The 141,087-nt window shown below is 52.3% G+C and overlaps 1 protein-coding gene and 1 long non-coding RNA gene across 4 annotated transcripts; both read right to left on the bottom strand.

Moving 5' to 3' along the window:
• Positions 1–34,598: 34,598 nt before the first annotated feature.
• NECTIN1 (nectin cell adhesion molecule 1) lies at positions 34,599–136,887 on the bottom strand. 3 transcript variants are annotated; one of them, XM_077189962.1, is made up of 10 exons: positions 136,156–136,886; positions 90,104–90,454; positions 88,651–88,953; positions 87,963–88,080; positions 86,119–86,270; positions 52,648–52,795; positions 50,206–50,293; positions 49,636–49,746; positions 44,529–44,713; positions 38,376–38,511 (listed from the first exon to the last, which is right to left on the bottom strand). In XM_077189962.1, exons 1-9 carry the CDS (start codon positions 136,235–136,237, stop codon positions 44,573–44,575), a joined length of 1,494 nt encoding a protein of 497 aa, XP_077046077.1. In that variant the 5' UTR covers positions 136,238–136,886; the 3' UTR covers positions 38,376–38,511; positions 44,529–44,572. The 3 variants fall into 3 exon arrangements, with proteins under 3 accessions (XP_077046076.1, XP_077046077.1, XP_054503546.1); XM_077189961.1 differs by lacking the exon at positions 44,529–44,713 and having other exon boundaries at positions 34,599–38,511; positions 136,156–136,887; XM_054647571.2 differs by lacking the exons at positions 38,376–38,511; positions 44,529–44,713; positions 49,636–49,746; positions 50,206–50,293; positions 52,648–52,795 and adding an exon at positions 75,572–76,211 and having other exon boundaries at positions 136,156–136,879.
• LOC143695635 (uncharacterized) lies at positions 69,458–75,451 on the bottom strand. Its single transcript, XR_013185032.1, has 2 exons — positions 73,340–75,451; positions 69,458–73,273 (listed from the first exon to the last, which is right to left on the bottom strand). It is a non-coding gene; the product is annotated as an uncharacterized LOC143695635 (long non-coding RNA).
• Positions 136,888–141,087: the final 4,200 nt, after the last annotated feature.

Raw genomic sequence — 141,087 nt, 5'->3', positions numbered from 1 at the left:
AGGCTGAAGACACACCTGAGGTAATGCCTGCACATTCAGGATTTAAAATGTAAATTTCAACCTTTAAAACAACAAGGTTTTAATGGCCTTCCCATGCCAAAATACACCGCCTTCAGCTGGGACACAGGGAAGGGTTGTTTCTATGGCAGAGGGTGGGAATCTGCCCTAAATCTGTCCCAAATCTCTCTCGTGTTTCATTTGGGAATGAGGGGAGATTAAGAAGCAGGAGAGAACTGGAAGGAGAATGGTGAGCATGAGATTGCCTCTGACAGGCAGACACAGTGGCAATTTTTTCCCCCAAGATGCATTTTTGTCCTTCACTGAAAAGTGCTCATTTGTTGTAGCAGAACTATTCAAGATTTGGAAGCATTCACGAGGAATTTTCTGAGTTGGAGAAACAGGGTTTGAAATTATCAAGGCACCCCAGTCTCATGCAATCAGGACACAAAGTCTGGGAAAGTCTGAGTCGAAATTTACCCTTTCACTTGAAGTTTAAACTTGAATGCTATAAAATACCCTAAAGCTTCAAATCAAAATGGAACAATCTAAAGTTATTGGAGGAAAGGAATAACCCAATCTAAACTGCATTTCTACTGGTCATCTGGGGAAAATTGGCAACACATCGACATTTTGCTTCAATTTGAGATAGATTCCTGTCAGTCAGAAAAAATTGTTTTCTGCCCCACTCTTTTTCCTCTCTCTGTTTGGTGCAAGGTGAGGATGCTGAGGGATGTCTCTGCAGGACCTGGGTGTGGGGGATCTCTGCCCCCAGAACCCCTCAGGGGAGTCTCTCCCTGTGCCAAGCTGGGCAGCAGCTCTGGTGCTGGGCATTGTTCACCCCAGAGGGAAGAAATGATCGTTTTCTCTTGTCTCATCCCCAGGGAATATAAGTTTTCTCCTTTTTTCAATTAAATTACCCGGTTTTTTCTGCACCTCCAGCTTTCCCCCAGCCTGGAAGAGCTCTGAGAGGGCAGTGGGAAGGGGAATCTCCAGCATGGGAATGTGGGATGCTGTCCTGGCTGGATACAGGGGCAGTGTCAGGGCCTTCCTCTCCTCAACCCAAGCCACTTGGAGAAGACAAGTAGTTTTCCAGAGCTTCTGCTTTATGCCAGTAACGACCCTCTGGAGTATTCCCATTTCCATAGATTTACTGGCTTAATGCTTTGTTAGCATGATAAAAGCCAGTTAATTATCCCTTATGAGATTCTGCCTCCCCACCTGCCTTCCTCAGCCCCCCCAGCCCGGCTGTGTATTTATCTTTTGTTCATCCATTGGATTTGGAGGGGAATAAATTGGGAAAGCTGGAGTGATTCATGTACTGAGGATTGCATATTGATCTGGCACGCTCTCCTCCTTAAAGCCCCCATTAGTCTCGGGAATCAATGGCTCCTCCTGGATGGGAATCCGTGCTCGTGGAGCCAGGATGCCAAGCGTGAGCTGCCGCAAGGTCTCTGCACCTCGCAGCCCCTGCCCAGCCCCTTTTGTTATTCTTTTTGTTGCTGTTCTTGCCAGAAATTCGGGTGCTTACAAGTTGGCAGAGGCAGGGCGGCTCTGCTGCACTCCCAACCCCTAAGACCCTGCCTGAAGCAGTTTCTGAACCCTTCCAGGGGCTGCTGGCGATTGTTTCTCTGCCAGTGAACTTTTTCTGATGGGTATCAAAAGCCAGGAGGTGAGGGAACGTGTTGTTTTGCAGGCTGCTGGAGCAATATTTCCTCCTACGTGGAACAAACACAGAGTTTTCCATCGAGAGCAGGGTGCTCCCAAATCAGTGTCGCTCCACCCTGGCATGAGCTGATCTTCCAGCAGAGCTCATAAAACACCTCACTGAGGCACAGCAGCATCATCTTCCTTGGAATCAGACACAGCCAACACCTCCACAGCTGAACGGGGCTATTTAAACAGCCCTCAGAGACCCATCAGCACCACCAAATCCTCCAGGCTCCCCGCTTGTTTCCTTTTCTTATTCACCTTCGCATGGACTGGGAAATTCCATGCAGGAATTTCTTTGCCTCTGGATCTTAGCCGGATTTTTCCAGGAGAGGCCCCCAGGAATGAATTGCCTGAGGGTGATTAAGGGGACTCAGTCCAGGCTGTGTCACAAGGCAGGGAAAACGGGGCTCTGCTGGATTTGTGAGAAATGGGTTTGTAAAGAATGCTTAAAATCTGATAGAAAGCTTATATAGTTTTGTATATTTATATGTAAATACTGAGATAAGGTGTGTTGACTTCAGAAAGTTATAGACTAGAGATGATATTGTTGAGAGAGAGATTGAACTAGAAATAAGTTTTAAAATACAGTTTTATAAAAGGATAAAATATTTTAGAAAATTAGAATGGTGAAAGGTGCATTATAGCAAGGCTATGTAGAGAAAAAATATAAGTGATTAGTGTTAGAAGTAATAGTACTATTGTTAAGTAGTAATAGTAGCATTGTTATTGTTATTGTATTATTACAAGTTACTGAGCTCAAAGATTTATAAAGTATTATAACTAAGAAATAGGTTAGTGTCTGATAGAATGGTGTTGAGTTTGACATTTCTTGTATCCCACTATGTATCAAGATTAATAATAGAATAAAATCTTTTCAAACACCTCTAAGTTACCCCATCTCTATAAAAACCAAGAAAACCAACAGAAATCCATCTCCACCAAGGAAGGGGAGTGCAGATCTTCTACCCAATATCTGATTGCTGCTGCTAAAACCCAGAGCCACAGTGCAAATCCAGCACCATTTTCCTCTGCTCCCCTGATTTTGGGTTCCTCTCCCAGTCCTCATCTGCATCCTCACCTGATGCATCCCTGCAGATTTTTGGCTCTCTGCTCTCCCCAGCAGTTGCTGCTTTTCAGGGCAGCTGATCAATGGCAATGTTGTATAAAGTCTCAGCTGCTTTTTCCCCCCCCCCCCCCTTCCTTCCTTTGTATATAATTCACAATTTTGTCTTTCAGGAAAGCTCATGTCAGTGAAATATGTCTCCTCTGTGAGATTTCGCCAAGCTGAGGGTTTTCCCTGCTGAAAATATCTGAAACTGCAAGTGTTAGAGGTTTTGGTACAGATCTGCCTTCATGAGACTCACCACTTGGAACAGATTCAAGATTTCCTTCGTGGCCACATGATCTTTCACATAGGCTGGATTTGAAAACAAACTCCTTTGCTCTGCCAAAAAGGGAGGAATCCTTTCATGAAAACAGGATGAGTTCCAATTCAGCAATGATCCATGTAAACACAAAAATATAGGGTGCCATCTTTCATAAATCCTAGGCATTAAAAGATCAGCTAACAGAAAATGGCATGATTGCTTTGAAACCCACATCATTTGTGCTGCTGGATGGAAAAACATGGACACAGGAAATAAAACCAGCAGGACACAAATGTTAATTACTGGAGAAACAGTCCTGTCCTAAATTGTGTTTGTGTCTCTCTGCCTCTCACTTGCTTTTGGCTGGAGGACTCCAGCCCAAGGTTTGGCCCAGCCCCACAGGAAGAGGAGACACAACCCGAGCTGCAGCTCCAGACCTTTCTGCAGTCCCATCCTGCCTGTGAGCATCCCAACCTCCCCTGCTGTCCCTGGGGTGCTGAGGATCCCCCTTCCTGCTCATGGGAGAGCATCCCCGTGACCCAGGAGATGGGTGTGAAAGGAAACCCTGCAAGTGTCTCCAGCCCCAGCAGCTTTTTTTGCAGAAGGGGTTTGGGCAGGGAGCGTGGAGAGGCAGGGGAAGCAGCCCGTGATGGGAAGCAGCCCGTGGTGGGAAGCAGCCTGTGGTGGGAAGCAGCCTGTGGTGGGAAGCAGCCTGTGGTGGGGAGCAGCCTGTGGTGTGGTGCTGAGCCCGTGGTGGGAAGCAGCCTGTGGTGGGAAGCAGCCTGTGGTGGGGAGCAGCCTGTGGTGGGAAGCAGCCCGTGGTGGGAAGCAGCCCATGGTGGGAAGCAGCCTGTGGTGTAAAGCAGCCCGTGGTGGGAAGCAGCCCATGGTGGGAAGCAGCCCGTGGTGGGAAGCAGCCTGTGGTGGGAAGCAGCCTGTGGTGGGAAGCAGCCCATGGTGGGAAGCAGCCTGTGGTGTGATGCTGAGCCCCACTGCTCACCCCCAAGCCCCTGCAGGCTGCAGAGCCTCCTGTCAGCAAGGAGAAGGTCCCTGCTGTCCCCTCCTTCCCTCCTCAGGCAGCAGCACCCACCTTTCCCTGTCCCCACCTCCCCCAGCCCCAAATCCCCTCCAGAGCCCATCACCACTTTTACAGCTGCAGCCAGACTCTGAGGGTTTCTGTGACCTGATGGCTCCATCCATTTGCTTTTCTAAGAGTCATCTCAGTAATTTTGTGAGTGCTCAGAGCCCCAGATAAACCCTGGTGTTAGAAACCCCCTTTGTGCATTTCATGCCCTTTTCACTCAGGTCCTTCCAGTGGCACCAAGCTCCCACCTCGCTCAGGGATCTCCATCCTCCAGGAAAATTCCTCAGGGACAAGAGCTGATGCTTTCATCTGTGGGTGAAGCTTTTCCTCCACTCTTTTCCCCCATAACACATTTTATTATAGTGGAAATGAAAGTGTCTGTTCATTCCCCACTCAGCTGTTCCTGTGGTGGAATTGCTGGAAGGGGAGAGAACAGAAAAATTCTGTTTGAAAAGGGAGGGAAGGGAAGGGAAGGGAAGGGAAGGGAAGGGAAGGGAAGGGAAGGGAAGGGAAGGGAAGGGAAGGGAAGGAAAGGAAAGGAAAGGAAAGGAAAGGAAAGGAAAGGAAAGGAAAGGAAAGGAAAGGAAAGGAAAGGAAAGGAAAGGAAAGGAAAGGAAAGGAAAGGAAAGGAAAGGAAAGGAAAGGAAAGGAAAGGAAAGGAAAGGAAAGGAAAGGAAAGGAAAGGAAAGGAAAGGAAAGGAAAGGAAAGGAAAGGAAAGGAAAGGAGGAAGGAAAACTTTGATCCCACCTCTGTGTGTACTCTGCATGAACACCTTCCCTTTTTCCATGGTCTCATTTACCAACTTACTTAACCTTCTCTGGTGAAAATAGCTTGGAAGAGATGAGAGCAGAGGGACAAAGTAATAAGGTTACACATTTACCAGCCTGTTAATATTTATGAGGGCTATGAACCAGATTAATCTCCATGCACCGTTTCACCTGCAGTGCTTCCCTTCCATATTTATGTGAGGGGAAAATAAATAAACAAACAAAAAGAAATCCCAATATCTACCTGCTTTTGAGCAGTGCGTGAGCCACCTGTCATTCAATCAGAGTTGATAAAAGAGTTTTGCTCTGGATCTTTTTGGGCAGTGGGGTAATTTTCCAAGTTTCAGCCAAGGGATGGGGTCAGTGCTCTGTAGGAGTTCAGGGGTTTAGGATGCGGGGATGGAGCTGTGCAGGTGTGTGGGACACTCAGGAATGAGTGGGAAAGGGGCACAGAAATGCCCAAAGCAGGGCTGGGGCCTGGAGCTGGGGTTCATCCACCTGCACTGCCTCTGATCCCAGGTGCCTCCAGGTCTGTGGTTCCCAACCCCAGCTGCTGCTGCTGCTGCTGCCTGGGCTCTCCCCGTCCCCCAGGGAAACATCTCTGCCTTGTCTCCAGGAGAAACACAGTCAAGCTGTTTATGAAACTAGTTATGGGGATGAATTAACATTTAAAACCCTGCACAGTTTACATTTCCATTTATAAATTCTCCTGTTAGGATTATTTGATAATGCAAATTCTCATCTACTGTCTTAATAGTCCCTTCAGTGTTGGGGTGGGTTTGGATTTCAATTGCTTTTTTTTTTTCTCCTCCTAGTAATAGGATCTGCCTCACATATGACAGATTTGTCAGTGAAATTTTAACAAATAATATTAAATGAACTTTAAATGCCATTTGTATCATCAGTTTTTAATTTCAAAAGTGTCATCCCATTGTATTTGGGGAATATGTAAATGAACAGTTCACCTAGTAGATTTTATGGCAGCCCAACGTGTCTGGAATACTTTCTGCTGATATTTCTGTTTATTTAATCCTTGCAATATAAGGGAGAGATTAGCTCTGCGTATTTTGTATATTTGCTTTATAATGACTTGGTCTTTTTTTTTTTTTTTTCATTAATGAAATGATTTACAGTGATGCAAAACAAGGTACAAATTATATTGGAAGTTGACTATGAAATAAACAACTCTGGGGGGAGAAAAGCACCCGGATTAAGGAAAGAGAAGGATAGTCCTGTGCCACTGCATGTGATGAAAATATTTAACCCCCTGTGTTCACCTGGATTTACAATGAGAGATCATAGAAAAGGGTGCCAGGGCCTCCCCACCCTCTCAGGGGAGAATTTATTCTGGATATCCAACCTAAATTCCTCCTCTGGGCGACCTCCTCTGACCCTACAAAGCTTTGAGCAGAAGATTGGGTAGAGCAGCCCTGGAGTCCTTTCCTGCTTGAACTCCTATCAACACAGGTACTCCCCGTGGCTGGGGATTGCTGAAAAGAGCCCCACCAAAGCTGCTGGCAAAAATCCCCATTTTTGGCTGGGTGTTTATTTCCTGTTGTTGTTTATCTCCAAAGAACCGGAGGGTTTATTTGAGTGCCAACACCCGGGTGGGATGAATTGCACTTGTCTGTGGTGTTTTCCCTCCCCAGCACTGGTTTCTGACGGGGGTGGCATTCCCAGGAGGATGATTTGGCTCCTGCAGGCAGCTTTTGATGTGTTGTGCTGGCAGGAGGAGGAGGAGGAGGAGGAGGATGGGGCCCAAGCAGCCGCCTGTGACTGAGGGAGGCTCAGGCTCTGCTCTGCCCTGCTGAGCTCATTCATTCCAGGGCTCTGGGAGTGACACTGATATTAAGTAAGCAAAGTGCTCTGCTTAATCACAGCCTGTGTGTGCTCCTGAGGGAGATGGAGGCAGCAGAGTCCCCCCTCATACTCAGAACAGAGCATCCAGAGCAAGACAACTCCATCAGGATCCTGGGCACGCCTTGTCTGAAGAGGACAAGGAGAGGACTTGCTCTCAGAGCTGCCCTAAAATGGAGGTAAATTTAGAAGAGAACACCTCTTGTTAACACAGAACAGCCTCTTCCAGCCCCTTGTCCCTAAGTGACTCAGCTGAGCCCTCTCTGGAACCTGCTGTCACCTCTCATGAGGAGCTGCCACTGCAAGAGCACTCTGAGAGAAAATAATACAGATTATTTGTCCAGAGAGATGCCCCACTCCTGCATTTCGGGCAGGATGGTGCTCAGATGAGCTCTCTGGGTTTCTGACAGAAGCTCTGGTCAAGACACTGCCTGTGGCACACTGTCAAGTGTCACAATTGCTGGGGAAGTGGCAGGGCCAGCTCAGTGCTCTCTTCACCTCTCAGCTCTCCAAAACTGCTGGCATCCCAGAGAGATGTAGGAGAAGGACAATTCCATCCCTCCCTTGGTCCTCCCCTCCTCTCCCTGCTCATTCCCACCTGCATTTCTTTGTCTCTCTTACCTCTGAACCTCCCTCCTGCTTTGTCTTTGAGCCACTGTGGCAGCAGTTGGGGTGTGGGAGCCTTCAATTTCCTATTCAGTTCATCGTGGAGCAGCAATTTGCTGCACTTTCATAATTAGGGGAATTTTAAGCAAACTACCCTGTGGATGATTACGAGCAGGATTCAATCTGGGTTGCTTTGATCACCAAGAGGATGAAGACACTGCTGGAATATTTGGTGGTGTGCTCTGCCTGAAGAACCTGGTGCCAGCTGCTTCCTCCCTGCCTCTCCCTCTCCCTCTCACCACCCCTCCCTGCCAATCCTGGGATTGTCTTTTCAGCTCAAGTGGAAGAAAGAAATGCTCCTTCCTGGAAGATGAAGCTCTGTTAAAATCAGTTTTCCCAGTGAAGAAGAAGCGTGGCCTGATTGTTGGGCCTGAGGAAGGCAGAGTCAGGGAATTAAATTTCCAAGCTTGTGCCTTGGTTTCCTCATCTGTAAAATGATGGAATAAGGGGCAGGGCACTCATTTGCTGTTTTGTTTTGTGGAAGTTCCTCTAAGCAGCATTCCAAGGGCAAATTCCTTGGGTCTCCAGGATGGATTGGGAAGGTCTGTGACAGAATCACAGGTGGGAAGGAACTTTAAATCCTACCCAGTGCCACCCCTGCCATGGCAGGGACACCTCCCACTGTTCCAGGCTGCTCCAGGCCCTGTCCAGCCTGGCCTTGGGCACTCCCTGGCCTTGGATATTACCTGGCCTGTGAAGTGACAATTGGTTTTCCCAGCTTTTATCAGCTTTAACACCCAGCACTGAACACAGGACCTTTGGCCATCACCTTTTTGCTTGGGCTGTGCTTTATCTATCTCCCTGATTATCTCCTCTCTGCTCCAGGGCTGGGAATGCACGCAGCAGGGAATGGCCCAATGCAGCTTTAATGCATCCAGAGAGGGGATAGTGACAGAGCAGGGCTGGGGGGACACCCTGAGCCTGCAGGAATGGCTGCTGAGGGCTGGAGGGACTGGGAGACCAACTTCAGCACTGAGGAAGAGGACAGAGCAAAGGTTTGGGTGATCAGCAGCTTTAGGACCACAGCAGCTTTGTTCCCATTTATTCACAAAGATTGCGGCAGGAGCTGCTCCAAGCACGGGGAAAGGGCAGGATTTACCTGCCCCAGGAATCTCTGCTCAATGGGAGGTCACGGGAGGAGGTTCCTGTTCCCAAATGTGAGCATGATGGGCTGTCAGCCCCGCTGTATTAATAGACTATTAATGCTTCCAAGTTTCCTGAGCCACGTGCATGGGTTTTCGATAGGTTAATTAGGCCATATTTCAGGATAATTACAGCTGTATATTTCTACACTAATTAAGTGGCTTTAAAACATACCCACAACGTGGCTCAGTGAATCATAATTAAACTTCCTCTGCCTCCTGCTATACACTATGGAACTAATACCCATAAAAGACCTGAGCGCTGCTCCTTGCCAGCAGCAAATTGGAGCTTGCAAAAAAAAAAAAAACCAAAAAAAAATCTTATGGAATGTCTGCCTTTTTTTTTTTTTTAAAATAGAATCATGTACAAACTAATTCAAAATGAATATTACATGAGTCATCAAAATGCTGCAGCTTCCCTCTCTTTATTTATATTTATCCTCCCACGTGAGCTGTCACCTGGAGGAGACGGTGGCGCTCCAGGGTGAGGGGAGAGTGATTCATTCCTGCAAAGTCTCTGACACAGATCGGCTTTGCTTTTCCCTCCCTTCCTGCTGGGCAAGGCTCAAAATCCATGGAGAATGACGTTGGAATCTCCCACTTCTGGCTGGTGGGGAAAAGGAGACAATTCCTGGCTGCTGCCCCTTCCTTGGTCCTGTTTAGCTGGAGGGATGAAATTCCTTTTTCCTCCTCCTTTTTCCTCCTCCTTTTTCCTCCTCCTTTTTCCTCCTCCTTTTTCCTCCTCCTTTTCTTCCTCCTTTTTCCTCCTCCTTTTTCCTCTCATTTTTCCTTCTCCTTTTTCCTCCTCCTTTTTCCTCCTCCTTTTTCCTCCTCCTTTTTCCTCCTCCTTTTCTTCCTCCTTTTTTCCTCTCCTTTTTCCTCCTCCTTTTTCCTCTCCTTTTTCTTCCTCTTTTTTCCTCTCCTTTTTCCTCCTCCTTTTTCCTCTCCTTTTTCCTCCTCCTTTTTCTTCCTCCTTTTCTTCCTCCTTTTTTCCTCTCCTTTTTCCTCTCCTTTTTCTTCCTCTTTTTTCCTCTCCTTTTTCCTCCTCCTTTTTCCTCTCCTTTTTCCTCCTCCTTTTTCTTCCTCCTTTTTCCTCCTCCTTTTTCCTCCTCCTTTTCCTCCTCCTTTTCCCTCTCCTCCTTTGGCATCTGTTGTCCTTTCAGTCTCCCCTTGACAAAAACACCTTCTCTTGTAATTTTGTCATCCCCTGAATGATCCCAGGAATCCTTTCCCTGCCCAGGTTCCCTGCATCCTTCTAAAGATGATTTTTTATCTCTTTTTCCAGTGCCTTGTCCCCAGGTATTATCACACCTCCTGCCTCCTGAGCTGAGCTGTTCCACTCTTTTCCCTGGTTGCTTCCAGGCTTAGTGCCCTGACATTTGTCTGGGGGGTCACAAACTCTCCTCTAATAAAAATAATCACCAAATTCTTCCCCTTTCCATCAGATTTTGCCATTTCTAGTGGAATTTTGTCTGAGTGAACTTAAATGTCCGTTTATCTTCATTCCCCTTCCTGGATGTGTGAATGTTGTTCAAAAGTTTAAAAGGGCTTGGAAAACTGAGATTAAATGTAGGGAAATTCAGACTATATCTGGTTTTTGGTTTTTTTTTTTTCATTTTTCAACTGATTTACTCCAATTGCATCCTCAAGCTTTTGATGGGAGCTTGCAGCAAGCACTCCAGTGGAGGAATTAATAATTAGATGAGGAAGATTAGATTGAGGAGGAGTGAGTAGTGATGGGTGCTGTGGAAATAAAAATGATACAGATGGACACAGAGATAGATCAGCCTGACTGAGAGAGGCGAATTTTAAGCCATGTTTTAGCACATTTATGGAAACCCAGTGTGATATTCACCCAGGAAACTCATTCCAGGGGTTGAGTTCAGCTGCTCAGGAGACAGCCAGAGCCATGTGAGCGGCATAACCAACACCAAGCAGCTCTCGTTTCCCTGCTGGAATTGTCCCAGCCAATTCCTGATGCAAAGCAAAGCAAATTCTCAACTTCCCCTCGGAGCAGGGCTTCCCACCCAGGGTCCCTCTGCCATTTTTATGAGTTACCTCACCTAATGAACAGATTCTGCGAGAGACAGAGCTCCCACACAGGCAGGAAAGCCAAATTTGAGGTTTATTGATGAATTATTCAGCCCTCTCTGCCCTAACACTGACATGTGAGCAGGAGCTTAATGCCCTCAGGCACCATTTCATTGTGGGAGGACAGATCCAGGTTTATAATCAACATTTTGCATTAAACCCCCTTATTTACATTTTTTTCCTGGGTCTCAGGCCTTAATCTCAAGTGTCTCCTGTATGGGAACAAAAAATTAAGTTTTGGTTGAGGATCATTTCCTACAGACCACGTCGAAAGCTCTCATGGAGCAAGGGAGGCAGGAAATCTGCTTGGTTCATCACTTATTTATTTCTAATGAATGGGAGAGGAAAAATGCAGCAAGACAATCCAGGTGAAGTCGAAGGGAAAGGTTTTTAATGAGAGGAGTGAGGAACAAGTTATCCAGGAGAGTCATTGGATCCCCTCCCTCAGAGGCTGGCAGGAGGTGTTGGATGTCTGTGATTCTGCTCCAGTGAAAGGCAGAGGGATGCAACCGCACAGGTCTAAGACAGAAAGGAAGAAAATTAAATTACAGGTCAGCTGAGACACTTGTGATGAAGACATTTCGGAAGCATCACTGATGTGGGAGCCTTGGCAATGTGCAGATTCCCCAGGATGGATAAAACCTGATTTAATTCCAGCCACAGGCACCTTGTCCTGCCCCTGCCATCAGTGCTGAAGGTGACTTTCTATTGAAAAGCAGCAGGGGGAGAAGAGGAGGGGGTTCAGCACACCTTGGGAGGCTTTCTCCTCTCCCCTGTCCTCGGAGTTTCAAGTTGCAGGCCCAGAAATTTCTTTAGGGGTTGCTTCTCCCCTCAGCTAAATTAAATCTGCCCCATGGCTTCCCCAAAGCATCCAGGAATTACAACAGCAATGCCTTAAAATAAAAACAAAACAAAAACCCCAAAGCACTGAATTTATGTCACTTTTAGACCTGCAATTGAGGATTTTAAAGCTGTTTGCAGTGCCCTGTTCCAGCTCAGAAGGAAGGGAGTCACCCTTGCCCTCTGCTTGCCCTCCCAGGTCCTGGACAAGATCCCACATGCCACTAACCCAGCTCAGGCTGCCCTGGGGACTCTTTTCCTGTCTCTGGAGGGATCCTGGGGCTGTGTTTTGGTGCAGCCCCCTAAGTGCCCTGCAACACTTGGACTGGAAGGCTCTGTATAAAACCTTAACCACTGCCATTCATTCATCGCTCTGCTCTGCTGCTGCTGACTTTCATGTGGCAGGAACTGCAGCCTGGAACAAGCTGCTGCCACTGGAAAAACATCTCTGCCCAGGGAAAACATCCCTGAGCTGGAGGGCAGAGCAGAAGGAAAATCAGGATGTGCAGCTGAGGAGGATGAGGGGGATGCTTGAAGGGAAGAGTAAAACATGGATGGGTCCTGAGGGCTGGGATGCACCAGGCAGGGCTGGATTTGCTGCAATAACTCCATCCCTAGGTGCAAACACTGTTTGAATGCTGCTGGGATTCCTGGCTGAGGAAAACCAGCCCCACCTTCACCTGCAGGAGTCACCTCAGGCCCCAGCAGGCACCACAGGCACTGGTGGTGACATCCAGCTGAATGCTGGGCAAAAGGGGTAAAAGCAGCTGTGGACACTTGGGTTTGGGGGCTGAAGGAATGGGCAGGGGAGAGCAGGGTTCCCTTTTCTAGGGGAGACATGGAACAGGAGCAGGGGGTGAAAAAATGAGGTGCAGGAGCCCTTTGGGGTGCAGAAAGCAGAGGGTCCCTGCCAGGCAGGCTGAAACAGAGAGTTCAGGGAGTCACCACACGCTGCCAAAGAGCTCTTCAGGATGCAGGTGAGCTGAACAAATGGAAATTGAGTGTGTCCAAGGCTGGGGAGAGTGTGACAGCTCCAGCTGCTGCTCTTGGGGCCAGCCCTTCCTGGCTGGCAGCTCCTCTGAGCTGGCTTGGCTGCATCCCTGTGCTCCCATCTCCTGATGAAAAGGGGGAAGGATCCCCCCAAAAAGCCACAGCCACTCGTGCTTGTCTTGCCTACAGAGCTGGTAACAGATTAAAGGATTTGTTCGAGCACAAACGCTCTCACCCCTGGCAGTTTTAATAAACCAATAATCAAATAAAGAAGCGACTACAATAAATTAACATCTTTTACCAGAAGCCAGGCAAGACTATCCTTTTAAAGCCATTGTCAGAGCTGTAACCGGTGAGACAAGGGAGGGAGGGGAGAAGAAGGAGCAGCAGAGGGGAAAAGCAGGGAAAAAAAGGGAAAAAAAGCGTTTAACCCCGGTTGTTAGACATGCGAATCCCACGTCTCATTTCCAGCAGCCTTACAGCGTGTGTGAGTGCTGATAAGGCCTGTGTGAAATTGCCAGCTCGGGCCGAGGCGTGGATGTGCCATAAACCATTTCTTTATTGAGCAGATAAAGGAGCGAGGCTGGCTGAGCATGACTGAGCCATTAAACTCTGCAGCCCGGCAGCAGGGGTGAAGAAAGACACCCATTCCTATTAGGGACACCATTAGTTAATGAGAATTTGTGTGTGTGTGTGTGTGATCAGAGAGGGTTTCCACACACACACACACCTGGCTCCACGTTTGTGATGGTGTTCACAGGGGTCTGAGGATGAGGGAAGAGACCAGGATCTGACTCCATGTTTCAGAAGGCTGATTTATTATTTTATGATATATATTATATTAAAACTATACTAAAAGAATAGAAGAAAGGATTTCATCAGAAGGCTGGCTAAGAATAGAAAAAGAAAGAATGATAACAATGGCTTGTGGCTCGGCTCTCTGTCCGAGCCAGCTGGGCTGTGATTGGGCATTAATCAGAAACAACCACACGAGACCAATCCCAGATGCACCTGTTGCATTCCACAGCAGCAGATAACCATTGTTTGCATTTTGTTCCTGAGGCCTCTCAGCTTCCCAGGAGGAAAAATCCTAAGGAAAGGATTTTTCATACAAGATGCCTGTGACACACTCTCTGTGTGGGTGGAGCAGGGTGTGGGGTGGGGGGGACACTGTGGGACCCCTCGGAGAGGTGTGCAAGGAACTGAGGGTGAGGAGCAGGAAAACGGGGAGAAATTCAGGTGAAAAGCACATTCCAGGTGAGTCTGTGAGGAGCCACAGGGCTGGGCCATGCGGTGCTGCTGCCTGCTGGAGTGTCCAGCTGAGCTGGGCTGTGCTTTGGGTACTAACATTTTTCAAGCTTTGCTGGGTGTTTTTCCACAATGCCTGATGTGCTCCCTGCATGTGTTATCCCTGCGGTGTTCATCACAGAATTGTAGAATTGTGGCATAGATTGGGGTTGGACTGGATTGGATTGGATTGGATTGGATTGGATTGGATTGGATTGGGTTGGATTGGATTGGATTTGAAGGGACCTTAAAGCCCATCTCCTTCCACCCCCTGGGACAGCTTCCACTCGACCAGCTTTCCCAAACCCCATCCAACCTGGCCTTGGACACCTCCAGGGATGGGGCAATGCCTGGCCACCCTCACAATAAAGAATTTTCCCCCAGTGTCTCATCCAAACCTGCTCTCTCTCAGCTTGCTGCTGCTTTACATGCAACTCCAGCCCCGGTGCCCTCACTGGTGATCAGCAGGGCGAGGAAAGGAGTGAGATGTGCAGCCCTCAGGCCCTTCCAGATAGGATTCCCATCCTTTCCCCAGCCATCCCAGCTCCTGGCAGTGTCTGAGGGGGTGGCAGGCAGCTCCTGGCCCTGTCCTCACCGCTGATGGGAGCGGGCAATGAGCGGCCACAGGGCTTGGAGCACTTGGGCTGGAGCAGAGCAGAGCAGAGCAGAGCAGATGGCCACATTAGCCCTGCAAAGGAGCAGCCTCTCACTCTCTCTGCTCATCACTGGCCCCCATCCTGCCTCAGCTTTCCAATTTTCTCAGCGAGCCTTTGACAGCTGCTCCGGGGGAAATTGCGGAGCGGAGCCCTCGGCTCCTTTTCATTACCCGCAGCACCAACTCCCTTTGTCTTCCCAAGCAATTTCATAGCCCCTGCACAAACACGGAGCCATCAAAGGAGCCTTTCACAGGGCTGGCACGGGAGACAATGCGAAGCAGATACACCTCCATCAACAAAGGGCTGCATTTCCATTTTGATAACAAACGTGCTGGCTCCCTGTCGAACACACCGCCTTGTTTTCCCTCTGTTTTCCCTCTCCTTCCCCCAGCCAGCCCCAGGATGGGGTGTACAATAGCATTTCCCTTCCCTCCCCTTGCCACTTGTCGTGCTGACAGATCTGATAGCCCTGCCACGCTCTGCCTTTCCTTCCAAAGGCCTTGTTTTCCTCCCCTTCAGCGTTATCTCCCTCTTTCACATCCCCATCAGGATGCCACCATGCAGAGATGGGACAGCAGAGATTCAGGAGCTGCCAGAAGGGTGTTTTCCTTCTCCTGGGTGTGTGCACTGGAGCATTCCCAGGCTTGCAGCAGAGCTGAGCGTGGCTGCCCAGGGTTGTTATTTCAGCAGGATGCAAGGAGGGGAGGAAGGAGAGAGCTGAGCTGACACTGGGGCTCCCAACCACCTGACACCTGCCAGCACAGGGATGCTGTTCCTTTAGGATCCCTAAACATGACCCTGATGGGACAAACAGCTCACTATCATAATTAGAGCACTCCACCCGTGTTTTAATTATTCAGCCATTTTACCTCTTTCCCAAAGTGATTATCTCAGCCATACTGAGAAGATGAACAATGCTGGTTCCTCTTCCTTGGCAAGACTGAGAGAACCAGGCACTGATTCTCCACCCATCTCCATCTTTTCAGCCTCAGCAGAGGAGCAGTTTCCTCTTCAGGCTGATCCTGGGAGGATGAACTGGATTGCAAGCTCGAGGTGTCTCCACCAAGAGCAGCACCTTGTGCCTGTCTGCACTGCTGATGAGGAGCTGGGTGTTGTGTTAGGGGGGAATTAGCAGGGACAGCCCCCCTGGCTCACTGCTGGCTCCCAGGCCCTGCAATGTTCATCCCCCCAGAGCCAGGGAAATGTGAGCACCTTCCCTTGGGAGCAGCTCCCAGCTGGGGCCTCCTGGCACAGGAATCCATCAGAGAGGAGCTCAGAGCACTGGGGACAGGAGGAGGGGAAGTGGGAGAAATTCTGCTCTGGGCACTCAGGCTCCACACCAGCCCTGCCCTGAGGAGGCTGGGGCCAGCCCAGGGGATCTCAGCCATGGGGATCCCAGGAGAGGCAGCAGAGGAGCAGAGGGCTCCAGCTCCTTGTCCCTAGGGGCCCTCTGTGACACAGCTGGGACAGGATCCTGGCAGGTTCCTCCCAGTGCTGCTGGCCCTGGCAATCCAGGGAAGGGCTGCAGTGCCAGGAGCTCTCCAGAACCCTGTGGCTCCCTCTCCTTTGCCTCAGTCTGCTGTAACAAAACCAAGCATTTTTGTTAAAAACTCCCCAAACCCCCTCTTGTGATGGTGAACACCACAGGCACTCCCTGCTGCTCCTCAGACGTGGGTGGGCTGTGCTCCCCGGAGGTTTTTAGGGTCATTATTTCATCCACCAGCAGCTGACAAAATTTTCAGCCTCGGCAGAGGAGCAGAGTCCTTTTCTGGCTGATCCTGGGAGGATGAGCTGGATTGCAGGACCTGCTGGTGCCACAGCACGGAGCAGGGGCTGGGAGAGGAGCAGGGGTGAGAGCTGAGGCTGATCTGGAACAAAAAAAGAGAGAAAGGGTGAAAGAGAACCCAAGGAAACACAGAGAGGGGTGTGAAGAGGGCGAAGAAACGCACAGAAGACCTTTTGAAAGGAAAGGGAAACAGAAAAGGAAAGAAGCCTCGTGTACAGTGGATTGTTCACCCAGATCAAAATGCCAACTAAATTAGGATATTATAGGTCACTGAACAGGGATTGCACAATGGCTGAGTCTCTAACAAAGGTTAAAACACAGAACAAAGACAAATAATGACAGAACCCAGAGCCAGTGACCATAAACTCCAAACAAAAAGGAGGGAGGCACACACAGGATGCACAGAAAGCAGAAGAAATCGTTGTTTGCAATCAGTGCTCAGTGGGTCAGATTGAAAATAAAATGGCTTTGCAGAGCCAGCATCCTAGATGGGGGCACAGAGGCAGCTTTGACAAGGTCTTTCAATAAAATTAATACACTTCAAACGCTTGGGAGGAATGAGAAGCTGACATCAGCTCACAGACAGACAGGAACATGTTTAAAATGTGCAATGTATGAATGGCAGAATGAAGGAAAGAAACCCTGGTTTCTCTGAGCTGTTCTGTACAGCTGTCTGGGAAATCTTCTGCGAAATCTTTGGTTGGAAAATCACTATTTAGCTAAATTGTAGCTATTTGCATTGAAAAGGGTAGTTTTGCTAAACTTCTGGGTTTGAAAACATTCACAGAAAAGCACTGAAATGGTTGGAGTGTGCCAGTTCTTGCCTGATTTTCCAAGGAAATGGAGATAGGGGATCACACCACATATGGCATCAGTGAGAAGAGGCTTTTCTGTCCCCTTCTACAACTCCTGAACCCTCTGGGACATTTTATTCAACTGTGACAAAGGGACAGGGGCTCTCAGTGTCATTAAACTCTACATAAGAGGGACCCATGAATGGGAAAGATGTTGGGGCAGCTGCTGGCCTGTGGCAGGAAACACCAGCACCCATTTTCAGAGCTGGTTCCTCTCTTCTGCCCCTCCACTGCCCTGCCCTTGGTCCCTGGGCTCCCACACCCTTCAGCTGGGGCCAGAACCCCAGAAATCCTGAATTGCCCCTGGTCTCACACAGAAACCATCCCTGCTCTCCCAGACAGGCAGCCCTCTAGGTGACTTTTGGGGTTGCTATGGCAGCAAAATTGATAACTCTCATCTAAAAAGGCAATTCAGTGTTGCAGAGGATGATCAGCAGCATCCATCACGCCCATACCCTGTAGCTGCTGGGCTAAATGACCACCACAGCTGCTCAGATGCATTTTTCTCAAGTCCTGGTGGCTCTGTGCTGTCACTTGGGCCATCCTAGGGTGTGGAAAGTGAGTGAAAGACACAACATCCTTGCTTTGCCACAGATGTGGTACCTCCCCTCAGATCAGTCTCAGGAGAGGGTGGGGATGCTCCTTGCGGGATGCTTTGGGTGCTGGCTGCTCTGATAGATGCTCCCTCAGCTCCATATCTCGTTCTGCTGCGAGGCTGAGATAGCAAAGTCTTTGCCAGATCTCCTTAGGATCCTCTTTTTTAATACCTCAGATGTGCCTGGCAGCCGGGGAGGGTTGTACAAGTGAGAGGAACGTGGGGATGCAGAGATGGAGAAGGCAGGGCTCGTGGTCTGTGACATCCAGCCAGTCTGTTATCTCTGCCTCCAGACTGAGGGCAGAGCTGGGAGTGATCCATCCTGCAGCTGTCTGCAGCAGCTGCCTTCAGATCCCAGCCTGACAGCTCTCCCTGCTCCTGCAGGGACACTCAGTTTGTCCCCTCAGGCTCTTCCCTTTCCCTGGCCCTTCCCACAGCCCCCGATCTGGGGATGAGCTCATGGCAAAGCTGAGAGCACAGCCTGGGGTGTGAACCCAGGAATTCAGGTGGTAACAGCAAGGGGAGGACCCTGTTACTGCTCCAGACACTTCCAGGGTCACCACATCCCACCTCTTCTTTTGACACAGTCGTGTCCTTGTGAAATCACGTTCAAATGTTCATTTTTGACGATGATGTTCAAAGCAAACACTGCTCCTTTCCCCTCTGAAATCCCAGGCAAAAGGACAATGATGAGACCCAGCTGCTTGTACTGCAGCACTTAATAAATGCTGCCATTTTTACAGGGAGCACCAATTGTTTTGTAGGTGTTAATGTGATCTACACGGAATTAACAGTACCCCCAAAGCTGTTCCCTCACCGTGCAAATAGAGGCAGATTTGCTCTTGCATCTCATTTTATTATTGATTGTACCTCTCTTTTCCTTTGACCCCTGCAGCCCCCCAGACCTGGGGAGCCTCTGTCCCCCTCCCTCATCAGGGCAATCACAGCAGTCCCTGCTCTCCCTCCATTTCCCTTTTCCCTCGCCTTTTTTCTTTTTTTTTTTTCCCTTTTTTTAAAGCTGCTTCTCAGAGCTCTCTGAGCCACACGTTTCCTCAGCTTTGATTGCAGTGGCTGAGGTAGCAATAGCAAGTGCAATTTTCGAGCTGTGTTTCATGGATGGTTTAGAATAAAACCCTGCATTAGCCTGAGCAGGCTCCAGAACACTCCCAAAGCCACTGCTTGTCACACACACGCCGTGCCCTGCCTCCTGTGCCCTGCTCACAGGGGTGACACCACCACCAGCACTGCCAGGCCTGCTGCTTCCCACCCCCATCATCTTCCTCAGTGGCCCCCAAAGGGAGAAAACAATCGATTCGTTGCTCCAGTGGTGGAGATGAAGGCTCCTGCTCTCTGTCCCTTGTCCCTCATGGGTGTCACACCCCCAGGTCCTGTGTGCCAGGGGCTGCAGGGTCCCTCCAGTGAGCTCTAAATCATCATTTATCCCTCTGAGGATTTCCCAGCCTCCTCAGCCCTCCTTTCTGATGGAGGGATAAATAACCAGGCCAAGCCCCAGGACGTTCCAGGCTCCTCTCCCTTCCCTCCCAGGACTCATCCATGCAGCTGCTGTCACCCTGCCTGCATTACTCCCATGGCAGCCCGGCAAATTTCTGCTTCAGCACTGGGGAAATCTCTCCCTGGCTCACAGCTGGCTCATTCCCGGCTGGAGCAGCTGGGATTTGCAGCTCCATAAAAGTCTCTGAGCACCCTCATGAATAGCAGCACTCAGTATGGAAATGATCTGCCCGGGCAGGGGATCAGTCACAGCCCCTGGGCCCAGGGCACCTCATCCCTCTGCTGTCCCTGCCTCCCTCAGCAGGGACTGGGGTGGAAAAGCTGCACCCAGCCCACAGGGATGAAGGGCAGAGTCTGTGACGGGTCCAGGCACATGACAGGGTGCAGAGGGAGGGGATAACACAGCCCCCAGTCCCCACCTTCGCTGCCAGCCCACAGCCAGGCACAGCCCCGAGACATTTCCCTGCCAGCCCTGCTGCTCCGAGCCCAACACGTCCGGCACAACTCGTGCTGTTCCCTGTGACTCACTCCCAAGATATCTGGTAAATACACACACACACACACACACACAAAACCACCCTCCTGTGTCCCTGTGTTAGCCTGAGCCTGGGGGAAAAGCTCTGGGAGAGAGCAGGTTCCAGTCCATTCCTCCCAAAGTGTCCCTGCTTCAGCAGCTCAGGTTTCCTCAGCGTTCTGAGTGGGTGAGCAGGGAAGGGTTTAGCCAGGACCTTATCAAAGCTGGAGCCAGGCAAGCAGTGAGCTCTGCACCTCATTAAATGGATTGAGGAGGTGTGATGGCGCTGAGGGTGCTGATGGACAGCTGTGGTGTGCAGGAGGAAAGGTCTTGGGAGCAGAGAGAGAAGGGCTTTGTGTTGAGGAGCAGCAACAAAACCCAGCTAAAGAACAAGGCTGGCTCTATCCGTGGCCTCTGAAGATCCCTGTGAAATTGGGACAGCTGGAAGACCTTGGCCACAAAGCCATGGAGCCGTCCCAGAGGGCTGCTCCCAGTACAGGAATGGTTTATGCAGGAACTCTGCCCACCTTGGGATCGGGCAGCTGAGCCTGAGATTAACTGAGCCCAACAGCCCTGGCACCACACCCGCCTGCCCTGGCACCTGGGGCAGCAGCACAGGCTGCTGCTGGTGCCACCAGGTCACACATTTTGGCCCTGGGTGTGCTAAAGGGGACCCGGCAGCTGGAGAGGGCCAGCTGGTGGCCAGGATTAGGGGTTTTCAGGATGCATCAGCAACCTCGATGATCTAATATTGCTCCAGATGTGAAATGCCTTAATCCACAGGGAGGAGGTCTTTTCTGGGGGGGAAGGGACAGCCTCTGCCAGATCCCTTCCTGGAAAGGAATTTTCTTGCCTGGCAGGGGGTGGTGGTCTGGGAGTGCATTAAAAGCTGACAGAACATAGCTGGCTCACCACTGTTCCCTGGCAGGCCCCACACAGAACCTCCCTGCTCAGCAGCTCCCGTGGCCCTCCACGCAGCCATTCGGGCTAAGGGATTTTTTAAAAATGCCTTTATTACAGGGATTATTATCCTAAGTAGGTTAAACCATCATTGACAATGCCAGCTACCCCGAGGAGTAAAAAAATAGTGACTTGGAGGCTGGTGATTTCAAGCAGCTGCCCACCTCCCCTCCCAGCCCCGCTCTGACTAATTCAGACCTCAGGCAGATGCCTTTTGGCTATGATCTCCAATGCACAAAAAAAGCCTTATAAATAACCACCATTGTGCCCAGATTGCCATCTCTGCCTCTCCTTTGTCCCCTCTCCCCGAGGCAGAGTCGGAGGCTCCCATTTGTGCTGAGGAGAAGCAGGGCAGGGCTGCTCTGAGCTCTCCTCTCCCTTTGAGCTTTTCTCCCCGTGCACTTGGGTTTTTCTGCAGCACAAAGCTCCTGAATGAAAGGGGGGGGGGCTCAGGTTTGGGGATCTTCACTCCCCTCCTGCATGAATTGGCTCCTGTAATTTCTCCACGTTGATGTCACACCTGCGTTGGGTTCATCTCTGTGTTCCCAGGTGAAGGAGGATTTTACCATTCAGGAAAACTCGTGCCCGAGCAGGTTTGTAAATTAGGACTGAGAGCTCCATTTTGGGTGCCCAGCTGGACTCACAGAGCTTCTCCATGTGCTCCCCTGTGCCCCACCTGTCCCTGCAGCCCTCAGGACCTTCATGTACCCTTTTAGGACAAAATGTAGTGGAACGCCAACCCCCAACGATGGATGTTGAGGGAAACTGAGTGTAAAATTCTGAACCTGAGCAGGGTGACAGCCCAACCTTTCCCTCACGGATTATTTGTGAGAGATTAGGCTGGGGCAACATCCCTGATACAGAGGGTTTTCCTCTCTGAGATAATAAACCCAACCAATTAATTATTCCAAATTAACTTCATCCCTTCTGGCCTGAGGGGTTTGACACAGATGGAGACCCTGATTCCCTCTGCACACCAGGGAGGGAGGATGGAGCTGGATTCTCCTGTGTGAGGGCAGAGCAGCTCCTCCCAGCCTGATGGGGAAACACCAGTGCCAGGGGGTGTTCTCCAAGAACAGATAAGGGAAGCAGAGCATTTCCTGGAGCTGGTTGATGGTAGTTTTCACACTTACCAGCTGTTTGCACATGAAATTGTTTCACACGATTAGGCAGGTAACAGCACCTCTAAGCCCTGTGTCAAATATTATTACGCAATAAAATAAAACCCGGAGGGAAATCGTCTTGACACACACCCTGATTTACACCCTGCACCGCGGAGATAATTACATTTCAGTGTGAGATATAAAAGGCAGCAGAGGAAGCTGGTGGGGAAGGCGCAGCTCTCTGCAGTACCTGCTCAGTCAGAAGCGTCTTGTTCATCATTGTTTTACAGGAATCAAAAAGCTGCTGGAACAAGGAGGGACGAGCAGGGAGGGATCCCCAGGGTGGCTGTGAGGAGGGCTGGACTGGGGCTGGCAGGGGCAGGCAGCCCTTGCTGAGCAGGTGTCATGGTTTAACACTGGCACAATGCCAGTGCCCCCATGAAGATACCTTCTCCCTGGTTTCTGCTGTGAGATGTGACCAGGAATAAGCAAAGCTTTCTGTTTTTAACCCCGTGTTCTCAGAGGCGTGTCCATGTCCCAATGGCCAGGTTAAATGCCAATATTAAAGCCTGAATATCCATTGGCCAAAAACACAGCATCCCAAAAAACACATTTCCTGTCAAACCACCACAGCAGGTGACAGGGAGGGGGAGCAGCGTGACCTTTTCCTGCCTCTTCATTTCCTAAACAGGTGTAGAGCTCTTATCATTATGATCTCCTCAGCCTTGCTCCCAACGAGAACAAAAGCACGGCTGAGGGTGAAGCTCATATTTAAATACATATTCAAATAGATATTTGGGGATGTATGAAGCTGGTAGAGAGAGGGGCCTGGGAGGGAGTTTAATATCTATGGAAAGGGAATCTATCCCTATTCCCAATTCCCTATTCCCTATTCTCTATTGCCAGGGTAAGGGCACTGGGCTGTCTGGAAGCTTTGTTCTGCCTCTGACCTGTGCATGGGAGAAGAATTGGATTCAGTGGTCGCCAGACCTTATCTGCAGTCCATTTTCACCATGCAGACAGATTTTCCTTCTTTTCCAGTTAAGGGAAAGGCACTTCATGGGAACATCCCAGTAAGGAGTGAGATTTAACCTGTCTCACTGCCAAAGTGATCGTGCTGGGAGTTCAAGAATTTCAACTTCTTTTTTTCCTTCTCTTTCTTGGAGGTTGGTGAGACCAATCTTTTCATGGGCTGAAGAAGGGACCTGAAAATCTCAATTCCCACCACCTTTCCTGGTAAGAAAATCCTAAATGGAAATAAATTGTGACCTGAAAGTGCAGCTCTGAAGGTCTGTGGAATTTCCAGGTGAAGCCTGGGATGAGGACAGTGCATAAGTTGTGGGGAGCAGCTGAAAACTGAGATTTACTGGACTTTGCAGCCATGAATTGAGTTCTGACCCACCCTCACATCTTTGCCTTTCTGCTTGTCTGAGCAGAGGTGAAATCAACACTCAGCGATTAGAAAAAGAAGAGAAGAAAAAGAAATTAATTACTCCTAACAAACTTTTAAGATCATGGGTTCTGCCTTCTGAGAAGTCTCCAAATCCCCCTGAAAAGCCAGGTCTGTGCAGTGCACTTTGCATGCCAGCAGGGCCTAATTCTCTGCCTGATAAAAGCAGGAGGAAAGATAAAAAAGCTGGCGGGCAAATAGGATTAATTGTGTGTCAGAGGTGCCTAATTAGACAGAATGATGGACTGGAAGGCAACTCACAGGAGGCACCAGCCAGCCCAAGCTGCTCTCAGTGGCCTCTTCTGTGTCCAGGAGCAGCAGCTCTGGGCACTGTAAATGCTCCAGGACCAGCAAGTCCCTCTTTGCCCATCTGTGCCCTCCATCAGGGGTCTGGGAAGCCTCTCCCTGGTACCTCTCATGTGCCAGCCTGGCCCTGGGACGATTTCACCCACCCACATGTTGATTTATTGCATCTACCTTTCCCCACGTGTTGAAGAACTCATGTTCCTTCTCCCTGCTCCATTTCAGGGCCTCTCCTTCTGAGCCTTCTCTCCTGCAAGGATTTGGAGCATCTGGAGTGTCTGAGGCAAGTGTTTCTCCTCACTTTCAGCCTCAGGGAGCCTTGGAGTCCCTGGACACAGAGTTGGCTTTGTCAGGATTTCTCTGTGCCCAGAGATGGAGCCTGCCTTGCCATCCTAAATGGAAATAAATGGCCAGCAGTGCTGTACTGGAATTTTCCATAAAGAAGAGCAGCTGGAGGGGATCTGGCTATTACACGTGATGGGAGGGTGCCAGTCTCCTCTCCTGCTTGGAGGCTCAGAGAGCATGAGTGGGACTAATTTCATTTCACCTAAAGCATTCAGCGAATCCTTTTCACCATGTAAAATCCATTGCAGTTTTCTCATTAATCCTCCAAAGTACAGACACTTACTCCAGGCCTAATCCCACTCTGCTATTGTGTTTCTCCACTGCAGCCTTCCCTCATCAGCTTAACAAATTCCCTGATTTCAATAGAAGATCCAAAGCTGAACATGCTGGGCATTAAACTGAAACCTTCTCCCAAGGGCTGCTGCACCTTCCTCACTCCCCAGCCTGAGCAGGGATCAATCCTGCAAGAAGGCAGGAGAGGTGGAGGTCATGAGCTGCGACATTTAAAAATTGCTGCTCCCAGCCAGTGTCAGGTGAGACAAAAAGAGAGGAACGTGTCCCAGGCAAATGAGAATTGATCGGAGCCGGCTTTGGGGCAAGGTTCTGCTCTCCCCTTTGTGTCCCTCTGGGAATGGTCCCAATTCATGCAGAGAAATAGATGGAGAGTCCACGCTGGTGATAAGGTGCTGGATCTAATTAACAGCTTTGTCAAAGGGCTTTGTTTCAGAGGCTGTGCAGCACCCCCCATCCATCAATGCTGAGCAGCCCTATCTGTGCACAGACAGTGCTGAGGAGCTGCTGAGCCTCCTGCTGGACCAGCCACCCCTCACACAGGGCTGCTCTTCCTCCAAAGACTTGCATTTCTTCTCTTTTTGCTCTCTCTCCTTCGTATTAATTTTGCTTTCATTCCCTCTCTCCACACAGACTCCGTCCCTCCTTTCCCTTGGCTGTTGGTTCAGGATCAAGCTATTACTTTGCCACCTCTAAAGAGGGAATGCTGACCCTTCCATCTGCTTGGGGCTCCTAAAGGAAAGGCTGAAAGATGGTTATAATAATATTTTCATCTCCAACTGCTCAGCTTTGCTCACCCGTGTCACTTGAACAGCTGTTTCCTTAATTTACACCATGAAATCCTTTTGTTTTCTCCCAGTCCCTCTCCAGCGTGAGCTGCAGCAGGGAAGTGTTGCTTTATCTCCTGGGTGAGGTTACAAAGGATTTCCAGCCGGGGCCAGCTCAAAATCCGCCTGCTCTGGGTGTGTCTGTCAAGTTTTAGGCTGCAAAAGTTCTTCTCATGGCTGTTTGTCTACAAGCAAGTACTGCAGATAAATACCTGCCATTCCCACCAACCTGGCCTTTCCCAGCCCTTCACCCACTCACAGCACATTCCCCCTTCCCTGGGTAACTCAGTGACCTGCACAGCTCAGCTCTCCTCCTCCTCCTCCTCCTCCTCCTCCTCCTCCTCCTCCTGGCCCTGATTTTGCTCCGAGGATGCTCCAAACACCTGAAAAGGTTCCTGAGACACATCTGCCCTTAGACCCCCTTGACACTAATCCAGGCTGATACCGTTTGCTCTCTTCCCATTTATAAGGTCTGATTCCCATGTAAATGTTTCATTTGCTTCCGAAATTACTTTGATCTCTTCCGAATTTTTTATCTCTTTTTATTGCATCCTGGGATCATAATCCTGCTTTATGTCCTGCTATCTTTTGGAGAGGCCAAATGCCTGCGCTGCATTTGTTTTTCAGTCTGGCATTTTCGCTGTGCAATTGGCTACAGGAGCACACTTCTGAGGGAGAGAGTCACAGTGGAAATTAAGCATAAAAGACTAAATGCTGCTGTTGAGCTGTGAGCTGTTGTGTTGCTTTGTTAAATTTTTAAGAGTATTTGGATGGAAGTGGTCCTTCTTTTTGGTTTTTAGTTTTTACAAATCTCCTCTGAGAAACCATAGCAGCCTTCTGGAATATGCAGGGAAGAGTTGTCTGTTTTAATAAAAGTGAGAAGGGGAATCAAAATAAACCCAGAAACAGTGATAGATCCTCTAAAATTAGCAGCCTCACAGGCATCCTAGGAGAACTAACTTGGGAATGGTGGTGTGGCATGCACAGAAATGGGGGAGAGGCTCTTTGATCTCCTCAGCCAAGCTCCAAGCACGATGCTGGGTGGGAAAGCAATGTTCAGACTCCAGCCAAAGGTGTGATCTCCTGGGGGCAGAACCTGCAGCACCCCCATGCAGGAGCTCCTGCAGCCTGGGGGAAATGGGCACTGCTGGCACAGAGCTTGAGCCAAGAGAAGGAGCACAGGGAGCCAGAGGGGTGGGAGGGGGAGTGTGGGTGAAAAGCAGCCTTGGAGGAGATGAGCAGGGTGCAGAAGGGAGGTTTTGTTGTGGGAGAGCAAGGTTCTCCATCTTCAGCACATTCTGGTTTGTACAGCGAGCTCACCCAGCTTCTGAACAAAAAGGAAACAACCAGACCTGTCCATAGAGTCTGAATTTCCCAGCATTAATTGCTTGGTGCCTCACATTGCCGTTCAGGCTCTCCTGAGGGTTTGCTCTGTTCCATTAGTGAGCCCCTCCTGCTGCCTTGGGTTCAGGAGGGGTTACCCTGCACTGCTGATGAGGTGGTGCCAGTTCCATCTGCACAGGGTCCTGGTGTGAGCTGAATTTCCTCATCCAGCCTCTGATCAGCTGGCCCGAGGCATTCCTGCAGCACAGAGCACAGGCCAGGCCTGGGGAATCCTAAAAGCAAAACCCTGGCTTGATCAAACCCTGCTCCACTTCAATCCTGGCTGCCTGCAGATCTCCCAAAGCAAAGTGCAGCCAACAAGACAATCATGGCCTGAGACACACAAGGCTGTCCCTGAACAAAGAGCTGGATGCTGATGCAATATTTATAGAGAAATCACTTTTCCTCAGCCCCAGCTGGATGAAAACCCACTGGGCAGATGGGGTTGGCCCAAAGCTTTTTTCCCTTTATCACTGCAGCAAGTGAGGTGTTTTCAGTGTGAGCCTCAGAGTTATGGCTGTTATTAAATTGGAATATTTTTATAGACTTCTCCACTTAGAATATACAGGCGTGTTTACACACACAGCCCTTTTGCTTTAATTTAGTCCTCTCCTTTCCTGCACCCCATCAAGTAACTTCTAATAAATGACCAAATAAATGCATTCAGATAGTGCTGTAATGGAGAAAAATTCAGTGTCTAATGAAGAGATTGTTCCTACCCCAGGACTGTAAAGATGAGTGATGGTGACTGCGGTTTGAAAACTCCTTTTAGTTTAAAATATTACTCCTTCATAAGGCAAAAAAGAAAGCACAAAGGGGAAAAAAAACCAACCCAAAACAATTCTGTATAGTTTTTACCAGTCAGGATCTGCTTGCACACAAAACAGAAACTGTCTCAGCCAAAATTGCTTCATATATCATAGCCCAGCACCAGGCAGATAATGGCAAAGCCAGTTCTGATCAGGGAGTGATTATTGCTCCATGCTCTGAGCACTGACGTGCACACAGCTGACTGCAGCTTGATTTCCTTCAGCTGGATTGATCTTTCCAGGCTGAAATTAAGGATGTGATCACCCTGATGAGGTGTTGACCTGAAGGAAAATTCCTAAAAGGAGCCCGTCCTTCCTCCCTCACACTTAAATTTTCTGTTTGCAATTGGATTGTCTCTTTTCTGCAGCTCTGGGTGCTCCAAGGGAGGAAAAAAAGGCTTTTTGTCTTCCTGACCTGTTACTGACAGACATCAAATTATCTCAAGATCATCTTGGACCTGATAGAAATCTGTGGTCAGACCAGTTACCAGATTGCAGAAATGAGAAGCAGAGCAGAGGGAATTGTGATGAGCTCATTTCGTTTGGTGTCATTTTGCTCTCCCCCAGCCCATCCAACGTGACTCTGGAGCCCCCACACTTCCCCAGGCTGTTTGTGTGTTTGCTGATCCCACGGAATGTCCCTTTCCCCCAGCATTTTTGTCATTAGGAGTTTTAAAAGAGGGACATTTCCCACTGGTGCAGCACCAGCCAGGCAGGATCTGCAGGGACAAATCACAGCACAAACAGCGATAAGAGCAACAATTAAACCCTGTCCACTGCAAGAGCTGTGGCCACCTCCCCTCCTTGTTTAATTTAGCCTCTCAGAAAGGACAGGAAGTTGGGAGAACCCCAGCTTTGCCCGATTTTGGCAATTCCCACGTGCCTGTTATTCACATTTCACTGCTGCAGAACAAGCCCCAAGCTGGGAAAGGCACCCAGTGGCCAAAGGAACAGAGGAGACAGCAAATAACACAAGCAGAAAAGCCATGCACTGATGAATCCCCTGCTGCTAAGACAACAACAAGTCAAACTTGCACCTTTCATGGCTAAAGCAGCACATTAAAATTAATTGAATGAGCCTCAAGTTCCGTGAAAAGGATGTTCTGTGTCTGTTCATCTGAATCCTCGCTTCCCTCAGAGATGCTTTTTTTGTGCCATGAATCCAAATCCAGGCTGTAAATTCTCCTTGTTGTAAAGCACAGCGAGACACAGACCTGGGATCTGCCAGAGTTTGTTATTGGGTTTGCAATATGCAATTGTGGCAGTGATTATAATATCAGCAACTGGATTTCATCTGTCCCCACACATTGAAACGGGCGAGCTGAAATGAGCAGTGACAGGAAAATGGTCTTGTTTGCACATAAATCCTTTAATAACCAGCAATTTCAGAAAGAGAATAGTAGGAGAAAGAAGAAGTTGAAGGACAAAGAACTCACATATTAAATCCTACATTGAATTTTAGTCTTAAAAACCATATCATTGAGGCCTTCAATGGGCCTTGAAGAGTGGTAAAAGCAACCAAAAAGGGTTAATTCTCCCCCAAATCTCTCATCCAGAGACCACTATTTGCATGCCTTTTAAGGCAGCCAGGAAATTACATTAATTTCTCTAATGTGTGCAGTGCCATAAGTTCCTTTTTTAATTACAATGATCAAAATATTGCTTAAAATTAAAGGCAGCTGCATTTGTTTCTGACGGATATCATAATTGCAATTGTAAATTGGGAAATGTAATGTTTCCTGGTGCTGCTGTGAGTAATGGCTCTGAAATCATTATAGATAGGTAGATATAAATAAACCAGGAGATCTGTGAAAATAGAGCAAAAGCAAGCTAAAAGGGTAATTAGCTGAGCGAATGGGAACAGAGGAATCCGGTGCTCAAACAAAAAATCTAAATATTCAGAGGAGCTCTGTGACTGTATTCATATCATGTTGGAAAAAAAAAATTCCAGAAGGAGAGGAAGAAAAAAAAAAAAAAGAAAGAAAGAAAAAGAATGAATTTGAACTCTGAAGGGTTTATAAAATCCTCCCCATGAGTGAGAATGGCACAGAATTCCTGTGGGGTTTTTCTACCCTTGGAGGATTGCTCACATCTCGTGCTGCTCCCTGAGGATCAGCAGGTGGAAAAGTGGATGGTCCTGGTGCTGAAAATCCGAGTCACATCTTTAAACCAGGGAGGAGCAGCTCCCTCTTCTCAGGGAGTCTGGAGCCATTTCTGGGCTCCTTGCCCCAGGGTCATCCCAACCCAATCCCAACAGAAAGAGAAAGAAGCTGAAGGACAAAGAACTCACATATTAAATCCTACATTGAATTTAAGTCTTAAAAACTGTATCACTAAGGCCTTCGATGTGCCTTGAAGAGTGGTAAAAGCCACCAAAAAGGGTTAATTCTGAGGTTTTTTTGCTGTCTTTACATGTCAGGATGCTGCTGCCCTCCAGGAGCTGTGGAAGAGCTGAAAATACTCAGAAAAAGCCCTGGAACAGTCAGCAAGGTGCAGCTGAGCCCTTTCTGTGTGCCTAAAAGCCCTCCCAGAACAGGAGCCAATCTGGGTGTAAATCCAGAGGAATGAGCTGTCCATCCATTCAGGTTTTTTAGGGAAAAGAAAAATGAAATTTTCTGGATCTGAGGCCTGGGCAGCTGGGAAATGGCCAGCTCAGCAGCAACATTTATCAGCAGGCCCTGAGATATAACAAGCAATCACACTCCAGCTGGTTTCCCATCAATAAGCAGGGATGGAATATTAGTAACTATTCCGTGGGATTTGGAAGGCAAACACTGAAAAAAAAAAAAAAAAAAAAAAAAAAAAGAAGGAATAAAATAAAAAAAAGAGCAGTTGCAAACTGGAGAGAGCTCAGCCTGGCTTCCCTGCTCTGCTAAACTCCAACAGCTCCAGGTGATGCTGCCATGCTGGGAATGGTGGAGTGGACAGATGAGCCAGGGAGGAGAGAAACAGATGGGAGAGGGGAGCAGTCAACAGCTGTACAAACCCCTGGAACATCCCCAGATGGAGCAGCTGAGCACGGGGCTGGAACTGTTCCTAGCACAGGCAGGACACAGACATCCAACACTGGCTGGAGGATACTTCCTAGAGATAAAATTAGAGGCACAGGAAATAGAAGAAAAAAGAATTATTATTAATAATAATAATAATAATAATAAAGGTGTGGCGCTCTGGGGCTGTGGGACAGCCTGAACTTGGCTTTCAGTGTTGCGCCCACAAAATCTGCAAGCACAAGTAGAGCTGAAACCACTGAACATCTGCTGGAGAAATGCATGTCCTTGCATGTGTGAGAAGGCACTTTGAGCTTAATTGGAGCTAAACCAAGCACCAGAATTTGACTATCCAGGCAAAATTCTGAGAAAAGCCAGTCCATCCCATGAAATTACCAAGAAACTCTTTTCCTCTGCTCTGGGTGAGAGCAGGAGCCTGGAGACTTCTCAGGCTTCATTAAAGACATGGGGATCATTATTTTCCTCCTTCAGCCGGGGGAATCTCCTCCTGAAAGGATCTTTTGGCAGCCAGGGATGGACCTAACGAGGACAGTGACCGATGGGAGGGCCTCTGTGGGTTCTATAAACACCATTGATTTTCACATTCTCAGAGAAATGAATTAGGTGCCAATTGTGTGGGAACTGAGTCCCTGCCTCCTGCACTGGGAGAACAGAACTGCAAACACCGAGTGACCCCCGAGGAAAGAAAAGGCTGGGGAGGGAGGGAATGCAGATGTGGGATTGAAAAGGTTGTCTCCAGTTTGGTGCCCTGCCATTGTGCCTTAGGAAAGGGCATTTCCCAGCTAATCAGGCTGATGTTAAACCGTGAGGAAATGGGTTTGAGCTCCCTCCTCGAACCTGGTTGCTGCCTAATGTCAGAATTCCCTCCTAAAGGGGACCAGAAGAGAGAGAAAATGGTGGGGATTGAGTGACTAAAGTGAGATGGGCTCCTCCCTGCTCCACAGCACTTTGCACTCACACGAATCCAGCTGCATATTTATATCCTCACGCTTGGCAGATGACAAAACAGACACACAGGCATCACCTCTGTGCCAGTCACAGGGAGATTGGCATTTATATCACCATTGCCATCATATTTACCCTTCCAGGGCTTCCCATCTCCTGTGGCAGACAGCCCTGCACCTCTGGGAGCTGCAGGGACACGGGGGTCACAGGCAGTGACAGGATGCTGTGGCCCCAGAGCCGTGACAAATGACACAGCCTGTGCCACAGGGCTCTGCCCGCTGCTCTAACCCATCATCACCACCACGGGGAACAGCTCTGGCCCTGCAGCTGGGGGTGGTTTAATCTTCTGCAGGGCTGTAACCACTCTGAACCCCGTGTCTAACATCACTCAGCGTGACTGCTTAATTACAGTAATTAGGGAGCGTGCTAGGAACCTGTGCTGTGTGACAGGGAGGGATTGCATGCAGGAAAAGGATTCCCTGGGGTCAGGTCCCTTAGGAGGGGATCCTGCCCATCCCTGCAGCTCCTGGGCTCGGGGAGCTGGGGAGCCTCAGCAGGGCACCTGCAGCTTCTCCTGCTTCCTCCTCCCCTCCCGTCCCCAGCCTGGGTTTTACTCTCTAAAATCAGCAAAACCTTTCTCCTGAAACTCTCTAAAATCAGCGAAACCTTTCTCCTGAAACTCTCTAAAATCAGCAAAACCTTACTCCTGGCTGCTCTTTAGGAGAGGGGCAGGTGCTGGGTAATTCCAGAGGTGTCCCTGGGAGGGCAGGAGGTGACACCATCACCACCAAGTGATGTGGAGCCCCTGGAGCCCCTCCACACCATCACCACCAAGTGTTGTGCAGTCTTTCCACACCATCAGGACAGTGGGAGTGTTCCTCACCTCCAGCTCTCAGGGAGTGCAGGTGGATGAACCCTTCAGCTGGATAAACCTTTCAGCTGGATAAACCCTCCAACCTGGCAAAGGCACGTGGGGAGCTGGCACACAGCACTGCTGTCACCCCAAAGGCACGGCCAGGGTGGCCTTTCCAGCCCCTGGCACCCTCAAATCTCCCTCCTATTTCAGCCCCCTGAGCACTTTGCCTTAGGTCAGGCAGAAAATCCTCTGTGTCCTGTGCTGGGAGCAGCTTCCAGAGGCTCAGGGCAGCTCTGCAGCAGGTGTGGAGCTGGATCTCCTGTGAACAAACCTTTCCCCACAGCACCAAGCACGTCCTGCAGAGCGCTCCCTGCTCTGCTCCTCACACCTGCTCTCCCCTGGGCTGGAAAAAATCCTAATTTCACACCAGCACTGCTGACCTTCCCCGTCCTGCCGGGTCTCAGAGCCACCCCAGCCTGCTGTGCCAGCCCTGAGGTGGCACACACGACTCTGGTCGCACTTTAGCAGGCGCTAAAGGGACACAAGGATTAGGAGCTGCCCCCAGCCAGGACAGAAATAATCCTGACCCCGCAGCCCTGCACCGAGGAAAAGCCCTGCCTCTGACTTAATGAACCGCGAATTCCAGCGTAATGAGTTTTATGCTGAGGAGAATAATTAATGTAATTAGTAGCGATATGAAAATGATGGCACCGGAGCCTGGATGGCGAGGGGGAAGGGAGGCTGGGGGCGGGAGGAAGCTTGGAGGAAAAGTTCCTTCCCTCTATGGTGCTGTTCCGCCAGAGGAGCAGGGCTGGATGCATTCTTGGCAGCCTTTAAAGCCTCACCTCCCATCTGCCATAAAGGGGAAGAAAATAGAGCATGACAGTAGAGAGAGAAAAAAAAAAATTAAAATAAAAAAGAAGAGCTCAGCCTGCCCTGTTTGCAGCAGGGATGTGAAATCTTCAGAGCAGCCCTTTCCTGTGCTGGCCTTGAATTTGCAGCTCCTCCTTGAATTTGAACATTCTCCACCCTCCATGGGGCCTTTTTTTTTAGTTCTAGGAGAAAATATCTTTATAAAGGTAATTAGATGGTAAAACAACATTTTTTCACCTTACACTGCGTAAGTATCAATTTACTCATCCTGTGTAAGTGTTTTGATAGGTTTGATATATTTAGTGCTGTCCAAGAGCTGTATTTTAGTTTTATACATATGAATAGATGCATAAATTTCTCCACAGCCATAAAATGGCCCAGCAGGAAGTTTCCTGCTCTGACTGTGGCACTGATCAGACATTCAGCACTGGGGAAAGGGACCACAGAACTCAGTGTCCCTGACCCTGCCAGCCACGAGGAAATAAGAAAGGAGCTGGGATTGATGTGTTTTCCTGTTGGAGTGGGCAGCTTCCACCTGTGCAAGGTGTTTCTGGGTGTTGGTGTGACTTTTCAGCTCCCATGGGCCATGTTCAGATGGGCATTGGTGGCAGTCTGTGGGCAAATGTTTGAATAACTTCCATGCAGGAGGCGAATCCAGATTCTTTCCCCTTCCTGGGAAGTAAACACAGTCCTGGGGGGAGATGCCAGGATCCAGAAGTGCAGGATAAACCTGTCTGTGTGCAGGCTGAGCAGAGCATTGCCAGCCCTCTGCTCCCACCATCCTGTGTGATATCCTGGCCCTGAGGAGAATTTTGCCTCTCCTGGATGTTCCTGAGGAGCAGCCCAGAGAAACTCTGGAGTTCTCAGCACAATCGTGTCAGCTCCTCTCCCACAACCCAATAAACCCTTCCCAGTCGTGACCAGCTTTGGCTGCTGCTGCTGCTGGTGCATTCAGGCCCTCCACCCTCCCTCTCTGCCCCATCCCTCAACTCAGCCCCAAATCTGTGGCTAAACTGCTCCAAAGGGCCTTCACCCAGAGGCAGAGGCTCCATCCTTGTGCAGAGCAGCTTTGCTGGTCAGAAATATCCTGGGCCTTTTTCGTTCTCAGAGTTAGCGCTAAAAAAACCGCCATCAATAAACGGTTTATTGATCAATTTGTGTCTGATAGGGACCTCCTGAGGAAGTTTGGAGTGTTCAGATGGATTCACACCCTGGTGCAACCTCCACTGAGCGCCTGCCCCAGGAGAAGTGGGCTGGGGAGGAGGAGGAGGAGGAGGAACCTCCCTTTTCTTTCCCTAAATAGCTGCTGGCCCCAGGACTGGCTGTTTGTGGCTGGATCTGTCCCACCCACGTGCAGGGGGAGGCTGGGAGGAGGATTCCCAAGCAGAGCGAAGAGGGGCTGGCATCTCCTGAGCAGCCAGGGCAGGCACCTGCAGCATCCATCACCCTGGAGGCCACTGAACCCTGCTCCTCTGCTTACCTTTGGGTGCTGGCTGCCCTGTGCTGCAGGCAGGGGGGGATGCAGCAGGAAAAGTGGGTTATTCCATCCTGAGGAGCCTCTGGAATGGTCAGAGAGAAGGCAGGAGTGCCTGTGGGGGCATTTTAGGGGGTGCAGTGCAAGGAGTGAGGGATGTGGAGGACAGCTCAGCAAGGAGGCAGCCCTGGGAGCAAGGCAGACATCAAACACCCCACACAGGCCCCACAGGCAGGACAGGAGTTGCTGTAACTCTTCAGCTCACTTTTATTTAAGTTCTGTGATCAGTCTTTTTCCATCTGCAAGAGCTCTGGTGTCAGCGCCACCCACGCATGGAACAGAACCCATGACATTTCACCCTGGTGACAGGAAGAGCAGCTCCATCTTAGGGGTCTTTCCAACCTAAACGATTCCCTATCCTACAGCACCAGCTCCTCCCAGCCCACTGGATCCCACTCCACCGGTTTCCAGCTGCACTTGCTCAGTGACCCAGGCCCAGGGCTCAGTGCCCAGAGCAGGGATCTTGTAAAGTCAATTGGCACCGTGTCAGCAGGAGAACACCTCCCCCTGGGCCTGATCCAGCACCTGCAAGCTCCCCCCAGGCATGGGTAGCCTCATCCTGGGGCAAAGTGAGGATTTAGCCCATGGCAGCAGGTGCAGGGGAGTTTGGGCAGAGCCATTGGCTGAGGCTGCCCAATGTAGGGAAAAAGGAGGGAGGAACAAGAGCCCTGAATCAGAACCACTTCCAAGCACACATTTGTAAAACCAAAGCAGTGCACTCACTATTTCTTACTTCAGGGCTGTCCTTCAGGGTTTCCCCCCTTTTCCTAGGGTGCAGAGGAATTTGGTGGCGTGTGGCGAGCCCCTCTTGCCATTTATTGAGATCAAACCAGCTCCTCAGGAGAGGCAGAGAGAACCAAGACATTCCTAGACTAAATACCTGTGCTGGCATAAGTCAAACTACTGCTTTGAACTGAGGCTTCCTCTGCCTTTTACCTTTTCAGGGAGGATTGAAATCCTTTTGCTTTGCTGCAAGCCCAGTAAAACCCTTTGTGGCAGACTTCTGTGGGCAGCTGAGATTCAAAGCTGCACAAGGCAAGCAGAGTTTTTCTGTAATGCTGCAGTTTGTATCCCCTGCCTTCCCCTTGCTCATCAAAGCATCTTTGTCCCAGACATGGGCAGCAGAGAAAACCACCTGCAACGTGTTCTCAGCCTCCTCTGGCAAGCAATCATTTTGTCTGGCTTCTTTCCTCTTGTATCTGAAGACCTGAACATATTCCACTTCTCATTTAAATTCCTGGATCTGTCTGAAACCACATCAGGTGAAGGCTCCAAATCAAACCACGGTACAGGCAGAGCTCTGCTGTTCCAGGCATGCAGGTAGGGAAGCTTGGAATGGGGTTTTTTTCTTGCTTTTTCCTCATGGTCAGTGGTGCTGGGTTGATTCCAGGACATCAGAGACCCGTGGGGCTCCCAGCACCTCCTCACCTTTCCAAAGAGAGGGAGCAGAGGCAGGTTTGGCAGATTCAGCGTGGGGTGAATGTGGTGGCTGTGCCCTCAGTTCAGAGCACACCCAGTTTCCAGCTCCACAGTAACCCAAGGTGTGTTGGGGAGAAAACCAGGGAGAAAAATGCATTTTCTGATAGAGACCTGGAGCACTGGAGTCCTTTGGTGTGAGGGAGCAACCAGCTGAATCCTCTGGAGACTGGCAGAGGAAATGGGACCACAAATGATTCCAGAAAGGTTTGCATCAGTCAGGACTGGCAGGACGGGGTTGAAAAGTTGTGTGCAGTGCTCTAAGGCTGTGCCCTGCTGATCCTCCCCTGATCCTTTGGGAATGAGGGTGCTCCACGCACCAGCACATGGCAGAGCTGCTGCTGCCCATTCCAGCAAAAAATGCATCAAAAACTCCCCTTCATCCCCTCCTCAGCCAGCCAGGCACCCCCATGTGGCTCAGCTGATGCACCCACCTGTCACTGAGTGTGAGGCCACCTCCAGCAGGAAAAGCCTCTGCAGGTGCAGCAATTCCCCCACAAACCTTGTCCTGCTCGGGCGCCGGGGAAGGGCTGGGAAGAGCTGGGGGTGTTTTTTTGCCATTCTGGGGGATCCATGCACGTGGTGTGATCCCCCCAGGGCTGTGCTGCCCGACTGCCCAGGGTGTGAACCCCCTGTCCCCCATCCAGATGTGTCTGTCAGCCTGCAGGGAGGCAGAGTGGCCCAGATGTGCAGCTGTGGGGAGGAGCAGGGACAGGCAGGACGGGGTGACAGGGACACAGCAAGGGCAGGGAACAGGCAGAGCTGCTGAGATCCAGCTGGACAAAGATAAATGGGTGCCTCAGAGCAGGAGCTGGGCTGGGACACCTGTGTGGTCACACGTCCCCTGACAGGAGCTGTCACCTGCTGGGAGTTCCATTCCTCACCTGTTCCCAGCAGCACTGATGGGTTTGGGGTGCCTGGGCAGCAGGGCAAGGGTGTGGTGCCACCTCTCCCTCCCACGTGGCCTCAGCTCCAGCATCCTCACGTTTCCCAGAGGGATTTTAGTGCCTGCAGAATGCCAGGTTTGCAAAGCAAAGGAAATTCCCCGAGGCAAAGCAAAGGAAATGCCCTCTGGCCGCAAAGCTTTGTCCCCTTGTTCAGAACCATCCCAGCCTCACCTCTTCCATGCCAGGGGTGAAACAGATGGGAGTTATCCCTGAAACCAAGCTCTGAGGCAGGATGTTCGTTCCTTGTCCTCCTCTTCCTCTTCTTTGCTTTTATATACATTGAAGTGTATATCGATATTTATATATTTTTTTTCTCTAATACAAGTGAACACAAATGTGATGTGGAGATAAATTCCCTTCTCTAGAACACTTTGTGGTCACGGGAATGTACACGTTTGGATTTACACACCCACACGCATTCCAATATCAAAAAAAGGTGTAGTCCCAAAACTAAGATGCTTTTATAAAAGTTAAAAGGCCAAATTCCTCTATTGGCTTTTTTCCTTCATTAAGAGCAAGGAGATTACCTGAAATCCTGATTTGTTCTTCATATTCTGCCTGAGTTAATTTTAAAATTCCAATCAACAGATGCGAGGAAGAGAAGGGGGAAAAGCTCGTGGGGGGCCACGTTAGGCTTTGGAAGGAAAATTAGAGAGAATGTTTTCCTTGATAATTATTTTCTCCTTTGGGTTTCAGGTTATCAGACCTGTTATTTAAAGGATGCTTTCTCCAAATGTGTTGACTCCAAAACATGTCTCCTTTAAAAGAGTCAATCCAGGAGATTGGGAGTGGGAGCAGGAAGGGAAAAGGACAGAAACAAACCGCCTAAACCGTGCCCTGATCTCTATTTTTGGGTTGGTTTTGAGCATCTTTCATTATAAGCATCTTATGATTTGGTTGAGCAATCTTGGCTGTTCAGCTCTTCACAAACAGGGATTTGCTATCCCCACTTCCAAGGGGGAAAAGGAGCAGGGAAAAAAAAATAAAAAAAGAAATAAAAAGCCACAGGCTCAGCTTTGAGCACTGGCTGTGCTGTAAAACCTCACAGAAGCTGCAGCGAGGGCTGGGGATGATCCACACCCGGCTACTCCGGCATGAGGAGTGCAGGAATCAACACAGGGGGAAACCTACGGACACTGGACTGGGCTGGGCACATCCCATCCACCACAGGGCAGCTGTCACCCACAGACACATGCACACACAGAGCCAGGAGGAGAAAAGAAAGATGCAGGTACTGGAGAGGACGTGGGAGAAGGCAGAGTGTTCCCTTGAGCGTTAGCAAGCCAGGCAGACACTTGGAACTAATCATGGCAATTGCACCCGGATTGAAAACCCAATCAATAAAATGAGCAATGGCAAAGGGAGGGGAGGGCTGGAAGGCCTTGGTTGTTGAGCCACAGGAGAGGTGAAAACCATGAGTTTCTTCATTATTTTTTTTTTTTTTTTGCAGTGTTGACACTTTAAACATACTGTTCCTTAGGACAGATGTAAGGAGCCCGGGAGCCGGGAGGTGGGCAGCAGAAGGAGATGTCGGAATGGTGAGGATAAAGATCTTGTGGGAGGTCTGACAAGGGGGCATAGACATGAGGGATCTTCTCCAGATATCGATCTTCATGTGAGTAACAGCGGGTCAGGTAATCACTCGCATTCGATATCTCTGAGTGACACTTTCCAAAGTTCTGCAAGTAGAGACAAAAGTCAACGGGTGAAAACTCCGGGATCCACGGCCAGAAAACACACACAGCCCTTCAGCTCCTTGCTGAGACACACAGAGAGCAAGCAGGATGGAATATTAACCAGTTTACAGAGCTCACTGCTTGAGGAAAATGGAAACCCAGGTGATAAATCCTCACGCTGCAAAGTTTCTGTCTCGCTGCCTGAAACACCCAGATCGTTGATGAATATGTATGGGCTGGGCATGGTTTGTCCCTTGTCTGTAAATACTCTGCTCTCTGGACTAAACAAGCAGCCAGCCAAAGGAAGGGCAGTTTATTCCTACGCTTTCTAACCTGAGTTTTGGAACAGCAGTGCTTGAAGGCATCATTAATCCAAGCCAGGCCTGTGCTCTGCCATTGAAAGGGCACAAGTGTCCTACGGGGGCTGGGGATGCAGAACGAGCTCACTGTGCCTGTTGTTAACGTGGGGGACAGGAGTGCTGGGCTTTACCTGTGCGAGCAGCTCCCCTCGGGGTGGCTTCTGTGAGCCAAATCAAGCACAGCGAACACAAAACCGCTTCCAAACCCGAGGCTGCTCTGTCGGCTTCTGCCTCTGTGCGTGGATGCTTTGCCCTGCTGGGGTTGAGGGAGCATCTCTCCCACATCCCAGGGCTGCGGCTCCCCAGAGGGTGGCAGCACATGGGAAGGATTCCTCCCTGCTCCCGTTCCTGCTTTGGAAACCCTGCAGGGTGACCCAAGCAGGATGGACATTTGTTTGTAAAACCAACCGGCTCTCAGGGGTGCTCACCAGGAGATAATTCCTTCTCCAAGAGGGAGCAAACAGCGCTGGAAAACGTTTTGATGCTTGGGGTTTGAAGCAAGGAACTTGCCCTTGAGTCCTTCCTTGTTCCCTTTCAAAATCCCAGGAACAGTCAGTTTAGTGGAAAGGACAAGGGTTTGGCCCTCAGGAGAAAACGCCTGAAGGAACAGAGCAATCCACTCCAGCTCCTGGATGAATATTTCACCAGGATGCTTTAAAAATCCAAAATCCTATAGAAAACAAGGTGTTGGCAATAATTTATTGATGGCTCAGACTGCTGGGAGAGGCACAAAGGCAATTTTGGGAACAGTCTGGCTGAGCCCAGTGAGGGAAAGTTTGCTTGGGCTCCAGGAAAACAGCAGCAACGCTGAGGCCAACCTCATTTTCATTTCCCTTCCATTGGCAAACTGTTTATCCTACAGATTGAGCTTTTAAAAGTCAGTAGTGGAGTTGCTGTGATGGGATCCTACATTTGGGTGGGCCTTTCCCACAGTTTTTGTCCATTTTAGCCTTTTAATTGCCAAGTGAAAATGTGGATAAGTGCAGCATTAGAGATCTTCAACCAGAGGAGCCCAAGCCAGGGGCCTTGAAAAAGCCTCATTGACTCTACCTTAAATAAATGTTTGCTGTTCTTTTGACCAGCTGATAAAAGAGGTAAAAAGAAGCTCACAGACTGGGAGAATGGGATGTGTAAAGTCCTCTCCCTGTACAACCTACTCTTAAGAACTGTCACACTCAACAGAGCCCCTTTCCACACCTGGAACGGGGAAAAAAATCTGTATTTAGCCACGCTCTCCTCCTGCTTTAATTTTCTGGGTTAAGCTAGCCTGAAAGGGAAGTTGTCTTAATTACAGAAATTTAGTAAGACAAAGCAGGCAAGGGGGTTTCTTGTAATTTGTTATCAGTTAAGTGGGAGGAGAAGTTTCTGCAGAGGATTTGCTGGTGCTGTGTGCAGGTCTGCTGGACAGAAAGGCCTCCTAGGAGAGATCCTTGGTTAACAAAAGTGGAAGCTGAGCTGGATGTGATCAGGTGGCAGCAAAAGGGGCTGTGAGGCACTTTTACAGGCTGTCTGTGACAATGCACGGGGTCAGCAGAGCATTTCTCCTCCTGCTTATCTGCCAGTTAATGTGGCTGTGAGACAGGGCCCGTGAGGCATGGCCAAAGGCACCCAGTGCAGTTCTGTCAGCACTTCTGTTTGCACAGGTGAGTGCAAACAAATCCCTCTCTCCTTGCTGGCCCCTCTTTTGTGCTCGCTCCTCACAGGTGGGGTCAGGGCAGGGCAGCTGGAGAATATCAGGGCCAAAGGAAGAGAATTCCCGTTCTCCTTTTACCTTTCCTCAGCACCTGAGCTGGGAGTTGCTTTGCTCCTGCTTTGCTCCCCGAGCTCGTTTGTGGAGTGGCAAAAGGGAGGAGAACAAAACCAGCCTGGTGTTTTCGAACACATCTCGCCGCCGGTGCCCTTTGACTTCCTTCCCCAGTCCCACTGTGACTTTTCCCCAATCTAATTTATCTTTAACGAAGTTTGAAATTAAATTAGGGATAATGAACTAATTAAATTGAACTGGCACACGATTCTACCACCTTCCCCCACCTGACTTCTCCCACTTGCCTTTGTCTCCAGCATGACTCCATGCAATTCTTCATTATCTGGGTTACATCCTCCCTTCTCAGTTTTATTTCCAAGGGCTTGATTAAAGGGGATGTCAGCAATCTATCCATTTCAGACAGCCTGGCAGATTACCTTTAAACAGGCTGTATTTGATTGAATTAGGGAGCTTTCATTTCTGCCATGACTTTAACTCAACCCTTCTCCATCCCTCCACACCCAATTCCATCTTTTCTTCTGTTTGCAGAACATCTCTTTGGGTAGCAGGAGGTGTGAGGCAGCTGACCATGTCCTGTACTTTTAATCATCTTGGAATAATGAGTTCCTACTGGTCTGAAAGTGGGAAACTCCTTCTCAGTGACCCGAGGGTTTCTCTGCTACGGTTTTTGGGAAATCTGAAGATTTTACAGATGAGAGTTGGACGGCAAATGGTTTTCTCTGCTTGGCCAAGCACAATTTTGCACTTCTGGAATGGGTTCACCTGTGCTTTCCTGGCTGGGGAAAAGCCCCTGCTACTCAAAACTCCTGAAATTTTGGGCTGCCACTACCCTGACCCCCCCTCATCTGTTGGTTTGGAATTTTGGGCTGCAGCACAGGCTGATGGCCAGGAAGGAGCAGCTCTGTTGAGTGACAGTGTCACAAAGCTGCTGTCACACTGTGGGCCAGCCAGGGCAGAGGCTGAGGCTGTTGGGGGACAGAAAATACACTGGGAAACAAAAAAATAAATATTTCCTCTTGGTGCTGGGAGCCTCACATCCTCTCCTCCCCTGGGTCTGAACTCCCTGCTCGGGGTATTCGGGGAATTTTTCCACTTCCAAGTATGGCCATGATTTTAGGGATATCTAGGAGGGTTCCTGCTCTGTTTGGTGCTTTATCTGCAAGGGAGCTCTTGGATAATCCCTGTCCTGAGTCAAGAATGAGCACTGATGTGTCAGGGATGAGCAGGAACCGGAGCTTGGGCTCCTGTGAGGACAGAACTGAGGACAAGTGGGACAGAGGGACTCACCCCTGGCTTCAGGAAATAAAAAGATTGAGCTGAAATTCCCAAAATACAGAGCAAGGACCTGTGGTGAGGGATGCATTCAGACACATGCAAGTATTAATTATGCAGAAAACTTGCTCAGAACGTTGCATTCCTTCTCACAGCATGCTTTTCTCTTCCCCTGCTCCCTCTGGTACCTACCTGGTCCGTGATCCTACAGCACCTCACACCACCAATCATCCCAAACATTTCCCTCCTGGCTGTTTCTCTCCCAAATCCTCCTCTCCACCCTTCTGGAGTCAAGGCAGGGCTGATATCCTTATTTAAAAATGGGAAGCTAATAAGGAGCCACCTCTTTGCAAGTTCTCCTGCAATTTGGAAATTTTGCAATTTCTCCTGCAACTTGGAAACGGGAATTTGAACCCTGGTCACTGATTTGTTGTGTTCTTGATTCCAAGTCTGATGGTTTCCAGCTATTCCTGCTGCAACAGGGACAAGAAATTCCCAAGAAAACGGAGAGCTGGAGTGTGGGGAGGTGAAGGGGGAGGAAATAATCAAAAAAAGCATAAAAAAAAATTAAATTGCCCTGATCTGTGGTGTGTCTTAGCAGGGAGATTACACCTTCAAAGCACCATATGACTGGCTTTATTTTTACTTCAGAGAGACTGGGAGGATTTCCAAATTTGGATTTGGAGGATTACTGTCCTTTTGCTGACAATAAAATTCCCCACCCTGGGGAGGACGAGGCGAGACCTCCCAGGATGGATTAGGGAGCTCTTGCCTTGTTTGGAGCAGTGGGAGCAGCCCAGGAATCTGTTGGGAACGGGAGGTGAAGACACGAAGGAGAGGGGCTGGTTTCCACCACCCCTTCCTCAGGGCTGGAATTCTCATCCCAGAGAGGCTGGGGGTGCCTGGGAGCACAGTGACAAACAGATCCCCACAGGGAAACAGAGGGAAGGGAAAAACCAAACCCATCCAGAACTTACTGTCCACTCTCGCTCGTTACGTCTACGAAGACCTTGATCCTCATTCTGGGAGCAGGAGTGGGTGAGACACCACAAGAGAGAGAGGTTATGGATCTGCTCCGGCCCAGGCTGCTGCAGACACTCACCTAGGAGGGCTTTTGCTACACCAGGGGAGCTACAGGGCTGCTTCCAGCACGGGGAACACCAGGGAGAACAGGGACAGGGCAAACTGGAGCAGCCCCTGCGCAGCTCGCACCCAGCAGTGGGTGCTGCACCCTCACCACGGAGCTCCTCAGCTCAGGGGGACACTACACAGGATTGTTCAGTGGGGCTTTTCAAAAATGCCATTTTCCTCCTGGTTGTCTTCCTTCCCTTCCCAATGATGCAATGGCCTTTATCTTCTCCAAGCCATCCCTTTCTGGCCCCAAGCTGCCGCTTCTCTTGAGCCTCCTCTGATCGACCTGGGCTGACCAGGAGGGATTCAAGGACCTCCAAAGCACCTCTCCATTTGCTGGCTGCCTTTTCTCCTCTCCCTTCCCTTCCTTTAGACCCACAGATCCTTCCTGCTGCTGGAAAGGCAGCAAAACAAAGGGGAAGGAGCAAAGCAGAGCCTGGAGTCTCCACAACCTCAGGAGTGAGGGAGAGCTGGAGCCAAGGACAGGGGCACCAGCGGCATTTCCTTGGCCAAAAACTCTTGGAATCATCCAGCAAAGGTGGGAAAGGAGAGATCTCTCCCTTTCAGGGACCTGGTGGCTTTAATAACCGAGAAAAAGCTGTGATTATGGGGCAAAGGGACATGGGAAGAGCTGAAGTCACCCCAGTTTTAATGTTTTTTCCACTAAAAAAATCTTCATTCAGAGGGTTACTGGAGAGGGTCCAGAACAAGCAACTGAGTCCAAATCACTCCCTGCCACAGGACCTGAGCTTGAAAGACTTTGGTGAGGCTTGAAAAAGTCCGGAGAGCAGGGCTCAGCCTGTGCCTGGCTTTGAGAAGGAGAACACCAAGGAAAAGAATCTCTCCCTCTCTCCCAGGCATCCAAACTCGCCACCTGCAGCAGCCTCAGCCACCCAGCCCTGTCACTGTCACATGCACAGTCCCTCTCTGCCTGTCTCCTATCCACGGAGTCTTTCAGCTGGGGGAACCTTTAGGTGCTCCCATATTCTGTCACATCCTCTCCCACCTTGTTCTTTCACACATGCACATATGCTCCATCTTCTCTAGAGTTACTTCCACATGCACACAAGCCCTTCCTTTTTAAAATTTTCCTTTCCATCATTCCCTTGTCCTGGGAACAAGGAAGGGGAGAGCCCTCTTAGCATCTCTGACTTTCTGATTCCTCAGAAATTCCCTCAACCAGAGCAGGAACTTCAAACCCACCTGGAGCAGGGGGGGCCAAACCAAGCCATGAACCCTCTCCCCCTGTCCCACATGCCTGGCTGCAGGAAGCAAAGGGGAAACACAGCAAAAAGAGCATGCAGAGAGGCAAGGCAAGGCAAAGGCATTCTGGGCAGCACCCCCAAAAAAAAAAAGAAAAAGAGAGACAGAAAGAGAGCAGGAGAGCAGGCAGGGAGGGACAGACAGACAGAGCGCTCCAGAGGGAGGGAGGAATGCAGGGAGGGGGCACTTTGAGGGGTGCAGTGAGGGAGGCAGAGTGTTGTGGTGAGTACCTGGAGGCCAGAATCTGAGGGGAAAGGGCCTAGAGTGACATGCGCTAGCGAAGGTTGGGCTGGATGGTTGCATACTCGACTAGGTCTCCTCCTGCATGGATGGAGCTCCGAGGGCTGGGTGACACAGCCAGAGCCGACGTGTCCAGCTCTGCATACTGGACATCACAGTCCTTGTTGCCAGGGTTCTGGAGAGAAGAGAGCAGCAAGGCAGTGGGGGGACACGAGGGAGGAGTGGGGGGCAGAGGGGCCGTGCAGATGGTGAGGGGTGAGACAGGACACGGAGGGGGTGAAGGGGGAAGAAAGAAGAAAAAGGGTGAGGAGGGAGGGGAGGAGTAAGAAAACAGGGGGGGAGTAAGAAAAAACAGTTAAAAAGAAGGAGGTAGGGAGGTAATGAATAATCAGTCAGGTAAAATCCCAAATCAAAGCAAAAGTCACAAAGGTGCTGCTCCCCCAAAGGCAGAGCTGAGTGACCCAGCGCTGGCTGGCAGCACTCCCAGCCACTGCCCCTTTCCCTGGGGCTGCTCCCAGCACCATCTCACTGCTCTGATCTTCCACTGAACCCCCCTGGCACCAGCATTTTCCTTAGCTGGGGCTGGGTCAGTGAGTTCAAACCTTACAATGCACCTGAGCTGTTTCTACCCCAGAGTTTGGGATTCGCTGCAAACAGGTTTGGGGAACATGAGTGAAAATCCTTGGTTTGAAATTTGGGGTTTTGGGAAGGAGATACCCAGAGGGAATGGCTTTAAAGCCAAGACTCTAAAGGCATGGCCACAGGGGAATGTCAGTGTTGCTCTGCCCCAATGTGGGAAATGTGGAGTGCTGAAGAGCACAGTTAACACAAGGCTTGGCTGCACAGCTTGGCACTGCAGATTACCTCTGCAGCACGAGTTTGTCATCCTAACACGGTCTAAGAGATGCTAAAAGCATCCTCCTTTGGCATGGAAATATTTATGGGCATTCCTTCACTAAGCAGGCTTATCAGCAAGGACTGCATGAATGGAATATTATCCAATTTGTCTCATCATTCCTATCCAGGCATCTTTCATGCAGATAATAATAATGGGAGAAGCCTGGAAGGCAGGATAGCCCAGAGCTTGTGGCCCAGGGGGGAAAAGGATCACCAGGAGGAGCCTTGGGGCCAGCAGCCATGGTGTGAGGGGGGATCCTGGCTTCTTGCCCCATGGAGTTTCTTTAATCCTCCCTTTTGGGGCTGGTTTCAGTGCCAGCATTAGCCAGGCATCTGCTGAGCCTCTCTGAGAGGAGAGAGGAGCCTCTTCCAAACAAAACAGCTTCCCAGTCTCTCTCTCCCATTTCCAAAATGGCCGCACCGCATGGCAGTGGTGCAAAAGGTGTTTAATTTGAAAGTGTTCCTCTCCTCTCTGTTTGGAAGTGTCCTCAGCCACCTAGCAGCTGTGGCTGGGCCGTTTTTAGGAGTTTATAGCCCCGTAATGAGCTGGTTGAGTGCCTGTTGCTGGAAGGGATCGTTCACTCCATGATTATCTCTGCCTGCTGCGCTGGCCTGCGCCAGGGCTTGGCTCCCTGCTCTGCCCCCCAGCCACAGGGACGAGGGGAATGAAGGGGAACGGGGCTGCAGCAGCATTTCCAGCACTTCCAGCATTTCCAGTGCTCAGCAAAGCTGGGGGCTGCAGGAGCAGAGGGCTGGAGGTCACCTCTGTCCTGCCCTTGGTGGCCAGATGGCAGAGGCGAGTTGCTGGCACGAAAGCTGCACATCCTGTGGAGCCTCTGCTTCGTGTCTGGACCCGGAGTTTGGACATTTAGGAAAATTAGCAATGCCAACTCCAGTCTCAGACACAAATCTAGGCCTTGCAGAGCTCTTTCCCCCTGGATTTTGTGTCTCAGCACCTCCCCTACTCCTGGAGGAATCCAGGCTAAGTTTTACCTCCTCGTTCCTATCCTGCCTACTTTGCCTCACTCCTCTCTGCTTCCTTCCCGCAGGAGGTGTTTTCCCCATGGATTTCCCTTCCTTTCTCCCGCTCCTGGGTTCCCTCCTGCTCTTTTCTGCCTGTTTGGAGCAGAATTTATTACAATATCAATAATGTGCCTTGTATACAAGGCCCAGCACTGCCTCACGCAAGCGCTGGGTGTAAATCATCACCATCGGCACCCCGGTAATTGCCCTGCAAACCCAGAGAAGTTATTTGGCTGTCTGCAGCAATGAAACTTCCCCTTCTACCTGTGCAAATGGGCCCTGCTGACACGGACACTAATCACAGCTCTGCTCCTGCACTGGCTCTGCCTCCACCCCTCTCGGGCTCCTGCTGCCTCTCACGCGCGCACGGAGCATCCACCTGGCACAAAAGCACTGGCAGAGCTCACCTGCCTTCACCCACACGCCTGAAACACCTGAGCCCCACTGATATCCTCACTGTCACCCCAAAAGTGCTCAGAGAAAAGCGCTGCAGGCAGCCCCCACACCCCTACACCCACCCCTGCAGCCTCAGGTGTCCACGCTGCTGTCCTTGGGCATTTTGGGGCTGTCAGCTCTCTGTTGGCTTCCCCACAGCCTGGAACCCTAAAAACAGAGATTCTCTCCCAGCTCTGCTCCCTCCTGCAGGTATCCTGAGCCTGCAGACATGCCCCAGCCTCTCCCTGCGTCCTGGTCCCCTGCCAGCACACGTCCACACGCACGGCCCTGCACACCCTCCTGGAGGTTCCTCCTCCACCTGCCTCTTTTATTTTCTGCTGGCACTTCTCCCATTCTCCCCTCCCTCACTCTTTGCCATCTCTAATCACTCCCTGACTCCTGTTCTAGCGCTGTGAAATCGCCCACCCTGGGCAGTGCCTTTCGTGCGGCCTCGTGATAAATCTGGTTTATCCCAAATTACGAGGTTCTGCACAATTCATTCAAAGCTGACTGCACCCGCCCCATTTTCCTGCAGAATCTGCTCCCTTCCACTCTCATCGTCTTCACTCCCCTCCCAAGCCAAATCTGCAGATGAGGTAGAGGCAGAACAAGAATATCCTGCCTTTCTGCCGTGCCTTTGCCTCTCAGGGATCCCAGAACCACAGAGCAGCCACTGCATCTGCATTTGGAGCAGGTGGGAGCAGGGCTGTGCCAAAGTGAGCCTGGCAGGGACCAGGGATGTGCTTCCCTCCTCATCCTCCAGCTGAGCCAGCCCTCAGGTGAAGGATTGGGCAGGTCTTGCTCCATCCCATGGTGGTTTTGGTAACCACTGCTGTTCCCTGGGGCTTCCCACTCCTCAGAACCCCACTGTGACATGAAAAGGAGGCTTCTGCAGTGCTTTAAGGGTGAAAAAAGTGATGCAAGTCACTTTTTTCCCCTGCAGGGAGGAAGGCAAAGCTTGTTCCTTTGCAAAGTGTGGCCGGACGGCACAACCCAGCCCCGGCCTGGCTGAGGCAGCGCGTCCTGCCTGTGAGATCTGGGCAGAATCCAGCAAAATCAGCACTCCTTGGCAGCCAAGGACACCCTTGTGTCCCTTGCCAGCCCCAAACTCCACCAGCCAGCTGCCTGCCCGAAGGATGCAGCCGTTTAGCAAGGGATGGGAGCAGGCTGCATCCTGCTGCTGGGGCAGGGAGCCAGAGCACGGCGCAGGTACGTGCTGGGCGAGCCTGGTGGCACTGCCAGGGGCTGCCAGGCACGCTGGCCAGGGACAGGGCTCTGCCACAGCTGTGCCAGCCCCGTGCCAAGAGCTGGAGTCCCCCCAGACGCCCCATCCGTGCTGCAGAGCCTGTTCTTGGTGGGCCAAGTGAAGGGAGAGCTCCACGGGCGAGGAGCAGCCGGTGCCAGGCGTGGGACATGGAAATGCATCTTCTCCGGCCAGGATTGAGAGCTGCAAACTCTGTTGCCATGGTTACGGAGCAGCAACCCATCAGGCCCCATCTCACATCACTAACTCTGCCACTTAATTAACTGACTGCTCGTTATTTCCCGAAATGAGCTCCTCCATCCTCCTGCTTGCCTGAAATTCAGCTTTCAGATGCTTTTCGAGCTGTGGTCTCGCTCCAGTGTCCTGTGTTTCATCTAAAGCTCAGCAAGGAGCAGAAAGAGCTGGGGAGCAGCCCCAGGACTGGGGAAGTTTTCCTTTAGGGGTGAAGTAAATAGGATCAGCACAGAACTGTGGCTTTTGATTTCCAGCGCCCTTGGCGTCTGCCTGGCTTCAGAGCTGTGCCAGCTAAAGGTCACTGAGCCCTGTCCTTCCATTGTCTGCACATGCCAGGGTCACACCAGGATGAACTGGGCTGTAATTGGTGGTGTTCATAAAAAATCACTCCAGTCTGGGCTGATATCTCTGCCCCTTTCTCCAGGCAGGAGTTCACTCTGCTGACGCACCGGGCTGGGTGTGCAGTGCTCTGAGCTCCTCATGAGGAGGAGTTTGGGACAGACCTGAAGGATTTACATTGGGATATCTGCTCTGCTATGGATAAAAAATCAGAGCATCCCCATGCCATGGGGTGAGGGAGGGAAAGGATGCTGTGCAAGGCCTGGGAGTGGGATGGTTTTCTGTTTTCTCATCAAAAACTCACTCTAACCTCGCCTGTTTCCCGTTCCCTACTCCTTCACATCTAACATTGCCTCACTCCTTGCAAATCAGCCTTTCCCATGTGACTGCCAGCATCTCCTCCTGACCCTTAATCTCTCCCTGCTGCTGCTGCCTCACATTAACATCTCCCCATCTGAGGCTGAACAAATCCACACTCCAGAAAAAAAAGAAAAAAAAAAAAAAAGAAAAAAAAAAAGAAAAAGGGTTTAAATAACTTGTTGTTGTCAAGTGAGAGTCAAACGCTGGCACACTCTGCCCTGCAGATAATTGCTTTGTGAAGCTCTCACTGCTGCTTCCCTCAGCTGCAAACCCCAACAGGGGCGCCCTGCAGGAGCTGAGGGGTGCCCAGGGTGGGGTAGGTGGGCTGCAGGTACAGAATTTGGGGTGGGCAGGGCATTTTACCCATAAAGGAACAGCTGTGGGACCTACAGACAGCTGAATTAGAGCTGAGGTCAGCGTGGAGGCTGCTTTCCTCCAGGATGGGGTAATGCCAGGCTGTGGATCTTGCTGTTTTAGGGTCCTGGGTGCCAGGTGAGGCTGGGCTGAGGTGCCAGGCAGTGCCACTGTCACCCTGTGCTCCTTACCAGCTTGTCACTGTAGGGAGAGGGCTCGGGGGCTGCCATGTCATAGTAGGGAGTCTGCAGAGGGAACTTCTGGATCTCCTCCTCGTGTTTCATGTTGTCCAAGTGAACAACCTGGAGTTGGGGAGAGAAGAGGGATGAGAAGAGAAGGGATAATTATCCTGTGGCACAACCTGGGGCAAGCTCTGCTTCAGGTGGCACCACAACCAAACATTGACTCCTTCAGACTCCAATATCCACCAAAGGGGCAGAGCAGAATCCAAATTACAGCTTTTAATTAATGCTAGACTCTGGGAATTCTGGGGGACGAGTCACAGAGTCATAGAATCATGGAGTCATAGAACAGTTTGGGTTGGAAGGGACCTTAAAGATAATTTAGTTCAAAGCTCCCACTGGACCAAGTTTCTCAGAGCCCCATCCAACCCGGCCTTGAAAAATCCTCACTTTCTGCCCCTCAAACTCCATCCAGGAACGTCTTTGCTCTTGCAACCCCCATTTCCCAAAATCCAGGCCCTGTGGACCCTGCTTGGGATCAGCTTTGTGCGCCAGAGGCAGGAATTTGCAGGTTTTTACCTGGATGTCCTCTGGAGTCAGGTGGCTTTTCATGTCCTGTTTCCTCTTTGGTGGAGGGGCAGGTTTGTGGGATGGAGGGAGGTCAATCCTGCAGGGAAAGAAGAGGCTGCTGAGTAGAAGGCAGGAGAAAAGGTTCTGCTGCTTTGATGTGCGCAAGGATTTGATTGTGTTTGTCACCAGACTGCCAATACAATCACATAGATTATCCTCAGGAACTCCCCCGTGCCCTTTGCCTCACCCCAATTAGAATTGTTAATGGAAAATAAACTCCCTCCTGGCATTCTGTCCTTATTCCAGGCAAATCCCAGTGTCAGGGTGCAGCTGGGACACCTGCTTGGGAATGGCTGCAAACCATCCCTTGGGAGGAGTTTGTATCATGGCTGTGAGGTACCAGAAGGTGATAACAAGGGAATTGTCACAGACATCTTGTATGAAAAATCCTTTCCTTGGGATTTTTAGCTCCTGAGAAGCTGAGAGGCCTCAGGAACAAAATGCAAACAATGGTTATCTGCTGCTGTGGAATGCAACAGGTGCATCTGGGATTGGGCTCATGTGGTTGTTTCTGATTAATGGCCAATCACAGCCCAGCTGGCTCGGACTCTGTCTGAGCCACAAACCTTTGTTATCATTCTTTCTTTTTCTATTCTTAGCCAGCCTTCTGATGAAACCTTTTCTTCTATTCTTTTAGTATAGTCTTAATGTAATATATATCATAAACTAATAAATCAGCCTTCTGAAACAGGGAGTCAGATCCTGGTCTCTTCCCCAACCCAAGAACCCCTGTGGACACCAGCACAGCAAACCCTCCCCTGGGAGGTGTTTGTGTCATGGCTCTGAGGTACCAGAAAGTGATACCAAGGTAATTCCAGCCCCAGCCTGGCATTTTTCTGGGAATGGCTCCTGTGTGCAATGAACAGCCCTGTTTGCAGCCCTGCCCCAGCTCCCAGGAGGAGTTTGAACCCTCCTCATGGGCCCGCTCTGCCAGGCAGGGACATTTATCCCTGACCCTCGCCAAGGAGGATCAGCTCCTACCCCAGAGCACAGGGATTGGCAGCCACGATAATCCCAGCCTGGAGACTGTCTCTGCACATTCTGTTCACATGCACAGATGTGTCTAATCCTTTTACAAAACTTATTAAAACTCTGATCCACTAATTAGCTGGCTGCCCCCCTCGCTCCTCTCCGTGCAGGCTCCACCAGATCTGATGGAGATGGGCGCCTTCCCTTGGATCCCAGCGTGGGACTGGAATGTGCTGGTGGCAGGGAGGGCAGAGCAGGTCCCTGGGGCTCTGTAAAACATTGACTCTGTGGCTCTGCTCAAAAGAAATGCTATTACCTTCGGGATCAGCCTCCACAATAGAGGCAGCACCTCGGCAGAGCTGGGCACGGTTGTGTTTCTATTCTCAGCTAAAGTGGCTCTTCCCTGAGCCTGGTGGAGGGCCATTGTGGGAAGTGGATTGTCAGAATGCATCTCGATCACAGGCCCGCTGCTGTTGATGCAATTTCACCTTGTGGTGCTGGTTTTTGTTGTTTGTGCTCCTCTCTGCCCCTCCTGCCGCTTCCCCCGCTCCTCTCCCCTGCCTCTCCTGCTATCCTCCAGTGCCCTCTCTCAAATGGGATTAAATGGAGCACAAAATGTGCCCAAGGTGGAACAACAATGAGGTGGGGGCTGGGGGAGCATAAAAGCAACCTCTGGGTGCTGGGCTTTCCGTGCCTCCCCTGCGAGGTGGGGAGGGAGGGAGGGAGGGGATGAGGAGCTGGAGGCAGGATGGAGCTGTTCAGCAGAGCCCAGGCTGAATGCTCCTGGAGAGGTTCCTGCTGCACAAAGTGACCTCCCCACCACTCCATTCCCTGCCTGGGATCTCTGCTGCCCTGGGCTGGGCAGGGCAAAGCCCAGCTCCCAAGAGGAGCCCCTGGGGTGGCCTCTGTCCCTGCTGTTGGCAGAGTTTATGTCACCCACAGGTCCCAAACTGCAGTGCTGGTGGATGTGAAACCTTTCCAGACTCTTTGGGATGAAGTCAGAGGTGCTCAGGGTCTATCAGAAACCCCTCTCTGGTGGCAGGATGGAATTCAGTCTCATTCAGGAGCCTGAAGCCATTGGGAAAGGAGGAATAGGATCCTCCTCCACCCATGGAAGGGGACAGTGGCACCGAGCCTCTGCCCCAAGGCTGTGCCACAGCAATCCCAGCACCTGGTGGAGCATCCCCATGCTCCAGCTCCCACTTCAGCCTTGTGCCAAGAGCTCAGCAACAGGAGAGAGCAGCGTGGGAAGCACCAGGAGGCCCCGAGGAAGGGAAGGCGATCAGAGGAACGAGACAGAAACAGCAGGAAAACATTTCCCCACCAAATTTTCCCATTGTGCAGGCAGAGGAAGGTCCAGAGGAGCTGTCCCCCGTGCCCACAGCAGCTGCAGCCCGGCTGGGCAGTGCTTGTGCTACTCACAGGTCGTTGTCAGTGTCAGAGCGGCTCTTCTGCTGCCGCCTGTAGACGATGATGACGGTGACGGCCACGCCGATGATGAAGACGGCGGCGATGACGCCTCCCACGATCCCGATGATGCCTCCGGGGGCACTCTGAGGTAGTGGCTTGTCTGCAACACACAGGGAAGCACAGGGGACAGGGTTACAACAGCAGAAATGCGGCTGGGGTGGCGCTGGCACCACCAGGGATTCCAGGAGCAAATGTGAGGATGAATCCCAAAGTTTCCCCGAGTGTCCCCATCCAGCAGCTCCATGGAGGGAGCCAGATCCTATTGAAATGAGCTGCCCAGAGATCAAGAGGAACAGAAAATGTGGCAGGGGACAGAGTTAGAACAGCAGAAATGCAGCTGGGGTGGCACTGACACCACCAGGAATTCCCTAGCACACCAGAGAGCAAAGGTGAGGATGAATCCCAAAGCTTCCCTGAGTGTCCCCATCCAGCAGCTCCATGGAGGGAGCCAGATCCTATTGAAATGAGCTGCTCAGAGCTCAAGAGGAACAGAAAATGTGGCAGGGGACAGGGTTAGAACACCAAAACTGCAGCTGGGATGGCGCTGACACCACCAGGAATTCCAGGAGCAAAGGTGAGGATGAATCCCGAAGCTTCCCTGAGTGTCCCCGTCCAGCAGCTCCATGGAGGGAGCCAGATCCTATTGAAATGCGCTGCTCAGAGCTCAAGAGGAACAGACAATGTGGCTACAATTGTGTCTCCAAGAGTTAAACACTTCCTCACTCTGCTCTGCAGTTTCATCTTCAGGTGTTTATTCCTGGATCCGCTTCCCTGCCTTTGTTCAGGCCTCAAAGGAAGAAGGGTTTAGGGAATAAAGGTGCTTCCAAGCATTCATGTGGACCTGCTGCTCGATACTGTTGAAGTATTTTGAAAGCCTTCTGCTGGGCTTTGTCCCAGCTTCCTCACTGAATTCCTGGTGCTGCTGGAATGTTCTTAAAACGAGCTAAGGAGCAACGCTCAATGGATTGAGGTGGAGCAGAGGTTTGTGCACCCCAAATCATTCCTAAAAAAGAGGCCCTGAGTGCAGGATTTAGGGGCAGGAGGGAGATGGACCCAATCTTGCATTTCATCCCCTGCTTGGTGACCTGGTGACAAACATGGGCCTCATCCAAAGGAAACCCATCCCGATGGGAAAGCGCTTTGAAACCTGCGATAAAAGGATTTAATTTGCTCTACCTTCCAACCTAATTAAACTTGAAAACTAGCTAATTGGTACTTTGTACTTACAACTCAGGCAGTGATGAAAGGAGGAGATAATTGGGATGGAGGAAGAAGGAGGAGGAGGAGGAGGAGGAAAAGATATTCAGGGGAGGGGAGCAAGACAGGGATGAGGGAACAAGGGGCTTTGTAGGACTTGTCTGTCACATCTAATTTTTGTACTTTTCTTAATGCCCTGGCTACTGGCTGCTCTGAGAGACCAGATTGGGCTAATGGATCTTATTCTGCAACAATTTTGGCTTTGGGTACCAGAATCTCCCCTAAACTACCCATCCCCAAGGCCTTGGAATTAGGCCCACTTTCCATGTGCAAAGCAGTAAAACAAAATGTATGTGGCTATAAAACATCTGCACTCATCCCCAAACCACACAGGATGACGAATCCAGGACTTTTGAGGGTGAAAATCCTGCTCTTTACTCCCACTTCACCTCCACGGATCCAGCACTTGCTCATCCTGAACCCCCCGTGCCAGGTGCAGTCTCAAAAGGGCTGTGCTGGATCATTTCCAAGAGAGCATTCCCAGGTCTCCGCTCCCAGCCAGCCTTCCCCAGCTCTCAGGTTTGCTGCTGTCATCCAGGAGTGAACTGAGCTGTGCAAACCCTTCCCTGGGAGCCCCCCCTGCTCTGCTCCATCCCAAATTGCACCAAGCACTCGAGCTCCCAGCCCCGCGCTGGGGAATTCACCCTGGGAATTGCTCTGCTACCAATGCCCCATTCCCTTTCCCACAAAATCCTGGTTTTTTTCCTGCCACACTTTGACACTCCATGGGTCAGCATCCCACCCTGCCCCTGCCTTGCCCTGCTCCTTAATGTGAGCCCCAAGCTGTGTTTCTTTGGTGGCAGGATGCTGGAGCCATCAGACCCCATGGTTGGCAGCCACTTTTCCTCTCTTCCCTCCTCCATGAGCCACAACACCTTGTAAATAATATTTGTGCCTCCAGACAGCTCTCTCACAGCTGACATCTCACCAAGGAGCCCCCTCCGGGCCAGCATTCGGGATTGTGGCTGTAAAGAATGTCCCAGTCACTTTAGCTGGGGCATTCCCGTGATGAATTGGCCCCTGATGGCTCTGGGGATGGCAGGCACCGAGCAGAGAAGGAGCAGGGAACATCAGCCGCCTGCTGCTGCCGTAAATCAGGAGAGTGGGGAGGGAAGAAAGGGTGGAAGGAGAAAGAGGGGAAGGAAATAAATAAATAAAATGGATCTCCAGGCACTCAGGTGAGGCTGGGTGATAGCAGGAAGGGGCTGAGAAGATTTAGAGGTGGGGGAAATGCAGCAGGAGAGGGAGAAGTGAATACAGGGCAGCAAGGGGGAGTGAAAGAACGAAGGAGCACAAGGAGAATTGCAGATATTTGGGTTTTTATGAGGATCCCTCTCCTTCCCAGGCTCTCTGTATGAACATCCCGGGGTCAGAGCCCATCCCAGGGCTGTGTGGCCTTGCAGGGACAAGCACCAAGGCATGGCACAGCCCTGTGACAACAAACCCTGCCCCTCCAAGCGCAGCTCTCCTTGCTGGGGACAGTCTGAGCCACTCCAAAGGGCTGGCCACAGCTTTGCAGGGGTCCAGGCAGGGAGATGGCAGAGGTGACAGCGCTAATTGCTGGCAAGAAGAGGAAACTCCAGGAGGTGAGGAAGATAAATGAGAGAAGAAGGTCCTGAGAGAGCAGGAAAGTGCCCAGGATGGAGGAAAATGAGAATTAGAGAGAAACCTTCCTTTATGCTTGTTCTTCCCTCTTACCTATATTTTTTTTTTCCTTTTAAACCTATTTTTTCATTCTATCCACTGTTTATTTCCCCCTGGGGAAGAGTTGTGGTTGGTGCAGTTTGGAGGCCACCACCAGGGCTTTCCTGGAGGGGAGGGTGGCTGCAAAAAGGGGATGCTTCAGGTCATGAGGAGAACACCAGAAGAGCCTCAGGAGATGCCCAGAAGTGCCAGATGAGGATTCAGTTCCACTGACAGGGCTTTTGGGCAGCCCTGGGAAGATGTTTGCAAGGCTTGTGAATCAGGATCAGAATAAATTGGCAGGACAGCTCAGGGGCCTCCAGACAGGAGTGGGAAAAGGCTTTGCCAATTAAGAATGCAAACCCCCGTGCTCTGTCACGCTTGAACAATTTAAAACTCTCCAAAAAAAAGAATGAAATTAAAAAAAAAAAGAGAAAACAAAGTTTGTGTGAAGCAGTTGGCAGTGAGGCAGGTACCAGAGGGGCTCAACAAACAGCTCAGCCTTATCTGGATGTCTGAGGGCTGCTGGGAAACTCCCTGCTCCTTCTGGAAGCTGAATTAATTCACAGTATTACAATTAAGGAGAAAAGAAGGGCGTCCCACCCCCAGTCTCTCTCAGAGCTGTTTTGTTCATGACTTTGTTCTCCCACGGCTCTTCTGGAGAGGGAGGCAGGCACAGGGAAGGGAGGGAATGGTTATCTCTCCGTGGAGCGTCACTCCCGTCACCGGGGCCGCGCGCGCGCCTTCCCGAGGGGAGCCAGCAGCAGAGGAGATCTGTGCACAGCCAGGCCAGGGACCCCGTCCGGGGGTGCTGCTGGCCAATTCCCCAGTTCTGAGGTGCTGCTGGCCAATTCCCCAGTTCTGAGGTGCTGGTGACCAATTCCCCAGTCCTGGGGTGCTGCTGGCCAATTCCCCAGTTCCGAGGTGCTGATGGCCAATTCCCCAGTTCTGAGGAGCTGGTGGCCAATTCCCCAGTTCTGAGGTGCTGGTGGCCAATTCCCCAGCCCCAGAGCCCAGTTCAGCCACATTCCAACCTGCCAGCCACTCCCAGGGGAGGAGGGATGCCACTAGTCATGGATGTGTGCCCTGTTAGCCATGGATGTGTGTCCCATTAGCCATAAATGTGTGTCCCTCTATCCATGGATGAGTGTCCCTCCTGCTATCCATGGACGTGTGGCCCATTCTATCCATGGATGTGTGTCCCATTAGCCATGGATGTCTGTCCCATTCTAGCTATGGATGTGTGTCCTGTTAGCCATGGATGTGTGTCCCATTCTAGCCATGGATGTCTGTCCCATTCTAGCCATGGATGTGTGTCCTGCTATCCATGGATGTGTGTCCCATTAGCCCTAAATTTGTGTCCCCTTAGCCATGGATGTGTGTCCTGTTAGCCATGGATGTGTGTCCCATTCTAGCCATGGATGTGTGTCCTGTTAGCCATGGATGTCTGTCCCATTCTAGCCATGGATGTGTGTCCTGTTAGCCATGGATGTCTGTCCCATTCTATCCATGGATGTGTGTCCCATTCTATCCATGGATGTGTGTCCCATTCTATCCATGGATGTGTGTCCCATTCTATCCATGGATGTCTGTCCCATTCTATCCATGGATGTGTGTCCCATTCTATCCATGGATGTGTGTCCCATTCTATCCATGGATGTGTGTCCCCCCAGCCATGGATTTGTGTCCCCCCAGCCATGGATTTGTGTCCCCTCAGCCATGGATGAGTGTCCCTCCACGTCTGCCCTGAATTCAGCCACCTTAAGGAGAGCCTGAGCCCCCTCTCGTTGCTGAGGCACTGAGCTGCATCCCCCAGGTGAATCTGGAAGCTGGGCCACTCTCAGGGCTGGTTTACAGCAGCTCTGAGTGGAGCTGGTTTGTTCCAAGAGTGCTGCACACCCTTCTCCTGCCTGCCCCCTGCTAAATCCAACCTGATCCCTCTTTCCTTCCCAGCAAACCACCACAACAACACACAACACCTCTGCCAAACCCTCTGCTCCCATCCTGCACCCATAACCCTCCAAAGCAGGGTTCCCTTTCCATTTATCACCTCCCCACAGTGAGCAAATCCCCCTCTGTGTCATGGCTGGCTGGCCAAGGGGCTCAGCTGTGCCTTGGGAAGGGATTGGGATCGTTCTCTTTTGAAGCTCCTGCAGCAGCTAACCTTGCTGGATTTAATGCAACCCCAGTGCTCCATGCAGCCCTGCTCATTCTCAGCACAGCACCCTGTGCCCAGCCAGTGCCAGCCCACACCAAGTCTGTCCCCAGCCTGGATTGTCACCGTGACCTGGTGGAAGGAGACATTTGCTGGACTCTTTCTGCCTGCTGGTCCTTTGAGCAAGACAATGAGCTCAGATGATGCATATTTATAATACACCCCACCTGACACATTCCAGGGAGCCTGAGACAAGTTCACAGAGCTAAATTAAACCGAGTTGAAAAGCTTGGCAGAACAAATACTTCCCTGGCTTGGTTCTGAAGGCAGGAGCAGGATTGGCTAATTTGAGACACGCTCCAGTAGAACACACACCCCCAGGCACAAGCTGGTTCCCAGCCTTGTTGTGATGCCTTTTGTTTGCAAAGGGTTAATGGAAAGCTGCTCCCAGGAGCTGATGGGGCAGGGGGGAGCATAAACAGCAGGGCTTGCAAAGCACTGGGGGTTTTGGAGGGATCTGAAGGCTGAGGGAGGAGGGTGGGCAGGGTTTCTCTGGGGGCTGTGTGCGTTCAGTGAATCCCTTCCAGGGACAGCCAGGCCCCCAGAGGATGAAAGGGATTCAGGAGGGCAGACACTGCTGGGAAAGCTGCACAGCAGCACTGGACCATGGGCGTGTGAGGCTGAAGTGCCTTCAGCCCTTCACCCCCTGCGTCCAAACCCTTCACAGCCCTTGCTTTGACCCTGGTTTGAAGGGGAGAGGAGAAGTGGAGCACAGCAGCTCACTCTGCTCCCACCTGGGCCCCTCAGACCCTGCTCCAGCTCAGGCCCTTCCCTCACTGCAGGTGGAGGTGACCTGGCCGCTGGTCACGGTGAAATCCTGCCCTGTGCAAACACAAACCCACGTTCCACAGCAATTCCTGGCTTGCAACATCATTTAACCCCTGGAAGGATCCAGACCCAGCTCTGTCACCAAGGGCTGCTCATCCAGGCAGGGGAACAGGGGCAGCTGCACCTCAGCTGGGGGAACAGGAGTGGTTTGGTTAGGAAAAGTGTTTGGCAGGGTTTTCTGAGCAGGAGGAGACAAAAGCACCGTGCTAGTAATTCCCATGCCAGTTATGTAACCCCAGCAAACCTCTACAAATGCTCAGGGCAAGATTTTTCTCCTGGGCAGGACCTTTGTGATGTGATTTTCACTATTATAATGAAGCTCAGCTACAGGATAAGCATGGACCTTGAATGTTTTGCCACACAGACATCCATCAGCACCTTGATTTAACACATCCTTGAGGCCTGTTGGTTCCAGGAGGTCCTGGAGTAAGGGATGCTATCAGCTGTCTGTTCCACTGATAGGCAACATCTTCATTTACCCCATCCTTAAAATCTGTTAGTTGCAGGATGTCCTTGGCTGGGGGATGCTGCCTGCTCCCCTGATTAGGTCTCCTTTCTTCCTGATTAGGTTTGAAAGCCCACGAAGATCTGACAGCAGGGAACATCCTGACTCGAGATAATCTTGACCTATTCCACATTTTGCAGCACAGCCAGCTAAAGGTTAAACACCAAAATCAAGGCAGAGCTGCTCTTCTGCCTCCGTGCCCTGATATAAGTCAGATGGAATTTTCAGAGCCATCACAGCCTCTCCCATCGGGCTGTTTGTTGATGTAACTCTCCCTTACACAATCAGCCACCACACAGGCGAGTGCCAAGGCATGGCTGCGATCCTGACAATGCCTCGTGTGCCTGGAAATCCCCCTCTGCACAGGCTGGGCCCCAGAATGTGCTGCTCACCTCCCACACGGCGCTGCTGGGCCCTGCAGAGGGTGCTGGCAGTGTCCTGCTTTTGCTGTGTCTGTGATGGGGGCAAACCCAGTGTCCCCAAGGCTGGTTAGACAAACAAATGCCCTGACCCCCATGCACTGCCCTTTTCCTCCCTCCCACAAGTGGGAATCCCTCTGTCCCCCTCTAATTTCCCTCCACTGAAGGCCAGAAATGTGGGTGTCCCCTGGGTGCTCAGCTCATCCCCAGCACAGCCACCCCCCTGTCTGGGTACTGATCACAGCATCCCCTGAAGATCCCTGACCACTTTCCTTCCCTCTGTCATTTCTGCCAGCCCAACTGGCACTTTGAGGCTTTTCAAGCCTCTCTCCAGCCTCTGATGAGGTTTTGGGAGAGCCTGGACGTGCAATGTGTGGATCCAGCTCTCCCTGGGGTGCCTGCTTTGAAGTGGGCCCCGGGATGTGCTCGGCTTTGGCTGGGATTTCACACACATTCCAGCAGGGAATGGCTTTGCCATGCAAGGCTCCCTCCAGTAATGACCAGTTTGTCCCTCTCCTCCCCTCCCCTGCAGGAAGCACCATCCTTGCTTAAACGGCATCTGGTTAAAGAGCTGCTGGCCGCAAAAACATGTCTGGAATGTGGCCCTAGCCCTTGGTGACCTCCCCTTCCATGCTGCCAGTGGCCACTGACAAGGATGGGGTTTGGATGCAGCAGTGGGAGCAGGCTGTTAACCCCTGGGACCCAGCAGGGATGAGGATTCTGCTGAGCTCTGCTGGGAACTCCACCACAGATTTCTCATCCTGGGCTGGTTTTTCCTCTCAGTGCTGAGGATTCTGCAGAATTCTGGTGGAAGCTCCACCACAGATTCCCCATCCTGGGCTGGTTTTTCCTCTCAGTGCTGAGGATTCTGCAGAATTTTGGTGGAAGCTCCACCACAAATTCCCCATCCTGGGCTGGTTTTTCTTTGTGCTGAGGATTCTGCAGAATTTTGGTGGAAGCTCCACCACAGATTTCTCATCCTGGGCTGGTTTTACCTCTCAGTGCTGAGGATTCTGCTGAGCTCTGCTGGGAACTCCACCACAGATTCCCCATCCTGAACTGGTTTTTCCTCTCAGTGCTGAGGATTCTGCAGAATTCTGGTGGAAGCTCCACCACAGATTCCCCATCCTGGGCTGGTTTTTCCTCTCAGTGCTGAGGATTCTGCAGAACTTTGGTGGGAACTCCACCACAGATTCCTCTTCCTAGGCTGCTTTTTCTTCTCAGTGCTGAGGATTCTGCTGAGCTCTGGTGGGAACTCCACCACAGATTCCCCATCCTGGGCTGGTTTTCCCTCTCAGTGCTGAGGATTCTGCAGGACTTTGGTGAGAACTCCACCACAGATTTCTCATCCTGGGCTGGTTTTTCCTCTCAGTGCCCCTCCATCAAAGAGGGGGCAAACACGACCTTGCTGCCACTAATCCAGCCCAAACTCACCTGTCCTCTGTCCCTACCACCCCCACAGACCCCCTGCCTCCCAGGAGCAGGATTTGCAGGATGGGGAGCACCCCAGCCTCTTTTGGGGAAGAAGATGAGCCCTGGAGAAGAAGGGAAATGTTCTCTGGCATTTCCTCTGCCTCGCAGCCCTTAATTTTAGTTCTGCTTCATTTCCTTGCAGCTTGGCAGAGTAATGAACAATCAAATCCCTTTAGTAATTTATTTCTTCTGCCGCACAGTTTCGAGGAGGTGATGACACTTGAAATTGCCTCTCCTGGAGGGATGGAGGGGCTGGATCCTGCAGCCCATTACTCCAGGATGCTCCTGTCCTGCTCTCAGCAGCCTGCCCAGAGCACAGCGTGCTCCCAAGCCCATGCTCAGCCAGAGATACAGCCCTGCTCCCTTGATGAGTCCATTAAGGTCACGCTATTACAAGCAGCCACCAGATGAATTCTGTCAGATAGAAGGCACAGGAACTGCAGCTCAGACTCTCATCATTTGTGTTAATAGAGTTAATTTGCTCAACGATCCCCAGCAGCACTCCTGGGAGCGTCTCACTCCGCCTGGCCGTGTGCCCCGGGCCGTGTTTGTCTCCCGCTGCCCTGGGGGTGTTTACAGCTGTGTCCTGGATGTCTCCAAAGGATGAGCTCCCCTCCCCTTTGCATCCCTGCTCAGGGAGCCAGGATGGAGCTCAGGGAGAGGAGGAGCTGCTCTGCTCCCCTGTCACCTGGCCAGGAGTGCAGGGAAAGGGGGACGGTCTGTGACAGTGGAGACGAGGATCTGACTCCATGTTTCACAAGGCTTGATTTATTATTTTATGATCTATATTACATTAAACCTATACTAAAAGAATAGAAGAAAGGATTTCATCAGAAGGCTGGCTAAGAATAGAAAAAGAAAGAATGATAACAAAGGCTTGTGGCTCAGCTCTGTCTGAGCCAGCTGGACTGTGATTGGCCATTAATTAGAAACAACCACATGAGCCCAATCCCAGATGCACCTGTTGCATTCCACAGCAGCAGATAACCATTGTTTGCATTTTGTTCCTGAGGCCTCTCAGCTTCTCAGGAGCAAAAATCCCAAGGAAAGGATTTTTCAGAGAATGTGTCTGTGACACCAGTCCTCTCCTGTCCCCGGGCAGCTGCGGCAGCAGGGAGGGCTCCAGGCTGCTCCTCACAGCCCCTTCCTCCTCTCCTGTCCCCAAATCCCTGAGAGCTGCAGCAACCCAGACCAAAAGTGATTTTCCATCCTCCTGGAGCAGGGAGGGAGCTGCCAGATGTGTGAGGATGCAGCTGCTGGATGCTCCTGTGGCTCTGGGGCTGCTGCCTCCCCTCCTGCCCCTCACACAGGCCTTGTCACCATCCCTGTCCTGCTGTCCCCAGCTGTCCCCACCCAATCCTGCTCCAGGAGGTGCAGAAAACAACTCAGGCTTCACCTTCCTGACCCTTTCCCTGATCTCTCCCTCCTGTTAACGGCACTGAAAGTCTTCTCACACACCTTCCCACCTCACCTAACCTCTGACATGATAAAAGCACCAATAAATGATAAAATAAAGCACCAATAATTAGCCATGCAGCCTCATTCAGCTGGGAGTTTCTCAGCTTGGACGCAGGGAGCTCCCAGGTCTGCAGCATGGAGCAAATGGAAAAGCAGGAAAGGGAGCAAAGGGAAAAGCAGGAAAAGGAGCAAAGGGAAAAGCAGGAAAAGGAGCAAATGGAAAAGCAGGAAAGGGAGCAAAGGGAAAAGCAGGAAAGGGAGCAAAGGGAAAAGCAGGAAAAGGAGCAAAGGGAAAAGCAGGAAAGGGAGCAAAGGGAAAAGCAGGAAAGGGAGCAAAGGGAAAAGCAGGAAAAGGAGCAAAGGGAAAAGCAGGAAAGGGAGCAACCAGTGAGCAGCACAGAGAAGCTGAGGGACAGGCCATGGGTACAAAACCCAGGCTTACCCTGGGGGTACAACAGCACCAAACAAAACCCCTGCACTGCTCCACAGGCACTCCAGCAGGTGGATGTGGTCAAGAGGGCTGGAATGACCCAGAAAAGGCACAAGATTTGAAAAGCTGCTCATGATCTGTCTCTGGGGACTGGCACACTTTTGTTGGTGGCTTCTGAGATGACAAAAGAATTTCTCTGTGTTGGAGGATGGCAGAGCTGAGGAGCTTCCTGGACAGCATCTCCTTGGATATTCCACTTATTATGAGCAAACAGAGAGGTTGAAAGACTCAGCTGAGGAGATTCCAAACTCACTGCTGTTGGTTTTTTACTGTTTGTTGAAATAGTTAAATTTGAGAAAGGTTAAATTCCAGCAGAAAGGAGGAGGGCACAGAGAATGCCTCGAATCCTACAGGGTGGTTTCCTGGCACCACAGGAAAAGCAAACACAGGCTCCAGGTAATAAAGAATTAAAAGGGAGGAATATAATCAATGCCAGTCTGTGAGGGTCACGGGAAATGGGCCTTGTCAGTCAAACACAATGTCATTTTTTTGCCTACTAAACCAGTCATGTCATCAAAGCAAGTGTAGAGACGGGATGGAAAATAGATTTAGAATGACTGGCAGGATTTGGGAGTTGAACACAGAAGCTGCCAGAGCTGGGCTGTCACAAGGTCACCCCCTAGCCCAGGACAAGCCCTCCCCATCTCCAAATCTCCCTCTGCCAGCCAGGAGAGGGGAGGTGACCCCTCTGTGACTCAGGGCCTGGAGGAAGGGACACTCCAGGGATGGCCCGGGGCTCTCAGAGCCTCTGGGGAGGTGCAGAGCTGCTCTCAGGACTCCAGTTACTCACAGGGACCCTGAGATGTGTCAGAAATTCTCTTTTCCCAGCCCAGCGGTCAAAGAAGGAGTCAGGGCTCTTCATTTCTCAGTCTCAAGGTTGTTTATTGTTTCTTAGCTATAAAATTCTTTCTCCTGTCCTGCTGAAGTCCATTCAGCAGGACAGACAGAGGCACACTGACACCCTCAGGGCAGTGTTATCTTTTTATACTAAAAACTATGTGTACAATGTTTACAATTAATTCCCAATACCCATCACCTGTGTTAGACACTGAGCTTCTACTCTAAACCAATCCCAAAGTGCCACCATCACAGCAGAAGATGGAGGCCAAGAAGAAGGAGAAAGGCTGGACACACCCAGATTCTTCCATCTTGCCCCCTGAACCCCCATTCTAAAAACCCCAAAAATCCATTTTTCACCCTGTGATAAATTCCCTGTCATTCTACTCAAACTTTCCTGCCTTGCAGATCCTCATCTACGGTTGGTAATTTTTTCCATGGGTCATAATCAAAGGCACAGGGGGGTCTGGGGCTCTGTGCCAGGGTCCCTGAGCCCCCTGGCAGGGTCCAGGACAGCCAGAGGGGTGTCCTGAATTCCAACAAGCTGCCTGTGCACATCCCTCCTTTTGGGGACGGGCTCCAACACCCTCCCCTTCACCTCCCCCCATTCTGTTGCTCAGGTAACACTTTCAAGGCAGGTCCTCCAAGCAGATTTTTAGGTCAGTTATAATTGGAGAAGCTCACATGGAGCTATAAAACATCAGTTAATATGCTGGAACTATCTAGTTAAATGCCAATTATAAAACCCCATAAGCTCCTCAACTCAAATATATTAATAACATAATTAAACATTTATTGCTTATGCAAATTAAAAGTTCAGTTAATCGGACGCCAACGAAACCCCAGGAAGTGACCATTTAAATAACTAATTTCTGTTTAATTACAATTCCTGCCCGTTGCAAAGCCCCCCCATGCCATTTTTCTGGGCAGTGTTTACTCCAGCTTGGCATTCCCAGCCCATTCCCATTCCATTGATAAGCCCAGACAGCTGCAGCATTCAGAGCACAGCTGGCAGCAGCTGGACTGGGCACACTGGGGGAATTATGGACCTCAGGATAAGCATTTTGGGGTGGGATCAGCTCCCTGGGTGGACAGATCTGTGTGCCAGCAAAAAGCCTCTGTGCATTGTTCTGGTGACACTGGGAGGACTGGGAGCTGCAGCAGTGGGGTGAGGCTGGAAATGAAGCATTTATTCCTCGGGGGATGGAGGAATTTAGGGATTTATTCCTCGGGGAATGGTGGAAATGAGGCATTTATTCCTCGGGGAAGGGAGGAATTTCCCCTGGTGAGCAGAGCCATAAGAACGGACTCCCTCCTCCTCTCCCTCCTCCCTCCCTCCCCTCCACGGGCAATCAGTTAAACCTGGCAGGTGTGAAGATGGCAAATTTCTTTTCCAAACCCTGAGGAAAGCAGGCTGGCAGGAGTTTGGGGTGCTCAGGGAGATGGGGGAGAGATGGGAACGCTCCCACACCCTCCCTCTGTGGGTGAGGGGTGGCTCAGGGTGGGTGGAGGGAGGGAAGGCACACCTGGACTCAGGGTGAGGCTGGAAAAGGACTTGAAAACCACCAAAAATCAGAACCACCACCCTCTCCTCTCACAGCTCCCTTTGATCCTTCAGGATCTGATCCCTAATCACCTCCTGGGGTTCAGCCAGGGCTGAGCTCCCCAGCAAAGCACAGGACAGCGTCTTCTGCACAGACGCAGGAAAAGATAATTTACTGTTCACATTCAACCATTTTCCTCCCCAAATTCCCAGCCATTCAGACAAAACCCTCTGCCTGCTGCCTGCCAGGACCTGGGCTTGGTCCAGCAGTTGTGAAATCTGTGGAGGAGGGAGCATCCCCAGCTCACCTTGAGCCTGGCTCAGTCAGATGAGGCCACGTTCACCCCAGCTGAGAGGTGAAGGGAGCAGCTCGGATGCCAGGTATCCATAAATCACTGCCTTTCAATAATTCAGCCCCTGGAGGGTGACACAACATTTTTACCCTACATTTCAGGTGCAAATATCAACCTGGCTCTCTGATTTCTGCCTGCTAGGATGTGAAATTCCAGCAGTGCAACACGCATCCATTTTTTATTCTTTTTTTTTTAATTATTATTTTTTTTTTTATTTTTAACAGGCTGAGCCTTGTTCTGCAAATACTCTCTAAATCCAGGCTGCCTCTAAACACGTCTGGGAAGGCTGTGAAATGCCTGTTTGCAGGAGGAGGAGGAGGAGAGAACCAGCCCCCCTCTCCTTCTGCCAGGCACCACTGAGGGCATCTGGGGCTCAGCAGCACTTCTGGTGTCACAGGTCCCTCAGCTGGAATCCATTTGCATAAAGCAATTTCCTCCAACAAATATGTTCATACAAATCAAACTGGAGATTGCAAATAATTTGAAAGTGAAAAAAAAACAAAAACAAAAAACCAAAAAACCAAACCCAAAAAACAAACCAAACCCAACCCTAATCAAACATATTTGTTGCTACGAGTAATTCAGCCTGCACTGTGAGTTTCTCTTGGTTCCATTTACCCAGCAGCGGCTGGAGGAGATTTAATGGGCTCTGGGTGACCCTGAGTGCTCTGAGCTGAACTGCAGCAGGGCTTGCCTCTCACCTCACAAGGAATTTGGGATTGAAGGTCACATATTTCAGCGACCTGACCTGTTTCCAGTGCCCCCTCACTGTTTAACATCTCCCAGTCCCACCTTCTCCTCTGGCTGCTGGAGCCCTTTGGCTCCTGCACTTCCAGCTCTGGCTCTGTGCATCCCTGGGAGATGCCCCTGGTTTTGGGTCTTGGGCAAGGTGTCAGTCCCAGGTGCTGTTCCAGGGATATTGGGAAATTCCCTGATCGCCCTGAGCTGCGTCTCACCACAAATCCCTCTCCAACTCCTTTATTTGAGCAGAAATAAAACCCCACAGTCGCCAGGCATGGTGAGGGAATGCACAGGATGGGAACCTGGCCCTGCACCTCCACCAGGGACATTCCAGCCCCAAATTCCACCTGCATTCACCAGGGAAGGGAACACATCACGCTCAGCACTGCACACAGAGCCACAAAGCTCCCCCTGCTCTGATGCAGCTCCTGCCTCGCCCTGTGCTGCTCCTCAGGGCTCTGCAGCCCCTCTTGGGCTCTCCTGCAGCCCCTCTTGGGATCTCCTGCAGCCCCTCTTGGGCTCTCCTGCAGATCTGTGCCTTGGGGAAAGGATCCAAGCCATTTTTTTGTCCATCAGGCACTGCTGGCACTCCCGTCCCCAGTGTGTTTCTGCTTGGCTCCAAAGAAACCCAATCCTTGGGGGCTCTGCATGCTCCTGCTGCCTGCAGCCCTGTGCAACCCGAGCTGCTGAGGAGAGGCCCCAGGCTGTGGGTTTTATCCATCAGCACTGAACTCTGTGGGCCTGGCCTGGGAAAGCAGAGCAGCATTTCCCAGGGGCTCGTCCCAGCCCAGACAGCCCCTCCTGCCCTTCTGCCCATCTCAGCCCCAGCCCTGCAGGGCTCCTTTTGTTCCTCCCCACCCCCAGAGCCGGCTGAGGAGGCTGAGGCAGCTGCTGGGAGCTGGTTCTGTAGGAGCTGTGGTCACTCCTGAAGGAATGATGCTCCTCCAGCAGGTGCCATGGCTAACGGGGCAAAATGAGAGGGGGAAAATGAGAGGAGAGAAAGACACAGCCCAGACAGTGGTCACAAGTCCCCTTGGTGACCTTGGAGCCTGTTTCTTCCTCCTTTTCCACAAGGAAAGCATTCCCAGGGCTCTCTCTAACCCCCAAGGCAGAGTGGCTGAGGCCTGGCTCTGTGAGCAGCAGAGTTTGGGGGGTTCTCCTGCCAGGCTGCACACAGGGCACCAGCCCCAAGGACCAAACCGCTCCTCCCCAGCCTATCCTGAGCATTTTTGCCCTCTCCCTCCAAGCTCCAATCCCAATTTGGGTCAGCATCCCTCTCCCTCTGTGCTGGGCTTGGGCTCAGGTTTAGGTTCAGGCCTCCAGCACAGGCTGGGTGCAAAAATCCCTTCCCAGGGAGCATCCCACTGTCCCAGGGCTGGCACAGGAGCTGCTGATAGCAGCACAAGGACAGCAGAAATGTTTCCTCTGATCTCCTGCCCGCCTTGTCCCTCCCTCCCTGGCCAAGGCCTGGCCTTGATCTTTGGGAACAAGGCTTCCTTTGGGAATGAGGATCTTTCTTTGGGAACAAGGTTTCCTTTGGGAAAAAGGATCTTTGGGAACAAGGTTTCCTTTGCAGCCTCCTGTCGCACAAAGTGTCTTTCCCAAGGCAGGGACAAGGGGGGTATTGATGCCTCAGGTTTTGGATTTTCTATTTTTCAGGTTCTGTGCTGCTTTAGTGTGTGGGTCTGGGTTCATATCAGGGGATGGTGAGCTCTGGGCACAGAGCAGGGAGACAAAACAATTCCTGCTCCAGCTGGGCACCAAGGACAAATGATCCAAATCTCAGCCCAGGAGCACAAACACCGTGGGCTGGAGAGAGAAAAACAAGGATGGGACTGCAGGGGCTAAAGCTGGAATGGGACAATGAACTGCAAGATGCAAATGGAGCAGAACTGATCCAAGGGAGAGACCCCGGGAGCGCTCGTGCACTTTGGGACCATTTTGGTTCCCCTTGGGTTCATTTTGGGACCATTTGGGTTCATCTTGGGTTCATTTTGGGACCATTTGGGTTCCCCTTGGGTTCATTTTGGGACCATTTTGGTTCACCTTGGGTTCATTTTGGGACCATTTTGGTTCATCTTGGGTGCATTTTGGGACCATTTTGGTTCATCTTGGGTTCATTTTGGGACCATTTTGGTTCACCTTGGGTTCATTTTGCGGCCATTTTGGGTGCAGCCCTGGCTGGGCTCTTGTGCTGCCCAAGGTGCATCCAATGAGGCCTCCTAATAAACCCTTGCTTTATTCTTTAGCTCCATCCAGTCTCTGTTCTGGCTCAGCCTTCCCAAGTCATCAGCATGCCCTGAACTCCCCCTGAGCTGCCCCTGAGCCTGCAGAGGGTTTTGAAGCCCCATTGCCATGGCAGGCACGTGTGGCTCTATAAACCATCCTCCAGAGTCTCTGCATCCTGGCCCTGCCACCAGCTAATTCCACATTTCTAGGGAAATATTGACATTTTTCCAATAGCCTGTCCCATCTGCTGCAGCCAGCAGTGAGAACTTCCTCACCACAGACACTTGTCCTAACTTTTCACACATTTCCTGATGGATTTTTCTGCCCTGTGTTTTTCTAGCCGTTTATTTTTAAGCTCAGGTTAACTTTGGGCCTCAGCCAAGGAATTTCACTGTTTACATCAACAAAGGGAAGCTCTCCCAGCCTCCTTTAGCCTGCACTGGATCTGCTGTCCAGGAATTCCACACAAAACCTCCATGGTTTGCAGTCATTCCCAGCCCATTGCTGGAGATCTCTGAACCCTTCACCTTCAGCCTTCACCTGCCAGCAACTCCCCTTCCAAAACACAAATACAAATAATTGGAATTTCCAAAAAAAACCACTGCAAATCCTGGGATATTTCCATCCCAAATAATTGGAAATCCATGGTGCCATGTGATTCCCCTCACAGCTCCCAGTCACTGAGTGCACAACGACGCAGCCACAGATGCCCCAGAAAGAAGGAGAAGGTCTCTTTTTTTAAAATTCTTTATTTATAAAAAAGTACATTTTTTTTTCCACAGCTCAGCCACTATTGGTTTTTTTTTATACAAGTAAAAGGAAGGGTGATGCAACACCCCACCCACACAAATTATAACCATGAAAATATCCCCCCCTCCCCAACCCAGGACTCAAAATGAACAAATTACAAAGGATGAAAAACAAAATAAAACAAAAAAACAAAACAAAAGAAAAATCCTCAAAAAAAAAAGAAAACAAAAAACCCAGAAAAAAAACCCAAACCGAAATCATGAAAGTCCATTACATTATTATTATTTTTATTTTTTATTTTTTACAAAAGCACTTACAACACAGATTACAAAATAAAAAAAAAAAAAAAAAGAAATAAAAGAAAAAAAAAGTGGGGTTGGGGTTGTTTGTTTGTCTGTCTGCAGTTTTAATTCCACAATGATCATTACAGCCAGAGGATGAAGAAAAAGAGAGATAAAATCACTGAAGCTGAGGAATCATGGTTTAAAAAAAGAGAAAGGCCAAAGAAAAGAAAATCCAGACCCTCAAGGAGAGTCCCTCCACCAAGAGCAGAGGATCTGGCTCCGTGTGCTCCTTACATTCACCCAGGGAAAGCCCCCAGTCCCAAATCCAAGCTCAGCTTTAGGCCTGGCTTTCCTTCCCTCTGATGGGCTGAGCCCCCCCAGCCCCTCTGCCCTTGGCCCCACTCTGGGTGGCTTTGGGATGGGTGGGAAGGACCCAGCACCTTCACACCCTCCAAGGGCTCCCCTGCTCCTCCCAGGGAAAAGCCCAAAGTGGGAGCAGATTTCCTCGGGGTGAGGGGATGGAGGGAGTGCGGGGTGGGCAGGGAGAGGGGCTGTGCCACACCTCATCAGTAAAAACAGGCAGGAACAGGCAGCAGCCACACCGTGCTGGCAGTGTCCCCTGTCCCCACAGCCTGCACAGGGCCCAAACTTCAGTGCTGCAGCAGCAAAGCTGGAGGGAAACGTCAAAGTTTAAATTTCTGGGTTTTTACCTGCTGGGATTAAGCCCATTTCCACACTGGGAAGCTCAGAGCCTGCAGGAATGACACAGCTGAGCCCCACAAGGGCAATGGGGGTTTTCCCTCCACCTAATCTGCTCCCCAAACCCCAAAAGTCTCCGTGTGTGTGTGTGTGTGTGTGTGCATGTGTGAGCTTGAGCAGGGCAGAGGGACAGAGCCAAGCAGAGCAGCAGCCCCGTTCCAATCACACTCCCTCCTCTGATTGCCTCGAGATTGATCTTTGGAGTCTCTCTCTCCCTAACCCTCCCTGATTTTTGCTGAACTGTTGTTGTGTTTCTTTTTGACTCAACATCAGGAAAATGGCTCCCTTTGTCCCTCATGTCTTTGCAGTCAATTTGGTGCAACCATCTCAGTTTGTTGATTTATTTCATGAGGAAATCTTCAGGTTGTTGTTTTGTTTTGGTTTTTTTTTTTCCCTGCTTGAATGAAAATGATTTAACAGGGGAAAAAAAAAATCAACAAACCTGGTAATTAAATAAGGGAAAATAACATCACCAGGGTGAATTGCAATGAATAATCCTAGAGAAAAGCCCCAGCAGGGAAACAGCTGGGGTGTCTTTGTACATAAAGCACAGGCTCGTTGTGGGCTGTGACACAGCTCTGTTTGCTTGTACAGCTCCCTGAATTCACACTGGGAAGGAAATGGGGGATTGGCCCAAATTCACCTGAATTTTAGGTCACTGACCTCTCTCACTGCTTGCTCACCTTCCCCACCCACCCTGAGGTACCGCGAGCTTTGTTATCCAGGATGAGGCTGGGAAAAGGGAAGAGGAAAAAGGGAAAAGGGAAAAGGGAAAAGGGAAAAGCACCACAAAAGGCTGATGTGCCTGTTCCTGGCCAGGGGTCCCTGCCAGGGGAGGGGATGAGGCACTGGCCCCCAGCCCCAGCAGGGTGAAGGCATTGCCCAGGCACAGACCCAACCCAGAGGGCCACACCATCTTGGGACTGGTGTGAAATGGGACAGTTCCTGCCCAGCAGCAGCTCCCTAGCACCGAGATGGAGAGGAGCTGTGGACAGCTTCCCTGTCCCAGCTGGAAACTCCCACTTGCTCCTTGCCAGGTCCCACGGGGGCATTTTCCAGCTCCTTAGCACCTCTGATGAACGTGGGGTGGGAGAAGCAGGGGATTTTTCGCTTGAGGGTCCCAGAGAGGTGGCCCAGCTCGTGTGTGGCACTCCAGCCTGGCAAAATCTGCCCTCTGAGGGACATTGGGGCACAAAGGGACAGGTGACACCATCAGCAGAGCACAGAGCAGCCCAGGCTGGCCCTGCTGCTGAGCCCTGCACAGTCCCAGCCCATTCCCTCCCTGCAGGATGCAGGTGGTTCCTCACTTTGGCCTCTCTCCTGAGCTCACCCCTGCACTCAGGTGGGAACAGGGATCACTTTCTGCTTGATGATGCTGGAAAAACTCATCTAATTCCCTTCAAGGGTCCCCTCAGAGCAATTTAACCCAGAGAAGGCAGTGATGCTATTACTGGACCAAAAACAGCTCTCAGATGAAGCATCAATCTGATTTTCTTCCCCCACACTTCTTTTCTCTTCCACCTTGCTATGGATTAATGGCTAATCACTCAGCTAATTACCCCCCCAAGAGTCTCTTGGCCATCTAGCTGACCTTGCAAGGGACAGCAAGAAGCAAATGACAGCACAGAGGTGGCATTTCTCCGTGGCTGAGGTGATAATTGCACCAGGGGAGCAGTGCTGAAGAGCTCAAGGATGAGAGAAATGCAGCACTGAGCCTTGAACTCGCAGGGTGCCTCACTGCTGTGCCAGGCAATGCTGTCTAAGGATCTTCCACTCCAGGTTCTGGATGAAAAATGATCATTTGACCCCTTTTCTGAACCACTCTGAGCAGGTAAGTGGCTGAGCTAAGTCCTAAATTTGGGCTGGTGCAAAAAGGGCAGGAAAAGGTGCTGCAGCAGGAAGGGAATGGTGCACAGGCTCTAGCTTGGAAATCCCACACTGCTCCACTCTCTCCTTCCCTTTTCCCCGCTCCCACTGGGGCTTTGAGCCCTCACTCAGTGGACAGTGTGTGAATGGGCAATAAATAAGCCAAGGAGGCTACAGCTCCAAAAATGACACCTTCAAAGGCAAGCTAATGACTCCCAAAGCACATTTCTTATGGTTCTTTTGCTCGTCCCTGAATTTTGGAGCAGCCCTGACCTCTCCCAGGCCCTCATGCCAACCTTTGCACCTTTGCTCTTTAGGACACAGAGCTGTGGGGTCAGCCTGGTGGGAATTGCCCAGACCTGAGCAGTGGCCTCAATGTGAAGAATCCCTGCTGGGCCCTGCGGATTTTATAAAAGATTGTTTTCTGCCAAAGCCACCCCCTCAGAGGGTGTGCCTGTGCTGGGGCAATCTGCAGGGCAGGGTCTGTGCCACTGATCTCACCGGTGCCTGCTGATGCCTGCCCAGAGCCTGGTTGGTGTTGCACTGTCTCCATCCTGCTCCCAGGGGCTCAGATCTGAAGGATTATTCACTCCAGAGATGGACTTTGTTGGGAATTCTCCCTGCACCACACACTGAGCCAGATTACAGGCTCTCCCTCTGGGGGAATCAAAGCCCTGTGTGTGCTGCTCTCCCAAGGCACCAGAGGGAAGTCATTCCCACCCCTAATCATCACTAATCAGAGCTTTGGAGAGACGTTAAGAGGTTTTTATTCCCTTTATTGGGGGCTTTCCTGTTAGCAGGGTGCTCCTGGTGGCAGTGGGGTGGTTGAGCATGAGGAATCCCAAGGGAATCTCTGCCTGTCCTGGCCCTGAGAGGACACAGAGCAGCCTTCCTGGGGCATGTGGCTGTCCAGAGAATCTGTGTGTGTCCTGCTCTGAGAGGACACAGAGCAGCCTTCCTGGGGCATGTGGCTGTCCAGGGAATCTCTGCCTGTCCCAACCCTGAGAGGACACAGAGCAGCCTTCCTGTGGCATGTGGCTGTCCAGGGAATCTCTGTGTGTCCTGCTCTGAGAGGACACAGAGCAGCCTTCCTGGGGCATGTGGCTGTCCAGGGAATCTCTGTGTGTCCTGCTCTGAGAGGACACAGAGCAGCCTTCCTGGGGCATGTGGCTGTCCAGGGAATCTCTGTGTGTCCCAAACCTGAGAGGACACAGAGCAGCCTTCCTGGGGCATGTGGCTGTCCAGGGAATCTCTGCCTGTCCCAACCCTGAGAGGACACAGAGCAGCCTTCCTGTGGCATGTGGCTGTCCAGGGAATCTGTGTGTGTCCTGCTCTGAGAGGACACAGAGCAGCCTTCCTGTGGCATGTGGCTGTGGTGCCAGAAGGCAGGAAGCCTGAGGGGCTGGCAGGAACAGCAGAGAGATTACAGCCCTACAATTGGATTGCCCACTGCCCTACCCCACTAATGCAATCAGGGCACGCTGGGGAGGGCTCAGGCTCTGGTCTGCACCGAGCACCTCACAGGAAAGGAAAGCTTTGGAGGCTGCCTGGATCAGAGATCTGACCTTGACTCATCTGTGTGGGTCTGCCTCTCCAGCCTCCTCCCTTTCTGCAGCAGGATAACTGCTGTGGAACAAAACCCAGCGGGTAAGGCAGGAGGAGAATTAGTCCTGCTATTTTTAGATGTGCATGATAATACAGCTCAGAAAACTGGGGATTTCTTTTCAAACAAAAGATTTATTTATACATCGAATTTAAAAAGAAAAAAAAAATAACCCACGAGAAGAAAAATAAGCCCAAATCCCAGTGAATCTAATTTGGAGATGGTCGGTGTGAGACAGAGGGCCCTGAAGTCTGGAATCCCATTTATTCACAGAGCAGAGATAGCAGCAATCCAAACCTCCCCAGCACAACGCCGTGGCTCAAGGCAAGGAGGGAAAGATCAATACCCCAGGCTCAATCCCTCCTACCCTGTCTGCCAAGCCTGTGCTCAGGAGAGGGATGTGATATTGGAAAAGTGGCAATCAATGCCACCTACGTGGTGCAGCCACGGGCTGGGGTTGTTGCTAGGAGAGAGAGAGAGAGAGAGAGGAGAGAGAGAGAGGAGGACCCCCGTGCTCTGACCAAAATAAAAAATAAAGTGTAAACACATGACAATTAAGTCTTAGTGGTATAATAAAATAAACCTCAGGGGCTGGTCCTGCCCTGCCTGGCTGTGCAGAGCAGAGCTGAAGGCAGTGAATGTGTGGAAGCAAAGTGTCCTCAGTTGGTCCCTTCCCCAGTGGATGTGCCCGGCCCAGGGGTGCCCCAGTGAACTGCTCTGTGGCTGGTACCAGCAACAAGAACAAAAAGAGCCAGCCTTTCTCTGAGCCATCACGGGGGGAAAAGTGTCAGCAATAAATACTCCTTTTCTTTCGTTTAAAAGAACACTCAAACAAAGACGGAAAAATGAAAAGCCAGGCGATAATAAATCGTAGGAGGAAAATGGCAGTTTTGTTTCCCTGCTCTGCTATCAGCCCCTACACCTGGGGTTTGGTCTAGGGTGGTTTTTTTCCCCCCTTTCTCCTCATTTTCCTTTTATTGAGTCATTAAAAACTGAGTGTGGTTCTCTCCAGGTGTGCAGCAGGCAATGGGAATGTCACCCAGACCCCACCAAAAAAAAAAACCAACAAAAAAAAAAGTGATTAGGGGGGAAAAAAAACCCAAAATCCATTCACCTGATAATGGCACCTATGTTTCCATTGCCATAAAACTCTCCTGGCCTCTGTCCTACGGACAGCCCACCTGCCCCCCTCCCAGGGTTAAAAAACAAACAAAGAAGACAACATACAAACAAATTTCCAGTGTTTCAGGGGGCTGGGAGTGGGAGGAGGAAGCCTCGGGGAGGGAAGGGCACTCTGAGACATGAAGACACAAACAGAGTGTAATATACAGGCTGGGCAACAGTCGTTAAAGCAAAGAGTAACACCTAAGCCACCGACCAATACAAACACCACAGAAGGGGACGAAAGTTGTCGAAGAGAGAAATTAAAAAAGCCAAAAACCAAAACCGAGAGAAAATAATTACCCGACCTCCCGCCCGCCCTCCCGCACGAGCCCCGCCCCCCCTCCCCAAAAAATGATCCGTAAGCAAAGCCACCCTCCCTCCCCGCTGGCCCCCAGCATCCAAAAAGTCTGTGCGGGGCCGGGGCGTGCGCGGGAGGGATGCAGGGGAGGGAGGGCATCGTTGGTGAGCGTTTGTGAGTGTGTGTGAGTGCGTGTGAGTGCAGCAGAGGGGCGTGGAGCTACACGTACCACTCCTTTTTGGAAATAAAAGAGCCGTCGTTCTGCGACACCATGTTCTCGGCCAGGTCGAGCTGCTCGGGGTCGTACTGGAAGCCGAGTGTCCTCTCGTCGTAAGGTTCGGGGTGGGCCTCGCCCTCGTCCACGGTGAAGTAAGGCCTCTTGGCATCCTCCTCGTAGGCTTTGGGGCCGCCCAGCTTGCGCTCTCCTCCCGCATCCTCATCCTCGTCCTCGTAGGTGCTGCCGCCCAAGGGGCCCGGCTTCTTCTCGTCGTCCGAGTCGTCGGGGTACTGCAGGTTCTGGGCCATGGGGGGGTGGTGCTGAGGGATGCCGGCCTTGCTGTAGCCGTTGCCGTACACGTGCTTCTTTGTGCTGTAGTCACCCTTGAAGGTGTGACGCCGGCGCCGGAGTACCACAAAGAGCACCACGGCCACCAGCAGGACCAGCGAGACGCCTCCCACTATGCCCCCAATCACCGGTGTGGGGATGTTCGGCTGCACCATGGATTTGTGATCATCGATTGGAGACGGGGTGTAGGGAAATTCTGGGTAGGAAAAGACAGATGGAAGGGGGAACAGTGTCAAACCATGCGGAAACGCGCCCTCCCCTCCATGCTCTCATTGCCAGTTTGGGGCGGGGGGTGAGGGGGTGGGAAGATGAGGGTAAGGAACAGGGAAGGGAAAAACTGGGGAAAGGGGAAGAGGGGCGTCCTCACGGGGTCAGCTCTGCCTCAGCAAGGGGAAGGTGCCGTGCCAAGCTGGCCAAGCCTCATGCAGGAGCCCAGCAGGCTGGAAGCAGTGGTTTTACCCTCCCCAGCCCTCCTGGTGCCTCCAGGCGTGCTCAGATCCCACCAGACCCGAGTCTTGAGTCCGGACGCGCTGCGTTTTACCAGCTGACAGAATTCCAGCTCCCCTGAGAGTGCTCCTGACAGGGAGCAAACCCCAAACCCCACCCGAGGGTGGGCATAGACAGGCACCACGTTGGACCCACCAGCTCTGCATCCCTCTGCTCCCAGCCCAGCCCAGATTAGAACCGAGGCAGCAGCACCTTGTGATCCCCCACCCACAGGTCCCCTGTGGCTGCTCAGAGCCCTGCTGGCTCCTGACCCCTTGTGCTGACCCTGCAGCATGAGGACACAGCCCTCCCACTGCTTCTTCCCCTTCCCTGGCCAGCACAGTGCCACTCCTCCTGCTAATCTTGCTCCTACCCTGACCTATTTAAAAAAAATAAATAACTCAAAAGGAGGTAGAGGAAAGAGATGAGAAAGCAGCTCTGTTCTCTTTCATGCAGTTCAACACCTACACTTTGGCACAGATAAAGTTTGAGCCAGGACTTCAATCAACCTTCCTGGGCACAGGTACAGCCCCTGGCTGGGCTCAGAGCCTGTTGAACATCCGTGTCCAGCAGGCATCAGACACCACATGGCTGTCTCAGCCCTTCTCTGCCTCCTAATTCAGGCAGCAGGTGCCCTCTTAATGCCCTGTGGCAGCCTTGTTTTTACATATGAGACCTCTCCCAGTGCTCTTCCCACCTGCAAGGCCTCTCTGCCAACCCTGGAGCCTCCTGGCCTTCACTTCTTCCCCCAGCAGCCAAGGAGAGGTGCAGAGCCAGCAGCAAAGGCAGCATCCCTGAGCACAGCCAGGGTTGTGGGGGGCTCACAGGCAGCAGATTCCAAAGGGATGAGAGGCAGTGACTGCTGCCCACCCCTCTCCATTCCCTGCTGGCACAGCTTTGCCCAGCCACTGAGGGAGAAGGGACAAAGGAGCTTCCCCCAGGTGAAGGCACTGCAACAGCTGCAGGTTTTGGACAAGGGCACTGAATTCGAGCAATTGCTGGCCTGAGCCATAAATGTTTTAGGGTTTTTTTGTGCCTGGAAGATGATTAATTCCTGCCTTTCCTGAAACATCAACCTGACAACAGCATCTTGGTTTCTGCAGTGCTGACTTGCCTGGAGCAGAGCCTCCCGAGGCTGAACCCACACAGAGAGCAGCCCACTGGGCAGAGTGGGCTGGGGGACAGATGGAGGGTCCCTGCTGCAGCCAGAATGAGGAGCAGGATGCTGTGCAGGCAGGAGCCAGCATTTTTTCCCAAGGACAGCCTTAGAGAAGCAGCAAGGGCATGTCTTGCAGCACGGGGAGCCAGGGCTGGGCTGGGGAAAGCCAAAGCCACATGTTGCATCAACAGAAGGCCTGTCCCAGCCAGCTGCTTAATGCAGAACCAGGGACAGTCACGTCCATCCCCTCGTGGTCCTGCCTGCTGAGGGCTCAGCTTCAACCACACAACATCCACGCTGTTCCCTCTACCCCTGCCCAAGCCACCCCCTGGGGCTGCTCCTCGCTGTCCCAGCCTCTGTGGTGCCCAGTTCCCAAAGCTGTGCACGGAGCAGGGGAGGCCTGGAGGCTGAGTGGGAGCAGGGGAAGCCAAGCAAGTCCCCATGGGCTCAATCTTTCATTTTCCCACAGCTCTGAAGCCTCCTCACACCCTGCTGTTCCCCACAGCAAGGCTGAGTCTGTGCATGGCCCCACAGGTCCCAAAACCCACCCTAAAAAAACCCAGATGTGGTGTGCAGATCCCTCAAACCTCAGAGATTCCTCTGCCTCCCAGCTCTGAGAGCAGATCTGAGAGGGGAAGGCTGTGCCTGATTTCTAAAGGAGCTTGGCCCACTTTCCTGGTAAAAGCCTCATTGACAGCCCAGGCTGGATGTGTGAAGGGAAAAGGGGGGATGTTTTCCTACCTTTCTCAGCAGATATTTATTTTTTCCCTGCCCTTTGTGCTGCCCACCCCTGAGGCAGCACTCGCCACCCCCATGGCACTGACAATGCCATGGACATGAGCAGGAACACATCCATCCATCATCCATCCATCCATCATCCATCATCCATCCATCCATCCATCCATCCATCCATCCATCCATCCATCCCTCCATCCATCCATCCATCCATCCATCCCTGTGTCCGTCCATCCATCCATCCATCCCTCCATCCATCCATCCATCCATCCCTGTGTCTGTCCATCCATCATCCATCATCCATCCATCCATCCATCTATCCATCCATCCATCATCCATCCATCCATCCATCCATCCATCCATCCATCCATCCATCCATCCCTGTGTCCTCCATCCATCCATCCCTGTGTCCATCCATCCATCCATCCATCCATCCATCCATCCATCCATCCATCCATCATCCATCCATCCATCCATCCATCCATCCATCCATCCATCCCTGTGTCCGTCCGTCCATCCATCCATCATCCATCCATCCATCCATCCATCCATCCATCCATCCATCCATCCATCCATCCATCCCTGTGTCTGTCCATCCATCCCTGTGTCCGTCCATCCATCCCTCCATCCATCCATCCATCCATCCATCCATCCATCCATCCATCCATCCATCATCCATCCATCCATCCATCCATCCATCCATCCATCCATCCATCCATCCATCCATCCATCCATCCCTGTGTCCGTCCGTCCATCCATCCATCCATCATCCATCCCTCATCCATCCATCCATCCATCCATCCATCCATCCATCCATCCATCCATCCCTGGTGGATTTCACACGTTCCTCAGTCAAGGATTTATTTTCTCCCCTCATCCCATCTCCACCCTCCATTCCCATGCCAGAAAAAACAAACCCAGACTGTGGGCAGGGAGAAAGAAAGAAGGAAGGACGACAGGGGGAAGATCAAATCACCCCCTCCTCACCCACAGAGCTCCTCCCTCCTCATCCTCCCTCCAGCACCGGGCCAGGGGGGGCTCTGAGGATCAGGGGGTGACCCTGGGGTGGGTCGGTGTCGGGGGAGGAGGGGGTCCGGCCCCTCCAGAGCCCGGCACTGCCACTGGATGGCGGCACAGACCCGCGCTGGCTCCGGAGCAGGGGGGCCCTTCCCTGTTCCCGGGCAGGAAGGAGGGGCTGTGCCCTGGGACAAGGTGCCTCGGCACTGGCACGTGGTGAGCGGGGACCAGCGTGTCACCTGTCCCCGCATCCAGATCCATTGGCCACCAGGATATCCAGCAATCCCACAAACTGGGATCCCACCCTGTTTCAAACAGAGCAGCGCCAAGGGGAGAGGGGGAAGTGTGGGAAAAGGAATCCCCTTTTTTTGTGTCCAAGGTGGTGGGGGGGGGCGTGAAATTTCTGGAACCCTGAGCCTGCTCGGAGGCCCCATGTGAAAAATCCATTAGGAAGAGTCTGGAGAGAATTAAAGCCCCTGTGAAAAGCAGCCTGGAGAAACAGGAGACAGCGGAGCCGAGGGAGGGGGAACAAGCCAGGCTTTAATGCCAGCATGAAAAGCCTCCCCCCCTGCCACCCCCCAGCCCTTATAAAAAGAGGGAGTGCTGTATGAATAGGAATTAAAGCAGCAACACTATCTGCCCGTGCCCAGCTCTGCCAGCTGTTGCATTCAGCCCAGCTTCCTGTCCCCGTGCCAGCAGCCAGACCTTGGGGACAGCAGCTGGGAGAGCAGGCAGAGAGACAGGAGCTCAGCCCGGGCTCAGCCTGGCACCTGGCCCAGCCCACAGGTTCCCTTTGATCCCTTTGCAAGGCTCCAGGCATCTCCTGCCCTCTTCCTGCAGCAGCCCAGGGCTGAGCAATGAGGCCACAAACTTCCCCAAACCTTCCCCATCACAAGAGTGGCTTCAAAAGTAGAGGTTTGAAAGAATCCCATCTTTTTCCTAATGGCTGTTTTTCAATAAAAATGAGGCACATGCAAATCATCACACCTGTCCATCAATCCTTTATCTGCTGCTTTTTTGAACCTGCTGGCCCATTTTAGTGCTGTGTGACAGAAGGAGCTGAAATTGTCCCTATCAGAAAGCTCCTGGAGACGGCTGGAGCGGGATCCTTGGTAGAGGTGGGAGCCAAACCTCATTAGACATCAGAGAACCCAGAGGGACAGGAGGCTGTTCCCAGGAGCAGGAAGAGCCCAGATCAGAAAAAGGGTATTTTTAGACACCCAGTAATTCTTCTGTGATATGCAGATCCACTGGAAATCAGCTTTCAAAAGCTCTTCTGCTCATCTGCTGGGATATTTTAAAAGACTGCTTCCTGTGGCCATGTTTTTCCTTTAAGCCCCATTACCATCCTTTTCCCCTCAATCCTAAGGACCAAGGGAAAAAGCAGCACCAGCCCAAATTCTCTCTGTAGCCACAGGCACTGAAGAAAATGTCAAACTCCATGAGGAATTATCTGCTGGACGTGTGTCAGCCCAAGCTCTTCCAGAGGAAGACTCTGGATTTCCTTTTGCTTTGGAAAACCAAACATCCACACAACGTGAACAGCAGCTCCAGGGAGGAACAGGAACCCCAATTCCAACGTATTCACAGGGCTCCCCAGTTCCCAGATGGCCTCAGCAAACACAGAAATGACCCTGCAGGGTTTGTTCAGGAGCCAGATTGCTGATGGCAAACTTTCCCTGCTGGAACAGCCCACACCAAATTATCCCAGGACTTTGCTCGTGTGCTAAGTTATGTACACGAGGGAAGATAAGGAGAAACCTCGGGACAAAGCTGCAATTTGAGAAGCCCAGAGCACTGCTGACCTTCTCCCTCCCCCCTGCACCTCTGCCACGTCCATCTCCAGCCTTCCAAGCCTTCCTCTCCCTCCCAGGGGTTCCTGCAGGGCGGGTGGGGATGGAACAACCACTGGCAGCTAATCCAGCAGTTCAGCAGCTGCCCCCGGCCTTTCAGAGTGTGACAGCTCTTGGGCCAGATGCCAAACGTGTCTTAGGCCTTAATCTCTCTCTCAGGTCACCTATCCCCTGTCAGTCAAGGCCTGCTGCCGTGGGGGCAGCTGGCACAGATGCCACCAGACAGGATGCACAGCCACTCTGCAGGATTAGCATCAGCCAGACCCCCCCTCCTCGGGGCTTGCTCCTCTTTGCCCTCCCCAGCATCCTCCCACCTGAATCTGCCTGGCTTTGGGAGCACCTGCTGCAGGAATTGGCATTTAGGACTTCCCAGAAAGGGCTTTTCCCAGCCTGGTGCTGTGGCAGCAGCTCCAGCGAGCCCCAGGGCTGTTTGCAGTGACCTTGCTGGGACGAGAGCGCTGCTGGTGTGTAAATAACTCCCTGCTGGGAGCCAGGCAGGGGGGGTCAGCAACCCCTGCCAGCTTTTCCTCCCCCCCAGCCTGTAGCAGATCCAAGGCCAGGGCTGCAAAGCTGCTGGCACAGGCTCTCCCTGCTCCCCCAGCTCTGTGAGTCTCCTCCAAAGGTCCGTTTGCCTTTTTTTTCCCTTTCTCCTTGTGCTTCCTCTGGCTGGAGCCAGTGCACAAGTGGGTGAATGTTCCCTGCACAGGGCCAGTGTGCAGTGGCCACGCTCTGCTGCACTCAGAAGAGCCCATGCTCATGAATTCCTACATGCAAATGCTTTATTCCTGCCCTGTGCAGGAATTCCCATTTCCCAAAATTCCCTTTTTCATCCTGCCCTGTGCACGCAGCTTTGGGAAAACCATTTCCATGGCCAGGCTGAAAATTGGGAGTCTAGGTGGGAATATCCACAGCCAGGATGCAAATGGCATCACACAGGTTTGAATATCCATGGGCAGGACAAAACTGGGATTACACAGGTGTGAATATTCATGGGCAGGATAAAAATGGGATCACACAGGTGTGAATTTCCAATGGGATCACACAGGTGTTTAAGTCCATGGGCAGGACAAAAGTGGGGTCACACAGGTGTGAATGTCCATTGGGGTCACACAGGTGTGAATGTCCATGACCAGGATAAAAACAGGATCACACACATGAATATCCATGGCCAGGATGCAGATTGGGATCACACAGGTGAATATCCATGGCCAGGATGGGATCACACAGGTGAATGTCCATGGCCAGGATGGGATCACACAGGTGAATGTCCATGGCCAGGATGGGATCACACAGGTGAATATCCATGGCTAGGATGCAGATTTGGATCACAGGTGAATATCCATGGCCAGGACACAAATGGGATCACACAGGTGAATATCCATGGCCAGGATGCAGATTGGGATCACACAGGTGAATATCCATGGCCAGGATGCAGATTTGGATCACACAGGTGAATGTCCATGGCCAGGATGCAGATTTGGATCACACAGGTGAATATCCATGGCCAGGATGGGATCACACAGGTGAATATCCATGGCCAGGATGGGATCACACAGGTGAATATCCATGGCTAGGATGCAGATTTGTCTCACACAGGTGAATATCCATGGCCAGCTCTCTTTGCAGGACCACCACACACGTGCAGTCCATAAGCACAGCCTTTTACTCTGTCACCCACTGCCTGCAATAAATAGTTACATGTCACACTACATGGCTTGCCTGCGACTGACAAAGGTCCTGCAAGGCAGGAGAAGCTATTAGGGGAACAGATTGCTGGAATAAAATATTAAATTTCCACTTATCAATCTCTTTAATGCGCCATAACTCTCAGAGAAGCATTCAGCCTTCTCCCTCTGAACAAATTGCCCTCCCCATCAGGGGGCTGGAGCAGCCCTGCATTTTCCTCTCTGGGGCCTGGAGGGAAGATTTTGGGTGGCAAAAGGGGGGAGAACAGGGAGACAGAAAGGGGAAAAGCTGCTGCAGGCTTTTCTCTGCATCAGCCTTCTGTGTTGTTTTTTTTTCCCTCCCAAGGCTGGCTGCTCACTAGATTGAACTCCATTTATTGCATGCAGCTCTTGAAAGAGGTTTCGTGGTCCACTGACAATCCCTAAATTGCCTGCAAGACCCAAACAAATGTACCTGTAATAGCTGAGTGAGGAGGGTGAGCCCTCCCCAGCACCGGCCTAATCGCTCCTCAGGGAGAGCTGGATAAACATATTCAGATCCCATGAATTATTAAAGGATTTTTTTTTTTTTATTATTACTATGTGGTGCAGGCCTGGCCTGTGGGGCTGGCTGTTAATCCCTCCTCACAGGGCAGCTGTGGGTGTGCCCTTCATTCCCTCTCATTTAACCTCAACCCCACTGCCAGGACCTTTGGGAACCAGCTGAGATTGCAGGCAGGCAGACACCAACACAACCCCAAAAATCCTGCCAGCCCTGCCAGCCCCCGTTTCCTCTGTGCTGCTGGAGCCTGAGAATGATGCCCTTTTCCAGTCCTTTGTAAAAACACCTGGGAAAGAGACAATTTCAAATTCCAGAGGGGGAAATCCACAGCCCCTCGTGTCTGGAGGAGCCTGTGCAGGTGAGCTGGTGCAACCACCTTCAGTGCCACTGTGGTGCTCAGACACATCAAAAACAGGCAGGAAACACGAAGAGAGAGCTGTGCCTGCTGTGCTGACACCCCAAATGATAAGGGGTGGCTGGACAGGCAGGATGACAGCAAGAAATGAACACAGAGGCTATGGAGGGATGGAAAGTGAGAGCCTGTCACTCCCAAAGTCTTCTTCAGTCCCTGCTCCACCTCCTTCTGTGTCTGGGGGCTGACCTTGGAGGTTTTTAAGCTCTGCTCACTGTTTCAAACGTGCCCCAAGGTTCTGGACACTGTGTGGGACGGATTTCTGCTGCCAAAGGGAGTCAGCTCAGCTTGTACCAGGCACTGCCCCAGGAACACCGAGGTGACAACTCCTCAGCAGCTGATTGTGGCCATGACCTTGCCCTGGTTTTGGGTGCTTGGGCAGGGCCGGGCACAAAGGGTTTTGTTCTTCCAGTGCCTTTCCCTGGCACAAGAAACAGCCCCCAGAGAAATGGCTGTACCAGGAGCAGCTCAGCAGGCAGGGATCCAGGACACGAGGTGTGAATGAAAGGCCTGCTCCGGTGATAACGATCATAAACAAATACCGGGTAATTAGCATCTAATTAGCACATCCCATCCATTGACCTCCAAGCACTTGGATAGAGGAAGCTTAGCCTGGTTTGCCCAAGTTACAGAGAGGGGAGCTGAGGTGCCAAACACGGAGTTATTGCTAATTTTAGCTGTCCCAGACTCGGCTCTGTGCTTGCTCAGCGTTTACCAGCAGAGGAAGCTGGTGGAGGGGGCTGGGGTTTCATCACCCTCAGGTCAGACAGCTCCCCAAGGACTGGGGTGGCAGGAGAGGCTCTGACTGCCCTGGGCTGGGCAGAGCAGGAGGTGACAGCGCCGGGAGCCTGTTCTGTGTTCCCCGTGCCTTGGAAGCCCCCAGTGCACCTCATTCACCTCCCTACCCACCCTGTCCGGGCTCTCTGCAGACCAGAGCTCGCTGCAGTGTGGCTGTGCCCCACCTCACTGCTCCAAGAGGCATTTCCAGCCCTCCTGATAACGCAAATGGCTCCTTTTGCCCCAAAGGAATAGGATAAATGTCCCTTTCCTGCTCTCAAAGCACCCCCAGCCACTTTTCCCCCTGGGTGATGTCTCACAATGTCACTCTGACTTTCAGAAATCAGGTTACTGCCATATGTTATTTCTTCTCTTGAAGCTATTTCTTGACATGACTTTCTCTCCCTGACACTCCCTCAGCTTGCCCACATGTCTTTCCCTCCCTCCTGTGGCCACAGTGCTTTGCAGGCCCTCAGATCCCTTCTGTTTCCTGGGACATCACAGCATCACTTCCCACTGCCTGCAGCCTGGGATGTTGGTCCTCCCCGGAGCCCAAAGCTCCTCCAGCACCCACAGGGATCCCTGGCAGGCGGGTGAGTGAGTTCACAGAGCAGGAACTGCTCTGCAAGGAGCTCAAATGAAGAATCATGAGAATTGCCCAACATCAGGAACACCAAACACCATCGTGGACAAGTGACTCATCCATCTCCTGCCTCTCTGGCAGTCCACATCCTCATCCTGCCCCTTGTTCTGATCAATATCCCCTGATGTGCCTCTGCTGTTAACATGTACAACAACCTCTCTGAATCCAAAGCAGAAGACGAGGGGAGAACAAACTGAATTGGTGTAAGAAAGAAAAAAGGCCATGAGAGGAGAAGAGAAAACCCACAGTAAAGCAGTGCAACACCAGCACCAAGCCAAGAACTCCACTGCCCCATTTCCCTCAGGAGATTCCCACCCTCGAGAGGAGACAGTGACTGAGGAGATGGAGCTGTGTTACAGACACATTTTTTGTCTTTAGGATTTTTTTCTCCTGAGAAGCTGAGAGGCCTCAGGAACAAAATGCAAACAATGGTTATCTGCTGCTGTGGAATGCAACAGGTGGATCTGGATTGGTCTCATGTGGTTGTTTCTAATTAATGGCCAATCACAGCCCAGCTGGCTCGGACTCTCTGTCTAAGACACAAACTTTTGTTATCATTTCATTCCTTTTCTATTCTTAGCCAGCCTTCTGATGAAATCCTTTCTTCTATTCTTTTAGTACAGTTTTAATATAATATATATCATAAACTAGTAAATCAAGCCTTCTGAAACATGGAGTCAGATCCTTGTCTCTCCCCTCATCCTCAGACCCCTGTGAACACAGAACTGCTCACACCTTTGTCTCCCTCCCCACCATTTTTTCCCATGCTGCAGAGCAGCCCAGGTGCTGTCCTACCTGTGACATTGACCTCCACCAGGCCCGAGCGTGTCCCGATGGCGTTGGTGGCCTCGCAGACGTAGGTGCCAGCCACGCTGTAGGACACGGGCCCTTTGAAGTAGATGGTGTTGTTCTGGATTTCCACACTCCCTGGCAGGGTCCCGTTTGGCCTGGGGGGGGACAGAGACAATGTTTGACCCCACAGGTGACACCCAAAGGTGACAACAACGTTCTGGGTCTGTGCTTGTGGAAGCTGGAGGTGCTGGCTGGAAAATCCCCATTAATGCAGGTAGGAAAGGGACACAACCAGAGCTTGTTTTAAGCCCAATTTCCTGCCCATTTAACCCTCCTGATCAGCCAGGGTTAATTTCAAGCACAGCAGTGTTGATTTAGAGCCCTGCCCATGTCACAAAGCGTGGAACTGGAATTATGCAAAACTAAACCCGGAGATACAGAAAATAAATTGACAAAGGCAGATGAAAAAATTAAAAAAAAAAAAGCCCCTGTGTGTTAGGAAAAGACACACATGGCCTGGTTATTCTTAATTACTGAAGCAAAGTAAAGTAATTACTCCTCTTAGGCAATTAAAAATTACTCAAGTAATTCCTTCCCCTCCTCCCAACCCAAATGTGCACATATTGTCAGCAATTTATAAGAAACAAAAGGGAATAACGGGGGTATAATTAGGATTGTAAAGAAGTGCCCAAATGCATGTATTCTGCATGTCTGTATGTACACATATGTACAGAAAACAATTTTTCCAGCTGCATCAAGCCAATGATTCCCAAGATGATGGAAAAACACCTTAACCATGGTCCTATAGAGCTCTGAACCTACAAAAACAAGAGCACAGGGTGCTCAAAAGGGTGGTGTGGGATTGCTGCCTCCTGTGAGAGCTCCCCTGACTGCTGCTCATCACCACCCAAATGGGAGGAGAGGAAAAGCACGGCTGGGTTTTAGATTCCAGGCACAGAAATTGCCTCAAGTGGCATCTCTTCTACCTTGGGTGTGTTTTTGCCTCTGAGGCTTTCCTGGAAATGTTGTGAGGAACCCAGAGAGCCCCTCAGAATTTAAGTCAGACTGGCAGAACCAACAGATGGAGAGAGCTGGGGATGGAGAACTAGGAAAAAAGGCAAGAAAAACAATCCTCTTCAGACTTTCACTTTGAACAGTTTGATCTGGGAAGTGGAATGAGAGAGAATGTGCTCCTTGCAAAGCCATGTTGAGAGCCTCTCTCCTGATGACAAATGCCAGCTGAAAAGAAGAAAGGATCCATTTGATCTTCCTCTTTTAAAGCTACATGAGTGCTTACAGAGAAGAAAGAGCAGCAGGAGAACCACATCAGGTTGTATCAATTCCCACCTGACTGCCCAGACACCCCTCACTCACTTTTCAAGTCCCTTTAGTGTGTTCAGCCAAAAGCTGGAAACCTGAGGACAAGGAATTGCTGCTGTTTAATGCCAGTCACGTGAGGAGCTGATTCCAGGGGAAGGTTGTTCACACACACACACACAAATTTTCTGTTATTTGTGCCTTTTCAAAGCAGGGCAATCCTGGGTTCTTTCCCAGCTCTGCTGCTGAGGCACATGGATCACCTTGTCACATCTCAGCTGCCTCATGTCACCAGGGCAGGATATGATCCCAGTGAGGTGAGAAGGGGGAGTTTTCCCTGGGTATTGAGGCTGCACTGAGCTGGCAGCCACCCTCACCACAGGCATAGGCTGTACCTTCGGGTGACACCACTGACACTAATGGGACTGGGCCCTAAGTGATCACAGGGTGAGGGAGGTGTCTGCAGAGACTCCTTGTCCCTGCTGGGAGGTGACATTTGCTGCTGGCAGCGGGGCTCTGGGGACACTTACAGCTTCCACTCGTAGGTGTGAGCTGGGGGGTTGGCATCAGATTTGCAGATCAGCTTCACATCCTTGCGGTTCAGGAACCAGTTGCCATCAAAGCCCTCGATGGTGACTTCTGGCTCATCTGCAGGGGTGGGGGGAAAGGGAGGAGAGCAGGGGGAGGAAGGGGTTGTGGGAAGGGAAAGGGAAGGAAATGAGATGGGAAGAGATGAGAGGCATGGGTGGGAAAAGGAGAGAGATTAAAAGGAGAGGAAAGGATTGTGGGAAAGGGGAGAAAATGAAATAGGGAGAGATGAGGGGGAAGGAGTGGGGGATGGAAAGATTTAAAGGAGGGAAAGGTGATGGGATGAGGAATGTGGGAAAGGAAAGGGGAAAAAATGAAATAGGAAGAGATGAGGGGGAAGGAGTGGGAGAAGGACAGTGAACACAAGGAGGGAAAGATGATGGGACGAGGAATGTGAGGGAGTGCAAAAGAGAGAGAGAAGGGGAGCAGGAGGGACATGGCAGAGGCAGAGAAAGAAGGTAAGAAAAAGAGAAAACCCACAATTATTCCAAAGGATCCTTTCAGTTCTCACTCTCAAAACCACAACCGCAGCCCCTCCACCAGCCCAACCCAAACCCCTCTTTCTCCAGAGCCTCTCCCCCGGGCAGCCCCGAGCAGGGGGAGCCCTCCCAGCTGTGCCAGGCCCCTTACACTGCACGTTGAGGGTGATGCTGTCGGTGAACCTCTCCAGCTGGTAGTTGACCACGCACATGAGCTGCTGGCGGTGCGCCTCGCGGCTCGGCACCAGCCGGTACCGGCTGATCACCGTGATGGTGCCGTTGCTGTTCCGGATCTCCTGGAACTCCGCCTCCCCCTTCAGCTTCGTGTCCCAGGTGACGGTGCTGGGGGGTTTCCCGTTGGAGGAGGTGCAGGTGGCTACCAAGATCTTTTCTGTCCTGCCAGACTTGGCGATTAGAGGCCTCTTGGTGCCCTCCATCCAGTTCGTGGGCTTGGCTGTAGGGGAGTGAAGAAAGGAGGAGGAGGAGTGTCACAGACATGTTTTATGAAAAATCTTTTCTTTGGGATTTTTTCCCTTGAGAAGCTGAGAAGCTTCAGAAACAAAATGGAAACAATGGTTATCTGCTGCTGTGGAATGCAACAGGTGCATCTGGGATTGGTCTCATGTGGCTGTTTCTAATTAATGGCCAATCACAGCCCAGCTGGTTCAGACTCTCTGTCTGAGCCACAAGCTTTTGTTATCATTCTTTCTTTTTCTATTCTTAGCTAGCCTTCTGATGAAATCTTTTCTCGTATTCTTTTAGTATAGTTTTAATATAATATATATCATAAAATAATAAATCAGGCCTTCTGAAACATGGAGTCAGATCCTGGTCTCTTCCCTCATCCTCAGACCCCTGTGAACACGGTCACAGAGGAGGAGGAGAAAAGGGTACAAAGGGATGGTTAGAAAAGCAGTGCTGCTGGGTTTGCTACACCCCCAGAGCCATCTAACACCACTGAGGCTGTGACAGGGCTTGTGGTGAGTCCAGAGTGTGCAAATTGCCAGCAATAATTCCCATGTAGTAATTGCTTTATGGCAGTGCCTATGCACCTTGCACCATCTACCTGCATCATTTATGGGGAAACTATGGTGGAGGTGCCCTAAATGCACAGATATATGGAAAATAAGCCCTTTCCTCCCAGAGGTTTCTATCCCTGTGTTAGAAAGGAACTGAAATTGGAGAGAAATCAACTCATGTAGACCTTGGGTGGTGTCTGTTCACTCACAGCCCTGAGCTCCAGGGACAAGCTCTACTTGAGTTTAGGATCAATCTGTTGTTTCTTCTCTCTTGACAGCCCCAGCTCATTAAAACTCACCACTCCCACAGGGACCTGGTCACTGTTACTGCACCTACATTAGGAGTGTAGGTGGAGGGAAAAGGGGAACTGAGGCCTGGAAAAAGAAGAGGTGTGACAGCTCAGCTGTCTCAGAACCACCTGCTTTGTGTTCCCTGCTCTTCACCTCTTCCCAGTCAACTTAGAAATCCATCCCTGCTACAATTTATACCCCAAATTTGCCCCAAACTCCCAGGATGTGAATCTCAGCTTCCTCCAGCTCTGTTGGACTGGAGGTTCACCCTGCAGAGCCTGCCCAGAGCCTTACCCAGCACGGTGAGGTTCAGCTGCCCTTCCCGGTTGCCGGTTGGGAAGGTGGCAAACTCACAGATGTAAACGCCCTCATCATCCAGCTCCAGCCGGGACAGCTGGATGGTGCCATCCTTGAAGGAAGGGTTGCGGAAAGTCACCCTCTCCTTGTAGGGGGACAGGATGGACACGCCCATGGCGGGGTTGTAGATGGCCACATTCTGCTTGGTGCCATTGGTGGCCTTCTGCCATGTCACCTGCGTGATCTTCACGGCGGGCAGCGGGTTGGTGAAGCTGCAGTGCAGCACCACGTCCGTGCCGATGAACCCCGAGACGGTGTCATTGACCAAGACACTCTGAGCTTGCAGCCCTGCAATGAAATGGCAACTTGTGAGCGTTTGGGGACTTCCCAGAAGCATTGTGGTTATTGGCATCAGGCTCAGGAATTTCCTCTATTTACTCCACTTGTTTCACAGAGTCACAGAATGACCAGGTTGGATGAGACCCTCAAGACCATTGAGTCCAACCCCGCCCCAACACCCCAACTCAACCCTGGTACCCAGTGCCACATCCAGGCTTTGTTAAACACACCCAGGGATGGGGACTCCATCACCTCTCCAGGCAGAACATTCCAGAACTTTATCACCCTTTCTGTGAAAAACTTTTTCCCAATATCCAACCTGTATTTCCCTTGGGGCAGCTCGAGGCTGTGTGCTCTGGTTCTGTCAGTGCTGCCTGGAGAAAGAGCCCAGCCCCAGCTGAGCACAGGCACCTTTCAGGAGCTGCAGAGAGTGATAAGGTCACCCCTGAGTCTCCTTTTCTCCAGGCTAAACAACCCCAGCTCCCTCAGGGGTTCCTCACAGGGTTTGTGTTTCATACTGACATGGCTGATACAAGGGCAATTTGTGGCTACAGGCACCTTCTGCATCCACCTGCAGCTTCATTCTTGATCATAAACACCTTCCTCCCACTATGACCAGCCTAGGGCTCATCATCATCATCACCCAAAGGCACAAGGCTGGATCAATAACACCTTCTTCTCTTTGTCTTCAGCTCAGGGTGACACTGAGTCAGTTGTGGCAAATATGCAGGGCATGTGTGTCTGCAGGCATGTGAAAGCCCTGATGTTTATCAGCACAGCACATCCCAACATATGCTAACACACACTCAGACATCCATTTAATCCCATTGGAGCTGCAGCAGTAATTAAAGGAGCTGCAAAGACCCAGCCCTCATTTCAGGGCAGCAATAATTCCCATACAAGAACAACGTTAAGGCACTGCCTCTACACCTTGCATGATCTCCCTGTATCATCCAGATCATTTCTGTGGCCTTTTTATAACCCCAGAAATGGCTGAATTTAGGAACCTTCCACCCTGATTCTGTGGAAGGTGCTGGTGAAAAGTGGGAGCTGCAGTCCATGACAGCTCTTCTGTCTCAGTTGATTCCTCCCCTGACAGATGGAGAAAAGCATCTCCCACCAGACTGACCCTGAAATTCATCTTTGTTGCCACTGTGTCTTTTCCTAATCTGTGTGTTTAGAGATAATGCTCTGGTAATTATACAGCCAGTATTTGTATGATAAATACAACAGGGAGGCAAGGTGGGAAGAACGAGAAAAGCGGGTTTTGCTCCCAGCTTCTGGGAGAATCTGCAATTGGATGGATTCTGGGAGCTGGGCAGGAAAGGAAAGAAAGGGATAGTTAAAAAAAGAAAGGTAGAGAAATCTTTCATGTTCTGCACAGAGAATGAGGAACATGAAAGAGTAATGGAACAGAGAGAGGGGCCGGGGAAAGAAAAATGCAGAGCAAGAGAAACAAGACAGCACCTCCTAACAGAAATGTCACCCTGCTCTGTTCTTCCAGGGATGAATGGCTCCCTGTCCAAGGCTAAAATAAACTCCTCAGTGTTGGTCCCCGTGGCAGATGTGCCCTGGGACCTCTCCAAGAGTCTCCTTCCTGCAGTTTCACAGACACACACACGAGTGCAGGCAGACAAAACTCTTCTCCACCCACACTCCATGTTGCCCCCTCACTCCCTGCCTGCTGTTCCCAGCCTCACCCTAATCCCCACATCTCATCCATGCCTCTTCTCTCTCCCTTCTCCTTCCTGTGACCCTGAGGACAAGCCCCAACAACCCAGCCTGGCCACGAGACGCCACCAGCTGACCACAGCCATCAGCAGTTCCGACTGAAACTCGGCCTCCAGAGCTTTGTGTGGACTTGCCCCCTGCTCCCCGAGCCAAGCCCCACACCCCAACACTGAAGCTGGGTGATCAGGAATGTTCTCCAAAGCTTCTTGCAGCCACAGCAAAGCGCTGGTGCCCTCAAGTGCCTGCACACACAAAGCCACCGTGTCCTCTGGGGCTGGCAGGGTGCACCCTTCCCCTCCCAGCACAGCCAGGGCCATCTTCCCCACAGTTTTCTCCCCACAAAGCAGAGGGTTGGGATGTCCTCACTCTGAGAAAGTCACATCTGAACCATGTTTCCCCTCTGGAGAGGGATGTCCCAGCAGCAGGACACAGTGCAGGACATTTCTACCACCAGCACCCACAACATCCTCCCTGATGAAACAAGGGCACAGGCTGGGTTTGGATGAGGCCACGCTGGGATCTGAGGGAAGAACGGGGGCACAGGGGAGGGGGAGATGTCTCCACCATGCTGTGCAGCATATGCTGCTCCTTCCACCCCAGAGGTGAGCGTTGCCCACACTCGCCGAGGTGAGGAACAGCTTTGCCAGGCAGTCTGGCTCGGAAGGCTCCAGAGCCTCCCAGAGCGTGTGGGAGCTTGCTGGGGAGCACTTCAATCACGTAGCCAGGGCCTTGGGAACGGCCCAGCCCGGGTGGGTGTGCTCAGCACTCCCTCAGCTCCCAGGGCCCGGGCAGCGCCGAGTCATGAGCGCCTCCTCCACCGAGGGCCGCTGCCCCCAGCGGAGCCTGCCTGGGGCTGGGGCGCTGCCACAGGAGCTGGCTGTGCTCCCCACAGGGGCTGGCTGTGCTCCCCACAGGGGCCGGCCCTGCTCCCCACAGGGGCCGGCTCTGCTCCCCACAGGGGCCGGCCCTGCTCCCCACAGGGGCTGGCCCTGCTCCCCACAGGGGCCGGCTGTGCTCCCCACAGGGGCTGGCCCTGCTCCCCCCACAGGGGCCGGCTCTGCTCCCCACAGGGGCCGGCTGTGCTCCCCACAGGGGCCGGCCCTGCTCCCCACAGGGGCTGGCTGTGCTCCCCACAGGAGCCGGCTCTGCTCCCCACAGGGGGTGGCTCTGCTCCCCACAAGCTCCCTGACCCCCCACGGGGCCCAGCGGGGCCCTTTGAACCGGCGTTTCCACAGCCCCACAAAGCGGCCCGGCGCAGGAAGTCAGGGCTCAGCGTCTCCTCTGGTGCCTGGGAGCAGCAGAGGAGCCAAATTGCAGGCAGGAGAGGGTGGAAGGCCACCAGATTCTCCTCAGAGTCACCCCTGCAGGGCTGGCAGTCCCTTGTGGCATGAGCACTGCCAGGCTGAAGGCCTCCACTGATGTGCCACACGAATGGAGATAAAGTCATTCAACCTGCAGGGAATGTGATGGATGGCACAGGGGAGGTCAGTCTAGTCCCTCATTCCATCCATCATTACTGTGCCCTTCCTTTATGCTGTGATCTCCCTGCAAATTAATGAACTGACCCTTTTAAAAATCAAGTTATTTATCTTGGCCTTGAGCAGCAGCAACAATTCCCAGTTCTACCCTCCCCCTGCCATGGGACCCATGCATCAAAACAGTCTGGACTTGGACATAAATTGGATGAAAAGTGGATTTTGGAGATGATAAACCTGATCCTGAACCCACAATGGTCCTGCAGAACCCTCCTGTGCTCAGGTGTGAAGAGCCAGACTTCTGGCCAGGGAAAAAGCTGGTGCCAGTTGAGTGAAGACAGCTTGCCAACAGCCAAATGCTGCCAAAGCTGGGATTCAGGCCTTTACATGCAGCAGCCTTGACAAAAACACATTCCAAACTTTCTCAGGGCTTCAGGGGAAAAGGGAAAACAAAAAAATAACACCCGGCAGAACAAAATAACAAAACAAACAAACAAAAAAAAACACCCTGAAAAACCCCAAACACAGCGCGGAAATCGCGTTTCCTTTCCAGGTGACTGAACAACTCTTTTGCAAGACAGGAAAAACTCTCTCTGTTCCACTCACCTAAGCCTTAAATCAGGAAAACAACGCACCCATTCTGCTCCAGGAGCACCCACACCTCAATGCAGCGATGAGGAAGGGGGACAGATAGGGGAAAGGGGTTTGGGAGGTTGTTGGATCAGTTTCCCATCCTAAATCAGAAGCCAGAGGGCAAACCTGGCTGCTGCCACGCTCTGGAGAGTGCTCGTTTGAGTACTTGTTTGCAAGGTGACTGAGCTGGGCTGACAGGCCTTCCCTCGCCCCGTTACACACTCAATAATTCATCAGGGCAAATGCATAGATAATTGATGGCAATGAGCACGCACGGCCGGCAGAGGAGGAGAAAATAAAATCACTAATCAGCCTCTGGAGAGGTTTGAACATATTCAGCTGGATGTGTGTGTGTGTGTGAAGTGCTGGGATTGGCCGCGTTTCTCCTTTTGCTGAATGATCTGTGTGCTTGGTAGGGCAGGGAGAAAGCTTGGGATGAATCCTGCCATTTTCACACCCCAAGATCTCCCAGTGCCCACCAATCCATGCTGACACCTCCCAGGGGCAGCCAGCACCCGAGCAAGGATTAGCTGGATGGGTTGCAGCTTGCCCACTTGCATTTTATTCATTAGTTTTGTGGTGTTATTTTTTGTCGCGGACCAAAAAGGGCCCAGCCGTGTGCCAAAGACTTGTTGGTGCCAAGACCTCATTAGTGCAGACCTCAGAGATCCTACTCCTCCACCTTGGCCTCTGAAGTGGTTTGTGTTGATGCCTTTCCCCACGATCCCAACCCCAGATATTCACCGAGGCCTCAGGGGCTCCGTGCACAGCTCGGGGTGCCCTGAGGCTCACGGGCTGGGAAGGGAGGGCTGCACTCCCTGGGTGTCAGGGGCATTGGGACACAGCAGAAGTGGCAGGTGGTGGCTCTTAGAGCTGGAAACTCTTTCTCCTAAAATCCCAGGAGGTGCTGTTCCCACACCTGCAAATCAGGTTCTTGCTCCCCCATGCAGAAAGCTCTGGAAATGATCTCCAGGCTCTGGGTGAGCTCTGTCACAACCTCACTCAATGCCTCTTTGTTAAGAGCCATGTGAACTGCACTCTGCTTTGCACAACCTTGCCTCTGCTCAGCCTCTCACCAATTTCTCTCCCTCCTGTTCCCTGATACTCATCTCCCCTCCAGGGCACTGAAACAGGCCTTGGCAGAGTGTGATGAGCCACCCTTTGGTGTGGCAATATCATGACTGATGCAGATGTCACAAAGCTCCTGATTCTTAGTCACAGCAGCTGGGATCTTACAGAAGGACAAATCAATGCATCACACTTCAACCTGCACTAAGTCCCACAAAAAGACCTGATTTTTGGGACAGCACCGTGGCCATGGCAGTGATGTCCCATCCTGTATCTCTCACAGACACTGCAAATTTTCCATGAAGGAAAACTGGGATGGAACAGGAGCCCAAAACTTTCCCCTCCATGGCACTTCCTCTCCTGGTGTTTCTGAACTCATCTTTCTGAAGGAAAACAAGGTTTGAAACACAACTTGTGTGGGGCAGAGCCTCCAGCAGCCCAGAGGAACATCCCAGGTTGTCAGGCAGGGTGGGAAACATGAGAAAAAAGATCCTAAATCCCAGCAGGGGAATTTCAGGTGGCAAGAAGCAAAGGTGTGAGGTGGCACTTGGCCAAGAGGTTGGGGTTGGTAGCTCTGCTCTTGCCAGGGAGCCTTTGCATTGATTGCCAGGCATTTAAATCAGGATTCTGCTGCTCTTCCAGGAGCACAGGGCCTGCCTTGCCCTGCTGGGAGCCCGTTGCAATGAAGGAGTGGGCTCCAGTGAGTCACCCTAGGCCCTTCCTGTGGCAGCAGACTTTCACTGGAGGTCTCTCTGCATTCCACTGATTCACTCCTGCAGAGCCTGAGCACCACAGGGACTGTGAAACTTGAGTTTCCAACACAAGGGGAGGGGGAGCCTTAGAAGGGAGATGAGAGAGATGTGGCAAGATTATAGCTCCAGGTGACATGGCTGCACATGAAAGGCCTGAGATAACACTGGGATGGGGTGAGGACACCCCAAGAGAGAAACTGCACGCCCAGGCATCCCTTCCCCCTTCCCAGTGGGAGCTGGGAGAGATTTATGGGAGCTGTCGGGAAATGGCAGCGTTGTACAATGGCCTGCTTGGCCCTCAGCCAAATAAATCCCTCCCATAAAGAAAGGACTGGGCTGGCCTTTGGCTTGAAAATGGGAAACACGGGGTCCTCTCCTCGAGGTCACTGGTTCAGACCCAGATCCAGCCCATGGCAGAGATGATTTTATCCCAGGACCAGTCAATGGCTCGTATCGAGCGAGGTCTCCAGCCAGGCCATCATTGGCAGCCTTTGGGGTAAAGCCTTCTCCTGCCTGGGCAGGATTTCCTCTCTGGATAAATGGAGCACAAAGCAGCCTCAGGAGCCCCTGGAATGAAAGCTCTTCCCCAAAGGGCCTCATCCATTGATGCTCCACTTATAATCTGGTCACTGAGCCACTGCTGGGACTCACACACAGGCCCCAAGCAAGAGCAAGGCCATGCTTGTCCCAGTGTTCCTCATGGAAAGAGATGGAAGAAAAAGAGACCAGGGTGGGATGGGCCACAGATTGAAGAGACAGGGATGACCACCAGACTAGACCACGAGTTTTTCAACTTTGCAAACATCCCCAGCTGCATCCAGCCAGGAAAAGGGCTGCAAAGCAGGGGAGTGGGATGGGAACAGCAGCCTGCCTCTGCTCCCAGCTCTCCCTCCCTGCCGTTCCTTCCCTGCCGTTCTCACAGCTGCTTTGCTTCACCCCCCAAGTCACGGGGAGGGGAACATGCCCCATGGCGAAAGCAGGGAGGCTGGCAGAGCAGGGCTCCTGCAGAAAGAGCTGACACAGCACTGGGAAAGGCCTTCCTGCAATAAAGCTCCCAAAGCCCGTGCTCAGCAACAAAGCACAAAGGCTCCGTCTGCGCCGCGCAGTGCCCGGCCCGCCCCAGCGCGCCCGGCTGATCCAGCTGCCAGCTCCCACACACCTGAGCACACACACACAGCCTGCTGTGCCCCACTGCTGCCCACTTGGCTCATTTCCCCTCTCCTGTGGCCTGGATGTGGCTCCAGCTCCTTCCTCAGCTCTTTTCCTGCCGTGTGCTCCTGCTCCCACCTGTCCAGCGCTTGGTTTCGCAACTCCAATCTCCTTTGTCCTGCAATTTCCATGTCACATCTCCTTCCCTCCCCACTGCCTGTGTCCAGGATTGCCTCTCCAGCTGGTCAATGCTTGTGCCTTTCTTTGAATTGCTCTCCTTCCATTGTAGCCTTAAAAATCTTCCCACCCCTCTGGTATCTCCACCGCCACACCCCAGCCCACTCGCCCGCCCCTGCTCATCCCCAGCCACTGTTCCACCAGTGGACATGTCCAGGATGGCATTCTGCACTAGGAAAAGCAGGCAGCTGGCCAGGCAAGGACAAAGAATCAAAAATCCAAGACTCTTCTCTCTGGAATCATCTCGCTGCCTGCCAGCAAGGAAAAAACCAAGGTCTTCTTGCTTACCAATTCTAACCTGTAAGCAAAAGAAAGAGGACCACAAGCAGAGCCAATGCTTATTTGGTGGTTGGGTGGGGAAGAAAAGCTGGAAAATCAAGTGTGGAGGAAGGGAAAGAAGTTGGAGCTTTGAGAAGAGGGAAGCTAATTAAGCTGAGACTGTCCTGAGACCTTATCTTGATGGGCTGAGTCCTCAAATGCACACGAGTGTTTTCTCTGCTCTGCCTCTTTCTTGGACTTCCTTGTTGCCTTGGATATTGTTCAAGGAGCTCTGGTCCAGTGCTAAATCTCCTCGAGCTCTCCAGGTGCTAAGGAGGAGAGATTTAATGAGGAGCTGTGAAGAGGGGATCAAGATAGTAACCCATGGAGAGCCTCATTTCCGAAAGGAGGGAACTTGAGACTGAAGAGATTCAATAAAAACAAAAATAAACTCGATGGCACAGAAAAACGAGAGAATATCAGATCCTTCCCCCCCTCTCTCTGGTCTGTGGAGCTGGAGCAGGAAATGGGGGAGCTCTCAGGGCTGGAGCAGGGAGTGACTCACTCGCCTCCACAATGGGAACGGGACAAAGCCGAAACTCTGCTGACTCAGGCGTGACTTCAGCGCCAGGGTTAATAACTGGCAGCCTCCCCTGGCTGCCCCAGCAGCCAATTCCCTCTGTCCCCACTCAAACCAAGCCTCTTTCATCAGCAGAGATGCCCGGTCACAGGAAATTATCAAAGATTCCAAACGCTGGCCTCGTGTCCAAAACGTGGTGAAAAATGCACCCCTGCCAAAGCCCGCTGGTGCTGGCCAGCCCTGTAATTTTCAAGGAGAAGATCAAAACTCTGACTTTCCTATAACTGAAATGTGTGTTTAATAGTCACAGCTTTCTGCCTGTGGTTTTGCTTTCCTCCCATTAACTCTCAGGATATAACATATTGCTGATATCTCACTATCTCCCAAAGTTAAAAAGAAATGTTTCCTCCTCTCGGGAGCAGGGATGCCACGCTCTGTTCTTCTGTAATTTGTTTCGAAAGACAGAAACAAGCAAGTTTTTTTGTAACCAGGAGAATGTGATATATGCTCTGGTGGCTGACAAGTAGGGAAAAGCTTTGCAAACAAGACAAATGCAAACATGGCACCAACAGATGCAATGGACAGACACCCTTCGCTGGCTCCCTGCCTGTGATTTCTCTTTTAATGTGTTTTTATCTTGCCCTAGAGATATCTCTGCAGGCAAGTGGGAAAGGCTCAGACCTCCCAACTTTCTCTGGGTTGTTTAAAGATTCCAGCCCATGAACAACAGCCCAGAAAGAACAGTGAGCACAAATAACCTCAAATTCAATGCTCTGCTTGATTTCCAACCTGCTGCTGCTCAGCTTTCTTATCATCAAACCCCTGTGTAAGGGATTTCTACAGATTTCACTTCTTAGAGCAGAGGCAGACACAGCTCCAGTCCTACCTGGGCCCCATCGGCAGGAATCACTCTGCATATTTATGGAAAAAAGCTTTGCATCTTCAAAAGGCTTTTCAAACAGCAACTAATTAATCCTCCAACACCCTGAGAGGCAGGAAAGCCTTATTACCCCTGCTTTCAGGGGTGGGGAAACCAGAGGTGCTGAATGACAAAGAGATGTGCCCAAGGCCACCCAGGCAAGCAGCGGCAATCTCACCGGGCTGGAGGTGGGGATGTGCCGAGGATGGTGGCAATTCCCACCTGAGGGAGCAGGGATGGAGGCATTTGTGGGGAGCCCCACAGCCCCACCCACCCCTCATGCAAATGGCAGAGTCACCCTCATTTCCACGGCTGGGGAAACCGGGGGAGATGAAGGGGAAAATCCATTTAATAGGCAGAGCGTGGAAACCTAAACATTGCCCAGGTAAGAGCTCCACTAAAGGTTCCCAAATAGTGGCTCACGATTTTACCAACCCTGAGCAAACTGCTTGCAACCAAATCTCTGGGATTTTGTGCTAAGGACGTGCCAGAAATCAGGAGAGACTTTGAGGCTGGGGGTGAGTGTGCCATTCACCCTCTGAGCAAAGCCAGCCCCACATTTCTGAAATATCCCACGTGCTGAAAAACAGTGGGGTTAGATTAGATTTTAGGAAGAAATTCTCTGCTGTGAGGGACTGGCACAGGTTTCCCAGAGAAGCTGTGGCTGCCCCATCCCTGGAAGTGCCCAAGGCCAGGCTGGAGGGAACTCTGAACACCCTGGGATGGTGAGAAGTGTCCCTGCCCATGGCAGGGGGTGAAATGGGATCAGCTTTGAGGTCCTTTAAACCCAAACCCTGCTGTGACCCCCGTGCTGGGTGGAGATGCAGCTCTCCCATCCATTAAGGTCCCAACCTCCATCCAGGCTGTCTGAGGAATGATTGCTGGGCTCAGAGGGGCCTGCAAGAGCCAGCACTGTAAACAAGGGACAAGACCACCCATTAAAGGCAGGCTGAGCATGGGGAGGGGGGAGGAAAGCAGGGAGGGAGGGTCAGAGCCCAGCAGGGAGACCTCCCACCACGGGTCACACTCCCTGCCCCATCCTCTGCCCTGCCTGGGCTTTGCTTTCCTGGGAGACCCACCAGGTACAGCCCCTCTGCCCTGCCCAGAAGAGCAAGGGCTGTCAGCAAGGGCTCAGGGAGGCCAGAGCAGAGGGCAAGGCAGGAGGAGCAGGGAATTCTGCAGAGAAAAAAAAAAAAAAAAAGATTATTTGTCCTGCAGAGAGTTCACAAACTCCCATTTCCATTTGGGCACCTCTCAGTGGGAGCGTTGCTCCTTCTGCTGAGTTAACTGGGGATATAGACACAAAAGTTGTATCTCCTTAGTGATTGTAACACAATGAGGGACACAGATGATCCTCCAGGAAGAGAAATTAAAGATTTCTCCATGCCTGATTGTCCCATTGTCCAACAAGGTGGCTTTGTGCTTCCAGGTAGCCCCAGGGAGGAGCTGGGCTGTGCCACAACACTCAGGGGAATTTGATGACAAATGTCCCTGAGGAGGTGGAGTGACACCAGTGCTGAGTGCCTCAGTGCCCAGGGACAAAGGTGTCCCTGCAAACACCACCTTCAACACTTCAGGGGGCCTCTCCCAGGGTGTTTCACTTGAATTCTGAGCAGGAAGGTTGGGATCCCCACAGGCCTCAATCCCTGGGGCAGGCTGGAATCACACATTTGTCCTAAAACTGTTCCCCAGGTCCTGATCCATGAGAGATCAGGCAGGACCAAAAGCAATCAGCTCCTCATGGAGATCCATGCACAGGGAGAGGGATAGAGAAGCCAGCAGCCAACTCCCCATCCCCAGCCTGGTGCTGTAGAAACCAGGCCTGGATTTTCAGGGTTAAACAGCTCAGTTGGCCTTAACTGACAGATTTCATTGCCTTTCATGGTGATTTCATTGCCTTTTGTTCAACTACATCAGCACCAGGCTCCGTGTTCCCTTCTCAGGGAGCAACAAGCCACGTGCAGAGGGATGTGGAAGCCAGATGGATTTTCCTGTGCCACTGGGGAGAGCTCCAGGGAGTCATCCTGCTCTTCCAAAGACCAGGAGGTCAACTGCTCTCAGGGGACTCCTGTGTGCTTTGTCTCAGCTCAGACTAGAGGCTGCCACAAAAATGGAAAGCATGCTATGAAAAATAACCAGAGCTGGTGGAACATTTTCCAGCACAGCATATTTTTCTGATGGAAAGTGTCACTTAGTCCAAGCCAAAACCATCTACTGGAACGTGCTGATTTTGGCAAAATTCTACTTAAAAAAAAAAAAAAAAGAAAACCCAAAAAAAACCCAACCAAAAACCTTTTGATAAGTTTGAAATGGTTTTTCCTTGTGGACTCTCATTTCTTTGAAATGGCATTATGGTAAAACACTGACCAGGAGTGCAGCCAGGATGGGATGCTTTGCTTGCCATGGGATGGGGGCATTTTGGATGAAGCCAGGCCAAAGTTTTCTTTTGAAATTTCCCTTTTGTGGAAGTTTTCAAAGCAGAAGGAAACCTCCCTCTGAAACTGCCAACATCCCCACTCTGCCAGCCCATCCTGCCTTAGTCATCCCCAGAGCTGACCTTTCCAGCAGCTCTCACCCCCAAACACAAATCACCTCCCTGTGCCTCTCCCCACCTTCACTCCCCACACCCCCTGATCCATCTGGGTTCATCCTCTCCTGCCTCTCATCCCACCCTGTCCCTGGAGTTTTCTGGGGGCTTGGGCCAGCCCTGCAAGCTGTGTGGGACCCCCAGCCCCTCTGGAGCCCCTCTCCCTCTGGGTTCTCTCTGCTCCTCCTTCCCGACAGACGGATTTGCTCCCACCCTGCACCTGCCTGCTGTGCCCACCTCCTCCTCCTCCTCCACAAGTCTGCTGCTTGTGCCTTTCCACTCTCTAACAACTCCAGGGGAGGCTGGTTGAGAGAACTCCTGTTCCTTTCAGATTTGGGGGCAAAAAAGAGGGGGAGAGAGAGAGAACACAAACCAGGCTATTACATTTTTTCACCAGACGTGACAATATGGACACAGTTCCTCCAGAACATTGTGCATATTTTAAGACAAACTTTACCCCAAAAATGTCAGCCAGCTCTCCTGGTGGGAGGAAGAATGAAGGAATGGAAGGGTCCTCCAGGTTTCCAGCAGAACTTTTATCTTGGAAAAGCTGGAAACTCCTGAGCACCTTCCCCTGCTGCCTCCCAAGGGCTGGAGCTCCAAAATTCCCCATTTCCCATGGGAGCAGCTCTGTCCTCCAGCAGGGGAGTGGTCAGGGTGGGGAAAATGGCTCTGGAGACAAACCAGTGGAGGCAGGAGCAGGGAGGCCTGGAGGGGAGATGGGCTGGGCTTTGCCCAGAGAGGTTGTGGACTCTCCATCCCTGGAAATATCCAAGGCAAGGTTGGATGGGACTCAGGAGAAGCTGTCCCTGCCCCTGGCAGGGTGTGGAATCAATGGTTTTTAAGGTCCCTTCCAACCCAAAACATGCTGTGACTCCATGCCCTGACCTCCCATGCCAGGAGCATCACCCGGGTGAGGAGGAGCTGTGCAGGAGGAATCCCAAGGAGGGAGACAAGAACTCCTCCTCAGAGGGATGGGAGCAGCCTGGCTGTGGCTGCCCTTGGTGCTCCACCACCTCTGGACCTGGGGTGGCTCCCAGGCTGCAGTGTCACTTGTCTGTCACCCCTGCTTGAGCTAAGGACTGCTCAGAGCCACCTTTACTTGGTGCTTGGGAGCAGAGTGGCAGAGAGAACACAGCTGGATTCTTGGCTACCTAAAGAGATGGATGGGAGGATATAAATAGCTAATGGCAAGAGGAAAGAGGACAAAAAGTCCCATTTCCAATTTGGTAAAAAACTGACCAGAATAGTAGTGGAGGAAGACTTCCAGAAATAAGCATGTGGGTATTAAATGAATGGAAAATGAATTAAAAGAGAAGACAGGGAAAAGAGGCTAAAAGGAGATTCTGAACCTGTTTGAACAGTAACTGTCCCATCTTGGAAAAAGAGATTATGTCACCTGGGTGCCACAAACCCTTACTGGAGGTGACTTCAGAGTGACAAGAGGCAGTGGAGAAGGAAGATAAGTATGCAGATAAATGTCATTAACCCCTGTTAGTGCGGGGCTCTGAGAGTTCAAAGGCCCCATCTGCAGTGAAGGATGGAGGTCACAGGGACTGTGTCTGTAAAAACTCTGAGAGGAGGCAGTTGAATAAACCAAAAGTTTCTTGCAGGCTTGGGAACCAAGGGCTGTGACAGTCACAGGGAGCTCAGCCGATCAAGAAGGGGAGAGAAGATCATTCCAGGTGTGCCAAGGTGGGTTCTGCCTCTGAGGTCATCCCTGACCCACAGGGATGCAGCAAACAGAGCTCAGAGGATGGGAAGGATGTGCCCCAAAGGGAAGGGAAGAGCCTTCCTTGAGGGGAGGGACACACCTTCCTCAGGAGAGATCCCATCAGAGAGAAACAGCAGCCCTGGGAAGGACAACACCAGCTCTCAGCTCTTCTCAGGGCGAGCTGTGAGGATCCCCATGGCTGTTCCCAGCCCTGGGGCCTCTCCAGATCCACAAACACCCAGCCAAGGACGGGGACATTTCGCTGTGGATGTCCCCAAGCGAAGCACCCAGACGGGGAAGCCACACAAAGCCCAAGAGGAAGAGGAAGTTTACAGCTGTCCTCAGAAAAGTCAGCGTGGCCTTTCCTCTCAGAGGCTCCACATCCCCTGGGAAAGCACAACAACTCATCTGCAAGTCTGCACAGAGCCCTCTGGGAGCTGCAACCTGGGGCCTGACAACTCCGTGGCAAAGTGTGAATCCAAAGTAATTGCACTGTTTGCTCTGGGAATACTCCAGATACACTTGGCATAACAGAGGAGCACTCAGAATTCTCTCCTTGTAGGATCTACAAACCCCCTCTTTCTTTACATCCCCAGGATTTTCTCTTCTCCCTTCTTTCTTTCCATTGCAGTGATTTTAGAATTTTAGAATTTTTTTTTCCGAGTTTCTGCCTTCACTCTCTGCCTGTTAATGAAATCTTTTTATCCTCCAAGCCTGCCTTGCAGAGAGGGGGATCTCTGGAGCAGACACTGAGGGCAGGGTCCCTTGGGCACAGACACAAACGATCTGCAGGCTGGGGCTGCAGGCTTGAGCCATTTTAATTACCTGCGAGCAGAGCACCAGCCAAGGAATGGCCAATGTGCAAAGCAAGCCCTGGATGTCTCACCAGGCTCCTGCTGATCCTCTGTCAGATTAAATTCTTTGGTGAGAGCTGCCCTGCAGTTTTATGGCAGTGATGACCCCCCTGCACTGGGCTGGGGCAGTGCCTGAGCTCCCAGAGCTCTGCAACTGCAAACTGTGACACCAAGGAACTCCAGCAGGGTTTGAAGCTGCTGCTTTTCTATCCCTAACACAGCAGAGATCCCTCTGAGTCCAAAGTCCTGCACAAAGGTCTCCCCTTCTCCCATCCTGAGGTCCAAAGTCATCCCTGTAGCTGGAGAGGCAGATCCTCTCTATCTGCCCCATCCTACCAAGCCCTTCCCAGCTCCCCGTGGTCCCCTCATATCCCTTCATCTTCCTCAGATGCCCACAGCAAACCCAGGGGAAGGAAAATGGTGTTTGGGTGTGTGTCTGTGTGGGCAGAGGGAAGGGAAGGAGCAGATCTTTCCCAGGGGACTCAGACAGGAGTCAGAGCTGAGCAGCAGCTCTCCCCAAGCTGGGATGGACATTTGGGGCACCCTGGCTTTGTTATTAGGTTATGGCAGGGGTCCTTCAAGCAGGAATGTGGCAAACTGTGCTGTCAGAAACTCCCCTCTGCCTCCTTCCCAAGCTCTCCCCAAGCAGGGATGGACATTTGGGGCACCCTGGCTTTGTTATTAGGTTATGGCAGGGGTCCTTCAAGCAGGAATGGCAAACTGTGCTGTCAGAAACTCCCCTCTGCCTCCTTGCCAAGCTCTCCACAGGGAATTCTGTCCTCTCCCAGCTGGCAGTGGCTGTGCTGCACAGCCCTCCTTGGTTCCATCCCTTGTCCCCCGTGCCTGCAGGTGCTGGGGAGGGCACAGCTGAGGCTCCCACGGGACTCAGGGTCCCCATTCCTCCTGTTTCCCTGGCCCTGCTGCATGGGAAGCCGCACCCTGACCTCTTCCAGCTCCAACTTGCTTTCCCAAATTGGGCTGGTTTAGGGCAGGACGTGCCTGGGCCTGCCACCTCCTCCCCAAGCCTTTGAAGGCAGCCACGTAGGCAGCTGCACCCACAGACTTTGGTGTGGAAAAGCCACAAATCCCCTGAGTCACCTGGCTCCAGCCTCTGAAGGTTCCTGTTCCCTCTCTTGGTGGGACAGACAGGCCCAGGACAGCAGGACTCCCTTCCCAAGAACTCCTTGGGAGGCAGGCTCCTGTGCCAGGCTTGGGAGCAGGGCTCTGGAGCTCAGGATGGGAAAAGGGGGGTCCTTTGTGCAGGATTTGGGACTCAGGATAGAAGGGGAGGCCTTTGAGAAGGATTTTGGACCTCAAAGTGGGAGAAGGGGAGACAGGATTTTGGAGCCCAGGATGTGTGAAGGGGAAATTTTTGTGCAGGATTTTGGACTCAGGGTAGGAGAAGGGGAGGCCTTTGAGAAGGATTTTGGACCTCAGGATGGGAGAAGGGAGGGACTTTGTGCAGGATTTTGGACCTCAAAGTGGGAAAAGGGGAGACAGGATTTTGGACTCAGGATGCAAAGAGAAGAGGAGACCTTTGTGCAGGATATTGGACCTCAAAGTGGGAGAAGGGGAGATTTTTGTGCAGGATTTTGGACCCAGCAGAGCAGATGGCTCCCTGCAGGGTGAGCCCCAAGTCAGGGGGCTCTGGTGTTCTTCAGCCTCAGCAGAGGAATCTGCCTGCCCGGGGGGTTCTCTGTGCTCAGCACTGACCCATTTCCCCTTCCATTTCCATTTCCACCCCATTCTCCCCCTCTCCTTGTCCCCAGTGCTCTCCATGAGGGGCTGAGGGTGAGCTGGGTGTGGAAGGAGCCACCTGGCAGGCAGGGCACAGAGCAGGGTGTGTGCCCAGGGAACATTTCAGGGCAGAGGAAACACGTGCAGTGCTCCAAGGACACAAAACCCTCCTGGATTTCCGCAGCCCCGGCTCCAAATCCCCCACCAAAGCCATTTTCTCAGCCAAAGGGACAATGGGAGCTGACATAAACAATCCCACAGGATCAGCACATGGACACCCAGCCCGCCCCCACTGCTGCCTCGCCTCCCCCCCAGCCCAGCTGAGGCCAGCAAGACACAATGTGTAATTAGGTTAATGAGCTAAGCCCGGATTTTAATTGGGATTCCCCGATTTACTGCTCTATCTCCTCCTTTTGTTTTACTGCTGGTGCAGGTTCCTAAAAGCTGCCCTTGCTGAAGGCCCCGATAGTAGAAAGGTCTTAGGGATCTTTAATTGTATTTAATCATCGAGGTAATTAATGATCCTTGAGCAAAATGGAGATTGCATCTAGAGTAGCTCCAGTCTTGCCCTTTAGCATCTGTTGTGTCTGGGCACAGGAATTCTGCAGCAGGCAGGACAGGGGTTCACACAGAGCCAGACAAAAGGAATGGAAGAGAGAGGAGAGTGGTGGGGAGAGAAGGGACTGGGGGGAAAAAGCCCATTTGAAATGGAGAAGGAGCTGGGTAGAAGAGAGGGAAGCAGGGAAAGGGGAACAATGGCATTCCTTCCCCTCACAGGCAGGAGCCATTGAATTGCAGAGCCAGGGGGGACGGCTGGTTGTTCCCTGTGTCCCCAGACTGGACAGCCTTGGCTCAGACAGCTCCCATGAGACAACCACCAGCTCCTGCTGCTCCCCTTCTCCATCCCTTCCCTCCCTCTGGCACGGTTTCACAGCCCTTTTTTCTCAGGGAGACGTTCCCAAAGTTCAAAACCTTGAGCTGGAACAGTGGAGAGGGGGAGTGATGGGGCAGCAAGTCCCAGCACGTCCCCTCTCTGCCAGGCCACAAACCCTGCACCTCCCATCCCTGCTCCCAACCCCTCCAGAGCACAAACAGAGCCTGTCCAACCAGAAATGGGGCTGCCTGCTCCAACCTGCCCCAGAAAGGCAGATTTAGTGAGAAATGTCACAGGCAAAGCAGCAGCAGGGACGTGGAACCAGCCCCTGTGTCTTGGGATGGATCAGAGCTGTCCTGAGCACGGGGATGTGTGAGCAGGGGCTGTGCTGCCTTGTTGAGGAATGTCCCCTGGCTGCCAGCCCTGGTGACAAGGGACAGCTCAGCCCAGGAAAAGCACTGCCCTCCCCTCCTCCAGCCCCAGTTTGTGTAGGACAGTTGCACAAACTGCACACAAAGCACTGCAGCCTGTAGTGGGGTGATGTTTGGGACCATGTGAGTCCTCCCAAAAGGAAAAATCCAGATCCCCCTTCTCATTCCCATTCTGGTGGGGTAGAGCATGAGTGAAGGGTCCTGGTATGAGCCTGCTGTGATTCTGTCCCTGCAAATGAACCCCAGATTGGGCCAAATAAGCTCTGTGAGCTGGCACTGAGTTGTTGGGCTGGGCTGGCATTTCCAGCTGCCCACAAGCTGAGCTTTGGGAGAGGGGCAGCCTGAGCCAGGGTTAGGGGCTGGGGGCTGAGTTCCCCTCCAGATACTGAGAGCTCAGTTTTCCCTGCAAAGCTGGGGCTCTGTTTCCATGGGAAAGGCTCTGCACAGAGCCAGGCCTGGCTGGGAATCTGCCCCTTCCCACTCTGGAACAAGCTGCCTTCCCAGGCAGGTTCCAGCTTGCTCGGGCCGGCAGCTTGGCAGATCTCATTTCTGCTGTTTTCTTCTCCTTTATTGCCTCCTGATCTGCCCCAGGGCTTGAGAGAGGGCTGCCTCCTCCTTCAGAGCATTAGCAACCCTGCCAGTTTTCCCCACTTGGAATATTTCATGCACAGGCCCTGGTTTCTCCCACGCTCCCTCCCCATCCACCCTCTCCACCCCAGGTCCAGCTGTGGCTCCTGTGGCAGCTGGAGCCTCCAGGGGCTGGCACAGCTCAGGGGGTGCCCCTGCCCTGCTCCCTGGGCCTCAGCCTCCAGCCACAGCACAACTGGGAACACCAGGTGGGAGATACTGGGAGGGGCAGAGCGAGGAGGGACACCCAAAAATGGGGACATGGAGCACAGAGGGGACAAGGTCACAGGGCTGTGCACAGGGGCACTGCAGTGGGGAATAAAGAGCTGGGAGATGGGGAAAGCCAGGCTACAGATGCTTTGGGATGGATCAGAGAAGAGAAGAAGGGGGAGATGTTGGAATCTGAAATGCAGGGAACACTCAGAACTTTAGGCCTGTAAGCCAGAGCTTAGAATTAAACACAAGATTTGATCTGAGACCTTGGAAAAGGCTTCCAAACTTGGAAAACTTCCAAACTTAGGTGAAAACTTTGGTCCTGCCCCCATGCCTGGCAGAGCAGGGTCCAGCCTTTGTCCCAGGGCTGATCTGCACAGCCCCTGATGCTGGGAATGGCTAAGCTGATTGCAACAGCCCCTGAGATCTGCATCAAGCCTCTCCTCCCTCCCAGCACACCAGATCAGGCTGCCTGATTGTGTCATTTATTCCCCCATAAACAAAGCAGCCAGAGGAGAAACTCAGCCCAGAAATGAGAAACCTTCCAGGAGACACAGCTGGGCCAGGCAGGAGGAGCAGGGCAGGGCAGAGCTCCCTGGGCTGACCTCACTTGGGCTGGAGGCCCAGCAGCATCACCTGCAGCTGGCAAACCCCTGCTGGGTCCATCCTGCCCCACAGCACCCTCAGAAAAGCACCTGGAGCAGAACACAGCCAGCCCTGGAGCTCCAGGGCAGGAGCTGATCCCTGCTTGCCACAGCAGGGAGGAGCTGCCCCTTCCAGGCACGTTCCCTGCTGTCCCTGCTGTCCCTGCTGCCACCACCAAGAGCTTTCCCTGGGCTGAACAGCAGGCCTGAGGTCCCAACCCAGAATCTGCAGCGGTGGGGCTCAAATGCAGCTGCCTGCTCCCAGGGCTGGGGTTAGAGCCCAGCAGGGAGGGACCCCAGCAGCTCCCACCCTCCTGTGGGGTGCAGGGCTCCAGGGCTCCTGTGCAGCCCTCCCAGCTCAGGATGTTCTGTGCTTCCAGCAGCGTTTGCAGCCTCACTTGGGGAGCAGCCACAGCACAGGGGCACTGCAGGGTGAGCCACTGTCACCAGCCATGGTGGCCTGCACTGCAGGGGAGCTGGGCTTGGTCTCTTCCACCAGGCAGCACTGACAGAAGCAGAGGACGCAGGCTCCAGCTATGGCAGGGAAGGGACAGGTTGGATATTAGCAAGAAATTTTTCACTGAAAGAATAATAAAGCACTGGAATGCTCTTCCCAGGGAGGTGGTGGAATCACCATCTCTGGATGTGTTTAAAAACAGACTGGACATGGCACTGGGTGCTATGGTCTGGGTGAGGTGTGAGGGCACAGGTTGGACTCGATGATCTTAGAGGTCTCCCAACCTCATCATTCTGGGATTCTGTGATTCTGTGATTCTGTGGCTCTGATTCTGTGATTCAGTGATTCTGAGAGGCTGAGCAATTTCAGCATCCAACAGAGCTGGGACACCCTGAGGAGCAGGGGATGCAGCAAACAGAGCACAGAGGGTGGAATGAAATGGTTTTTAAGATCCCTTCTTAAATGTAGAGTTAAGAATAAAATGGTTTTTTTTAAATAATTAAATGTTTAAGAATTAAATGTTTTTTTAAGAATTAAATGGTTTTTTTAAGAATTACATTTTTTTAAAGAATTAAATGGTTTTTTAAGAATTAAATAGTTTTTAAGAGCCCAGGGCAGGAGCAGGGGCTGGGCCCCCCTTGGATAACCTCCCCCTGTGCCCCAGAGCCCCTCCAGGTGTTTTTGGGGTGCTCCCCCTCAGCCAGGGCTGCCCTGGGAGAGCTGGAGCTGTCCCTGGAGCTGCTCAGCCTGGCTCTGGTGCCTTCTCCTGTGCTGGAGCTGCTCAGGGCTGATTTCCCTTTCTGTGCGTGCCAAGGGCAGCAGCAAAGCTCTGGCTGTGGCTCAGCTCTGCCTTCCCAGGAGGAAGAGGAAGAGTGGCAGGCACAGAGGCAGCACACAGGCACCTGACTCACACTTCCCTCGTGTTTTCCCCTTCTCCCACCCTCCACAGCACCTCTGGCTCTGTTTTTCTGGCACCTCTGCACAAAACAGCATCGCTCTGTGCCGTGCCAGGAGGAGCAGCCTGACAAATTCCCAGCAGGGAAATTCAGTGTACAGGGGAAGGGGAGGGCACCTGGCCCTGTCACACTGCAGAAACACCTCCTTGTCACCCCAGCCTTCAAAGCTCTGCCCATTCACAAACATGAATGCACCCAGCAACTGGAAGTTTCAGCCACAAAAAAAAAAAAAAAAAAAAAACAAACCCCAAATTGGAGTTTTCAGCCACACAACAGCAAAAAGCCCCCACTGCCCTTGCTTGGTGCTGCCAGAGGAAGGATCAGGCCAAAGCATGAAGAGATTGTCTGAAAACTCCTCTTGATCCACTGCCTTGGTTTTTTACAGAGGTGGGAACAGAGCAAGGGATCTTGAGGGAGGCAGAGAAGGCACTGGCTGTAGCACAGCCCATGAAACCTCAGAACCACTGCTCAAATAGATTTTAAATGGAGTCCCAGGCCTTCCTGCACTGAGGGTGATGAAGAATAAAATGAGCTGAGAGCTTTTCAGTGCACACACTGAGGACAAATGGCTTTTTAATTGATAATGCCAGGAGCTGGAGCCAGGGGATTCATCAGCAATGTTTTGGCACCTCTCAGGACTGCAGGATTCTGCCCATACTTGTGTTAAATGACACATTAACAGGAGCAGGAGTGCAGGAAGAGTGCAAGGACTCACAGCAGCTCCAAGAACTCTCTGAGTCCACCCATGGAGAGCAGCTCTGCAGTGCTGACAGCAGCTCCTTTGGCTTGGATTGTCCCCAGAGCAGCACCACAGCTGTGCCAGGGCACAGTGAGCACAGGAGATGATGATGATGGTTCAGCTCCAGCACAGTCGTCCTGCCCAGCTTTGGGAGGCTGGGATGCCCCTTGTGCCATCCCCTGTGCCCTGCCCACCCTGGCTGTGTGTTCTCCTCTCCATTCCCCTCAGGAAGCCCGTCCCAGCTTTGCTTTTGTGTGGCTCCTTGGGAGCAACCCAGGCAAGGAGATGATGAATTCTGGAGAGACGGTAATGACTTCTGTCAGATTAATAAATTAACAAATCTCCCATTTATTCTCCAGATTTAATTTCCAATCCTTGCGTTTTCTCTTCCTGCCGTGCAAAAACACCACGGAAAACCAGGGGAAGGCACAAGAGAAGCAGGGAAGGGGAGAAGGAGGCTCCAAGAAAGGGCCACCTTCCCCAGTGGGAAGCTGTTAAGCATCTCCAAGCCACTGAAAGGGCTCCTAAAGTTGCAGAAAGGTGAGAGGAGGAGGAGAAGCTCTGCCAGCACAAGGAGCAGCCCCCCTTGATGGAAAATCCCAGCTCACAGTGCAGACATCTTCATCCTGGCTCCCTGTCTGCACCCACTGCAAAGCCAGCGAGGAGAAATTCTCAATTCAGGCACTCTGCAGAAGAAATCCACCTTGGGCTGGATAAATCTGGCAGTGCCTATTTTTTCCCCTGGACACGAGGGAGTCTGGATGATTTGCTCCATTTTCCCTTTTTGTTTCAAAGCAGGGAACTCAGTGAAATGGAGCCTTTCTCACTGACCTGGGCAAGAGGGAGAGCTCTGCTCACCCAGAGGCCTCCCCAACCACTGCTGAAATCTCTTGTGGAGGAAACCTCAGCCTCTGTTGTCTCAAGGAGCTGCTGAGCTGGAGAAGCCATTCCAGGAGAGCCTTTTCTGTTCAGAAATGACTCCTGAAGTGCTGCTCTCCTTAGAGGGTCTAAACCAGGACAGCCACAAGGGGAACATCAGCTGAGCCTGCCTCCTCCTCCTTGTCACCGCTGGGTTTTGCCCGATTTTCTGAGCAGAACTCGTCTTTCCCCTTCTCCCTTTGTAAATTCCCCCTCTGAGAAAAGCGACACCGGCTGAGGGTCGGATTTCAGCCTCATCACTTAAAGATGATGTGGTTTAGCCCAATGCTGGTCCAGCCTGGGTAAAATGATGCCTGGTGCCACCCCCTGCTGCCCTCGTGGAGCAGCCCAAGGCACAGGCAGTGCAAACCCAGCTGGGTTTGTAGCAGGCACTGCTAAACAGGACCTGCCCCTGTTTCCCAGCTCAGCAGAGCTCAAGCGGAGCATCCACGTAGAAATAATAGGAAGGGGAGGAAAATTAGGATCCTACTGCGGGCCATCAGGTCTTTTCCATTCCTTTCCCAGTCATCCATCCCTGGATGACCCTGGATTCCCTGCCTTGCTCACAATTTCTTGCTGGCAAGCACACAGGCAGGAGGATGAGAGGTTTTGTGCCAAAAAATAGGTGGGCAGAGCAGGAATAGGAGCAGAGAAGCCAACAGAACCGAGCTCTCCTGCTCCAAGCATTCCTCTCCCGAGCATCCCACACAGCAGCACGCTCACCTGTGCAGGTGCAGGGCTAAGGCTGTGCTTTGCTTTGCTATTTTGGGGAGGCAGAAGGCAAATCCCCTGAGGATTGCTGTTCCATGGCCACAGAAGGTGAAAAAAAACCCCAGAACTGTAGGAGCATTGGGGGGTAGGAGGGTCAGGACAGATGGAGACGAGAGATCTCTGCAGCCAGGGCGTGGAACTTGGGGGTTATTGCAAAGGGCCTGGGTGCAGGGCCCTGCTGGGAGCTGCCAGGCACAGCTGAGAGCAGGACTGAGAGAAGAGAGAGAGGATGAGAGGGTGAGAGAGAGAGTAAAAGGGGTAAGAGTGTAAAAGGGGTAAGAGAGTAAAAGGGGTAAGAGTGTGAAGTTCACGTCACAACACCATAAATCTTCTTCTGTGTTGAATATCCCAATTCTCACTAACCAATCTAGTCCAAGACACAAATCCTACAGCATTTCCATACAGCCTATAAGAATCATTACATCACCATCCTGTGTCACATTTTAAACAAGCTCTTTCCTCTCCAAGCCTTGAAAAGCAAGGCCAAGCCTGCAGCCTGCTCAGAGCCCCAGAACCTCTGTGTCCCCCTCATTCAGGGCTCTGAAAACCACTTGCTTGCCATTGTCTCTAATTTGTTTGTGTACAAACTTTATATTTAACCTTGTAAGGAGAGTTAAACCACATTACATCACCATCCTGTGTTACATTTTAAACCCTAAAAACTCCTCTTTGGGCCCCTTCTGCCAAGCTGTAGGGTCTGCTCTGCCCCTTGGGGCTGTCTGCAAGCAGAGGGTGTTGTTCCATCAAAAGGGGATCACCTTCAGCAGCCACACCATTGTTTTCCAGTAGTTCAGTAACCGAGGTATCTCAAAGCTTGCTTTCATTTCAATCTCACTGATAGTTTCCATATTCTCCAAATCTTTCGCCAGGCATTTATATTGATGAGGTTTTCCTGTTTCACCTTCCCCAGCCCAGAACAAAGGGCAGCATCTCCCTGCCCCCCTCCCTGCAGCCTAATCCTCCCGGGCAGGCCGCAGTGTCCCCGGGGGGGACAGCGCTGTCCCCTCCCCGGCACAAGGGGGGCTCAGCCCAGCCCGGCAGCGGGAACAAAGCGCCGGGGCCGGGAGCGGAGCGCAGCCCGGCAGCATTGCCATGCTAATGAGCGCTCCCCGTTCCATCCCGCCGCCCGTGGCAAATGGGAGCGAAAATCCAGCCTTGAGAGGATGCAACTTTTATGTCCGATGAGCGTCGCTGAGCTCCAGCACCAATCCTCTGCCTCGGTTTATTTTTAATTGACTCCTACTAAGCCGGAGTGCATTTTCATCCCTTCCAAATGGAGCAGCTGTTGAAACTGAAAATCAGCAGCAGAAAGTGCGGACGTTTCTATTTTGCGGTGTTCGCTCCTCAGCGCTCCATTTCCAAACCTCAGCAGCCTGCCCAGAACAAAGGATGCCGTGGTGCAGAGCATTAACCCCATCCTGAAACCTCATCCTTGCAATCCTCGCATTCCGCTCTGAAAGCCTCACATTCCATCCTGAAACCTCGGCATTCTCAGCCGGATCCCTCCTGCCCTCCTGACGTCCTCATCCTGCACCCCTTGATATCCCCATCCTCTACCACTCACATCCCAATCCTACACCCTCTTATATCCCCATCCCGCACCCCCAATACCCCATCCTGCATCTCTCAAATCCCCATTTTGCAAAATCTGTGTCCCCATCTTTCATTCCTCACATCCTCATCCTGCACCCGTTGATATCCCCATCCTGCACCTCTCACATCCCCATCCTGCTACCCCTATATCCCCAAACTGCAACCTCTGCATCCCAATCCTGCATCCCCAAACCCCTAATCTTGCATTCCTCATGTCCCCATCCTGTACCATTCACATCCCCATCCTACACCCTCCTATATCCCCATCCTGCATCCCCAACACCCCATCCTGCACCTCTCAAATCCCCATTTTGCAAAATTTGTGTCCCCATCTTTCGTTCCTCACACCCTCGTCCTGCACCCCTTGACATCCTCATCTTGCACCTCTCAAATCCCCATTTTGTAAAACTTGTGTCCCCATCTTGCATTCCTCACATCCTCAACCTGCAACCCTTGATATCCCCATCCTGCACCTCTCAAACCCCCATCCTGCAACCCCTGCATCCCAATCCTGCATCCCCACCCTCCCCATCCTGCATTCCTCATGTCCCCATCCTGTACCACTCACATCCCCATCCCACACCCTCTTACATCCCCATCCCGCATCTCTCAAACCCCCATTTTGTAAAATCTGTATCCCCATCTTGCATCCCCATCCTTCCTTCCTCACATCCTCATCCTGCACCCCTCAAATCCTCACCCTTCAGCCCCTGCACCCCCATCTTGCCTCACTTCCATCCTCATCCTTCAGATCTGCATCCCCAGCCTGCATCCTTCACACCTGCAATGCCAGGTCTGTGGGTTTTTATCCCTCCCTGGATCCTTCACACCTGCACCCTGCAGTGCCAGGTCTGTGGGTTTTTATCCCTCCCTGGATCCCGCACTGGGTGTCACCAGCAGGGTGACAATGTGCCACCCCACAGGGTGAGCCTGGGAAAGCTCTGTCCCCAGGCAGGGAGTGCTTCCATCCCTTCCAACAGGGTCAGCACTCTTATCCTGTGCACAAACCCCAGTGTCGCCCTGGTTTTTTAAATTTTTCTAAGTTTTTTCGATGTTTACATTCTTGTAACAAACTTTCTTACACACTTGATGTAAATAACTGATTGTTTTGCATTATTTTATGGAGGAGGAGAAATTTGATGGACTGTTGGTTTGTCCAGTGTCATTGGCGAGGTGGCACTGTCATCCTCCAATCCACTGTCACTTTTGAAAATCTTTAAATGGTAAAGTCAGAAATTAAACTTCTCTCCTTTTTACCTTAGAGAGCTGCATGACTGTGTAGTTTTATTTTTGTTTATTTATTTATTTATGGCTTCTAGTGATACCCCAGCACCTGAGAAAAGCCCTGGCAAGGCTCTGGCCCCTGGAGTGGACAGCTGGACGCCAGGAGCTCATCCCAAGGCTGGGATTTAGCAGGCAGGATGTTGGGATCAGGCACCAGAGCTGACAAGCTTTGGTCCTGCTCACAAACAAATCCTGCCCTCCTCCACAAGGCAAACACCAGCTGGCCAAGCCATGGCCATCCGCTGCTCGGTCCCAAGGGACAATAATCCACAGAATTATCATTATTGTAGTGCCAGGATCCACAGAGCTGGCACTCCAGAACCCACTGGAGAGCCCTGGGCATTGCCAAACCCCTGCACCGAAGCAGGGCCAACATGGAAATCTGCAAATGGGACGGAGGCAGGAGCTGGGACAGGATCCCTCGAGCAGGGGTGGAGCTGTGGGGTCTGGCTGGCTCTGAGGATGCCCAGAATTCCCTCCCTGCACACAGGGGAGCAGCCAGCTCCTAGGGGCTGTGCCAGGGGTTTCTGTACAGGGCAAGAGTTGCTGATGGGGAATAAAAGCTCAACTTCCCTCCCTCAGCAGTTTGCAACAGAGCTTCTACAGGAGCAGCTGTCCAGGGCCTGGATCCCTGATCCCAGCAAAGCCACAGAGAAGCTGGATCCTGGTGGAGGAAGGAAATCCTTCTCTCCTTGGCTGCCTTGGAGAGCAGGATCCAGGCCCCAAGAAGGAGCAGGAGGAGGGGGAGTGGATGCAGGTAACACTTTGTCAGCAGGGCGTCCTCTGTAAATAACAATTCACACCAGGGCCATGCTGAGTGCCAGCCAGTTCAGGTGCCTGGCACATATCAGGCTTGCTGGGAGCTGAGGTGTTCAGAAAATCTGTCACTGACCAGTGTGCTCCAGTCTTAAAATAATTGATTAATTAAAAGCTGACCCTGAGCTCTTTTCCTGAAGGTCTGTCCCTAGCTCTAAACCCCCAAAAAGCCATTTTTATCTTTTGCCAACCAAACAAATCCAGCTTCAGACCTCTGATTAAATATTAACAGCTTAGCACAGACCACAAGCAAGCTCCACAGCTATTTATTGCTCCAAAGGCAGCTGCAGCAAGAAACACAGAACAAAACAAACAAAAGCCAGCCAGGAACGAGCGGTGTCATCCACATCAACAAGTTTCCCTTGAGTGCTTGAGTCAGCTCAGAGCCGGGGGGCATTTCAAGCACGTTTTGCTGGGCTCAGAGCTTGGGGACCTGGTGCTGTTGGAGCTCTCCCAGCTCCAGGTGCCTCCCAGCACCCCTTTCTGGAGTGCTCCATGTCCCCGCTTTGGAGCTCACTGCAAACCCCCCTGTGATGCCTGAAGAGCTTGGTGAGGGTGCCCTGGTGGGGTTTATCAGCCTCTCATCCCCATTTCCAAGCCCAGTTTGGGGCTGGCAGTGACATTTAGGGACACGGAGATGAGGTGAGGGCGTGCAGGAGCCCACACAGGCAGGAGGATGAGAGGCTTTGTGCCAAAAAACAGGTGGTCAGAGCAGGAATAGGAGCAGAGAAATCAACAGAACTGTCCTCTCCTGCTCCAAGCATTCCTCTCCTGAGCATCCCACACAGCAGCACGCTCACCTGTGCAGGTGCAGGGCTAAGGCTGTGCTTTGCTTTGCTATTTATAACTCACAGGGTCAATGTTTGTCCCTGTGAGTCACAGCCAGGTGTGGGACACCCCTGGAACCAAGGTCAAAATCCCCAAACTGCCCAGGGTGCCCCACTTTGTGCACCCACTTTGTGCACCCCATAGATCCAGCAGGGTTTTCCCCCCGGTGTCACTGCATCCCCTGGAGCAAGAGGACAAAAGGGGTTTGTTCCCCATTGCTCTGCTGATCCTTCCTGGAAATCACAAAGCAGCTGTGCCTGTGCTCGGGCTCTGAGCCAGGCTGGGATCCCCCTCCCCACCTGATTTCCCAAGCAGGGCTCAGGTTTCTGAGGCGCAGGATCAAATAACCCATCACTCATGGCAAGATATGATCCCCTATTAGCAATTCCGTGCAAACAGCTCTGCTCTTCCCAGGATTAAAAGCCAATTAAAGAACCTTGCTTTTCAAGGGGAGAGGAAGATGAGAGGAGGGGTTTTTGTGGGTTTTTGCTGGTGTCTGGCTGGTAGGAAATATCTCCCCATAAGGACTATTGATGAGTTCTTTTCAGATCACATTGATTTTGCTCAGAACCATTTGGGACTCGTGTCTCCGGAGCAAAAAGAGAAACACAAAGAAGACAACAACAAAATCCCCACAAGCCATGTCCTAAAAAGGAAAAAGAAAGAACTTTTATTTGCAGGAGGATCAATGGTGTTTGCTGAAGTCAGCAATTGGTGTTTTGGGTTTCAAAGCTTTCTCAGGGCGAGGGAGCCTCGCTCTCAAGGTGAAGAGCAAGCTCATAAATCTGGGAGAAGCTTCAAGCCCAGAATCTGCTGATTCCCCACGGCAGGGAGGGCAGAGCCAACAGGAAAAGGGCATTTGCTCTGCAAACAGGGAGCAGGATGAGCGCTTGTAAATCGCTGCTCACGAGGGAACAGGTGACATTCAGCCCTGCTGCACTCAGATCTGGGATAAAGGGGAGCACAAAGGTGACTTTAAGCCAGCTCTGCACTCACCAGGGCCATGTGAGCACCTGGTTCCTCATCTCAGCTCCCAGCACAAGCCTCAGGTCTGATGCTGGGGAAACAAAGCTTGTCTTCAGCACTCAACCCCAGCCCCAAAGCCTGAAATCATGGAAGGGGTTGGAAGGGAGCTTAAAGATCAACTTCCCACTCCCCACCATGGACAGGAACATTTTCCAGATTGCTCCAAGCCCTATCCAACCTGAAATGCCTCCCCACTGCCTCCTGCCCTGGGAGCAGACGTGTCCAGGGCAGGGGGAAGCCAGAGATGGGAAAATCTCCAGCTGGGACTGCAGCACGGGGAGAACTCACCCCGTCCATCCCACTTCCCCAGATACAGGAGGAACAAACAAAAATCCTCACCATCGACCCCCCAGCCTGCCTCTGCTGCCAGTGTCCTCCCCAGGAGGAGCCCTGGCTTTAGGATCACAGCATCATCAGGGTTGGGAAAACCCTCCAAGATCATTGAGGGCGATCTGCCCAAACACCCCCTTGTCACTAAAGCACAGAGCTTCCCCCAGCCTGCTCCTGTGGCCCCCCAGCCCCAGTGGCAGCAGTTTGGAGCCAGCTCCTGCCCCTCAGAGCAGCCTCCTGGAGCCAGGGGAAGGGGCCAGGGGCGTGCAGCTGCTGCCAGCGGGTGTTCAGGGGTGTTTAGCACACCCACCTGCCTCAGCAGGCAGGTAGGTGACCCCTCAAGGTCCCCTGCAAAGCTGAATTATCTTCTGTTTCTATCAGGATGCTAAACCAGCACAAAAACATGTCTGTCTTCCTGTCAATCTGTCACTTCGCGTTCGCTTCACTTTCGTCTGTCAAACATTAGCCCAGATCTCACTGTCAACAAGCAGATATTTATTTGTTGTTTCCTCTTTTGTTTGCTTCTTTTTCCAGGCCATTTCCACTTGAGATGCACGCAGGCAGAGCCACATGCACACAAATAGCAGGGCACCATTTTCACTCCATTCCAGGCTTTTTTTGTTGGAAAAACTGGGAGTAACTCGCTCTGACAAGTGACTCCTTGCATTAAACCAAGCTGCCAGGCTCCTCTGGGCCACACACCTGGGCAAGGTGAGGGGATCTGGGCTGGGCAGGGATGATCTTTAAGGTCCTTCCAACCCAAACCAGTCTGGGATTCCATGGGAATGGCTCCAGGGCTGGGGGAGAGGGAGAGTTCCCTGTCAGAGCATCCTCACTGCTTGTGGACATGCCAGGGGGGCAGGAGAGCTCACAGAGCTCACCTGAAGAGATCCAGAGCTCACCTGAAGAGATCCAGAGCTCAACTGAAGGATCCAGACCTCACCTGAAGGATCCAGACCTCAACTGAAGAGATCCAGAGCTCACCTGAAGAGATCCAGACCTCAACTGAAGAGATCCAGACCTCACCTGCACAGCCCCAACCTGAAGAGATCCAGACCTCAACTGAAGAGATCCAACCCTCACCTGCACAGCCCCAACCCCAAACTGAAGAGATCCAACCCTCACCTGAGGAGATCCAGACCTCACCTGCACATCCCCAACCCTCACCTGCACATCCCCAACCCTCACCTGAGGAGATCCAGACCTCACCTGCACATCCCCAACCCTCACCTGCACATCCCCAACCCTCACCTGGCCACTGCCACCCCCCTGGATGGGACGCCCAACCTGGAGGGGAAGGGAAAAGCAGAGAGCAGGAAGGGCCTGGGGACAGCACAGCCCTAAGGGGGGACACAGGGAGGAGCCAGAAGGATCCCCTCCCACTCTCCCCTTCATTTCCGCCCAGGATTTAAAGAAATAAAGAATATTTTTCCTGCCTGGATTCATTTTCCCGGCGTCCCCGGCCCATCTCAAGCCACCCCGTTGCCATGGCAATGGGCTGAAGGAACAGATGGGTCTGGCAGGCAAATCCCCCTCGGAGGGGAATGCTCAAGGCCACACCCTTGGGGACAGGGGGGTCACCACCCCCATCCTCCCCATGGCCACACCTTGGTGGCACCTCGGGGTGGCTCTGCAGGAAGGAGGGACGGGGGCTGTCCCCTCCCAAGGGGACTGAGATCCACCTGGCTGTGGGAAATCCACATTTTCTCAGGCATCTGGAGCATCTCCCTGCCTGCCTCAGCCCTAAAGCAGAGCACAGGGGGCAGAGTGGCATCCCTGGAGCCCTGTGAGGGGACACGGGGCTCATCTGGCCCAGCCTTGCCCCAGAGGGATTCATCCGCCCAGACTGGGCTGAGGAGAGGGGTGGGCGAAGATAAAACTCAGCCTTTAATCTCCCTGGGGATTAACCATCCACGTGGGGCCGTGTGTGGAGCAGCTGAGCCCTCCTGGAGATCCCAGAGCTCCTCTGGAGGATCTGAGAGGGGCAGCCAGGCCTGTCCTGGGCACCCAGAGAGAAAATAAAAGGGTGTTCCTACACCTCCTCTTTCACCTCTTCCTTCACCTCCTCTTTCACCTCTTCCTTCACCTCTTTCACCTCTTCCTTCACCTCCTCTTTCACCTCATCCCTCACCTTTTTCACCTCTTCCTTCACCTCTTCCTTCATCTCATCCTTCACCTCTTCCTTCACTTCTTTCACCTCCTCTTTGACCTCATCCTTCCCCTCATCCTTCCCCTCATCCTTCCCCTCTTTCACCTCACCCTTTACCTCTTCTTTCACCCCATCCTTCACCTCCTCTTTCCTCACCCCGTTTGCAGACAGAGCTGCAGCTCCCTGTGCTCAGCCCCAGCTCTGGTTCCTTTTTTTTGGGGGGGAAAACACCAAGTGTGAAGCTGCACTTCAAAGCCTCCAGAGCTGTCTGGGCCTGCACAGGTGAGGGGCTCTGTGGGGAAACAGGGGCTGAAGGCATCAAGAAACTCTGCTGCAAGAAAAGGAAAAATAAAGGAAAAAAAAAGGAAGAATAAAAAGAAATGGCTGTTCTTCAGGAGCTTTAGCACAGGCTGTCCCAGCTGCTCAAGCCTCTTTTCTCCTGAAAAACCCACAGTTTCTGGCTGTCCAGGGCTAGTTTTGGAGCTGGTACCACCATCCTTGGCTGCACACAAACCCCTGTGGATGGTGGGGGAGTTCTGCAGCTCTGTCCCCATTCCAGGGCCACACAGGGGCTTTCCTTGCCCATGGACTCCTGGGATATTTTGGGATTGGGAAACAGCATTCCTCAGGGCTCAGAGGCTGCTGGGGTCCCAGGATGAGGCAAGAGATGAGAATTTGGCTTCATGTTTCAAAAGGCTGATATGATATGATATGGTATGATATGATATGATATTGCTGATTTATAATTATATTATATTATATTATATTATATTATATTATATTATATTATATTATATTATATTATATTGTATTATATTTAAAATGCTATATTAAAACTATACTGAAGAAATAGAGAAAAGAATACTTTAGAAGGTTAGACAAGAAGAAGAAGAAGAATGATAATGAAAGAAGGATGATAATGAAAGCTCCTGACTGACTCCTCGGAGTACAACACAGTTGATGGTGATTGGTTTTTAAATTAAACAATTCACATGGAACTAATCAAACAATCCATTGCTATATTCTAAAGCAGCAGATAGTTTTTGTTTATATTTATTTTTATTTTTTTTTCCCCTGATGCTTCTCATCTTTTCAGGAGAGAAATCCTGGCAAAGGGATTTTTCATCAAATATCACGGGGACAAGGAGGGGGAGCAGGGTGGGAGATGATGGAGCTGAGGGGCTGAACCCCTCTGGGCTTTCCTTGCCCATGGAGTCCTGGGGGATTTTGGGATTGGGAAGCAGCATTCCTTAGGGCTCAGGAGCCAGAGAGGGGGAGCAGGGTGGGAGATGATGGAGCTGAGGGGCTGAACCCCTCCTGCCTCCATGGGCTTTCCTTGCCCATGGAGTCCTGGGGGGTTCTGGAATTGGGAAGCAGCATTCCTTAGGGCTCAGGAGCCAGAGAGGCAGAGCAGGGTGGGAGATGGTGGAGCTGAGGGGCTGAACCCCCTGAACCTCCCTGCCCTTCCCTGCCCTTCCCTGCCCTTCCCTGCCCGGCTGCTCCCTCCCTGCAGCCCTGGCACGCTCCCAGGGGTGCTGGGTGCTGGCCTGGGGGCCCAGCCCGGCCCAGCCTGCTCCAGCCCACACCCGTGGGAAGCTCAGAGCCCGTCCTGCCTCTCAGGTGTGGCCCTGGCCCGCGGGCTCCACAGCTCAGCTGCCAGCTGGGCAGGGAGACAGGGAAGGGCAGCAAAGCCTCCCAGGGCATGGCAGCACCAGCAGCACCATTTGGGGCTTCTTCTCCTTCACAGGAGGAAGGAATAAATATATATATATATATTTTTTTTTTTTTTCTGGTGGTTTCTGGGATGCTTGCAAAGTTCTGATAATCCCTCGTATCCTTTATGACTTCATCCAAAGCTCACTATAATTACCTCTTTTTGGGGCTTCTTCTCCTTCACAGGGGGTTCCTGATATATTTAAGGGAGAGAGGGAAGGGCAGCAAAGCATCCCAGGTCCATGGCAGCACCAGCACTCCTGTCTGGGGCTTCTTCTTCTCTTTAATAGGGGGTTCCCTGATATATTTTTTTTTTCTCTGCTGGTGTCTGAAATGCTTGCAAAGTTCTGATAATCCCTCATGTCCTCACTATAATTACACCTTTTTGGGGCTTCTTCTCCTTCACAGAGCATTCCCTGATATATATATATATATAATTTTTTTTTTCTGCTGGTGTCTGGAATGCTTGCAAAGTTCTGAGGATCACCCATGTCCTTTACGGCTCTATCCTAAATTCACTATAATCTGTGTGTCCAAAGCTGCAGTGTCACTGGGAGACCCTCACATTAAATCCACGCAGAAATCAGTTGGTTTTCTGTGTTAGTGCTTGTTACCTCCAGGGTTTTTCTCTGCCCAGCCCAGGCTGCCCCACATGAGCCCTGCCCCCCGAGCCCCCTCTTCCCTTCCTCCCCTCTGCTCCCTTTCCCGGATCACAGCTGCCTCCCCTCCCTGTATTGCAAACATTATTCAGCTCTGAGATAAGAAGCTCTCCAGCAGCACTTTATTAATCCCACAGGAGGCAGAAAGAAGCAGAGTGAAAGGGTTTAGTGTGGCCAGGACAGACTAATGTTCCACAAAACACCTTTGCAGAAGACAGCCACGTCTTTTTCCCAGAAAGTCTCCTGGGAACCTTGGGTAATAATTAACAATTATCGAACTTTAAACCCTCCATCTCTCTCTCTCTCTCTCTCTCTCTCTGTGTCCTGACCAGGATTTTGTAATAACTCCCCCAGTCTGGAACACTCCCAGCCCAGGGCGCTGGGGTGCACTGGGGCTGCAGGGTGAGGAGGAGGAGGAGGAGGATGCAGACAGACTCCGTGGGCAGGCTGCTGACTCTGCTGCTTCCCTGCTCCTCTAGAGCTTGGAAGTGAACCTCCCTTCCTTCCTCCAATGAATCCTGCGCCTCCTTTGGCCACAGAATGAAGAATGGCCCTTTGTGGCTCTTCCCAGGGAAGTTTCTCCCAGCCCTGGAATGCCAGAGACTCTCCTGCACATGGCTGAAATCGTCATCACCCAGGAGAGAGACTCAGAGCTTTTCTAGCACAGAGACTCTTGTTCCAGCCCATCTGCTGTCTGAGGCAGCCACAGTCAGTGCCATCAGTGCCAGGCTCACACGGGGACAAACTGGGTGCCTCAGTGGGCCTGGGCTCCATCCCTGCCTGGGGGAAGGACCCCAGAGCTTTGGGAGTGCTTGCTCGTGCAATGAATGGTGTTTCTGTTATCTGGGGCAGCTCAATGCCAGGAACCCAACCCTCCTCACAGCCGTGCAGGGAGATTTGGGGAAGAGCAAAACTGACTGCAGGGCTCTGGAAGCTCCCACTGCTGCCATGGCAGGACACCATGAGTGTCACCTACACCCATGGCAGGACATCATGAGTGTCACCCACTGCCATGGCAGGACACCATGAGTGCCACCTACACCCATGGCAGGACATCATGAGTGTCACCTACTGCTGCCATGGTAGGACACCATGAGTGTCACCCACTGCCATGGCAGGACACCATGAGTGTCACCTACTGCTGCCATGGCAGGACACCATGAGTGTCACCTGCTCCCATGGCAGGACACCATGAGTGTCACCCACTGCTGCCATGGCAGGACACCATGAGTGCCACCTACACCCATGGCAGGACACCATGAGTGTCACCCACTGCCATCACAGGACACCATGAGTGTCACCCTACTGCTGTCATGGCAGGACACCATGAGTGTCACCCACTGCCATGGCAGGACACCATGAGTGTCACCCACTGCCATGGCAGGACACCATGAGTGTCACCTGCTCCCATGGCAGGACACCATGAGTGTCACCCACTGCCATGGCAGGACAGTAGGACACCATGAGTGTCACCTGCTGCCATGGCAGGACATCCTTCCTGCCTCAAGGCCCTGTTCAGGATGTGAATCCCTGGCAGTCATTCCTGAGTCCAGCGCAGTCCAGGCTGTGGGTGGGAAGGAGCAGGGAAGTTCTGAGATGTTCAGCCCACACCTCTCACCCTCCTGCAATCCCTGTCCTGGAAACCAGAGGTGACCTGAACACAAAACCAGCAGAAATCAATCAAGAGAGCTTTGGATTCAAGCAGGCAGGGAAGCCAGTGGGCTGTGTTCACCCAATTCCATGATGTCAGCCCCACATCCCACACCCAGAGCCGCCAGAAACTGAGCCCAGTGTTTGCACTGACAGAATGTTTGTACTTGGATCCATGCAAAAGCATTTCCTGCCTTCCAAACTCCCTGGGCAAGGAGCTGCCTGCTTCTGGCTGCCTTGAAAAAAATGACCAAATAAAAGGGAGTCACCTTTCCCTGAGCTCTGCAAATGTCTCCTGCCTGGCTGAGGGAGGATCAGGTGTGCAGGGCACCCTGCAGACGCGGGGCAATGTGAGCAGAGCAGAGAGGGACAGCTCCCAGCAGCTCCTGACAAGGAAAGGCACACAGAGGTGAAGGGAGCTGGCCAAGGATGTTCCAGGGAGCTGCTGGCAAAGCCAGGAAACGCTGCCAGCCCTTCTGAGCTTTGCCATCACCTCCAGGCCGTTCTTTCCCTGTAAGTAAGAGCTGATTCATGCCTGGTAGGCAGCAGATATTCCCCTTGCCAGTGAGGTGCTCCACGGGCACGGCAGCATTTGAAATGTCAAGAGCACAAAAGAATATATGTACTTAAGGAGAATGATTTGAGCCTTTTCTTTCCAAAGTGAGTTTCGAGGCAGTGAAAGGTCTCAGATCAATACCTGCAAAACTGCAAATTGGAGTCCTCCCCTTTGCCATAGAGAGGGTACAGCTGAGACAGCATCTGCACCCCCTGCCTGCCCACAGCCCTGCCAGCCTGCCTCAGCTCTGACCTTCAAGTGGCAGAGGAAAACTCCCCCTTGCCTTGCAGCCCTGGGCTTTTGTTCCTTGGATGCTGATTTATTTAACTTGGGTACATTCTGTCTAGGGAAGAACCCGAGTCCTGATAAACTCACTCCAAGTGCACACTGAGGAGAAGCCTGCTTCCTCCTGCAGCCACAGACAAACCCCAAGGGGGGTTTGCAGCACAGATTTTGAGGCAAATCCAGAAGAAAGCTCAAGTACCAGGCTGGCTGTGGCCTTTTGGAAGGTGAAATTCAGACACCTGCTCAAGTTCCCCATTGCACACAGGCTTTTCTTCCCCTCCCTGCCCCACAGCTGTCCCTGTGCTCAGCCCCAGGGACCCCTGGAAAGGTTTTCCCCATCCAGGGTGGGATCAATACAGCTGTCAGGCTCTGGCCACACCACCCCTGCTAATTGGAATTACAGCAGGCAGACTGCAGCTCTCACTCCATCTCTCTGTCGCTTGTCATAATGTAATCAAAATCTCTCTCCCTCTCTCTTTATCACCGAGCCTGACAGGGGCACAGGCAGCCACAGGACTGCAGATTCCTCCAGACCTCACTGGGGCTGGGCAGCTTTGCCACAGGGCTGGGAAAAGAGCCCCTCACTGCCAAAACTGCAGCTTTTGGATGAGCAGGATAATGGGAGAGGTGGCCTGAACACTCCTAGGGAGGAAGGGATGGAGGAAGGGATGGGGTTGTGGGAAAAGAGCCCCTCACTGCCAAAACTGCACTTTTGGTGAGCAGGATAATGGGAGAGGTGGCTGAACTCCACAAGGGAGGAAGGGATAGGGGAAAAGAGCCCCTCACTGCCAAAACTGCACTTTTGGTGAGCAGGATAATGGGAGAGGTGGCCTGAACACTCCTAGGGAGGAAGGGATGGAGGAAGGGATGGGGATGTGGGAAAAGAACCCCTCACTGCCAAAACTGCAGCTTTTGGGTGAGCAGGATAACGGGAGAGATGGCCTGAATTCCCCCTAGGGAGGAAGGGATGGGGGAAAAGAGCCCCTCACTGCCAAAACTGCAGCTTTTGAGTGAGCAGGACAATGGGAGAGGTGCCTGAACCCCCCAAGGGAGGAAGGGGTGGGGGAAAAGAGCCCCTCACTGCCAAAACTGCAGCTTTTGGGTGAGCAGGACAATGGAAGAGGTGGCCTGAACCCCCCAAGGGAGGAAGGGGTGGGGATGTGGGCAGGGGGTGCAGCCCCAGGTGTGAGCAGAGGCAGCCCCAGGTTGGTTGGGGAGGTGGGCAGAGCCCAGGAAGGAGCCTCCCTCCTCTTCCTCGCTGCCTCCTGCCATCCCAGGTTCCCAGCAGCTCCAGAGGCAGGAGTGAGCAGGGATCAGTGGATAAGGCAGGAGGCAGCCTGGCATGGACACAGGGCACCGAGCAGGGCCCTGTGCTCACACAGGAGCCCCTGCAGCTCTGCCCAGCCCTGCCCTGAGGGCTTGGCCGGTTTACAGAGCCAGGCTGATCCATCCTGGGCAAATGGCGCAGCATCCATGATTTGTTGGCCATTATCAGCCAGCAGCAATGCAGGGCTGAATTACCCAGAGGAGGGAGGGATCAGCAGCCTGGACGTTCCCAGCTCCCCTGAGAGTGGCCATAAACAAAACTTAAATAATTAGAGTGCTTGGGTGGAGATGCAGCCTCTAAGTATTCTTAGGCTTGCTCAAATATAGGAAATAAATTCTTGGAAGGTGCCAGGCTGGATGGGGCAGAGGGAGGCTCATTTTCCAGATCACTTGAGAGCAGCCATTATAAATCTCAGTGAAAGATGCACCTCCCCAGGCTGGTGATATTTTTAAACTCCAAGAGACAGAGAAAGAAGCGGGGGGAGAGTAAAAAACCCATTTTAGTATTTACACCACAGGCGAAATGGGTATTTAAAAATCAGGGTACATTTTCCAAAGTCTGTTCCTGCCACGCCAACAAATAAAGAATTTTCTTTCTATAGTGTGCTAGCTGGCAATATTAGCCCCAGAGAATTCTCTGCTACCACCATCATTCTGTTGTGAGCTGAGAAATCAAACTCCCAGAAGGACTGGGGGAGTCAGGGGATAAAGGTTCTTTCACTGGCAAATTGCTGCTCCAGCTCCAAAGTCAATCAGCAGCAAATGCAGATCCTGAGGGGTGGCTCCTGCCCTGGGTGTCTGGGATGGTGTCCCAGGGATGTCCCAGCCCTGGGGAGGCCCCCTGAGCTCTGGAGATGGGAATCCATGGAGCAGCATGGGCAGGAGCACCAGGCCAGTTTTCCTTCCTGATGCTTCAGTGGGTCTCAGTGCTGGGGTGGGCACACCTCAGCTGGTTTTGGGGTGGATATTGAGGAAATCTTGTCAACAGTTGTTCATTCTCTCTCCTGGAGAACCTCAGACAAGAACTGCCAGGGCTCTGCCTTTCCTGCAAGCCCTGCAGCCTTCCCTGTCCTCAGTCCTGCTCCTCATTCCCTCCTCAGGCACAGAGAACATTCCCCCTTTTACAAACTCTGCTCTGCCCAGGCCTTGCTCCTCCCTCCCACCCCTGCCCAGGGCTGCTCCATCCTCCACAGGATCCCAGCCAGCTCCTGCCAGAGGGAAACACAGCACAGCCACCACAGCAGCCAGCAAAGCCCCAGAGAAGCCTCCAGAGAGACCAGAGCACTGCAATCACCCCCTTGAGAGGAGATCCCCACAAGTCCTGCCCCTTTTTCCCTGGTTTCTCACTGGATCTTTCCCTGGCTTCTCACTGATTCTTTCCTTGGGTTCTCACTGGATCTTTCCCTGACTTCTCACTGGATCTTTCCCTGGCTTCTCACTGATTCTTTCCCTGGCTTCTCACTGATTCTTTCCCTGGCTTCTCACTGATTCTTTCCTTGGGTTCTCACTGGATCTGAGCTCCAGGTAAATTTGGCAAAGCTCAGCCCCATCACTGGGAAGTCTCTGCATGAAACTCACACACACACAGAGAGCTCCTGGCCCCCAGATTTTGGGGGGCTGAGCTGGAGGAAGGAGATCCACGAGCGCCCTTTCCCCTCAGCACCCTGCATGTGAAAATAAACCCAGCAAGTAAAACACCCAGCACTCCATGGAGCCTGGCAGAGCCCAGAGGGGTCCTGTATCCAATGGAAACTGGCAGCTGATATGAATTACAGCATGGCAGGGATGCTGCTATGCAACACATCCCCGATCCTCAGCAGCCAGAAACGGGCACAGCCCCAGTTCTGCCCCATGCCCAGAGCTGTCCCTTCCTCCAGCACGGCCCCCAGGCCCTCTCCTGGTGCAGCTGACCAGGGGAGGAGCCCAAAGAGGCCCAGCAATGAGCAGCTTGTGCAGCTGTGCACCACCAAATCTGCTGTTGCCTCCAGTCCCAGCCCTTAGAACAACACAAACGAGGAGACAGGCGAGAAAAAGGAAATACAACCCCTCCAGAATGGGGGAGATCTTCTTCTTGTGTGCTCTTAAACTGATCTGGATTATCCATCCCTAACATCTCCTCTAGTTTTGGCCCCCCCATGTTAGGAAGGCCATCAGCACTGGTGGGATCAAGGCTCTGGCCTTGCCTCCAAGGGGTCTCTGCTGATGGTGTAGCCCAAGGAAAGCCAGGGGAAAGCCCCTTGGATGCCTCTTCCTAAGGAAAATGTAGCCAGAGCTTGATGCAGGTAATCCTCCAGTGCAAAGTGTCCTCCTGAGTGCAGGCTCAGGCTTTGCAGGGTGTGATTTCTAGGAGAGGTTCCAAGGCAAGGGGAGCCTCCATCAGGGCCGTGGGTTTGGGTGAGTTATGACTGCACAGAACTGATAACTCAGAGCTGATAAGTGGCACCAGGCTGCTCAAGGACAGGGCAGGGTTCATCCCTCCCTCGCTGCTCTCCCCTGCCCTGGGTGCCACAGCTCCTCACAGGGCAGCAAAACCACCCCAGGCCAAGCTGCTCTGCACAGAGATCAGGAGCACAGAGCAACAGAAACTCTGACCTCTCTCCTCCCCTGCCTCTCCCATTAAACTCTGCCCTGGCTCTGTGACTTGTGCCCATCAGGGGTCATTTGTAAGCCTTGGCTCTGCCACGGCACTCAGCACAACAAGCTCTAATTACAGCCCTCTGCTCTTGAGGCCTCTTGTGCCCACCAGCAGCAAACCCTGAGCCCACAGGCAGAGCTCTGCCCGAAGACCGTGCCCTTGGGCTGTGGAAATGGACGGTGCAAAGTGCTCCAGCAGCACTTCCCTTGAAGGGGAAACGAAAGGAGAATGAAATTAAGAAGTGAAACCTGGTTTTGCACGTGAGAGAACCTCGGAGCAGAGAGCAGACGCTCTTAGGACAGTTCCTAGGTGAAATCCCTGCGCCCACAGGACACAGCTCCACTGCAGCAGCCACACACACAGCACAGGGCTGGGTCTGCTCTCAGGTGGCCACACAGCCCCCCTGGGTCCCTCTCAGACAGCCCTTGGTGCTGGAATGTTCTGGGAAGGCTCATGCCAGCCCTGCCCAACAGGACCCTCCATCACTCCTGGCCGTGCTCCTGATGCCCCTCTCCAGCACAGAGGGAGGGAAGGGGGATGGATCTTCCACAAGAGAAGCAAAACAGCCCCAAACCCAGCCTGATTACAGGGAGAGAACTGCTGGGAAGGGAGGTGAAGGCTGAGTCCTCCTGCCTAAGCAGGCTTGGGAGTACCTGCTGTCTCCCAGCCAGGTGCTCCATCTGGTGCCTGATGCTGCTCCGAGGCAGGGATGTGATTTGCAGGTCCTGGACCACATCTGGAGCATCCCTGCATGCTTGGGAGCAGATGGAAGCACTTTGCTGTTTCCTGCAGCTAGAAAGGCAAATAGGCTGGGATGGAGGACAGAAAACCCCTGCATTGGGCTCCACTGCTCCTGCCTCTCCTGGGCTCCTCTCCCTGCCCACCTGGGGCTCAAGTGCTGGCCACCAGTCCCCAGCTGGTCTGGCTCAGGCCCAGGGAGGGCAGGCATGCAGCAGAGAGAGGAGAGCTGGGTGGAGAATGCTCAGAAATGCTTTATTGCATCACACCCAGTAACGTCAGGGCAGGATTGTGAACCTCCTGCAGGGGCTGCTTTGTGTTGGGGGAACGGAGGAGAGATGGCTCATCAGGTTGGGTCAGTTCCTGCCACCATGCCCAGCACCCCACAACGCTGCTGACACCACAGGAGACCTCTGTGCCTCCCTAGGCTGGGCCCTCCTGTCCCTCTGGGCTGGGGACAGCAAGGGACAGGAGCTGTGTCCCCTCCCCATGGCCAGGAGCTGCTGTTTGCATGCCCTGGGACTGCAGCAGAGATGGAGAGCCATGGCTCTGCTGGGAAGGGCTGCAATCAGTGCCCAGACAGGACAAACCCTCAGGGGCAGCAGGAGCTGGGCTCCACACGTGTCCCCAAGGAGCTGGGACACAGCACAGGGCACAGGCAGCAACACGTGCTGTGAGTTACACTTCCCATTTCTCCCTGTGACACAGAAGGGACATTACACCCAGAGTGGAGTCAGAGGGGAAACTCCTTCCTTCCTCTTTGTCATCTGAGCAGATTTTCTTCTGCTCCAGAGCCAAGGGGTTCCCCTTGAAAACCCTGGGATGTGCCTCAAAGCAGCCTGGACTAATCCTGGCAAAAAGTGCACCTGGGAGAACATCCATGGCTCAACACAGCCAGGAGGAACTGTGGCACGAGACCTCTCACTCCTTGGTTAAACCTTCACCTGGAACTGCTGCTGTGTGTTAAACAAACCTGCCCCTGGAAGGCTCCTGTGGCCTCAGAGCTGGGAAATCTCCGTGCTGAGCTCTGGTAATTAACACCAAGAGGAGTCTCCAATGCAAACTGGGTCCCTGCTCCAGTGGCTCAGCACCAGCTCACCCTTCAGCAGAGCTGCCCTGATTTAATCTGACGTTATTTGAAAAAGCAAGATCTCCAGGGGCTGCTGAGACTGGAGTACCTTTCTTTGTCCCTCCCTCATTTGTTGCTGCTTTTTTGCACTGATAAGCCTGGCTGGCCTGAGAAAGGGACCGAGCAGGAGCCATCAGCACCTCGGGCAAGGATGGTGCAAGATTCCAACCCTTTCTTGGCAGCCCTGAGGGCTGTGGCCATCCTCCTGAGCTGTGACCAACCCACCCCTGCAGCCCTCACACAGCCCAGCTCCAGCTCTTCCCAAAATTTCTGGCTTGGAGCAAACCAGTCTGGTGGAAGATGTCCCTGTCCCAGGCAGGGGGTTGGAAGACGATCTTTAGATGCCTTCCAATCCAAATCATGGTGGATTCTGGGATAAATCCCCTTTTTCCTGCAGTGCTTGCCCCATCCCTGTCTGCTCACACACAGCCCAGCTCCAGCTCTTCCCAAAATTTCTGGCTTGGAGCAAACCAGTCTGGTGCAAGATGTCCCTGCCTGAGGCAGGGGGTTCAAGGAGTTGATCTTTAAGGTGCCTTCCAATCCAAATCATGGTGGATTCTGGGATAAATCCCCTTTTTCCTGCAGTGCTTGCCCCATCCCTGTCTGCTGGCAGTGCTGTGTGACTCCCCAGATGGGAAGAGCTGGGACAAGGCCACTTGCTGCTGTCCCCCCAGGCTGTCCCCAGCCCAGTGGCACTAGCAGAGGGCAGGAGGTGCTGGTGGCAGCCTGGGAAGCAGGTCATGGACAACCTGCTCTTCTGGTTCCTCCCGTGACTCAGCCGAGGTGTGAGCCCTGCTCAAAGGAGCCCCGTGGTGCCTCCCTTTCAGCCTGGCCTTTGTGGCTGCTCCAGCTGCAGCCCAGAGCAGGGGTGATGCCAGGAGAGATGAGCCAGGCTCTGCCAGCACCTCCTCGGCCACCAGCTCGTCCCAAGCCCTGGAAGTGCTGCTGGATGAGCCCCTGGAGTCTCCCTGTGGATGGGACTGGGCTGGGAGCTCCTGCATGACCAACGCTGCTGGTTCAGGGGGCAAACAGCATCTCTGGGTGCTCTGATGGACCCCGAGCTGCAGGGAAGGACCAGCAAAAAGCAGAGACTCTTTACCAGCCCCCACGTAGCTCCTCAATGCATTGTGCCAAAATCATGTATATATATATATATATATGTATATATATAAACATATATAAAGCTGTATTTAGGGTTTGAATTCAGACAAGCTTGCTTAACAAGGAGAGGAAACTCAGGATCCTCTACTAACAGAATCCACAGTGATTTGGACTGGAAGGCACCTTCAAGATCATCTTCCAAGCCTCTGCCTGGGGCAGGGACACCCCCTGCTCATGGGCTGAGCTGCCTCTGCCCCAGCCTGGTGCCTCACCCACGCTGACACACACTCAGCAGCTCCTCCATCCACGCCAGGGTAAAACCCGACCGGTCGGTTGAAGTGAATTTTAAAGAGAAAAAAAAAATCAGCCAAAGACACGTTTTTGCTGCCTGAAATAGCCTGATGCTGCTGTTTGTGAGTTTTGGGAGGCGGGGGAAGAAAAAATAACAGCCAAGAACTCAACCCAAATGCTGAAGGAGATTCTGGCAACTTTTTTTTTTTTTTTTTTTTTTTTTCATTTTGGAATCTACTTTGGGATATTAAAGCAGCTCTAGAAAGTGCAAGATGGAGCAGATCCTGCAGTGACACGCTCTGGCTCTTCCCAGCACTCCAGAGAGCTGTTGCAGCTCCCCGAAATGAACCCTCCCTCCAGCTGCAGCCGAGCCTGACCTCAGCCCTGCAGGTCACCACGGCTCAGCCAATGCTCCTTTGATGGAAAAACCCCGTGGCAAAGCAGCTCCAGCCACCTCTGCAGCTCTCCCTCCCCCGTGGAGCATCTCAAAGCACTTTGCAAAGCGTTCCCAGGCCCCTCTGGGAGAGCGGGAATAGCAGAGAGGGATTTGGTCTGCGGCACTTTGGGAGCGGAGGCCCAGATGTGCAGAGGCAGGAGCAGGCACAGGTGATGCCTCTGCCCTGTGTGGCTGCACCTCCAGCTGCAGGAGCTCCACGGTGGGGATAAACAGGCAGATTGTCGAGGCTTGTAAAGCATAAATTGAGCTGCAAGTGTTCCCAACCTCTGCCTGGGATCTCTCCTCCCTTTCCCCCAGGGCTTTCTGTAACCCCTGTTGGTATCAATATCTCGAGTGGAGCGTGAGCTGATACCTGGTTCCAAATGGATGGGCAGGGAAGGCTGCAGGAGCCATGAATTGAATCCGTTCTGGACGATTGAACTGCTCACATTAAAGATAATTTGTAAAGCAGATTTTTATACCAGACTCCTTACAGCTTTTACAGCGGCGGGACTTTTATTTCCTTATCAGAGCAAAGGAAAAAAAGCTAACATTATCTGAAGGGGGAGGTGGGTGGGAACAGAATGAAATGGCATTGATCAGCTGGACATGAAAGGTTTTCCAGAGAGCAGGCACTGCTCTGATCCTTCTTGGGGGTTGGGTACAAAACCACATTTTCCAACAGGTCCACAGCTACTAATTCACTTGTCGTAGAGGATCCTGAGTTTCCTCTCCTTGTTAAGCAAGCCTGTCTGAATTCAAAGCTTAAATACAATTTTATATATGTTTATATGTATGATTTTGGCAAAATAAATTGTGAACTCAAGGAGCTACATGGGGTCTGGTAAAGACTCTCAGCTTTGTGCTGGTCCTTCCCTGCAGCTCTGGGTCCATCCCCAGCACCCACACGAAATAAATGAATGAATAAATATTTAATATCCAGGATCAGACACTCCTGCAGCTGTGGTGCATCCACCACTGAACTGGTCGGGCCGAGAGTCTCGCCCACACAGGCTGCAGGGCACTGTGCTCAGGGCCAGGTTTTGGGGAGGATGATCCTCCTGGAGCACTGCAGAGCTGGCTGTACCCCGGCCTTGGCAAGGCACCACGAGATGCACCACTGGCTTATCCTGGCAGAGCTGTCAGTGGGACAGTGCAAGACAAACTGCCACGCTGCTGCAGTGGCAAGAGAGGAGCTGCTGGCAGCACAGCCCTGAGAGCAGCCAAAAATAGGAGGAGAAGTCTTGGCAGGACAAGGTGAGATGCCAGGCTGTGTCAGGGTCACTGCGTGTCTCCTTGGTGAAAGCAATTCCCAGAGGAGCACAAAGTCCTCTGGTTGAGCCAGCACAGTCACCAGAGCATCGCTGCCCCTCCAGCGCCTTTGCCTGGGGCTGTGGGGGGAGGATGAGGAGGGTGAAGAACGGCACGGAAAGTTCTGAGACTCCTTGAGAGGAGCCAGAGCTCAGCCCGGCACCTGCCCGAGGCGCAGAGGAGCGCGGGGAGCCCGAGGCGGTCCCTTCCTCCCCTCTGCTCGCAATGCTCATCCGATCCCTTTGTCCTGCGAGCACCGAGGTGCGCACAGCCCTGCTTTCCCATCGCCCTGTGAACCTTTCCCCTCTCACAGCCTCCCTGGTTTCTGGATCACCACCCCCTCCCGTTCCATCCATTTTAACCAGACCTTCCAGTGGCTGGGATCTGTTGATCTCCCATGTCCTGATGTTATCGCGTCCCCGTCTGTGCCAGGGAACTCTGGGCCCTGGCGTTTGCTCTGATGGCCCAGACCTCGCTCCCATCTCAAAGCCTCAGCCCAGCCAGCCTGGCCGCTCCTGTGGGACGCTGCCCCAGCCCCAATATCGGAGGAGAGGACGCAATTCCACCCTGCCTTCATTGCAACTTCTCCCCAGCTGCAGATCCCAGCCCAGGCTGGATCCGCTCCCGTGCCCGCGCTCCAGCCCCAGCCACCTTTGAAAAGGCAAAACCCCGGCTCCGTTTGCATCCCTCAGTTCATTCACAAGCTGTAAACGCAGACTGCCGATCCCCTTTCCATGGCTCCGACTCCCGGAAAGCCCTCCAGGATGGCATTAACCCCTTCTGCACTGGAGCAGAATAAATGAGTCCCCGCAGGGCACTGGCCAAAGTGGGTCACTCGCCCGCTTCCCAGCGCTGCGCCGAGCCCGGGGCAGCTCCCAGCCCAGGGAAGGACACACGGACAGCTCTGCCACCGCCCGGCTGGCTCCAGCGAGCGGGGAGAGGCGCATCTCTGCCCACCTCCTCCGTTCCAGAGACGGAACAGAACCCGAGGGATGGATCGGAACCAAAGGGATGAATAAGATGCCATCAGGCAGCCAAGCTGAAAGGCAGCGAAAGGAAGCGCTGAAAGCTGGGAGCGGTCCAGCCCCTCCGCAAAAGAGCCCGTGGGAAGTGTGTGCGGAGGGGAGCGGGGATTTTGGGCATGCTGGAGAGCCCAAAGCCTCCGTCTCTCCTCCCGAAACATCTGCGCTCCGTGCCCAGCCTCGTGGCTGCCTTTCCGGGGAAGCCTGGCTGCTGCGCCTCGCTAGACGCTGCTCCATCCAAAAAGCAAACAAACGGCCTCGGCTCGCAGGGCTCCGGAGCCCGCTGCCTGCAGCTGCTTCCAAAACAAACGAGCGTGTTGTTCCGAGCCGAGCCGCCGCTGAAACCGGCCCCGGCTCCTCTCCCACCCTCGCGCAGATGCTCCCGCACCTGCTCCGCACCCCAAAACGCCGATCCCACCCTTCCCGCACCCCGTTTCCCCCACGGGCACCCCGCAAACCCCGCCGGGGCTGCCTCCAGCCCCGCAGCGCCCTCGGGGGAGCGGCTCACCTGGTAGGAGCGCGGCTGCCAGGATGCAAACTCCGATAGTCCACCACGATGCACGGCAACTTGTCTGCAGCCGTGAAGCCATGAGAGTTCCTTAAGAGCAATGGGCAGGGGTCGGTCTGGCAGCGCCGCGGGGCCCCCCACCCTCCCAGCCCCCGGTGATGCTCAGGTCTGCTTGAAAAAAAAAAATTTTTAAAAACAAAAATAAAAATAAGATCGGAGGTGGGTGAGGACAAAGAGGCGGTGGGAGGGCGGGAGGGATCCGCACATCCGCGGGGCCCCTCTGGGCGGGCGCGGGGCGCTCCGGCCGCGGGGCAGTGCGGGCGCTTCCTTCTGCAGAGCCCGGGCGAGTGACGAGGAGAAGAGAGGGGGGTGGAAAATGCGATTTAAAAAAAAAAATATTGAGGGAAAAAAAAAAATCAACCAAAAGAAACCCCAAAAGAAAGAGGGGAGGCAAAACAAATGCAGAGCGGCTCGGCAGAGCCCTCGGCGGGCTGCGGCGGTGCCGTGGCTCCGGCGGCGGGGCTCGGCAGCCCCCGCCCGCTGCCCGCCCTGCGCTGGGGCCCCGGCGGCGCTCAGGCGGTGCCGGTGCGGGGCCGGGCGCGGCGCTCCATGGCCGGGCGGGGGGCGCGGGGCCGGGCCGGCCGCGGGGCGGGGGTGCCCGGGTGCGGTGCCCGGGTGCGGTGCCCGGTGCGGGGCTCGGCGGCCGCGCTCGCACTCACGCACACACTGGCGGGAGGAGCCCGCCCCGTGATGTCAGCGCTCGGAGGAAGGAGGGCGCAGCGTTAACCCTTCCTGCGGCCGGCGGCTCCCGGCGATGCGCGGCCAGGCGAGGGCGGGACGGGTGGCCGGGCTCGCCGCCCGCCCCTCCGGATGCTGGCAGCTGGCGGCAGCTGGGCTTTGTTCGCCGAGCAGCCCAGGGCGCCTCGCCGTGGGTTGGCGGAGGTGCTCCCGCCTCGCCGCGCGGGGCTTGTGGACTTGGGGCTGTTCCCGAATTCTTGAGCTGTTCCTGAATTCCTTTCGGACGCCGGAGCGCAGTGCCCGGCGCCCACCGCCCAGACCGAACGCATTTTTCACCCTGCGCGATGTGAGTGAGATACGTGGGACCTAAAGCGGCGATCCGAAACGCCTGGGATGTGGATACCACAGCGTTTTCCTGGGGCCTGCTGGAAGAAGGAGCTTGTTGTGGCCACCCTGTGTGTGCGCCGATGAGCGAGGGGATTCAGGGCTGGCACAAGGGATGATGCGCGGGAGGAGGGGGCAGCGGTTTCGCTGCGCTTTGTAGCAGCCTTTATTGTGTGGACACAGAGCCAGCCTTTGTGGATCTCTCGCCAAGGAGGTGTTTAGCCTGCTAATGCCGGCTCCTGAGCTGCCCTGGCCTCTGCAAGGATGCTGAACCCCAAACAAAGATGTGAACAACAATGACAACAACCAACAACAAAGTCATGTTGATTTCAAGCTCCATTAGAACAACACAGGAACAAATCAATGCCTGGCAGGCAGAAAAGGATGGAATCAGTGGGGAAGGATACCACACATAGTGGGAAAGGGAAAGCGGGGGGGGGAGCCAGCAGCTATAAAAAGATACCCCCAAGGACCCCTTCAGCAGTCTCCTCCTCCTTTTAATTCCTTTAGAAGTTAATTCCTGTTCGAGGGAAGGATGGGCAGCTCTGTAACAAAGCGGATTAGGCAGATACAAGGTTTGTTCCGAAATAACAAAAGTTGTTACGTAGTAATGAGGTTTAGTTAATAGATTCGCAGACTGTAAGGCCGCTGGGATTCCTTTGGACATCCTGCCTGTGGACCTGAGGCTGCTGAACCGATGATTTCTGCCTCCTGCCTCTTCTCTAAAGCTGCAGGCCTGAGCTCAGAAGGGCAACCCCCCATCCTGGTGGGCAGGCAGGCTATGGGGAGTTCCCAGCATCCTTGTTGTTGGTTGGTTTTCCTGTCTGCGGAGTGTTTATCTGTCTAATTTCAGTTTTAATCCATAAAATCTCATTATTTCCTTTCCCAACTCCATTAAAGAGATACCTCCAATGAGACATTGCTCCCCTGGGCAGGTCTCTCTGAGTTACCATGGAGTTCCCCACATTAACAATGCTCCAGCTTGCTTTATTCCCAGTGTTACATTCCCCTTTCTCCCACTTGTTCTGTTGTCACTGCACCTGAGCTGACATCCCTGAGATCTGTGGGGCAGCCACACCTCAACTCTCCTCCTTTGAGCTCCCTGCATTTCAGGCGGGGGAAAATTCACATTTCCCTTCAAGAATCTGGGGAGATTTCATAGAGCCTTGGGGCCTTGGCTTCCCAAATCACAGACCTCAACCATGTGAGACAAAAATGTAAATCCATTTAGCAGCAGCAGCAGCAGCAGCAGCAGCAGTGGACCATTAGCCCTGGTGCATGAGGCCTGACTTACTGAGCCAGAATGTATTATTTTCATGATCCTGCACAAAGCAAAACCCATCACATTTGGCACAGTTCTGGCTGTTAACTTCTAAGATTTATTACACAGTGCCATGGGGGCCCCTGTTCTGCAGCATTTTGTGAGACCAAAATTTCCGTGAAGCCCAAGGGGACTCGTGCATGAGCAGGAGAGGCAGGAGCAGAATGCTCTGGTTTGGCAGTTTTTTGTTATTTCTAGGGGAGGAAGACCATAATATGTACCATATTTAATTGCATCATGCTTTATATTGTTTTTAATTTGGGGAGGTCTCTGTGTGCGTGGCCTCTGAGGGGCTGGGGGAGCTGCCTTGCTAGATCAGCTGGTTCAAACCCATTTTTTATGTCCTTGTTTTACCCCTCCCAACAGTGGGTTCCTAAAACTCATCCCCGGCAGAGATGAGGAAAAGGAGCCCTGCAGTGATAAGACAGGGGATTTCAAGGTTCCTGCTGCAGGAACACATGAACCACTGTGAGACTCAGAAATCCCTTCCATAAATCTCTAAATGTGCTCCACCGCAAACAAAAAGAGGAAAAACCAACCCACCTGGTGCCTCAGATGGAACTGGGCTGTGAGGAACCCCACCTTCTCCAAGGAAAATAATTTCTAAAACTGTGATATTTACCCTCTCTTGGGTTTTAGGAGTGGTAAAAGTCTCATTTTACGTGGCAGGTAGCCCCCAAAACAGAGATCCAAACCTGTCCTGTGCACCCCTGTGAAATCTGGTTTAGGCACAGACCCTGGAAGTGGGGTAGGAACTTGGCCCACACTTACATAAGTTGTCACGCCAATATTGCTCTTGAAAATTGCCATTAGAGCATGAAACAACATTTGGCTGGGAAAAAAAAAAAAAAGGAAAAAGAAAAAAAAAAACAAAACAACAGGCTTGCAGTGTTTTGTCCTCCCAGCATTTTGGCTGCTCTGCCAGCACCGGGGTTTTCTGCTGATGCTGCTGTGTGAGGTAACGTCTCCTCAGCAACCTGCTGGAATGGGACCTCCCCAAACCCTTCCCACTGAAAAACGTGGGCTGTGAGCAGGGGCTGGGATGGGGCTGGGATGGGGCTGGCACTGACGCAGCTCCTTTGGATGAGGGGTTGGTGAGGGCTCTGCGCTGGCACAGCTCCTCTGCATGGGATCTTCCCTGGCGAGCTGATGCACATCCTTCCCCAGGGTGGAACAGTTCCTGCTGGAGTCAGACTTGTCCAAATCTTTCTAAAGCAGCTCCTGGCTGCTGTGGGATGAGCACAGAACCGGGGGTTGGGCTGATGGATGGCCCTCAGGGGAGCCAGGAATTCCCCCAGCGCCTTCCCAAGCGTGGCCTCTTCCCAGTGGCTCCCTGCCACTTGAAAGGCTCAGCGGGAACGGACACCTTCGCTGAGATTTTTACAGTTCTGACTACCAGAAAGTCTTGGAAGGAGGGGAGGAGGAGGAGGAGGAGGAGGGGGGAAGGGATTGCTCTTTCAGGCGTTCCTCGGTGGGGTTTTTTCAGCTGCTTTTGTTTGCTGCAGAGCCCACAGCAGAGAGCTGTCACTCCGAGCCGGGAGCGCGTTTGACACTCCCGTCTCCGCCGTGTACCTGGTGTGTATTTGCTGCAGTGCTGATTACATTAACTCCCGTGTTTATAAACATTTGGAATCAGTGCAGAAGGCTGCGCTCAGCGGAATTTGAAAGCCGGCACCGGTTTTATTTTTTGCTTTTTCATCTGTAAACACACATAACGCGCCCGTGGTGCAGCCAGCAATGGGGGATCAGGGGTGCAGAGGTGATTCCGTGCTTGGCTTCACTTCTGAGCTCTCCCGGTGCAGCCTCCTACATGGACTCACATATACACGGCACACATGCACGGCACAGGCAGCTCACACATCCCATTTTCAAAGGCAATTCAGCACTGATAGTCCTTGCTGCCCTGCTGTTCTCTGGATAGAGCCGGCAGTTAGAGGAGGAATTAAGTCTGAACTGGGGAGAAAATTGCCTCCCAGTTAATGGGAGCTGATGCGAGCTGCGAGCAGGCTGCAAACAGCAGTGGGGTTTTTTTCCTGAGCCCCTCTGCTGAAGGGTTGGTAAGAGCCTTTCCGTGCTGTCTGAGTGCCTTAACCCTGGCAATCCCCACAGCACCCCCTTGTGAGGCAGGAATTAAACCGTAATCCTCATTATACAGGGAGAAAAGAAACCCGGGGAGATCAGGAATCCCAGCCTTGCAGGAAGCAGGATGAGTTCTGCCAGGGATTTCCAGGGGAAAGCAGCTGGAACTGCAAGGCTGGCGGGCTTGGGGTGGGGACCCAGGGGTTGGAAATGCCCTGCAAGGGCTGGACTGAGGGGCTTTCAATCCAGGGGAGGAATTTGGGATGGGATTTGGGGTCTTGCATGGGTAAGAGTGATGCAAACAACAACCACTGGCCCGAGGTTTGGCCAGCAGTGCTGGGCACTCCCGTGCCTTGTGCGGGCTCTGTGTCAGCCTGTTCCCATCAGCAGAGAATAATTCCTTCGTCAAA

The sequence above is a fragment of the Agelaius phoeniceus genome, chromosome 23 (assembly GCF_051311805.1).
Source record: "Agelaius phoeniceus isolate bAgePho1 chromosome 23, bAgePho1.hap1, whole genome shotgun sequence".
NCBI lineage: Eukaryota > Metazoa > Chordata > Aves > Passeriformes > Icteridae > Agelaius > Agelaius phoeniceus.
The sequence above is the reverse complement of the archived record's forward strand: the minus strand, read 5'-3'. Positions and strand labels throughout refer to the sequence as shown.

What these genes read in the sequence shown, in the direction of transcription:
- NECTIN1 (XM_077189961.1), bottom strand. Translation starts at nt 136,237, where the DNA reads ATGGCTTCACGGCTGCAGACAAGTTGCCGTGCATCGTGGTGGACTATC. An exon ending in TCTGACACTGACAACGACCT is followed by an intron (nt 50,294 to 52,647) that starts GTGAGTAGCACA and finishes CTTTCCCTGCAG; the next exon opens with GATTGACCTCCCTCCATCCC. An exon ending in CTCCCTACAGTGACAAGCTG is followed by an intron (nt 38,512 to 49,635) that starts GTAAGGAGCACA and finishes CTCTACTTGCAG; the next exon opens with AACTTTGGAAAGTGTCACTC.